This window comes from Oryza sativa, chromosome 1 (genome assembly GCF_034140825.1).
Source record: "Oryza sativa Japonica Group chromosome 1, ASM3414082v1".
Lineage (NCBI taxonomy): Eukaryota > Viridiplantae > Streptophyta > Magnoliopsida > Poales > Poaceae > Oryza > Oryza sativa.
This window is the reverse complement of record NC_089035.1, coordinates 19,466,940-19,594,582: the sequence shown is the minus strand read 5'-3', so window position 1 is coordinate 19,594,582 and position 127,643 is coordinate 19,466,940. Positions and strand designations below refer to the sequence as shown.

Here is a 127,643-nt window from a genome sequence, read left to right as displayed (position 1 = left end):
TAATTCTCTCGACAAGAGGTAACCCGTCTCAATGGCTTGTGCTATCGGGGCTATTATGTCGTTTTAGATGTTTTAATCCTTTTATCATGACCATCTGTTATCATATGTCTTAATTAATCTAGCCTTAGTATCTCAATTTAGCCCTATCGGCTGGTTCTCGCTTTAGGGTTCATACCGGTATATTGACTAAATTTGTCTTACTAGATTAAATTAGATAAGGCATCTACCATCTTGAAAAGTGGTTAATTCGTTGATTGTTTAGACTTTAGGTCTCTCTATTTACTTTGAGATGCATCACCCTTAGTCTTCTCTAGAACTTTAAAAACTGACCTGGAATTAATTATAATTAGATATAGTATCGGAGTTTCAGCCGATCTTACCTAATATACGTGCTTCTTTACTAGTTTTATGTATATTTGCCACTTATATAGACAGATCATCCTATATAATCATATCAAGCTAGATCAGTATCGGTTGAGCTATCTAAATTACTAACTGATTATGATTTGATATATTTATACAGATTGATTTGTTTATATAAGTTTGTACTAGAGTATTAGCTAGTACTTTATCATTATAGCCGATGAGGCATGTTTAGGGTTATTTATTCCTTGATCTATCCAGTCCATAGCCGATATGGTCTAACTACATTAGCTGAGACTACCAACGATACGCTATCGGCCTATCGGTCGATCAGCTATCAGCTGACTGACTCTACTTTTGTTTTTCTTGCTAAATGCAGGATCAAATCAGTTGGCACGCTCTTGACACACTCAAGGCTAGCCTTGGACTTGCACTGGAGTTAAGCAGATCTCCCAGGCCGCTGTGTTTCACATCAACAGATATATGGGATTAGAGCTAGCATGTAAAGTACGTCCGGTTTCGAACATGTGATGGTAATGTGCAAGATGATTCACCAAAGGGTGTGTTTGTAGCAGGGTTCACAGTCCCGATACCAGATAAAAACCACTCATGTTCGAATTTTACGGAAACTTTTGATAAATTGATAAAAACCAATAAAATCTAGACAAATCATGTCAAAAATTGAAATTCATCTTGATTTTTTTTAACTTAACCGGAAATTGTGTTTTTGAGACGATCTGGGAAATCCAGATCAGGTTTCATCGGGATTGTAAACCTGGGTTTGGAGCAACTTACGGAGATGGATGGGATAGGATCAGGGTTCACAATCCCATTACAAGATCAAAAAATGCTGGATTTCGTGGAAGCCATTGATGAACCGATAAAATCCGGATAAATTTTATCAAAAATGGAGGGAGCAGCCAAACAGTTCAGATAAAACGATGTCACGCATAGGTTCCATACCCAGCATTGATTTGTGAGTGGTTTGCGGAGACCATTGGCACCTGCATGCTTACGTCACGTGCGCGCAAGAGTGGACCGGACCTCACCGAACCTGTGGATTGATCCAACGTACGAGTGCTCAGCGGCCGCGCGGCGCAGTGAAGAGCTGCATGTACGATTACCTGCTGAAGATAAGAGAGAGAGAGAGAGAGAGAGAGAGAGAGAGATCTCGCGTGTGGTCATTATCCCTGAAGACCACGTCCGTCTTAACTTCCAGAGTTCCAGTTTCGGCGCGCGCGGCGCGGCTGGGTGTTTTCCCTATCAAACCCGCGTGAGTACGTCGCCGTCCGGTGCACGCACCTGCATCTCACAATCTCACTCACATCACATAGCGTCACACCGACGTACACGTTGTTTGCATGGGATGGGCTGCGTCGGCTGATCGAGCAGGCACGCGGCTTGGGCCGACGGTTGTGGATGACTCGGCTGCCCTGCCGGCTGACTACCGTTCATCGATCTCCTCTTGTTTCAGAAACAATACCAGAGCAGCACATGTTCCCATTCCATTCCACCTCGCTCTCCTTCCTTTTTCTCTTCGGGTGTGTTTAGTTCCAAAATAATTCTTTAAATTTCTAACTTTTCCATCATATCAAAACTTTTCTACACACATAAACTTTTAATTTTTTCGTCATATTATTCTAATTTCAACCAATCTTCTAATTTTAATGTGAACTTAAACACAGCACTAGCAGAGTTTTTACTTTCCTCAGCTGGCGGCGCTGCCCTGTCAGGCCGTGGCCATCATCGCACGCACCTTGTTTTGCGCTCTCGCTCCGCTTCATTTAATTGCCGGCTTGGCTGATGATGAGCACGCGAGAAGGCAGGCAGGCATGCACATGCACCGATCGATCGACGCACAGCGGCGCTGGAGACGTGCCGCTCTCTGCGCTGGGTCGGGCCGTCGGGGTTCCATTCTCTGCGCTGGGTCGGGGCGGACGCAAGCCGCGGACACCTGTGCAGTGCCAGTGGGCCGGCCGGACAATGGGAATATGCATATACATACTGATGTGCCGACGTATACAGCGTCATTGGAATAAGTCCACTTTTAAGTCTAATCTAGGGTCCCCGTCCCCTACGGGGTCAGGGCAGGACCAAATCTTTCACCCGTGGGGCTTGCGGAGCCTGTGCTAGGTTGAAAACTCCCGCAAGCCTCGAAATGATGAGGAAGAGGTAGTCCACAAACTATCGAATGTGCCCATCAAAGACAACCAATTAAGACCAATCAAGGAAGTGGTGTATACAGCCCAACTGCTTGTTAGAGTTTGTTATTTCCATGTAATTTCAAGTGGCTAAGATAGAGTTCGGTTGATTAGAGATAGAGTTTGTTCTCTGTTAGAGATTTTATAGGAGATTCAACAGGACACATCTAAGCTGCTATATATGTAATCTCTACGCCGTTTCGTGCGCTGCCAATCAACACGCAGTCGTCGCACCGTCGACGTTCTCCCACGCGCCTCTGATTTCCACGCTGCTAGCCATGAAAAGCCCATTAATAAGCAACTGTCTAGTTTGGAGGAGATAAAAACAAAATATATATGCCAAAACCTAAATCTCTAGTCCATCCCCACGGTGTCGGAGAGTTTTTGGCGGTGGCAAAATGGCGTGCGAAGCTACAGCAAGTCATGAGCGTCGGCTTCCGCTCACGCGAGCAGTGCCGACCGACGTCTCATCGCACCGTCGTGCGAGACCAATCGCGACTCCGCGTCCCCACCACTCGACATCGTGTCGCCTCTAACTGACGTCGCGCCACACCGACCCCTCCCTTTCCGCCGACGGTTGGCACTACCCAAATCGATGTGGTGGTGCGGACATTCCTCCCTTGCAGGCTGCAGCAGCTCGACAAGGCAGGGACGGCGTTCCTTTCCACAGCTCGGAACTCCACCTCCAACTTCATCTTCCGAAGCATTAGCTACTGGTCATCGGTGCACCTCTTGTCCATTGCGCCATCTCTAGTGCATTGTCTAACCATTTCATTCATCTTCTTCCACAACCCACGGGGGCCTGGCAGGTGTGGGGACGGGGGATGTTTTTCACCCAGTTGCTGGTTCGAGGGGCAGGTGCATGGGAGAAAGTCGGGGTGCTGGGGTGGGGCGTTCTAGCCCAACCTGCCCTGTTGCCATCCTTGGTCTGATCTCATCGTGATGTCCAGTTTAAATCACGTCCTTGATCATAATATTCCCTCTTATTCTTTTTTATTTGACACTGGTTAGTGCAAATTTATACTAACCAACATCAAACTTTGAGGGATGTAGGTAGTTCTGGATATAACGCATCCATCAACTTTGTCGACGGGGAAACCCGTAGACCGGATATAGAGGGTATTGGGGTACGCTGGTACGAGGATCTACGTAGTACGACATCAAGCAAACAGGAAACAGGGATTATACTGGTTCAGGCCCCTTGATAGGTAATAGCCCTAATCCAGTTGATATGGGATTATATGATGGAAACCACAGATTACAAAGGGAATAGCAGAACTCGGTGATACCGACGAGACCGTAGTCGAGTTGGTTCGACTAGATCACCCGGCGACTTGGCTCCTGTAGACTCCGACTTCATAGGTTGTGGTGGATGTGTTGGCGGTGAGATTCGATGTGTTGGAGGTGTTGACGGCCTCCCACTAAACGTCCCATATGGTACATTTGCTATCGATGGACGAGGTACCAATGCAGCGGGAGTCAGCGTCATTCCAATCGAAGGAGGTGAGAGGGCCGTAGCAATCGCTTTTGTGGTTGTCATTGAGCTCTCATTGAACAACTTGACGTTAGCCGGGGTGGTATTGTTGCATCAGAGCGTGAGTTGGAGTTGATGGCTATGACAGCTACGGCGGTGTTGTTTAGGGACGGGATGCGCCAAATGCGAAGGTGGTTGGCGAAGATGGCGAACAGGTCGAGGTGAACGGAGTGCTGGTCCCGAACGAACATGGTTTTGGTGGGCAGGAAGGGGTTGTTGAAAGTGAGCACATGGAAGATGTCGTTGGAGAACTCATGGTGGACTACCTAGCTTGATGTGGTTAGTGAATCGCATGAGCAGAATGGTGATGGCGAGGCTGTAGTTCTTGTCATGCTACACGCTCCAGACCTCCCGTTCATGCAATAGATGTGCCACCCGGCCTCGTAGATGTTGATCTCCAATAACTGTCATTGCCCTTCTCCTGATCCACCCACGCCTTGCGGTCCCCGCCCCTGCCGCCAACACCACATCCTCCTCCCATGTCTCCGCCACTGCAACCGACTTGCTAGGGGAGCAAGGGAAGACAATTGGGCGAGGTGTGCGGATTAGAGGTTTCTAGTCTTCCAGACATGGGAATGGGAGAATGGTGTAGTGTGGATTTGGGGGTTTCGCTTCGATGTCAACCTTATTGACCGGCATGAATGAGATGATGTCGTCGTTGTCATTGTCGCCTTCTTGATCGATGCCTTTACCTTTGCCTCTCTTTCCATCGGTTGCCATCCTAGAGTCTAGGAATGAGGAGTAAGAGAGGGGAGAAATGGAGAGAGATGGGGAAAAATGAGAGAGGGAGGTTGGTGGAAGAAGGCATGAGCCCCTGCCATATCAATTTTATGTGGGTCCAACGCTGACTTAGTCGGATTCACCGTAGTCAACTCACCATGTGAGCCGAAACAAGGCTAATACTATTTTGGGACCTCGGATACACCGATATTATAAGTTAAGAAACATATGGGAGAAAATTTGTTGATAAATATATAGTAAAATTGTTTGATATAATATTACGTTTTAAGAACACGATTAAAACTCGACATCATGTCTAGAGACGTCAAAGTGAACTTATTGCTAGCAACATTTGGTGGTTGGTGCATGGGCTGACTCACACGACAAATGGACCAGTTGGATCTGAACAACGCGCAGGAGATGTTGTTTCCTCCCTCGGCCTTTCGCGGAGATTGCGCCCTCACACACTGAAGCTGATGTGGCAGAGCCTTTGTGTAGGAAACCAAACCAAATCGAATCAAATCGAACTACTGAAAGGGGCGGCCAATTAATGCTTGATTCACTAACCAACCACCTCACGTCTGGTTAATAATGCATATTAGCAGAGTTCAGCGCTCATTTCATAAACAGCTGCTTCCACACATCGATTTGGTCGGTTTATTTTTCAACCTCAACCTTCCTGTCTGTCTCATTGTACAATGATTTCCTCTTCAATTGTCTGAATCCCTGCACGTTTTGCAGCTTCCAGTTCCTGATCAACGCTAGTGTCAACGTATAACTTCTGAAGGCCTTGTTTGTTTAATCCCCAAGAGAGAATGAAGGGAGAAGATTGAGGAGAAATAATTTCACGTCACAATAGACGTGAAATAAATCCCTCACTCCATTCTCTTATGGGAGAGATTAAACAAATAAGGTCTAAGGGGAATGAGAGGAATTTGGAAGAGATTTATTCCAAATATATTGTGATGTGGAATTATTTTCTTTCAATCCCTCCGTTTCTCCTCACTTCGGGATTAGATGATAAAGGTCTTATGGGAGGGATTAAATGAAGACCTGTGTTCGCAGTTTGGGACGTGTGCTCATCACTCGATTTCTCGGTGCATCAATAACAAGGCAATAACAAAGCAAATCTGTGAAACCTAAAACGTGATCGATTATGCCTTTGATCAATTTTACTAGTAGACGATCGAGATAAGCTAGGCTGTGGGTTGTTCATGTTAGATGTATTGTATAGCTAGCTGTGTATTTACAACCTTCTTGAGGGTGCTTTCTGCATATTTGTATTGAGCTTTGTGTATACCTGTTTGGCCCAGTTGGCCCATTCAATCTAAGGTCCAATATTTGCAACATGGTATCAGAGCATATGGTTTAGGGTTCCACATCCGCCGCCGCTGCCGTCGTGAAGCCCTCCCTCTCCTCTCGCGCGACTGGATCCCTCTTCTCTCTCGCGCGAGCGTCGCCACCTCTGCCCTGCGACCTCGCCTGTGGTCGCCGTCGCGCCACCAATGTCTCCGCCGCGCCTCTGCCTCTTGGGGTCGCCGCCGCGTCGCCTGGGGTCGCCGCCGCGCCGACTGGAGTCGCCGCCCCTCTCACAGGCGCCGCCTTCCTCTGCTCGCGGGCGTTGCCTGCCCCAGCTCGCGGGCGCCGGCGTGGGTGCCGTGGGCGGGCGCTGCCTCTGCTGCCACCGCCTGCTTCTCCCTCATCTTCCACCGTCTAAAGCTACTGCCTCTACTATGATGGCGCCGCCCTCGGGAAAACCGGGTGCCATTTCTCTTCCGAAGCCTCCGGTCATCTTCAACGGACTCAACTTCCGGGAGTATGCATTGCATATGCAGATACACATGTGCAGCCAGCGGTTGTGGGGCTACCTCATCGGCGATCGGCCTTGCCAGCCTTGTCCAACCTTGCCGGCTGAGCTTGCCATCCCGGCAGATGCTGATGAGAACACTAAGCGTGGTCTCCTTGATGATCTTGCTGCTGCTATGGAGGCGTATCAGACAGATCTCTCTCTATATGAGACTTGGTTAGAGGAGGAGGCCTATGCCAAGGCTATTTTGGTTGGGAGCATGGAGGTTGATATATCACTCGACATTGCGGGCCTTGCTAGCTCTGAGTTGATGTGGACCCGTCTTCGCCAGCAGTACGAGCCTCGCAACGATGCCATGTTTCTTGCCGTTGTGAATGAGGCACAATCTCTTCGTCAGCTTGATGCCACTGTGGATGAGTTCTTTCGCAAGATGTCTACGGTGTGGCGTCAAATGGACCTACAGGGCGCTGATGTTTGTCGCACTTGTACCTGTTGTCAGCGCCAAAGGGTCCAGACTGAGACCACTCGCCTCTATGAGTTCTTGTCTCATTTGAGGCCTGAGTTTGAGCCTGTTCGAGCTCAGCTGTTGGCACGACGCCCTCGACCTTCATTGTTGGAGACCTTGCCTGAGCTACGGGCTGAAGAGACTCGTTGTCGTGAGGCTGGTATAGGCTTTGCACAGCAGTCCACCTCTGTCTTGGTTGCACAGGGATTGCCTTCTCAGGTCCATGTCTCTGCCCAGCCTGTTGTGGTGCCATCACCTTTACCTGTTGCGGCTGGTGCTCCTAGTACTCCTTCAGGCATTGTCTGCGGATACTGTAGCAAGACAGGGCACACCGCCTCTGTGTGCTACAAGAAGAAGAGAGATCAGAGTCGTCGCACCTCTCAGGGCTCTCGACAGGGCTCTTCTTAGTCAAGCTCTCAGCAGATCACATCGATCGAGCAAGAGCTTGTAAGGCTCCTTCGTCGTCTTATGACTACAGCCTCTACCTCCACCCATGGATCTGCTGCTCAGGCTTCTAGTCTTCCACCACCACCTCCATCCTCTTCAGGTATATTGTCCTCGTGGTTTCTTGATTCTGGTGCTTCCTTCCATATGACACCCGATTCCACACATCTTTCTTCTATAAGTCCTCCTGATACCCATCTCACAGTTTAGACAGCTAATGGCACCTCACTTCCTGTTGTTGGTCGTGGCACACTTTCTACTTCTTCCTTTTGAATTCCTACTGTCTCTCATGTTCCTAAGTTAACCATGCAGCTTATGTCCGCTGGTCAGATCACTGATCATGGTTGTCGGATTATACTTGAGGCTGACTCTTGTTGTGTCCAGGATCGTCACACAGGGCTCCTGGTGGGGACTGGTCCTAGGCGCCATGACTCTCAGCGTCTTTGGGAGCTTGATTGGCTACATCTCCCTTCTGATGCTTCTACCAGCCAGTCAGTCGGTTCCACTGCTTCAGCGTTAGCTACTTCATCCACTACTACTTTTGCTCAGTGGCATCGTCGTTTAGGTCATCTATCCGGTGCTAGATTATCCACACTTATTGGTAATGGGGTCTTAGGTCCTGTTTCTGGAGACACCGCTCTACATTGTACGGGTTGCAAGCTTGGCAAGCAACTGCAACTCCCCTATTCTTCCAGTGACTCAGAGTCTCAGCGTCCTTTTGATCTTATACACTCTGATGTATGGGGACAAACTCCTTTTGTTTCGAAAGGTGGCCATTCCTATTATGTGATCTTTATTGATGACTATTCGAGATTTACTTGGATTTACCTCATGTCTTCTCGTAGTCAATTTCTTTCTATTTATCAGCAGTTTGCTACTATGGTTCGCACTCAGTACGATTCTTCCATACGGGTTTTTCGTGCTGACTCTGCTGGTGAGTACATTTCGGCAGCCCATCGCCTTTTTCTAGCTGAGCAGGGAACACTTCCCCAGTTTTCTTGCCCTGGTGCTCATGCTCAAAATGGCACTGCTGAGCGCAAACATCGTCACATTCTTGAGACTGCTCGTGCCCTCATGATCTCCTCGCATCTTTCGCCTCATTTCTGGGCTGAGGCTGTCTCCACGGCTGTTTTTCTTATCAATCGATAACCTTCTTCTGTTCTTCATGGTTGTACTCCCTATGAGCGCCTATTTGGTACACCTCCTAGGTACAGTCATCTTCGATGCTTTGGTTGTGTTTGTTATGTTCTTCTTTCTCCTCGTGAGCGTACCAAGCTGACTGCCCAGTCTGTTGAGTGTGTTTTCCTTGGGTATAGCACTAAGCATAAGGGTTATCGTTGCTATGATCCTGTTGCTCGTCGCATGAGGATATCTCGTGATGTCACATTTGATGAGTCTCGTCCTTACTATCCTCGCTCTTCCACTTGTGATCAGTCCTCCACTGTCAAGTCTATCTCCTTTTTGACTCTTCCGGATTGGTCCTTTCCTTCTCCACCACCAGTTCCGTCTCCATCACCTCACCTCCCTTTGGTTTCTACGCCATCTCCATCACTGTCACCACCTCCTTTGCCGATGCCATCATCACCCATACTACCATCACCACCTCCTAGTACTCTTTTAGATGCTCCACATGAGCTATCACCTTTTCCACTGCACTACTCTCGTCGTTCACGACCCCTTGTTGAGTTGTCCTCTCCCTCTATCCTTGGACCAGCTCCTGCTCCTGCTTCTCGGTATGATCTTCGTGATCGCCATGCTATTAGGCCTGCGCCTAAGTATGGCTTTACTGCTGCGGCTATTGTTGAGCCCACGACTTACCGAGAGGCTGTTGCCCACCAGGAGTGGCAACAGGCGATGGCAGAGGAGATTGCTGCCTTAGAGCGTACCAAGACTTGGGATGTTGTTCCTGCACCTACTCACGTCACTCCTATCACTTGTAAGTGGGTCTACAGGATAAAGACTCGCTCTGATGGCTCTCTTGAGCGGTATAAAGCTCGTCTTGTAGCTCGTGGTTTTCAACAAGAGCATGGTCGTGACTATGATGAGACTTTTGCTCCAGTTGCTCACATGACCACCATTTGGGCCCTGTTAGCTGTTGCCTCTATTCGTCAGTGGTCCATTTCTCAGCTCGATGTCAAGAATGCCTTTCTCAATGGTGAGCTGCATGAGGAGGTCTATATGCAGCCCCCTCCTGGGTATTCTGTCCCTAATGGCATGGTTCTTCGTTTGTGTCGTTCTCTTTATGGTCTCAAACAGGCCCCTCATGCTTGGTTTGAGCGCTTCACCTCAGTTGTCACTGATATTGGCTTCAAAGCCAGCGACCATGACCCTGCTCTCTTTGTTCACACTTCTTCTCGTGGTCGGACCCTTCTTCTTCTATATGTTGATGACATGATCATCACTGGTGATGACTCTCGGTTCATTAATCTTGTGAAGAAGCGTCTTAGTGACCAATTCTTGATGTCTGATTTGGGTCCTCTCAGGTACTTTCTTGGGATTGAGTTCTCTTCCACATCTTCTGGTTTCTACCTCTCCCAAGAGAAGTATATTCAGGATCTCCTTGCTCGTTCGGGCCTCACTGATAAGCGTGTGGTTGACACTCCTATGGAGCTTGGGATACATCTACGGCCCAATGATGGTGAGCCTCTTCAAGATCCCACCCGCTATCGCCACCATGTTGGGAGTCTTGTCTATCTTGGCGTCACTCGCCCTGACATCTCTCACTCAGTTTACATTCTGAGTCAGTTTGTTTCTGCCCCAACTCAGCTCCACTACACTCACCTTCTTCGTGTCCTACGATATCTTCGTGGCACTATCTCCCGTCGCCTTTTCTTCCCTTGCTCCAGTTCATTGCAGCTTCAGGCGTACTCTGATGCGACTTGGGCTAGTGACCACTCTAATCATCGCTCTCTCTCTCTGCTTATTGTGTCTTTCTTGGTTCCTCTCTGATTGCATGGAAGACCAAAAAGCAGACTGCAATTTCTCGTTCAAGTGCAGAAGCTGAGTTACGAGCTATGGCAGCCTTGACCGCTGAGATCACTTGGCTGCGTTGGCTCCTGGAGGATTTTGGAGTTTTTGTCTCTCCCCCAACTCCACTCTTGTCGGACAGTACTGGTGCAATCAGCATTGCTCGAGACCCAGTGAAGCATGAGCTAACCAAACACATCGGCATTGATGCCTCATACATGAGATCGCAGGTGCAAAATGAGGTTGTGGCTCTTCACTATGTTCCTTCAGAGCTTCAGTTAGCAGATTTCTTCACGAAGGCGCAAACTCGAGCTCAGCATAGTTATTTTTTGTCCAAACTCAGTATGGTTGATCCACCATGAGTTTGAGGGGGGGTGTTAGATGTATTGTATAGCTAGCTGTGTATTTACTCCCTTCTTGAGGGTGCTTTCTGCATATTTGTATTGAGCTTTGTGTATACCTGTTTGGCCCAGTTGGCCCATTCAATCTAAGGTCCAATATTTGCAACAGTTCAATCAACTAATATCTCCTGGTGATAGGAATTGAGAGTTACTACTACTAAACCTAGTCATTTAGACACCGACAGAGTAATTTCCAGAGTGGCATCTGATAATCTGAATTGACATTGTTACATTGAGATATTACCTGCTTTCTGCCAACAAATTAAACTGACAACTGATGCCTTGAGCATGACCTTCAGCCTTCAGAGTCACTCCATGAACCACTTTGAGAACACAACAATGAACGCTCAGAATTATTCATCTGACAGATGATGTTTGCTCTCTATGAACATTACTAAAAAGGAGTAGCCATGTGCCCATGTAAGTATGTTCAGGCTGTAATTAAAAAACAGCTTGAATCATGCAAATCACGAAACACAAGCAGTCTGACTAGGTACATACAGGGTTTACAAACCATGTGATTATTACGATTATCATGTGTGGTAACATTTTTAGTTTTTATAACCACGATATATTTCGTGGTAATCGTGATAATCTCACCTCCAAACGGTTTGGTAAATGCTGGTTAAGTACACGGGCAAATGGCAATTTGGAGTACGCTTGAATACCTGCACATGCATTCACTTAATCTTGCTTATGGACTGGAGTTCAGAAGCTAAGGTGCAATGACACACATTATCTAAGAATATACTATATCACTAAGAATAAACCGGTCATTTGTTACAGTATTCAATAACTGGACCTTGCTGTTGAATTCATTCAAGAAAACACTAGCTTTGCCTCTTTGTGTTGTGATGATTTTCCTTGCCAATCCGTGTCCTCCACCTGTGCAGAAGAACAAGAGAAAAGAACATAGATAGTTCTTTGTATAAAAATATGAAATGAGATGCTTTTCGGGGAACTGCGAATGCCACTTTGAAGTTTCTCTAAATTTGGTTGGAATTTGTTTGAAAATTCGTATTTGCTTTTCAAATTCGGTGTACAATTATAATAATTTACTCCATAGGTGTTGGTGACTGAGATAATTCAGCCCTCTTAATTTTTCTATTACCGCAATTTTTCGCTGTGTGGATTTTGATTTTGGCGAGCACACAAGCTTATCATTTGTTAAAATTTCTACTTTTGTCATCGAAGATGAAAGTGAAAACTAGAAGACATGGGATGACGCAAAACTTAGAAATATGGAGAGTAGTGGGTAAATTTTAGTGACATACAAGGAGCTTTCTTTGTCAAACCACGGACTCGACCTCACAATTCATAATTTTTTTAAAAAAAAAATTGAACTTTTAAATTTCGATTTTAAAAATAAACTCTTTCAAAACTTATTTCTAATATATGAATCTTTTCGCCACGCCAACCAAATTGATGTAGCAAAATAACACTGCCACGCTGATACCAGTCTAACTGGTGTTACAATGTTATTTGGTGATGCCAGTCTGACTAGTGTGATGGTATTATTTGACTGTGCCATCCTAACTAGCATGGTAAGATAAAACTATCACACCCGCTATGTGGCGTGTCAGTGTTGTTTTGCCACGCCAGCCAAAAGGTTTATATTCTATGAATAAGTTTTGGAAGAGTTTATTTTTAAAATCAATAATAAAATAAGTTCAAGAAATTAAAAAAAATCACAATTCACACATGTACGGTCGGTAAAGCAATTCACTTGTTAAAAGAGGTGAGATGTTCTGATGATACGCCACAGTATGATTCAAGTCCAAGAAACATGGCAGAATAATCAACACTGCAATTTGCCTCCACTTTATTTCAGATCGTAGTACAGAATACAGACCACATCTGTAGTAGTTCATGCAAAGTTACCGCTAGAGTACTAGCTATGACAAGCAAGTTCATGTGTATGGAGCTCTGTTGTTTTACAGGTTGCTTGAATCAAAAGTAACAAATCCTTTCTCTTTCAAGCTCTCGATGGTCTCCTTGATGCTCGTGTGCAGGGGAGTCAGTTCCAGGCCCAAGCTTTTTATCTTTTCCTTTGATACCTGGTAGATTGGCACTGATGGCTTGTCATCTGCACACCTGTAGAAAAACGATTATCACTCACTGGTCACTGCGATGAGCAGGTTAAGCACTAGTAGTAGTAGTTTATTCATAAACTGGCTGACAAGATGGACAATGAGCGCTTAACGAAGAGGAAGCTAAGCAATGAAGGGTATCTAACGTTAAATAGTCTTTTGATTTGGTAAAATATCATGGCACATGCATTAAGCATTACTTGATAGAATGAACACTTGCAACGCGCAGTGACTTACTTGTCTGGCAGAGGAATATTGGGATACATCTCACGAATGATTTGGACGAGCTCTGAGTAGTGCGCAACTCTTTCAACCATGCAATATCTTCCATTTGCTGAAGGAACTTCATATGCAAGGATATGTGCCAGGGCAACATCCTTAACGTTTATCCAGCCAAAGCTGAAATTAGGATATGTCGAGGATGATCCTGCATGGACATGATAAGAGCCCGGATCTTCAATTCTAATATTCTATTTCTTGTTAAGGGTCCAAACATGCAAACATAAAAACTATATTGTTACAGTGCACAGTCTGCTCTAGTAACCAAATCTCTGTAATTTGGACATTTGTTGTCTAATTGCAAAGCATTTTTGGGTTCATATTTTATCATAAATCACCCCAATAACCTTTCTCCAGAGGCATATTTGTTTCTACAATTTTTCCATGTTCAGGATCTTTTTTAAAAAACAAAACCTTGTTCAGGATCTTGCGCTTAAAAATCCTAACCCCACCATCCATCCAGTTCTAGTTATGAGTATCAGGAACCACATGGGTGGCAGGATTTGGAGCCTTAACCATTGATTGTCCCAATTATGTGGCAAAACACTAGTGAAAATGACTTAACACAGCCAAAATATTCGTATTATTTAGAGAACTTCCATATGTAGCTTGTGGCTTCAGGATTCATAAGTCAATTAGTTAGATGAGCAATTGACAGGAGAATTCCTTTTCAATATGAAATATATCACAGTGCTTGTGTGAGTTGCCAAACAATAAGAGTAGCTTGAAATACCATGAGCATGTCTATCTTCTATCCGAGTCCTAGATAATTGTCCTAATATGTGTTTCTCCTAAAGGGCAAATGCAAAATTGTTGTAGGCATCACAAGAAAAATCTACTGTAGATGAAGGCACGTACGCTGTAGCTCAATTCAAGGAAATGTGTTAGTTAAGGTGTTGACCCCATACCATTGATTAGCTTCAGAATTGCTTCAGCACTAGTATTCAGTGAAGGCTGCAGCAGGGGACCAATGACCATTGCTGGGTTCACCGTAACTATTTCAAATCCATTATCTTTTGAAAACTTCCAAGCAGCCTCCTCTGCTAGGGTCTTGGACAGAACATACCATTGCTGAAGCAGAATGAGCATTCAAATAAAAATATTTTAGAATACCTTAACAGAAACTTTGTATGGTGAAAGTACAGAAATTCAAAAAGGATATTTAAAAGGAACTGCTGTGAAACAACAAACAAATCCTCTCATTTTACTTAAGAGTCAGATCAATAAATGGAATTCTTTTGGAAGGTAGCAACTGTAACTAAGCTTAATATTCCCATCAAACTAATAATGGACAAGTGCAGGAGTTAACTATATTGCTTCAATATTCACCAGAAACTATGCTGTATTCATATTAACAAGGCAATGGGCTGTATTGCTATTGTGTAGCAAAAGACAATGAATGGCCATTGCAAAATGGCCTAACAGTAAACTATGTTGTATTCATATTAACTAGGCAATGGACTGTATTGCTATTTTGTAGCAAAAGACAATGAATGGCCATTGCAGAATGGCGTAACTGTAGATTTTTATAGAGCATGTAAATACACAGCGTGCAAGAGTAAATGACAGTGAGTTTGCTATACTAAGGGTGTGTTTGAGGAGAAGGGGATTGAGGAGATTGGGAAGATACGCAAAACGAGGTGAGCCATTAGCTCATGATTAATTAAGTATTAACTATTTTAAATTTCAAAAATGGATTAATATGATTTTTTAAAGCAACTTTCCTATAGAAATTTTTTGCAAAAAACGCACCGTTTAGTAGTTTGAAAAGCGTGCGCGCGGAAAACGAGATCACCCTAGAACGAACAGAGCCAAATTTCTAAATATGGAGGCATCTACCAACAATCTGGGCTGGAACTATGGGAAACAACCAAAGCATCTTCCAAACCCACAAACAGGTGCATGACAAAATAGAGCGGATCAGCAAGCGAATAGACAAAAGCAAGGGCATTTGGACACAGGTAAGGTCCTAGACACAAAGAGCAGCCAGAGTGTCTGGCATTTATTCACGTCATTAGTAACTCCACCATGTATACCATACATCCAACATACAACTGGCACAATAAAGGCATATTACCTGATGCTTTTCACAAATCTCTGGAACTGAAAACCATGTCTCATCAACAACTACATCAGGAGTTCTTGGTTTCCCATTGTAGGCAACAGCAGCCATGGATGATGTCACGATAACTCTTCTAATGGAAGCTTTCTTGCAGGAGCCTAGAACATTAAGGGTTCCTTTGACTGCAGGGTCAAGTAACTCAGCCTGTTTTTTTTAAAAAACAAGGAGTAAATCAGCGTGAAAAATGTAAATATATAGAAGAAAACAAGATAATACTGTTTACTTATGAAACTTCAGTCAACATGTGAGATCACTTGTTAAAAAAATAGTTAGCCAAATGAATGTAAATCATGTTCTAACATTCAAATATTCAATGTTGTTAAAACTAGGGAATATCTGGATTATATTTTTCATAAATTAAAGGAATTAGATACAGGGTGAAAGATTATAAAATGGAACATAAGTGATATATGCATGAGTCCTACACAAATACTCCCAAGAGAAACCTTGGAATTAAAAAAAGGCAATCCAAATGCACGATCAATAAAGGATACCAACAACAGTGCACAGTACAGTACAGTACAGTACAGTACAGTACTGCACCAAATGCATAATTAATAAAAGGATACCAAGGGCAATGCACAGTGAAGTATATTACTGCACCTATAACAACGGATAGTTGTTGCCTATTAACACTGCATATATTTAAGCTCAGTATACATGAATAATCATTATCCTGAGAACTCCTTTAGAAAATTGCCTATAAGCACTAAAATTCTGCATAAAGCTGCTTCCATACTGCAATACATCTTGAAGGAAAAAAATAAGTGACATCAGGATCGTTTTTATATGTCCAGATCAATCTATTACAGTAACATACAGCAATTATGATTTTGCATCAAACAGCTATAGTGCTCACCTTAGGATCTTTAACATTGTGGTAAAAGGGAGAAGCCGTATGGAAAACACAATCACAACCATTGACCGCAGCATCGAAAGAGCCCTCTTCCAGCAGATTTGCTTCGAACAAATGGAGTCTTTCGTTGGCTCCATCCAGGGCACGCAGGTGTAGTGTTTTCTTTGGGTCAGCTGAAATAAAACAGTACATAAGCATCGCATATTTTATCAACCGGGAACCACAAGTTAAGTTCAAACAAATCTCTCTATTTCTGTAAAGAACAAATTAAATACCCTCTTGGTTTCAGACTAACAGGGGCAAAACCCCAACAACTCCCAAAATCTCAATCGATCATGTTCAACAATAGAAAATTCAAAATAGATTAGTGTACCTAACAGATGCACAGAATTGGTTGCGATGTACCAACGCTAAAAACCAAACTGATTTAACTCAACCAAACAAAAAGATCATCACGACGATAGTTACGGGGAAGGGGATGGGAACAATCCATCCATCCAGTCCAAGAAACGGCGAGAGAGGGGGGAGGGACGAGATGGACGGGAAGAGGTGGGGGGGTGGCTCACAGGTGTCCCGGATGGTGGCGCGGACCGTGTAGCCGCGGGCGAGGAGCAGCCTGACGAGCCACGACGCGATGTACCCCGACGCGCCGGTGACGCACACCAGCTTCCCGGTCCCGGGCGCCGCCTCAGACTCGGAGCTCATCTTCCTCCCTTCCTTTTCGTGTGAAGCGAAGGACGGGGGTGGGGTGCCGGACTCGACGATCTCGTCTCGCACCGCCGCCGCCGCCGCCGCCGCCGCCTCCTCGCCTTGGCTCCGGAGAGAGCGCGAGAGAGATGGCGTGGAGTGGGTGAAGAGGAGTAGTAATAATGGTGTGTGGTGGTGGGAGCGTTTATGTAGTGGTGATAATAACTACAGAAAAACGCGTCAGAGCAAACGTCACCAGGAGGCGGATGCGCTCATCCGCGGCGTGAGCCACCTGACGGGCCTGTTTGGTTATCTGCTGATGAGGAAATATAGAGTAATGATAAAACTTACTTCATAGCTCTGGGCTAATTCACGAGACGAATCTATTGAGCCTAATTGATTCATGATTAGTCTATGTGATGCTACAGTAAACATGTGCTAAATATGGATTAATTAGGCTTAAAAAATTTATCTCGTGAATTAGCTCTCATTTATGTAATTGGTTTTGTAAGTAGTCTATGTTTAATTCTCCAAATTAGTGTCCAAACATCCGATATAACAGGGACTAAAGTTTAGCCCGTGAATCCAAACACCACCTTAATGGTTGCGTCATCGCCGGCTACCGCTGCCTACTGTCACATCTCACACGGAAGAAATGTGTTCAATTAATAACTCGTGAAACTGATGACTACCAGGGGCTGTTCAGATTATCCAAAATAAACCTTATCAAATTTTGACAATATCAAAATTTTAGCAAGTTGTCAATATTACCAAAATTTGAATAGGATTTCCTATGTATTTACCAAAGTTTGGCAACAAACTAAATGCGGTCACTTTTTGCAACATTGTAAAAAAAATAATATGGTTGAAAATAACATCAATTTGAATAGTCCCCTAATAATTTCAGCATTCCAAATATTTTAGATTCTATATTTTTAAAAATCAGTAATTATATAATCTGGAGTAGGAAAAAAAAGGATTTGCTATTCGTTTGTTGCTGTTTTATTTGGGTTTATCAGCCGAATTTGTGTCCATTGGATTTTTATCAACATGCGTGCGCCACCGCGCCTGCTGGGGAGACAACGGTGGCCTTTATCGATTCGCGCGCCCTAAAGCCCGGCCCAGATTAAACGAGAGAGGCATCAATTTTTTTAAGCCATTTGTCCTATAGACAGTAAAAAAAAATAGAGCCATTGTAATCCTGAAGGGGCATATAAACTACGCAGTGCAAATTGCGTGAAACTTACATTATCGTTTTGTTTCTTTTCAAACCATTATTCATGATCACCGTGAAACTTATTCCAACACAAGTGGCAAGTGGTTTAATAACCTGTCTTCCAAAATTATGCTTCTTTTCTAGGGCTGAAGCAGGTGATTCATGGATATAGTCCACAAGGCATACGACTACCGGAGCCTTAGGCCGAGTCTGAGAAGAAGGGGACAGAGAACATAAAACGAGGTGAGTTATTAGTGCATGATTAATTAAGTATTAATTGTTTTAAATTTTAAAAGTGGATTAATATGATTTTTTAAAGCAACTTTTCTATAGAAAATTTTTTGCAAAAAAAACACATCGTTTAGTAATTCGGGAAGCATGTGTGTAAAACGAAACAAACTTTCTCCTTAATGTGCTGCTGCCGAACGCAGCCTTAAGAGCAAGTACAATAATAGGGTGTCGCATAGGGTGTTTGGACACTAATAAAAAAACTAATTACAGAATCCGTCGGTAAACCATGAGACGAATTTATTAAGCCTAATTAATCCATCATTAGCAAATGTTTACTGTAGCACCACATTGTCAAATCATGTAGCAATTAGGTTTAAAAGATTCGTCTCGCAAATTAATCACAATCTGTGCAATTAGTTATTTTTTAAGTCTATATTTAATACTTCATGCAAGTGTTGAAACGTTCGATGTGACATGATGTAAAATTTTGGGATGGAATCTAAACACCTTCTAAGTCAACTACAAGCTTATGTGGAGAAGATAAAAGAGGAGAGATAAGAGAAGCGGGCTACATATTCAGCTACAGCACGGACTCCAAAACGCTATGTATATATGACATGTAGTATATATTTATAGTTAATTATTATATGAATTGACTATTAGATTGATTATGGATGATTTAGAGCTAGTAGTAATTGGTTCTACTGTTAAACTTGCTCTAATGATGTTCTGGTGTCTTTGTAATTCCATAACTACTATGCATTACCCACCATTCTATTTATGTGCCCTGGCTTGCATGGGATGATTTTCATAACATCTTTTTCCTTCATCTTGAACGTTATGCCGTGAAATCCATTGCAAATATTTGAATGTGGATACTGAAACAGTGAGTAATTCGTGAGAGAAATTCATGCTGGTTTCTCAATTTCTGATGAATTACTGCTGTAGTTTTTTCTGTTGAGGCTAAGCACAAAACTTCCTCTACTGGGAAACATGATTGTACAGAGATTGTGGTAGGGGTGATTTGATATTTCCCTCTAGCTACCGCCCAACACCATATATATCGTTCGCGTTACTAAATCCGTCACAAATGGACCAAAAACAAAAGAGGATAAGCTTTGAAGCAACAAGTACTTCCTCCGTTTCACAGTGTATATCATTTTAGCATTTTTCACATTCATATAGATGTTAATGAATCTAGATGAATATATATGTCTAGATTCATTAACATCAATATGAATGTGAGAAATACTAGAATGACTTACATTGTGAAACGGAGGGAGTACAAATATTAGGGGCTGATTTGGTTTGAAGCCAAAACCTGCCATACCAAAATATTGACATTTTAAACAGTAATTTTAGCGATGTTTGGTTTGCTAAAAAAAAAAAAAACAGTTCATGTTGCATGATCAAGCTGGGTATTTTCTCTTGTGAATCCCCTCGTCGACCATTGTGATGACTAATGAGATCGTTGTTGAGGAGAGTTGTCCGGTCCAGTACTGTTGGCGGCGGTGTCCAGCAATGGCTGCATCTTGGCGCGCAGGACGCAGCGGAGGCCACGCAGCTGCGCGCGCTCCGCCATGGTCAGGTGGTCCCCGTCGCGCAGCGCCGCGGCGAGCCCGGCGTCCACCTCCCTCCACGCGGCGGCCAGGACGCGGCCGCGGTGCGGGTCGCGGGCCGTCCGGTCGCCGCCGAGGCCGAGCGCGGCGGCGACCACCTGCTCGTCGAGGAGAGCCTGCAGCTGCAGGCCACCGCCACGTCCCGCCGTCGCGCCGCGGCCGCGGTCGCAGTGCCTCTCCTCGCCGCGCAGCCACGCGTCCCGCTCCTCCGCGGCGTGGCCGGCGATGGAGCAGAGCGCGGCGGCGAGCTCGTACGCCCGGCGGTCCGACGGGTCTCTCGCCACGGCCGCCCTGTACCGCTGCATGGCCTCGTCGAAGCGCCCGTCTCGGATCGCGAGGAACGCCAGGAGGAGGTTGACGTCGACCACCGCCGCGGAGGCGTCGGCCTCCGCCTCGGCGTCCGCGACGGCGCGCACCTCGCGGAGGCGCTCGCCGCAGAGTGGCCGCGCTCCGAGCACCGGCGCTAGCATCGCCTGGGAGCACAGCACGAGCGCCTTGTTCAGCTGGGACTCGGTGGCGTTGATGGGGGGAGGCGGTGGCCGTGTCCACGTCCAGGATTTGAACTCCGGGTAGGCGGCGGCGGCGAAGCGCTTGGACACGAAGCGGCGGAGCAATCTTCCGAGCACCGCGAGCTCGAGCCTCTCCAGCGTGGACCACTCGCCTTCCTCCAGCTTCATGGAGAGCGTGTCCTCGGCGATCGCGGCCGCGACGTCCACGACCATCCCGTCGACGCCCTCTTCGACGCGCTGCGGCGAGGATCCGGGCATGGCGTACACGACGATGGTCACGAACCGATCACTGGTTTTGAAGCGGCGGGCGCTCTCCGGGACGCTCTTGAGCCACTCGAACGCGGTCCCGGACCGGCCGTGGAGGCAGCACAGCGCGGCGGCGGCGAGCCGCGGGCGGATGTCGCCGGGATTGTCCCTGGCCAGCTGGACGGCGGCCGCGAGCGCCTCGTCGAGACGGCCTTCCCGAGCGTGCAGGGTGGCCAGCTCGAGCCTGAGATGGACGGCGGCTTTCGAGTCGCCCTTGGACTCCGCGGCCGCGAGCTTCTTGGGGATCCTGTCGGAGACCATCAAGCGGATCGCCCCGCCGGTGATGGTCGGCACGCGGAGCGCGCTGGCGGCGAGCGCGTGCGCCGCGTCGAGGAAGAAGGAGGCGTCCGCGCTGCCGCCGCTGGTGGTGGTGGTGGTGAGGGCCGCGTTGAGATCCCGCAGTCCGGGGTGCGCGCGGACTAACCCCAGGTGGCCGCAGCGGGTGGCGTCGTCGGCGCCGCGGTGGGGCGACGGACGGGAGAGGCGGACGGAAACCCCGCACTGCTCCGCCTTGGAGAGAGCCAAGGTCGCGGCGGCCCCAGCCATGGCGGTGGTCAGCGCGGCGCGGCGGAGGAATCTGGAGACGGACATTGCATTTGTGCTTCGCGTACTCGTCTCCTCTCTCCGATGGGGGCGGCGGCGGAAGAGGAGGACGAGGAGGGGAAGATACGGTGCCGGGCTCGTTTGTTGCTTGGAGATGCGTGCAATCCGATTGTGATTTGGGAGAATTCGTCTGTTGGGCAGCACAAAATATCGTAGCCGTTCACAGGTGGAACAAGTTCATCTGAGGTACGTTAATTTTACACCAAATCCGATTTATATCCTTAAACCCAAAAACTAGATACAACCAGTCCCTAAATTATTAAAACCGATGCAAACGATGCGGTTTGACTGATGTGGCGTCTACGTGGTTGGTTTGACTAAATCTTAATCACACATGTGACGTTTACGTGGCAATTCGATCCCAGAAAAAAATAAAAACTACAGGTCTACATGTCCGCTATACACACAACATAATTAAAAATAGTGGAGCTCATATATACCCCACGTGTCATCCTCACTCTTCCTTTCTTCCCTCTCCCCTCTCTCTTTTCTTCTTCATCCTCACTCCTCCTTTCTTCCCTCTCCCATTTCTTCATCGTCTTTTCCCAGGTAGCGGACAGGTAGGTGGTCACGAGGAGAACGGTGGAGCAAGCGGAGCGAACCGACGGCGGGCAGTGACCTTGGCGACGTGGCGCCCTCCCTCTCCGACGGGTCGTCATTGTCCGCGACCTCCATGGTGGTGACCGTGGCTGCTCATGCGCCTGGCCCAGAAGCCACAGGAGGAGTCGGAGCGCCCGGCCGAGGGCTCCGATGACGAGGAAGACGACTCTGGCGCCATCGCCACCGTGCTCGAGACGGAGATGGAGTTCGACGGAGGAGGTAGCGGTATTGAGGGTGGTGATGCGTCCGCCGCAGCATGACCGCCTCTTGCGCTTCCCGTTGTCGGCTAGCAGGGGCCACACTGACCCGAGCATGAAATGTGGCGGCGCCACCGCCGCGAGCTCGATGGGCTCCTCCTTCGCTGCCGCCATCGGTGACAGTGGCGGAAACGGCTTCTTCTTTGGAGGCAACAGCGGTGGCGGGACCGCGTGAGCGGGGGTGTTCTCCTTCAGCAGTGGCGGCGGTGGTAGCGGCTTCTTCTTCAGCAGCAGGCAACGGCGGCGGAAACAGCATCGCCTTCTTCCTGGAGGCAGCGGGGCTGGAACAGTAGCGGCTTCTCCTCAGTCGATGGCGGTGGAGGCAGGACAGGAGCGACGTAGCGGTGGGAGGGGAGATTGAGGGTGGCACCGGGGCCGTGGAGGCGAACGCAGGCGTCATTATATTAGAGGCGGCGGCGGTGGCCTCGGCCCACGGCGGTGTCGAGCCATGCGCGTCACTCGTTCTCCTTGGGGTCGCGGACTCCGCCGCCCACCTCCCCCACGGCCGTTGCCGCACACCGGTGAACCGCCTCGCCACCTCTTGGAACCGTAGTTGCGTCCGCTTCACCAACACCCGCCTCGCCGCCGCCACCTCCCCCTTCCTCCTCATTGATAGCCACACCACCGCCATGCGCACCATCCGCCTCGCCGTCCATCCGAGCAATCCAACCTCGGTAGCTCAAGTAGTCAGAGGGGGTGGATAAGGTGGCGTGGGCGTCGCCGATGGTGGTTCCGGCTCAGGCGGAGGTCCGGCCTCAGCCCCTCTATGTCGCCCGTCGCCACTCTGCCCTTTTCCTTACAGTGCAGGGGAGAGAGAGAGAGAGGAGAGAGGGAAGGAGGGAGGAGTGAGGATGACATGCGGGGCCCATGTGGGCCCACCATTTTTAAAATTGTTTTGTGTGTAGCTAACATGTGAGCCCAGAGTTTATCAGGATTATGGATACCACATACCTAATAGTAGTTAAGTAAACTCGGCAGGGCCCACCACATACCATGTCTTATATGAAAACAAACCTCGTATATAGAAGGAGTTCCGAATAAAGAAGGACAAATAGAGTTCTATATGGAAACGACAAGGACTATTTAGATTGTATCCATATTTATCTCCCTAGTCTTACTTAGACAAGGGGGCACCTATGGGTATAAATACAAGCCCCCTAGGAGGAGAGGGGACACGCCACAAATACACAAGCCAACACACGCCATAAGATCTCGACACCAGAGATTAGCCTAGCCATACCCCCATCCGGTGCCTACGGAAAGCCGGCAAGAGGGATCTAGCGCAATGAGTTCATGCTCGAGGAGGAAGACTACCATGTTGTCGACTACGAGTTGGTTATCTAGCCGCTAAGTCGACGACAGTTAGATAGGTTATCCCAAATATTGTATTTGTGTGATTCAGATGAATAAAGGAGCAACACCGGCTTCAGCCAATAGGATGTAGGGCTATTACCTGTCAGTTAAGGGGCTCGAACCTGTATAAAAATCCCTGTCTCCATCTCTTTTACCTCAATCTCGCATATACCCTGGTACCAACGATCCCCATAACATCCAAGTACCGTAGTCACGATCTCAAACGTCGACACAGTTATTATTATTTTTTCCGAGATCGAATTGCTACGTAAGCACCACGTCAATGCCACGTGGAATGAAGACCTAGTCAAACCAACCACGTAGGCACCCCCGTCAGCCAAAACCGCCTTCCAAACCGCCGAGGGATCTCGTTTGCATCTGTTTTGATAGTTCAGGGACCGGTTGTAGGCTTTTGCGTTCAAGGATGAAAATCGGATCCGATATAAAGTTAAGGGGTCTCAAATGAACTTGTTCCTTCACAGGTCACAGCCCAATAGCCCATCGATCTGCTACCTGGAAACAAAGGACCAGCCCCAATTTAGTACTATCCACCATTCTATGTGTCCTGGCTTGATTGGATGATTTTTCATCTTGTTCTTTTTACCTTTTCTTTTTCTCTTCCATGTTACCCATGTCTAGTGGACATCCAATGCAACTTCTGGTACATCATTATAACCGATACATAAGAATATTTGATTGTTTGTTTATCTCTATCTCTACTATTATAAAAATTTAAGATGTTTTTGCTAGGATTTCTTACGTCGTCCCCGTATTGCATGAGTTTGTCTGTTCGATTCCCTCCCATATCGTGTCTTTGGTACGCATTTCTCCCTCATGCTCCGAAACAATTTTTCATCCGTCCGTTGTTGGTCACGTTCAGGCACGATGTGGGGATTGTCATAAGTTTTTGAAACCCCGGGATTGTCATAAGTCAGGACTTCTATCTCCGATTGGGTCTTATAGAAGCGTATAAATCAAATTAAACAAAATTCTTTCTACGTATTTTCTTCCGTTCAATAGCATTCGATCCTCATCGTCTAGATAGGGGAAAAATGGAAAAGAAAACAAAAAGAAGAGAAAACGGGATGGAATGAAAAGCTCAAACAGAGCAAGGCATGGAAGGATGCGTCGAGCGGCGTCCTCGGTGAGCACTAGATCCTTACAACTACAAAAATCCTCCTCTCCTCCTATGGCTCGCCCATGCGTGCCTGCCTCCGAGGGAATCTCCGAGCATGCTCACAGCATCAGCTAGCCACGTGTGGAAGCTTCAGTGTTGTCTATTCGCCGAACCGTTGTCACTGCTCTCGCTTAGGCTGTGTTTAATTCCACACCAAAATTAGAAGTTTGAAGAAATTGAAACGATGTGACGGAAAAGTTGAAAGTTTAAGTAGGTAGGAAAGTTCGATGTGACGGAAAAATTGAAAGTTTGAAGAAAAAAAAATTAAAATCTAAACAGGACCTTAGGCCGGAGAAGTAGGGTTAAGAATTCCGGATCGAATTTCTGACATTTCGGGTTTTCTCAAAATTGGTCAAAACAGTAAAAAATCCCCAAATGGCAATTCCCAATCCCCTTTTCCTCTCCACTTCTCTCTCAAATCTCAATCCCTCCCTCACTCAATTTAGCCATACCTCAAGAATATGATGTCGTAGGGGAAGATGATGCTCCGACGACGTCCACTGCAGGCTCTCCAGGAACCTGAACGGCAGATCAACAACGATTGTTGCCTCTGCGACTCGAGCAAACTGTTGTTGCGCCCTCGATCGTATGGCTCATTGCTCGCGTGAAGGCCGCGACGGCGCTACGAGCCTGCAGCTCGTTCCATGACCGCCAACGGCACTCCATGCTCTACGGTGGTGGCTCATTTGGCTTGGCTCGACAACGGCGCGACGTATACCAATTGAACAACAGCTCTGCATTGAATACGGCGACTTCACTTAGCAACAAAAAGGAGTGTAAAATCGAGTAGAGATTGCAAAGTTGATGGGCTGTGGGACTCATCGTTGGAATGAGTAAATGATGGCTCGAGCTCCTGGGAAATGAGATTAAATTCATTCAGCCTGCTGTTTAAATTCAAATTTTGTTTGAATATTTTGTTCAAAATTGTTAAAATAATTCCGGAATTTGTGAAATATTTCCGTACCCCTTGAAAATTTCCCCTTTTTAAATACTAAACCATGCTAGAAGAAAAGGGGAAGGAATTTAGAGGAGAGATTTTGTTTTGTCCGTGTCATCAGATATCCTGACTCCAAGAGACTTGGCCCGTCACGGATTGAGATCCTCTAACTTGTGTCACTGATATGTGGGCCCTCTATCCAGTGAGCCCACATGTCAGTGAGTCAAAGTCAGAAAGAAATAAGTCAGAGGATCCTTTTCCTAACCCACCATATGGGGCTTTCATGCGTGAGAAATATAACTGCACGTGCACCCGCCGGCTCACATATACCAAAAAATTTTCAATTACGGGTCTATAAATGTTTTATGTAGTCGATTAAATTGTTTTTCATTTGTAGAATTAGTTTTAGCTCCATGGCTGAGTCCGGCACTTCATGTTACCAACTCACTTCTTTCGTTTTTCGCGCGCACGCTTTTCAAACTGTGTTGCAAACCTTTTCTATATGAAAGTTGCTTTGAAAAAATCATATTGATCCAATTTTTTTAAAAAGCTAATACTTAATTAATCACGTGCTTTTTTTTTACTGTTGATATCAGCTTTTTTTTTCATAGCTGGAAGAAAGATGTAAAGAGAGAGAGAGAGAGAGACAGAAGCGGTCTAATTAGTCGATGGCTCCACACGGGCGCCTTGGCAGCACGACGCGTGTGCGAGAGATGCACATGATTGGTGAAAGGATTAGGTGAGAGAAAATTAAAGCTGGCCCACTCGAAAAGAGCTTCTGCGATTTGTTAAAAATTAGGAGAGATAACGGAGATTTGGCCCACATAAAAATAAAAAATAATGACTCACTTAATTTTTATATAATTTTAATGACATACATCACCATCAATTAGGGCATCACCAATGTTTACTACCTACTTTGAGAATAAGGGTGGGCCCTGCGTCAGTGGGTATTAGTTGTTGTTGTAGCCACAATGGTGAAATAACAAAAGTGGGTAGTAAGCTGGGCCCCACAACCATTAGCTATGAGAGAGGAATGAGAGAAATCATTTGTTTATTGCTTATGGCTAAGTAGTAAGCATATTACCTAGTATTTGGTACTTACTACTTCCACAATGTATACAACCTGATAGTAGTAGTATTTTATTCCTTACTACCCACTTTATATGCACATTGTGGATGCCCTTAGATGGCTGCTTACTGTTCTATTAGACTTGCCCTAATAGACCGTTCTGTTTTGCGTGTAGAAGAGATTAATTCCCATCCTGTACCTGTACCGCTGAACGCAGCCACATCTAAGCTTTCTAAAAATTGCTAAAAAATTGAGAAAAAACTTTTCCTTCTTCATATTAAATTATTTTTAGTTAATGGAATCAATGAAAAGTTTAATCATATATTTTTAGCTTTTTGACCAAAGGTGATTGTAATTTCATTTCATCATCATCATCATCATCATCATCATCATCATCATCATCATCATCATCATCATTATTATTATTATTATTATTCATCTTTGCCAAACAGTATCCCATCTAATGCTCATGAAACTCATCAAGTGTCTTTGGGTTTACTCTTTGTTTAAAGAAATGCCAAAGACGGCAGAGGAAAAGACGGCCCTTGCCGGTGGAGAGAAGCGAGAGTGCCAGTGGAGAGAGAAGACGGTGGTAGAGAGGGTGAGGTTGAGGAAGTGGGACCCACTGACGTATGGGTTACACTATTTTTTTATCTTCTTATTTGACTGACATATGGGATCCACATATTTTGTTTTAATTTTTTACTTTTCAATTTTGCTTTTTTTTATCAAACTGCCACGTAAGCACCACGTCAATATCACGTGGGATGAAAACCTAGTCAAAGGAGCTACGTAGGCATCACGTCAGTCAAAACTGAATACAATACTATCGAGGGACCTTATTTATACTGGTTTTATAAGTTGGAGAACCTATTGTATCTGGTTTTTAGGTTAAAAAAAATGAAAATCGGATTCGATGTCCAAGTTAAAGATCTCAAATGAACTTAAGAACTGCATACTTTAGGGGAGGCTTCATGGCTTTGTATTTAACAAGGGGATTACAAGCAGAGTTTTCCCCATATTGTAATGCACAAATCAATTACTGATTCTGAAATATATTTTCGTTTATAAATACACAAGTGTGGCAGTGTCGTGGGGCGATGGAGGGGAGAGGCGTTCGGAAATCCCCCATCACCTGAGGTCCCGTTCTTTTCTCCAACAAGAATTAGATTAAGATTAAGATTTTCGTGTCACACTTTTCAAACTGCTAAACAGTGTGTTTCGTGTGAAAATTTTCTATGAAAGTTGCTCTAAAATATCATATTAATATATTTTTCAAGTTTGTAATAATTAAAAACTCAATCAATTATACGTTAATACTACCTCGTTTTGTGTAAAAGAAATTTAATCTTTATCTTTAGGAGAAAAGAACACCACCTCATCAGTCACAGCCGCAGTCTTGACCATAGTTGTGGCGTGGCGGTATGGTGGAGGAACCGACATGGCGGATGAAATAACACGTGTAATGCAGATGGTGTGTAATTCTTGCATTTATTTGGTCTGCGGTAGGAAATAAAATGTCACAAAATACGATGTCCTTATAGCTATCTTATTAAAGAACACTTTAAGATGTCATGCAAATCTAATAAGTACTCCCTCCGTCCTAAAAAAAACTCAATCTAGAAGGGGATGTAACCTCTCCTAGAACAACGAATCTGGATCTAGGAGGGGTCACACTCATATCCCCTCCTAGGTTGAGATTTTTTTGGGACGGAGGGAGTAGACGATTAGCCAGCAGATGTTGTCTTGATCTGACGTGGAAGAGAAAAAGTAGATGTGAGAGGAGGAAGCCAGTGCTTCTGCAGCCGCCCGCTCGGCACGAACGGCTAGACGTGATGACAGCTTAGACCCATATCAAGAGAAAGGAGGTATAGTACATGTCGGTCCTACCAAAAATATAAAAATACTATTATATGCACTGGCTATAGCATCTTGCTTAGAGCCCATAGCAGGCTCCTCTATTATCCTTGGTCTAATCCGGTCTAATCCTACTGCGGCTGCCAGAAAGACCGCATGTACTCCCATTGCATAAAAGTTCACCCAAATGGTTATTTTCTGTGAGGAAAAGATATGACATGAAATGTGCAACACGATGGTATCTACGACTACAATCATGTAAAATTTCGTCTCTAGATATATACCATTCCTTGATTATATAAGACCAAAAAGAAGAAATGACACAAGCATTCTCTATAGATAGAAAAAGACAAGAAAATTAAGATGTGGAAAACAAGATAGGAATTGTGTACAATGACATTGTACAATAATTTTGAAAAGGGATGTAGCGAAGCTTGGTAGCGTGTTTGTTTTGGGTACAAAATGTCACAGGTTCAAATCCTGTCATCCCTACCTATTACTTCTTTCTTCTTTATAGGCAGTAGTGAGGAGGTCGATTAAAGCGGGTATAACTTTAATTTGTGGATACTATACGTAAGTGAGACACATTAGGAGTAGAAAAGGATTTGATTTTTGAAAGCGCTCTTAGTTCAGTTCGGTAGAACACGGGTCTCCAAAACCCGATGTCGTAGGTTCAAATCCTACAGAGCGTGATTCCATCTATCTTATGTCGAAGCAAGGCAAAATAACTTAACAAAACAAATTGCAATTCCAATTTGACCTCCTCCAGACCAGAGAGGAGGGCAATCAAAAAAGAAATATTACTCAATCAAAGATCCAACTGATCCCCACGTCTGTATTGCAAATACGCTGTCACGAATAATCCCGCTAAAGTAATAGGAATTAGGCCTAAGACGATTCCAAATAGAAAAACTTCAATCATTTCGATTTGTTCGAGGGGATAAAAAAAAAGGTACGATCTATCCCTAAATAGTAGTCTAAATTATCCACGAATCTCAATGACCAAGAAAAAAAGAATTGGTAATTAGTGTGTAGAATACTAGGAATCCAAAAGAGAGATTTTTTTTTCTTTTCTGTCTTATTCATTCAATTCATTTCAAATAAAACGTATCTTGTTCAAGCCAATAAAAAGAGCTAGGGTTAGAGTTAAAGCAGCCAATAGAAAACCGAAATAGTTATAGTAAGCATGAAAGGGTTAAATTCCATTTTTTTACTACTTACTACATATGTTGGTAAAGCACTTACCTAAGTTATGGAAAATTCATAATTCATCGGTTATTTTAGATAGGCAAATTTTGCTACAGGACAATGCTTATGTGTGGTTTTAGCACTAGGACACTGCCCAAACTCACTTTTGGGGAAAAACACTCCATAAACGTGGTAATTTGCGAGTGGACACCGTGTCGATTAAAATAATACTTTCCGGTTGAAGAGGAGAGAGAAATCGTGTGAAATGTCAAAAATGCCCTTGTGCCCACATGTCAGCTCTATCTCGTATCTCTCTTCTCATCTCTCTCTATATTCTCTCTCGACGGCGGTTGCTGCCACGCCTGGGAGCGGCAACGAGATCTCCCACTCGAGAATGGAGTGTTCTTGCGGCGGCGGTGCAAGGCTCCGCCTCTCGTAGGAGGTGTACGACGCAGCGGTGGACGCTTCGTGCTCCGGCATGCCGCCGCCGCCGTACACTACCGCCGCGGCGTTGAACTCCTCCTTGGGCTTGACAATAAGCGACGGCGCATACTCCGCCGCAGCGGGGAGGACCGCCGCCACTGGAACAACCGGATGCGGGTGCGGCCATGGATCCTTGAGCTGCTGCTGCACCTGGAAGTGCTTGTGGTCGGAGAGCTTCCAAATGACGAGGATGACGAGGTGCACTGTGACGAACAGGTACGGCAGCACGAGCTACACCGCTCCACTCTGCCTGCCGCGCGCTCGCTCGCCGTCGTTGCCACTCCGCTCGGCCGACGCTGCCGCTCCGCCGGCTGTGCGCTCGTCCACCGCCGCCGCCGGCCTGCTACTCCGCCGGCCACCGCGCACTCGCCCGCCTGCTTCAGCTGCCAGCTCCGCTCCGCAGCAGCCGATGCCCTGCTCCACTCTGCCGGCCGCCGTCCTCACCATCTTCGCCGCGCCCGACGCCGCCCCGTGCACCGTCGAGAGAGAATACAGAGAGAGATAGGAGATAGAGCTGACATGTGGGCCCAAGGGCATTTTTGACATTTCACGTGATTTCTCTCTTCTTTTCAACCGGAAAGTATTATTTTAATCGGCATGGTGTCCACTGGCAAATTACCATGTTTATGGAGTGTTTTCCCCCAAAAGTGAGTTTTGACAGTGTCCTAGGGCTAAAACCACACATAAGCAGTGTCCTGTAGCAAAATTTGCCTTTTAGATAATACTAAAAACAAGATAGAGTGAGATACAAAAGTGTAAAAGAAAATGGATTCATCAGATGGGGCATGAGTCCCTAATTCCGAATCAAGAGGCGGCGCCGCCGTCGCTTTGAGAGAGGGGATCGGGGGCGTCGCTCGCCGGTCGTTGCTCCGCGCCGTCACAACCGCTCAGGGGTGGGGGGGTGCCGCCGCCGTCGTCGCTCGGGGGAGATTGGGGACGTGGGGGAGGGGGGAAATGAATCCTAGGGTTAGGGTTAGGGTTTGGGTATATTTATTTAGGTTAGGATTAATCTGGACCGTCCATTCGATCGGACGGCTCCAGATGCTCCCGTGTCGGGCCGCCGGCCTATTGGGCCACCAGATGGAGGATGCAAAATGGACTTCAACAGAGAAAGGAAACATGCCAGACACATAGAATAGACAAAGGGAGGGAATATAAACTTTTCTATATTCGGCCCAAACCTAGGAGGGAGGATTTTGATTCCTTTTTCCAATTAAATAATTGTTAAATGATGTTTGTATTATTAAAAATTAGCAATTAAGCTCGGATAATTTCAATAAAATTCTAAAGAGCGTAACTAATCATGGAGAAATTAATAAAATTAAATTTAACCATGTCATTTTATTTCTCACACTTGATTTACTTATAAATTGATTTAATTATACACCTACCTACTTAAAAATACTAAATATTTCAGAAAATTTGTATTTTAATTAATTACATAATATAAATTTTTCTTAACTTTTCCTCAATTTTCTGGTCCGTACACTTCCCGGTAGAACGCACAGGCACTGTTGAAGTACCGACCCATGTTATGATCTTTTCGTCATACAAAGAGTTTCAGATGCCTCTCTAGATTGAAGGCAACGCATCCCACGCATCCCAGTCATAGAGAGTTTCAGACGCCTCCGAAGACTGAAGTTGAAGGCACCGCATCGCAGCCATAGAAAGTTTGAGACGCCTCCGAAGACTGAAGGCACCGCATCCCAGCAAGAGAAACGGAGTGTCAGCACAAGTTTTAATTGACCACATATGCTCACTGCAGAAACTAAAAGCGATTCTCATTGTGGGTGGAATGCCTTCTGCACCATTGATCCTTTGGATCCAGGGTCCCAAAAAAATAGCTAATATCCTCGTCATCCCAGATGCAATTCTGATGTTGGCCTGCAGCTTTTCCCCGGCTCCTGCGACATCTAATAGCTTGTCATTTACAGATACGTGCATGTCATTAAAAACAGTCATGTTTGCCCTGCATATTTCAAGGGAACTCCTGTAAGCTGACAGGGCACCATATGCAGCTCTCTCATTAGAGACGGCTAAGAAGATAATAACCGCACTATGTACACAAGCCTTATTAGCAGAAACCTCGTCCACTTGTTTAGATTCAAGGCGATCTCTATTTGCAGCGTCGGTTGCGGCAGCAGCAACAGCAGCAAGCGATGCGACCTTGTCCACTTGTTTGGATTCAAGACGATGGAAGGTGCGTTCCATTAGAGAGAGCGATTGCCATGCAATGTCAAGGCTATTTTGTAGCTTGAGGAGATGGTTCCTGGTCCAGAATGATTTGGTAGGAGGGGCAGCACCCAATCTCTCCAGAGATTTTGAGACGCTGCGAAACACGAATGCCAAGCGCTGGACAAAGGGAATTTGCCCCTGGATAGCCATTGTAGTAGGTACTGTGCGTAATTTCCAAGATGTAATTGCAAAAGAAGAGGACGGGCAGAGCTGCCTGAAAACAACAACTCTATCTCTTATCTCTGCTGCAGATCGATTTGTTGCGACGAGCTGAGACGATTGACGGTTGGGACTTGGGAGTTATATGGAGGCAGGCAGCCGGCGGAAGTAGAATTGAATCCGACTACGAGTCCGAGTATGGTACGCTAATAGTGGAGTAAGCCGGAGTCGGCCTGGCCTCTTGCCGCTCTTCCCTCTCGCTGCACTTGCCCAACGAACTACTGTACTATATATTCAACCGGACTGTTTCTAAACCAAATTTGAAAAATCAAGTTTCCTTCTTATGTCTGGCTGGAACGTCAAACAACAGCAAATCATCAGTTATCCTAATTCATTCCTTTTTTCTAATGTACGTTTTTTTTTTGCGGGGATTTTTCTAATGTACGTTCATAGCACAAAATTTCATTTCTGGTAATGGAGATGGGATTGCTGGCTCTCCTCTCCTCCATGGCATATTGGTATCTCTACTACTCCTCAGTCCTCACCGAGCATATATAACTTGGACTAATTACTCAGAGCATCATCCGCAACCGCAAGTAAACATGAGGAGGAGGAGGAGGAGAGTCTTCATCCCCTTTCTCTAAATTTGGTCACAAAAAATTGCCAGGAAAAAAAGCAGCAGAAATTAACTTACAAAATTTGAGCATCAGTCTTGTTGATCGATCATCATCCATGGCGTCATGTCCATGGGGTAGCTGCCGAGCACGCGGAGGAAGGAGGTGAACTCCTGTATCTCCGACAGCGCGGACCTCCGCCATGGACGCCTGGAAGTCGATGTAGAACATGTACTCGAAGTGCTTGGCCGTGCCCACGTTGGCGCCGTCGACGAACTGGATGGGATGGCGGTGGCGGTGTGGCCGGCTCTCGATCTTGGTGAGGCTGATGTCCCGGAACGCGAAGGCCGACAGCACCTTGAACAGCACCGACGTGCCCTCCCTGTCGTGCGCGAACACGATGCTCGTCTTGAATGGCCGGGTCCGTTCGCGGGACGAACCGCGTGACGTTCCCGGCGTCGTCCTGGATGTCGTCGGCGAGCACCTGGAGCCCGTACATTGCCAACAACAATCTGACAGGAAGGATACCATCAGGTACACAACTTGATAGCATCTATAATGAACATCCTGACATCTACAATGGAAACAGTGGTCTCTATGGCTTTCCTCTTCAGAAGAATTGCTCGACTAATGATGTTCCAAAGCAAGGCAGTCCAGAAAAAACTAGAGATAGTTTCCACATCGAACCATTTTTCTTTGGAGTTGTATCGGGACTCATAGTTGGTTTCTGGTTGGTCTTCGTTACCCTATTGCGGAAACTCTTTTCAGCACCTAGGTGCCGCGGCACCTAGGGTGCAAGCCGCAGGATGGCTTTGAGATTCGGACGTACCCCCCCAGTATGCGGCAGTATTTCCCGACGTGGTCGATGTATTTTGGATTTTCTTTTGACTACAGCAATACACCGGTGGGACCCACATAAAGCTGTAACGAGGCGATATACCAGACGCTGGATATGGCACGCCGTCCCCTTAGAGCAAGTCTAACAGTACAACCCACTACTAGCTCCAATTCATCTATAACCAATCTAAAAGCCAATTTATACAATAGTTGCTTACTGTACTATTAATATATGGTCCCACCTATCATACACACAGTGTGTTTTGGAGTCCGTGCTGCAGCTGGCTACAGATCTGTAGCCCGCTGCTCTTCTCTCTCATCGTTTATCTTATTAAAATATGTTTATAGCCGGCTAATAGCCTGCTATTGTACATGCTCTTATCTCGCATTCATTGTAGCTCATAGGCGGCGAATTGCTTAGAGCAAGGACAATAGTGCAGCCAACTGCTTACTCCAATTTTGATCCATCTCAGCTATAGGTAACATTGTAGCCAGTAAATACAATAATCAAGCTATACTACTATGGCCCACACTGTACAATAAATTTTATTCAAGAAATTTTATTTTAATCTCCCTTCTATTCCCACTCTCTCTCTCTCCTAATCCCCTGTTCTCGCCGGCGATTGCTTCTCAGGAACTAGGCATCCAAGCTCACCCATGGCCAAAAAGATGAACAAATTTATGGCTATATAGACATCCGTTTTGTACTATACATTTGCTCATCTACATGAAAGGAATCGGTACAGAACAATATATACACATACCTATGCTACTACTTCGCTTAAGCTATCTGATTTTTCTACAGAAAGATGTTATTCTATTTTCTCCATCAGAAAATAGAAACAACTCATCGTGCAGGCTCACGCTGCCCGTGTAACTAGGGATAGAGCGAACGGGTCACCGGAGCCGAGCTCGTCGTCCGGCGACCGGCGTTGAGCTGGCCTTCTGCACATGGAACGGTGGAAGATAGAAGTGAAGCAACCGGGCAAACCATCAAGCTGATTCATAAGCACAAGGCCTCAAAACTCAATCCAAGCTTTGTGCTCTCTTGGTCTCTCTCTTCTACTTGCTCTCCATGGCCACGGTAGACGAGAGCCGCAACATCGACCGACGAGGGCGAGGGCAACGACATGACGGTGGCAGCCGTGGCCGAGGCGGACGAAGTTGGCGGCGACAGCTGCGGTGGACAAGGTCGGCGGCAGCGGCATACAGAGGTGACGAGCACGGTTGACAAGGACGAGGGTAGCGGTGGTCGCAGTGGACAAAGGCGGCAGCGGCGGCGGACGCGGACGTGCGCGACGATGGCGGCGCGGCCCTGGACTTGGACGCTCCGACGCAGGCAACGGCGAGTAGCACGGGTGCATCGCTTGCTATGGGCGGGCCCACGTCCTCGGGCCATGCATACAGCCGGGCGACTTTAGTCGCCCGCTTGCGCCCTCTCCCCTCCCCTCTCTCCTCCAGCTCAGCATAAAATCCTACACGGATCTCCTATCGCCCATTATTGTATCTGCTCTTAGCAGGTTGCGCGCCGCACAGGCCTCCGGGGGCGCTCGTCGTGCGTACTGGAAGTGACGGCAGCGGCGGCGGCGACTCCCCCCCCAAAAAAAAAATCCCATCCCCACCCACCCCTGGGACATTAGATCTGTTTACTTGCTGATGTTCTTCATTGTGCAGCTAGGCGCCTGTGGTGACTTCGTCAATCTCAAGATATGCCGGCCCAGTCTTCCGGAGGTGCTCATAGGGGTAGGGTGTGCGTGTATGCGTTCATAGGGGTGAGTGTGCGCATGTTGTAAGCGTCTGCGTTTGTACTGTGTTTCTCAAAAAAAAAAAGATGAGCAGATTTATTTGCAGAATAATTTTTAGGGTGCAGCCCGCTGTCATACCAGATCAAGGTTGATTTTGGGGCCTTCCTAAGGAACAAGTACCCGGAGTTTGGTATGCTCTCTTTTCTGAACCATTGCTATTCATACGCAAACCTTAACTCCTGCAAAATTCCTTTCCCTAACACCGGAACTATCAACATCTCTCGCAGATGGATGAGGCAATAGTCGACGACCTTAGTTCACCCAAATGGTTATTTTCTGTGAGGAAAAGATATGATATATGAAATGTGCAACAGGATGGTATCTATGACTACAATCATGTAAAATTTTGTCTCTAGTACTAAAAGAAAGACAAATTTAAGCATTGAAAAAATTCAGAGAAATTTTACCTGAATGTAAATACAATCATGTTACACATCTTAGATTTTTTTTTTCCACAACTAAAATGACCACTTGAGCACGACATAACCATTGGCCAATTAAGTGGGGGATTCCTAACGCGCGCGTACGCGCCGCAAGCGGAAGTCACGCACCCGCTCCGAAGGCCGACACGTACACTGCCCCGTCACTAACGTAGCACTAATGATGATGTGATTAGTGATTACTGCTAATCATAATTAGTACCTACAAGAATTTTTTCTTTTTTTCTAATAGATTGAAAACTTTTGACTTAGGATTTAAACTTTGAAGTTAAATTTTAAAATCTTTCAACTCAAACTTTAAAAATTTTCAACTCAAAATTTAAATTTGCAAGATAAATTTTGAAAACTTTCGACTCAAGATTTTAAATTTGAATTATAAAACATATTTTTTTATTAAAATTATCTTATAATAGAAATTTTGATAACTTTCACTGCATCCTAAATTAATTAAGATAAAGACATAAAAAAAGAAAGACCGTATAGATGCATGCAGGCATGTGTGGGACCAAGATGTATACATGTGTGTAATGCATCTGCACGGGTGGAGACCGAGGTGCATGCATGCATGTGCATCTGGCTTGCCACGTGCGTGCGAGATATGCATCTGGCACTTCTACGCGAGATAGGAATTGCGAATTAAGTGTCCATAGCTCGACTTATAATCAGTTTAATCAGACACAGATACTAATCATTTTGGAGGACGACAAAGGTCTCCTAAACGGAAGATTAACCGCGCACTTCTATTCTGATTTATGTATAATACAATAAATTGTCACATCACTTATCAGACTGCCGTAGTATCCATGATATCCAAATTAATCAACGGAAAGCAGGAATTTTCCTAGAGGGTTGCCGTTGGAGAAAAATTACTAACGAATATTCTTGTCAAGCCAAAAATACAGCTGGTAATATCAAATATAAGGTGCTTGTATATTAAAAGATTAGTTATGATGGGCCTAAAATAAGCTCTAAATATACAAGAAAATCAAACCTAATGATAAATAAGTTAATCAATGAGTTCTGTACAAGCGTCTGGCTAATCAATGGGCTGCAAATCCCAAAAAGGCCCTTCAACCATCGGATGACTCTTCATCATCACTAGGCTGTTCATAAATTTCAAACTCTCCATCACTTGCTTCAGTGTTGTTAGGGGCATCGCCTGGTTTATTTTGGCCATCTTCATGCAGTGGAAAATTGCGCAACATCTCTTCAAGGTATCCATTGGAGAAGCCTTCTCCAGATGTATCTGATATTACACGTCATAGGAAAACTGTCGGGGACCTCATCCACAAGAAGATTGTATTGGGGCAAATATAACTATGTTTAGTAAAAATGAGAGATAATGCAAGAGAAAACAACATTTTTCATAACTAAAATGCAGAGTAGATGTTGCCTTTGTACCATAACCAAAGCAACCCACAAACATTATGGAGTAAAGACACATGGAGTATTGTCTTTGTATGAGAGCACCCACAATGGTAAAGTAAGGTGCTATCTATAAAACATGTACATCTCAGCAATAGACTAGATTAATAGTAAACCACTTCAATGGTATGTCTACATGGGTATCTATAGCTCTCTAATCCATTGCCTCGTTTTTCTCTATAGACTATCTATAGACTATCTCCATGTTAGTAGATAGCTTTGCTCTCTCTTTTCATTTAATCTCTTCCAAGTAGGAAAATATGCTGACATAGATCTCTTGTAGAGAGCTTATAGATAATCATTGTGGGTGCCCTCAGAAATCTACTACTTCTCCACAAGTTCATAATGAACTATTCAAATTACCAACACCATAAATGCAACCTTAAGCTGTTATTCACATCCAATTGTTTCAATGCATATGAACCAATTGTTGCAGAATAAGCGAAAACCTCAGAAGGTTGTTTTTGTTTACTTCACTGACCAACTAAAAACTAATAAAAAGCGAGGATCAGTTTGAAAATAGTAAATCCCTACGATTAAGCATAATCTATCAAGATTCATGTCAAGGATACAGGGATCATCCAAGGTGAAATCAGGGACATCATCTGCCTTCAAGCAATGCAAAAAAGGATTAGTTTCTGCAGCAAATTATGGGAAGTTAGTACGACCATGAAAAATAATGGCATACCATAGGTGGAGATTCATAGCCATCTGACTCTTTATCTTCCTCTTCATCATCCTCCGCATCCTCACTATCAGAGTTGTTGCCACCAGCTTGATCCTCAGTTCCATTATGTCTGTCAGATGCTTCTGGAGAAAAGGATTTAACAACCAGGTCACATGTGGTTAAGCATCTCTGAAAAAAAAAAAACCAACAAGTATCTACACTCATCCATACAAACAGGGAGCCATCTGCCCTGAGCTTTTGGCATGCCTGTCAGAATAAAAGTACAAAACAGTAGAATACATAATCGATAGTTGTGCAACTTGAACCATGATACCCGGCTTTTTCTGAATTTTACTGAACAGCAAATATGTTAAGCCATCCAGAGCAGCGATATGTTCATACTGCTCATATCTCAGAGCATGTCCCCAAAATATGAAATGTAAACCATTATGTTCTGAGTGCCCTATGACCATACATATCGAACAAAATGCATTTTGGTAGTATTGAGAAGACAAAAGGGAATAAACTTAACAATACCCTTATTTTCCTTTAGTTGCTGAGATCTGCAAAGTGCTTCCTGCTTCTTAGACCTTTCAATAAGTTCATAGGCATTCCTCAAAAAGTTTTTGGCATCTTCATTAGGGCATAATGAGAATAACCGTATGCTCAATTGCAATCTCAAGGTTTTAATCATCGGCTTACAAAACCAACCTGTCAAATGCTACACAAGAATCAGTTATTTTTTATTATATAATACATCACTAAAAAAATCTAGTACTCCCTCCGTCCCAAATTATACGGTGCCCCCCTTTTTAAGAAAAATCGAACTTTGTAGCTTTTGACTAATAATCATACTAACTATATCTATACTAAGTATTATGCATGTTATATACTAGATTCATATTTTAAAGTACTTTCATGTGATGCTAATTTCATATTTGTTGGGATCATAGAATGGAATAAAATACTAGTCAAAGTATGTTATTGAAGACCATGTAAAAAAAAATATAGGCCTTATAGTTTGGGACAGAGGGAGTACTAGCTATGAATCAAGATCGTTGGACATGAAATGACCACTGCAAAATTAAGCATGCATGATCTAGACTAAAAGTTGCTGAAGTACAAAAAGCCCTGCTTGCAGCAGCACAAACTAGCCAGGTACTTTCTTTAACAACATACTTGTAATAATTCATAATGAGATCACGATATACATCCTCAAGATCAGCAATAGATCCCAGAACTCGAGTACTCAACAATAAGACTCAACATAGTTAATTCCAATTAAACAGAAAAGATGTATTAAGTATATTTCGCATCCAAAATTTAGTGTCCATAGAAAAATTAATAAGTACATATCTTTCCCCCTTTTATTTAACATTATTTTGAGTCAGTCTCTCAGAAATCAGATATGTTACACCTTTAGAAAACCCTATTGATATATCCTAATAAAATATAATTCATGAGTCATTTAACAAATATCTACTAATATAGTTTCAGATACTGAGTTTGATGACACACATTTGAAAACACCAAAATGAATGGAGGAATTGACAGTTAAGATATGTTCGGTGTGCAGTTTTAGGTACTGTGAAAACCTCAGACACAGTGTCCAGGTAGAACAAACGAGAAAAAGCCTGAACATAGTTGTTTTTGTTACTCACTGAGCAAGTTGGTTGATGAGAAGGTTTTCGAATTTCCGCTTGAATAAAGTCATCCTTCAGTTCAAATAATTGCAGGAAGATGAAACTCTTCGATGGCATCACTTCAAGCTTGCACATCTCTGTCCACTTTTCAGGTCTAAAAGCGCCCAAAAAAACAAAACTAAAGATCTCTGCAATGGAAATGGCCTTCGTATGCAAAGAAAAAGGATTTGAAGTTTTGAACAAAATCATCCAGACACTAAATTTACAACGGACAATGCAATTATCGACACAAATCAAATGAGTCACTGGAGATATTTTTTTCATGGAAATGTGTATGTATTTACCACGATAAAAAAAAGATACAAAACTGTCTTCTTAAAATTACAAATAATGTTATCACAGATATAAAACTAAGCAGAGTACTCTCATTTGTCAAAGATATGATCAATTGTCCACATATTAGTATGGAAAACTAAAAATGATGGTGTGCCAGTTGCTATAGTGATTAATAAGAATATCATTTATAGCATAATGCTGTATCGTAAACCAAAATATAAACAGAAAGGAAAATGAGGATTGGGGCACTAAATTGAGGGAAGATGGAGCAATCGACAGATAATGAACTAGATGTTTATAAAACAATATACTGATATGACATTTCTCAAGCTAAAAGAAGATATCACTCACAGGAAGAAATATTACTAACCTACGCTCCTTCCTTGGAAGATTCCTCAGCTCAGGGGGCATGCGAAAATCAATTCTCTGAAACCTACACCCAAAAACAAAACATTCCAAACAGCTTTTAAAAATGGCAGAAATAAAACTTTCCTCAGTTTAAAGAAAAGTATAGAAAAGAAAATGCCAAATGTTAATCATTTTAAAGCCTCAAATTTCAGATGAAATGGATTTATCCTCCAAACTTCCACATAAAACGAAAGCATACCTAAAGAACCTAAATTATTTTTGGAACCAAAAATCAACATCGGAATTTGGGAAGCAAATCGCAACTTTTGTTTAATAAATTGTCTGCATCAATAATAATTGCTGCATGAACTACAGAAACCTTCCTAAATACTAGACCAATTATTTCTGCATGATTGGTGGACAAGGAGCAGAATAATAATGATCACATAAATCATCCTCTTATTTTGAGTTGGTTCTGAAATTTACAGATAGAAAGGTCAGAGTTAACCAGAACATCTACTGACAATAACATATACAATGAATATATCATTCTATTCCCTCTTGCTCTAATGACAAGGACTTGACTATTTACTGCTATAAACATTACAATGTTTTCAAATTATAATTATGTTTGTACACTCTGCTGGTCCAGAACAGACCATGGTGATGAATCATGGATGAAAGAGAACTACAGCAATGAAATGCCAGAGATATCTCCTTTTTTCCCTTTTGTTTCCTTTTTTTTTTTTTGGGGGGGGGGGGTGGTTTGTGATGGTTCAACCCTAAAACCTTGAGAACTACAGAAACCATATCCCACTAGTAATCATGTCTACCCAATCAATCCTTTACGTTATCATGAGAAAACAGATGGAATGTTGACATCACAATAATGGCTACTCCCTCCGTCCCAGAATATAAGAAGTTTTAGAGTTAGACATGGTTATTAAGAAAGTAGGTAGAAGTGAATGGTGGAGGGTTGTGATTGGATGAGTAGTGGAGGTAGGTGGAAAAAGTGAATGGTGGAGGGTTGTGATTGGTTGGGAAGAGAATGTTGGGGGAGAAGTTGTTATATTTTGGGACAACTCCTAAGGGCTAAAAGTAGTTATATTTTGGGACGGAGGGAGTACCAACTAAGGATGCAGAGCTGCAGGCTTAGTGCTATTACCTGCCTGGTGTGCACTTATGCTATTATTTCAAAATACCAAATCATCATTACAATATTGTTAGTGGCAATGCGGCACATTATAAATTAGTAAACTAGGATCAGAGCAGTTGTTTGACAAGTTAGCTGGAATATAGCTTATGCTGATCCAAATCATCTGATGTTAGCCATGATATAGTCCAATAAACTGGCATCCAGATCCAATTAACTGGCCTGCCAGTTTCCCCGTAACCTGATTAACCCAATCCATCTAAAAAAAATCATCAAACTATACAATTGCAGATTGCAAAGGCAGAAGCACTATTGCTACCGATCCAGAAATCTGTGCTTCACTTGGAGAATGATCTGGTAAGACACATTATTTTTCTTGTCACTTGTGCATTGTACTTAATTATTCTATTATTATCTTAATCAATGGTCACTTTTATGCTTCCATCTAAAAAGGGGAACATGAGAAGCATTACGTACAAAACACACTTTTTCTGTCTATAATAATGCAATGGAAAAAGGTGCCAAATAAATAACAATTACAAAAGGAGGCCCATGCTTACATTCGTGAGTCTGGGTCTTTTCGAGGATCATATCCTCTTCTGATCCAGAATTTGCCGAAAGGACCAGTAGAAAAGTAATATCCAGCTCTAAAGAGAAGCCTGAGCAGATAAACAAAACATACCCAAGAGAAAGAATGAATGAAGAACATATCAGATGGAAAGGCATATCCAAAATAATGATGGAATTGTACAAACAGAAAGGAATAATGAGACCTTTTGAATTGGCTTTGTGAGATCTGCAAACCATCATCAATCAAACATTCATAAAGTGACTGCCTTGGCCAAACAGGACGCTCATCAAACATTTTGCACACAGCCATCTGCCAACCCCACTCTGCTGAATTTTTCGAAATGTGGTCTTCCCAATTAATCTTTTCTGGAACAGGTAAGGGCCAATTATGGTAACAAAGAACACAGAACAATATTGCCAATTATATCATAATGAAGGTACTAAAGGCCTTGAGATCTAGGCTTATTTCCCATCCCCTATCTCTCAAGGCCTCAAGCACAAGCCAGGCACGAACACACTCCCATCGCATAAACCGCCCCAGGCAGCTAACCCCCAACTCATCCACCTGATGGCTTAGCGTCATGTACTGTGATGTGCCGATACTTCCAAAAAAGTGTGTATCCGTGTAATGACATGTCCAATTCTGACATGTCTCCAACACGCCTCCGATACATGTCAACCAAGTATCAGCCAATTAAACAGCAAAATAACTAATTTAGTTATCCGAAACACCATCGACACTTCTCTGCATGTGACATGGCCTGGCCCATTAAGCCACATACTAATCATATCCCTGTAATGCAACTATGCTGGCTTTCTTAGCTACTCTAGAGTGAAAGCACACTTGCTGAAAAAGAAAGGTGAATCCAAATATGTCATAAGGTAACAGTACCTATTCGTAAGGTAAATGGAATTCTAGGATATATATATGGCCATGTATTGACTGAATTCTAGGCACTAAGGATCATCATTGAGGCACATTTTCCTTGCTTGCAGTGCATTGTTTTTTTATATTGGTGACAAACAATTGAGAATTTGAAAAAAATATATATATTATTTTTAATGAAAATATGAAGCGGTGTCGCTGTATCGGCATTTTTTTGGAAATTGGCAACTTCCTGTATCAGTGTCGTACTGTGCCTCATCGATGTATCTGTCATGTCCATGCATCATAGATTCATGGGTCACGTGACTCAAAAACCAAGCCATCTCAACCCCAGCTCAATATAAGGCCTGCTCATGTTCTACCCCATGGCTCCAAGGGAAGTAAGCAAATTGCTTTCTTATTTTCTAGGTTGCTTTTTTTTTGCTCAATTTTCTCCATTCACCTATATGTTTCCAGTTAGTGCCCTGTGCCCTTGGAAATACTAGTGTCAGTCTTGTTAGTTTTCTCTGTGGGTCTTGCTTTCTTGCTTGCATGATGTACAAGTACAAATTGAAGTGATGAAACATAATTTGATAAAAACCAAATACTGCACCAAATTACTTCAGCAATTTGGTGTGGTATATATTTCCTAGAACCCAAAAAAGAATTTCCAGCCCTATTTAGAGTTACACCTTTGCTTAGGAAATCTATACTCGATGACTTAAGCCCATCATTACAATATAGCTGTTGATTATGTTGAACCTACCCCGAGATTATATGTCAGTTTGTGGTAACTAAGCTGTGCTTATTCCAGATCATCTTTGAAAATCAACTGCAAACAATTTAGTAAGAATTGGATTGATAAATCATATTGATCGGGTTGGTTTAGCCAATTCTGCTATGCTTTGCTTGAACCTCTGATATTTCCACTCACTGATTTTATTTTCTTAAACAAATATTGTGCCCTATATGAGTAGAAACAGAACAATATCTTTAGCTGCAATTTGGTTTAGAAAAAAGTAGTGCCTTAATGTAGATTTAACCATCAAGCTCAAACTCAGTGCTAAATAAAGCACTACTTGTTAATATCACTTTATGAATAATCCAAAACAAACAGAGAACTACGATGCATGAATTCATTCTTCTGATTGGAAAATATCCCTCAGGAGCACCTTAATTTATCTTTAGAACTTTGCCACTCGGCCAAAAATGGGAAGCTATTAGAATGTTTAGTTACGAGGACAACCTCTGATTCAGTGATGGACCAACGCATCTTGTCCTCCAGAACAAGAGGGTCTTAGAACCAACATATTCCTAGTATCAAAGAGACAAAGAAGATCCCATATCTCAACTAAGGCTATATAAAATAATATCCTTCCCAAGCAAGAAATTCTCCATATATCATTTTTGTTCTATTTCGAATTTTCATTCCAGACAACCCCCCCCCCCCCCAAATAAAAAAAATAAAAAAAAAAGTGTGCACGGTACTCTTTTGGCTTATCTTTATTTTTATTTTTTTTCTTGCCAACAACTATTGAGGCCAGGAACATATATTTTCAAGGGAAAAAGGCAAACTTGACAGGACAACAGTAGAAAAGGATATCTTGAACATTGAAAGGAAGTGCAAGGGTTGGTCCAATATCCATCTGTTAATAAAGAAACATACACACAATTAAAATTCAGTCAACAAGCCAATTCGAATTGTCAAGAACTCAAGATCTCAAATGAAACAAGCCACAGAGAATAAATAAGCATAAGAACAATTATTTTGTATCATTTCATAGTATAGTTTCTATGCTAATATGTTGTGGATACTCCATCAGCTGTCAGTAAGCAGCTGAGAACAAGCAATATACCAAGTTTTATCCCTTAAACCAGTGTATACTGTTTAAAACATTTCAGAATACTGGAGGTGGTTTGTGCCCAATTCCCCTTATCTTAGCATGAACAAAAAATGTCCATGAACCCAATTGCACAGATCACATGGGACCATACCATCACAACTCCTGCATCTCTGTCATGAGCCTGAGTATTTTATATTTGAAGAAGAGAATAGACGGATAAAAACATAGTTATATTTTGGACCAGAGGCTTCTGCATAGAGAGAATCAATTTCCATGGCAAAGCAAGGGTTCACAATCCTAGTTGGCCATAAACTGGAACTCAAACAGAAGCAGTTTGTTTCAATCAATTGTATCCACTGTGTTTTAAATGGAGACAACACTGTGATCCTAGCTCACACCATAATTCTAGCATGTATTACAAAGGATATTAGAAAACTAGACGCTCTTACAATATAGTGAGATAACAAAAGAATGAAGTTCTGCCTCCATTTCGTTTACAAGGCATATTGAGGAGATCATCAAACTAAGAAAGTGGTAGAAGCAAATGGCCCTGCTATTCATAGCATTAATGCTTCAGTAATAGTAAACAGACTAGTTAGTGTGGTTGTTTCAATAATAAGGGTTGGAAAGGGAGGGATGATAAAGGAGGTAAAAGCAGAAAAAAAAAAGTACATTAAATGCACACGCACACTATATATTTTGGAAGGAGCTCATAAAGTTAGTAGGGTAGGTTTTATTTTGAAATGGGCGTAGTGGAAATCAAGATGGCTAAGTAATGCAGAGCCATGTAAACTACTGGGTCTACCCTGGTAGTAATTTCCATTAAAAAAAATGCAGAGCCAAGTAAAGTTTACCCGCAAGATAAAAAACATAGGAGAAATTTACAGTTATATGCACCAGTAGATACTCATGTGCCCCCTAGAATCATGTAACTAAACTAGTGTGTGCAACGATGACAAACCTCCCATCGATGCTGTACAACTCCCCTTTGCATGCTTTTGGACAATGCATTAGACGATGGGAGAAGCCTAAAACAATTCCATCAAACAATATTAGGCAATAATATTGATAAATCATTTTTTAGTTACAATATGCTACAGATACAGAAAAGTAGAGTTCTACGCAGCTTTCACTTCTGTTACTATTTAACTCTGATTTCAGTTATGCAAAATGGTTCTCTATATACTAGAAGAGGCACAATGGTAACTCTAGAAGATTTGTAGACTACTAAACTTCACTACATGGAACGAATGCCCTTTTCAAGCAAGTGCACACGCATAATTTATTTTAGCATTACAGAAAGGTTAGGGAGCATGTAGAAAATCAGAGTACTTCTGAAAATAGTCAGTTACTGTTGATATTTTGTTGAGGATTAGTGATGCAACAAAAATTGCTGTAGAACTGTAGGAGGCCTATGATGAGTTCTACTAAGGACATTTGGGCTTAGGCAAACAAAAGGTAGTTTGTAACAAGAAAAGCCAGTCACTATCCAGGAGTTAATTTTTGTTATCATGCACATACTGCAATTCTTACTTCTCTGTCAATACAGACTACCCATTTCATTACTCATCCAAAAACAAGATCGAAAAAACTGTGCACACTAAATCTATAAAGGTCGCGGTGATTAGCCTTGCCTCCAAGTTGAACACTTCTTTCCTCAAAACTTTTCAACCATAAAAGCCATGATTAATATGCTCAAAGATCATAGATATGCAAATCCAACAGAATTTTCAGGCATATTGCAACATGGTGCATCAGATAATGTGCAAATCCCATTTGCTGTTCCATGATGTGTAAATCAAGAGGGAATTACATTCACACTCATATTGAAGGACTATTCTTACCTTTTGAACACTAATATAAGAAGAGTTAATAAAAATTATAAAACAATATTCAATTCCATTTTCTAACTATGTAGTTAGTGTTACTTACGCTATCTTTGTTGGTTTATCCTTTATTGAGAAGAGTGGTGGCACTAACATCATGACATCTTCATTATCTGTCATCCAGGAGAGGAAATAAACAATTAAGATATATTACTATCAGGCATTGCATGTGAAAGTACAGGATCAGAAGGTAAGCTACCGTTACACAAATGTTCTTTATTATTTGGACACTCCGGATGTTTTCTTTTTCTCGTTTCTGCAGCATGCACTGGAACAACATGCTGAAAATCTGCCATACCTGCATAAACATGTATATGAGCACATTTTCATCACAAATAGCCATTGATTGAGAGTGACTTTACAAGAGGAATAAGTTTGTGTGTGTTTAGTATCATAGAATTTATAACTTTAATTTTACAATTACAACCACAAGGGTTGACAAGTGAGACAGTCAAACAAGACAAGTTTTATACAGTGTCACATACATAGAGTATTTTAACTCAATTCTGATTTCAGAAGATAGGAGAAGTTCTTGAGGCAATAAGAAACCTCTCAGGACACATTAAGTAGAACAGACTCATTTGGGTGCCTTTCATTGGGACACTTTTTAGAATTAGTGCTTCATATAGGGTCCTTTGTGCAAAATTCCTTATCCTATATATGTGCAAACTTACAGATTTTGCCTCCTGTATATCAAATAAATCATTTTTTTTCTCTTACCACTAAGGAATGTCCTATTCTCATTCTCACCACTAATTTTATGTGAGTTCACACTTATGCAAACCCTAGTGGCCTTCTCAAAGATGCCGTTCAATGGGGTTTGATCCTTAGAAAATTGAACATGAAAGTTAGAAAACAGGAAAAAAAATAACTCATATAGGATTCTCAAGAAGATTACAAAAAAAAATAGTTGAACAAGCAAATTCAAACAAACAATTTAGTTGTGAAGAATACAGAAGGAAGTTTCCAAGAAAAAGTACACTGTAAACAACTTTTTGATTTTCTTTTGCTTTTATAGAATATTGTTAAAATTTAACTAGCATAAAGATATTAGTGTTTTTTTTAACTCTTTTCACAAGTTATACCTGTTTTTTCCCCCATACATTTGAAAGCCACGATGACTTAAATGGATATTCCTTGGTTATTTTTCATATTTCAAGAAATAAATTCAATTTCCCTACAGAACAAAACCATCTAGCGGAGAATGGTTTTCTTTGATGTTTTAAGGAAATTTTGGTTTGACGTATTGAGAAGACCCCTAACGAGTACCTGGACACACCCCCAAATCATTCTAACATAAACAACTATTTTGGTGTGGTCCTTAAATAATGAAGATTTTTTTTTCTGAGCATCCACCGAGCAAGCTTGTTTAGATCTTCCATGAAGTAAACTCGGGCCAACTGTTCTAACAGGACAAGCACACAACACAACAGCCACTCTACAAGTGAATGAAAAGACGAGGCATTTCATCAAACAGGTGGCGCTCAGCGCGCTGACCTTCGAAGTGGTAGGCGTTCCGGACACGCGCAACCACCTCGGCGCGCGGCGGCGCGGTACCGCCCTTGGGCCTGGAGAGGCGGAGCACCAGGCCGGCGGACATGCGGGGCTCACCGAAGGCCGGGTGGCAGTAGGGATCCTCGGGGCGGAAGCGGAGCTCGAGGCGGGCGCCAGGGTCGGAGCCCCTGACCTACGAGGGAGCAAAAAAAAAAAAGGGCAAAGCCGCAGTCAGCCACGCCCCGCCGCGCGCAAGCCCGCAAGAGAGGCGTTCCGAGTCGACGCACCTTGGCGATGGCGGGGAGGCCGCCGAGGGTCTGGGCGGCGCGGGCCGGGGAGGACGGGTAGCCCGGGTAGTGGACGGCGAATGCCTCGGCGGCCGGGATGGTGCCCGAGACGGCGCCGCCGGTTACAGTGGACGGCGAAGTCGGCGGAGGCGGCGCCTCGGCGTCGGGGAGGGAGGGGGAGGAAGGCGGTGACGCCATCCGCGGCTAGGTGGGGAGCGGGGGAAGAGAGAGAGAGAGAGAGAGAGAGAGAGAGAGAGAGAGAGAGAGGAGAGCGTGCGCCGCGGGTTACAGTGATCACACTTCTGATATGAAATGTTGGCGGCGGCGAGGGCGGTGCGGGAGGCGAGGCGGCGGCGCTGCTTCGGCCGTGCTCGCCGAACGGCGACGGGGAAGCGGCGGCGGAAGGGGTGGGTGGTTACATGCCGAGGGGTATTTTGGGGTAGCGGACAAGGACGCGAGGAGAGATCCCTGGACCCTGGTTCCTGGATCCAAGATCCTACGGCCAGAAATTTAGTGACTTTTTATTTAAATAATATATATAGTGAGCCATAAAACACCCAGGGCCTGTTTGGCTAAGGGCAAGCACAATAAGGACTAATCAACCTACTATTAGCCCGTCCAGGTCATCACAATCCGAGCTGGAGGACAGAGAAAGGAAGAGAGAGAAGAAAGCGGGCGCTTGTTTAATCGACAGCTCGGCACGAGCAACAAGATGGATGGAGTAGGCGTGGAGACGATGCAGGAGCCGATGCCGTCGACAAATAACGCGCTTTCTTGGCCTTTTGCATCCCATGCTCCATGGCTCATTCCTTCTCTGTATATTTGGCGGTAAATCCCCATCCGCCGGAAAAAAAATCGCACTTCACGCGCCAAATTAGTTAGTCGAAGCGTCAAATTCCTACTGAAATACCCCATCCAGTTAGTAATCCCTCAACTCAATCTGCTGAAACAATGGGTCGCTCGAAACGGGAGGTTGCGCTGCCGCCGCCGCCATCTCCGTCGCAAGCCTCGCCGGGATCCTTCGCATCTGGCATGATGTTACCGGGATCCTTAGGCAGTGGTGCCTGGCAAGGTCCGGCGCCACTGCAGCCGCCGCACCCTTTGCTCTACGCGTATGGCGCCGCTGCTTCTGCTTTTCCCATGGCCCAAATGAAGCAAGGATTGGATCGTAGTGCCATTGATTTGTCAGATCTGCAAGAACGGTATGTACTTTTGATATTGAATAGTTTTGGATTGATTTGCTCCGGAAGTTCCGTGTACCTCCATGTTGATTAGAAAATTAATGGTGTTGACTAGCTAAGTTTGATTCTTGCCGTATTCTAGTTTTCCCCTCAAGATCTGATCCGCTGCTAGCAGATTAGCATATCCCCTGCTAATATGTCAAAAGAATCAATGTGTACATCTGTTTCTCATACTAAAGTTAAGTCTTGCTATATTCGGAAAGGGAAAAAATTTTGTGGCAAGAGAATAACTTGATAGTAAGCAAGGGCTACAGATACATATAGATTTATTTTATAGCAAAAACTAGTGTACATAGGTCAGTGCATGGCCAAATTTTTTTGTACTAATCTACACATACACTTTGAATAATCAAGAACTCTTACTACATAGGTAGTGAACAGACAAATCAACTTATCTACAAACACAAAAATAGTAACTTTATATGGCATGAGAATTATTAGTATCATAGGCTGTGCTTTGTCAAATTTTAATGTACTCATTTACAGATGAAGAGAAAAAAAGTGATAAGGATGTTATATGGCAATAATTTTGGATCTCTGTCTTTTTCTTGCAGTGGTATGGACTTTCATCCGCCTGGTGGTTTCTTAAGTTACTTTCAGGATCCATCAATTTTACAGAATCATCGACCTTTTGTGCCTCCAAATTATTATCCTGCTGAACAAGTAGCACCATGTTCAAAATTACATCCAGGAGCACAACAACCTGTCAACATTGATAGTGGTGATGAAGAAGCCCCCAATGTTAGGACTGAGAAGCGGTTGACATGGTCAACAGAGGAGGACATAAGACTAGTAAGTAAATAAGGATGTAGGCAATGAATCGTGTTTTCTCATTGACTGTTACTTTATTTCTAGTATAGGACTAATCATGTTTTGTTTTGATTATAGGTGAGTGCTTGGCTAAACAACTCGAATGATTCGATCAGTGGTAATTTTAAGAAAAATGATTGTTATTGGGGAGATGTTACTGCTGAGTATAATAGCACCACTCCCAAAAACAGGACAAGGCAAGAAAAACAAATCAAAGACCGTTTTCATAAAATTAAGAAAAATGTTGGCCGTTTCTGTTGTGTTTATAAAGAGGTTAAATCCATATATGTTAATGGACAAAATGATATGCAACTCAGGGAAAAGGCTGAAGCAGCATATCAAGCAGATTACAAGGAAGGCCCATTTTCATTTCTGCATTGTTGGAACATTCTTCGTGACCAACCAAAGTGGCATGCTTACTTGGAGGAACTTGAGAAGCCAAACAAACCAAAGATGGATGATGAAGTGGAAGTGATGGAGCAAATGTCCACTCCTAACAGTCCTGAAGATATTAAACGTCCAGTAGGAACAAAAACTGCTAAGGCGCAACGTAATGGTAAAGGCAAACGCAAAAGGAAGGCAAAGGTTTATCTATCAGATACTGATGATGAAATTGACAAGCTTAAAGAAGTTCAGGAGATGGCAAATAAAGGTCGTGATGAACTACTAGAGACTCAGAGGCATGTTGCTAGTGATAACCTTGAATCAAAAAAGTTAGCGCACCTTGCAGCCATGGAGCACAAGGAGGCTGTTATGTTGGAAACATATCGGTCTCTCATGTTACAAGATACAAAAGATATGCCTGATGATGTTAGATCCGAGCATTTGATGGCATTGAAGTGTATGAGGGAGAAGTTGTTTCCGTAATACTAAGGTATCTTCACGTTCCAGTCTCTAATTAAAGCTTGTTGTATTTTTTTTTACTTGCTGTAATTGAACTTCCTGCAAACATATATATGTTTCTTGCACAATTCAAAGAGTTGCAAATATTGATGTAATCTAACTTGTAATATAGTCAGCATGTAGCTATTATTTCCAGAAAAACATGTAGTCAAGTCAGCAGTTGCAAAATTAACATGCAGTCAAGTCAACAATGTGCAGATAAACATGCAGTCTTGAATTCCCAATAGTCTAGTTAATAGTAATTCAAATAAACATGCTCTGTGTATGCATTCCCAATAGTCTAATTAATAGTAATCCAAATAAACATGCTCTGTGTATGCATTCCCAATAATCTAATTAAGGGTAATTCAAATAAACATGCTACTAGCTAGTATGCATTCCCAACAGTGTACTGTTGGCCCATATATATATATATTGGTCTAATGGTGCTAACTATCCATCCCTCTGCCATTCCTTTCAACACTTCTTTCCCATTCCTTTCAACACTTCTTTCCCATTCCTTGCACCCCTTGTCTCCACCATGTCTCCAGATGATTCTGGTGAATTAGATCCTTCCAAAATTATAGACCAATACATTGTTGAGCAGAACCTCATAGATTCTTTTGCAAGAAGGGTCATGGAAAAGATCAAGACCAAGCTTAGAATTGGAAAAATCAGAAGGAAGAGTGTGACAAGGAAGACAATCAAGACGGATCACACAGTAGCACATCATTGTCTCATAGCTGACTACTTCAGTGAAGACCCTCTTTACCCTGAGAGCATGTTCCGTACAAGATTTCGTATGGGAAGACCCCTTTTTCTTCGCATAGTGAGTGCCCTTGGAAGGTGGTCTCCTTACTTTACACTAAAGGTAGATTGCAGTGGTCGCCAAGGGCTCTCACCTTTACAGAAGTGCACAACTACAATGCGCATGCTAGCGTATGGCAGCCCTGCTGATAGCCTAGATGAGTACCTTAAGATTGGCAAGAGCACGTCCTTGCAGTGCTTGGATATGTTTGCACGAGGGGTGATTGAAGTATTTGGTTCAGAGTATTTGCGACGTCCCACATATGAGGATGTGGAGCGTATACTTCAAGTTAATGAGTCTAGGGGCTTCCCTGGGATGCTAGGCAGTATTGATTGCATGCATTGGAGGTGGGAAAAATGCCCAACAGCATGGAGAGGGCAGTTTACCCGCGGTGACTATGGAGTGCCAACAATTATCCTCGAAGCGGTTGCTACTCGTGACCTCCGCATATGGCATGCTTTCTTCGGTGTCGCGGGGTCAAATAATGACATCAATGTGCTGAACCAATCCCCACTATTTCTTGATGTGCTGAAAGGGGAAGCTCCTAGAGTAAAGTTTTCTGTCAATGGTAATGAGTATAACACAGGATACTACCTTGCTGATGGAATATATCCAGAATGGGCTACCTTTGTGAAGTCAATAGCTGCTCCACAAACAGGGAAGCACAAGCTATATGCACAGTATCAAGAAGGGGCAAGGAAAGACGTGGAGTGTGCATTTGGGGTCCTGCAGTCCCATTTCAATATTGTGCGCCACCCAGCACGGTCATGGAAACGGAAGAGTGTTGGGAGAATCATGAAAGCTTGTATTATTCTCCATAATATGATAGTTGAAAATGAAAGAGGGGGGGGTTAAAATTCCTATTGATCTGAATGTGGACCCTGGAGCATCGGTTGCTCTTCCTCCTGAAGTAACTACTGGGCACAATCCATGCTTTGATCAGGTGCTACGTAGGAAAGCTGCAATACGTGCTCGTGCACCACATTCCCAACTAAAAAAAGATCTGGTTGAACATATTTGGCAAAAGTTTAGCAATACCAGTCGTACTTAGTTGTGGTAGGACATTAAGCATCTTGTTTTCACAGTTTCAATTACAATTGCAAGCATCTTAATTCACTTATCATTTTATTTATTTATTTCAGGGACAATGGAAAACTTTGGTGCTAGCTTTTTGGTGCTTTCTGCTATGGTTTTGGGAGGTATGTACATGTCTACTTGCACTGTACAGTCCAAAGAACAACATAATCAAATAAGTCCTTTAATAGTCCTTTTGTTTCTACTTAAAATAGCAGTACTACTTCCTTCCAGTTGTTTTGCCATCCAGATTATATGCTACAATTGTTCTATAATCGTTAGCCTCCTATTTTCCATGGAAATAATGTTGCTTTAATGACAGGTAGTGAAGGTGCTCAATTTGGCAGGTTGGCAGCTTGTTTTGGTTCTGCTTGAGAAAGATAATCTAGTTATAAAGTAATTTTTAGTAATTCGCTGGTGTCATGTAAGAACACTTGTGTTGTTACCATCTATTGGCAGTATGGATCATTGTAATGGCCTAATTTCTTTTGTCGAATGTTGATGTATGGATCATTGCAACAGACTAAGTTATTTTGTCGGTCTATGAATTAGTTATTTGTCAATCTGTGAACATTCTTTCGATCAAGTAACAATCTGAATCACTATTGTACTGTTTAGTTCGAATGAATTAGGAATATTACACCATTGTTGTTGATAAATCCGTCTGCTTTGTGATAAATCACATGATTTATTTCTTTATTGATTGAACATAGTCTTCCGTCTATGGTTGACATATAAGTGGCTACTCAAGTGATGTTTACAGTTGATCCTACATAACTTGAAAGATACAATTAGAGAATTAAATGCAGCTTGCTTTGCTAGAGACGGCTTAGAGACAACATGTATTATATTATTGTAAATGTCGTCTGTTAAACCATCTATAGATGATATAGAGGATACTAATAGTAAGATGTTTACTCTATTATTGCCCTTGCCCTAGTGGGACTGGAAAATCATTTTCCATCCACTAAAAGACATCTTTAAATCCTAACCCTTCATTCTTCCTCTTTCATTTAATCTTAGCCCTTTATTCATTTCTCAATCCCAATCTTAATCCCAACCCACATTTCTCATTATCCAAACAAACCCCTAATGTTTTTAGTAATGTTCAAATAGCTGAAATAGGATTTATTTTTCATTTAAATTCCTTCTATTAATTTTTAAGATAAATCATCTGATTATTTTTTACGAAGTTATAGCTCGCCTATTAGAACATGACAATTGGGGACCACTCCAAGGTATTTTTTTCAGGAGGTAGCTACCAATCTACTCTCACTTGGATAATTATTAGTAATCACTTTTTTTTATGAAGGTAGTATACAACTTGTATTAAACTGGTAAAAAACATGTGCATGGCGTGGTGGCTACTGGCGTGCACTGTGCTTGCACTACTCAAGTCATGAGTTTGATCCCTCCTCATGCATCCACAGAATTTTTCCTCCTCCCCGCACGACAAATTTGGAGGAAAAAAAGTAAAATAAAAAACCTCCTCGATGCAATCTAGTACACAAATCAAAATATTTGAAAAAAAAATGTGTGCATGAAATGTAGCAAAACTGACCCGAGTTCTTTAGAGCAAGTACAACAGAGAGCGGTTCGTTGGTGACAAGATGGATATTTAGTCTTCAAAGCCAAGCTGAAGGAGAGAGCGCGAGGTGAGAGATGTTGAGCTGATGATTAAATTATTGCCTGCTTCGCATGCGCTCCAAGAGCGCCGCAGCTTGCCTTTCACCAGGTCGGAGCCGATGTCAGCAACACCCCCATGCAGTTTATGGGGCCGTTCAACCATCTATGCAGAACGGTCCTAGAGAAGTGGCGGTGCGGCCATCTCAAACAGAGACGTTGAGTAGGAGTCAGGAGGGAAGAAGCAATAGAGAGAAGAATGAACCAGGAGGTGCCCATCAACCCATGCCCTTGAAGCTCCGCAAATCCATTGCCGGCACTCATCTACTTTATACCATCGTGCAAAGTTGCCTCTCTCCTCTGCACTTCGCTGCTAGAACTATGGCCCCGCCTAGGCTTCACCACAAAGGGTGAAAGGTGCTCGTAACTCCTGTAGACGTCACTGCGAGCAAATCGATGATCGATAGGAGTACTAGTGTATTCACTGTGTGTTTATCAACTCCTGTAGCCGTCACTGCGAGCAAATCGGTGATCGATAGGAGTACTAGTGTATTCACTGTATGTTTAGCAAATCTAAAAGGAGGAATAGATAAAGCTGAGAGAAAGGGACCGCTTCATCATTAAAAAAAAAGAAAACTGCATAGGCATCTGTGTAAGGTAAATAGTTGTAGATAGTCACTGTATTAATCGGCTATTTTGTGCTTGGTACAAAAGCGGATGTGTGTAATTTTAGCATCGGTAGTTAGCTATATTATTGATCTTGCTCTTATAGTGCATTGTCTCAAGCCCTTGTCCCTCGTGATTGGAGTAGGTTGTATTAGACATATCATAATGTAACAAAATAATTATATGTTTCTTAACCTTATGTGCTTAGAGACAATATGCGAATGTGCCCGCAACGGGGGCTAGGCCTGCTAATGGTTTGGACTAAAATGGTTTTATTGGATTAGTTTTAAGTTTAGCTAACTTTAGATAAGTGTAAGCTGACTAAGGTGCAAATAGTCTAAAGCAGTTTGGGTGGGAGGTGGAAATGGTCTAGATTGGAGTGGTTTTGCCTGCAAGAACCATGGGCCTAAAATGGTTTCATTGTATAGATCCACACTAGGATGACAAAGTAGGCTCACCATCTCTTTCTAGTTTTCTAGTGTGGCTCATAGTCTTCCACTTCGGTCACCCTTTACTTTGCCCAACGGCCCTTCGTGTCCTTCCCTTCCTCAAATCCCCAACATATTTGCCCCAAAATCCCTATTAATTCGACAACAATACAGGCAATGCGAGTTGTGGGACAGTAGCCAGCAACTCGGTAAATAAAGCGGAGAAGAACGTAGTAGCCACCATTTAGGAAAAATAGGTGAGATTCTCACCATTGAAATATGAAATACTAGTATTAGTAATTGAATGGATCATTTCTCAATATTTTCTTTGCAGCATTTAGAACCACATTTATGGATTTCTTTTGGTTTGGGATTGGTTTGAGAATAGGTTCAACCCATTTTCTTGCTTTAGGGCTGCTTCGGAGGGCCAGCTGCAACTGTACTGTACCTCCGTTCGGCTACAATGTTGAGTTTGTGCCGTAACAAAAAAAAACCTATTTGTAGGAGACAACGTGTTTTATATTGACTTGTTGTAGCCACTGTTGTTATACATTATACCTATGAGCGTGTTTGGTTACCTGCACCAACCTTGGCTCGCACTGTGGATGAAGTGAGTGAGCTGTTTGGTAAGATGTACGCACGAGAGAACCCGTACAAAGCGGATGCAAAAGTAGCCCCCGACTCCCTAAGTCGGCTGAGGTGGAATGCCCAAAACGAAGACAACTCATGTACAGCCATCGAAACATCACCCCTTTATCATCCCATTGAGTTCATAACATCACCCCATTATCATCCCATTGAGTTCAGGATCAATCAGTTTGACCAACCAAACAACTTCAATTGCACCCACTCATTTAGGCCACAATCAATTTAGATGGCTCATGAGATGCACTTAATATGGTAGTGGCAAGGGGTATGTGGTTTCAATCCTAAGATCCCACGTTCAATCCTCAACATGCTCACAATTTCTTCTTAAAAAATATTTGGAGAGATGCTTCTCCCTCTATATATATATTTTTATCAAGGTCATACAGGTAAGCTACATTAGTGATACTCTGCTAGCATTTTTTTACACTATGCTGCTTCGGAACTGCCCCTTTGGTTTGGGCTGGTTTCGATTAGCATTTTTTTTACACGCGGTTTGGATGAGCTTTTCTACTTGGAGCGGCTTTAGTTTGGATTTTGCAAGTGATTGTCGGTTTGGAGCGGTTTGGTGGTGATAAGTTAGGACCTTCCTCATCGATTAAGGGGGCCTCACTTTAGTCCCTCCAACCAAACACCACCTAAACATTTCCAAGTGGAATTAGGCCTACAACAAGATTGGTCAACGGGCCCGGCCCATGCCATCTCCAAAAGTCCACTCCTCGCCTTCGTTTCTCCTCCCCCATTTCGTCCCTACCTGCTCCTCACCAGATCCTTCCGCCGCCGCCGCCGCCATGTGGAGGGGCGGCGCGACCGCCGCCTCCGCCGCGAGGGCTCTCCGCTCGCGCCTGATCCCCGACACGTCCCACCACCCGGCCACGGCTCTAGCTCCCATCGCATCGCCGCGCTCCTCCTCCTCCTCCTCCTCCTCGTCTGCCCCCACCATCGCCGCCGCTGTGCCCGCCGTCGCGGAGGCTACGGCGGCCGCGGCCGCTGTTTCGAGGCAAGCTGGATCCGTCTCCGACGCGCTGAGGCACTACGGGAGGTGCTACTTCGAGCTCTCCAAAGCCCGCCTAAGGTGTGCGCAGTTTGCTCCCTCTCCCATGTTTGTCGTAGTAAATTTAGTTCAAGTGGAAAAAAAAACACACGCACCTTTCCAGTTGATGTTTGTGCGTTTCTTGCAAATAGCTCTGTCTTGTCTTCATTTTGTTGTCTAGGTAAAATGGAATTACCTCCTTTCTTTCATCTTTCATCAATAAGGTTACTTTCAACTCTTATAATTGAATTGGAGTATTGGGATAAATGCTATGTATATTTAGTTCTTATGGTTGTGTTCTAACTTCTAGGATGCTAAAAACTTTTTTGCGGTCTTTCATTAGAGTAGTCAAACCTTAGTATATGACTATATGCACTGAAGTTCCGTTTATCACAAAGGAGTAGGAGCTCATTACTACTTATTGATATGTATACCATGTAAGAATTAAGGCCATTTCATTTAAATTGGTATATTAAAATGTGAATCCTGACCCCTTGAGGGCTGTGCCAAATCGACCCCTTCTTTTATTGTCCTCTGCCAACATATGGTGCTCCATTAAGCAAATTAGCTTATTGTAATTCTTCTCAGGGGCGAAGCCAGGAAAAATGGTCACCGGGGTCTACTAACTAATGATACTAACAGTAGATCTATAGCTTGCAATGACCTAAGACTATGCATAAGATAGAACTAAATTAACAGTGGCATATTATGATAAAATAAAGTCTGTTGCTGTAGTGGTTACCTCTTACATGTTACAAATCTTGTCTACGGCTCCTATCCTCCATCTTGTGAAAGCCAACAACCACATCATTATTTAGAATTGAAGCTAGCATTTCCGGCTCGACGAAACATATGATACGATCATTCATAAATTGATCACCAATACGATTCCGTAGAATTTACTCCACCACAATTCTCATTATCACCATGGGGGGTATTTTTGTTTTCAAGAATCAATCCATCATAGTTTTCATGCCTATGAAATAGTTATAGAACAAGATTGATCAGGAACACAATTACACAATATAGACAACAAATGCATAAGCAGCCACTCTTAGCAAAACCACTAATTTCTTACCATCCGTTATGCTGGGAAGAAAAAGAATTATGAATATATGATTCAATCCTCCTCGTTCACGACCATCAGGCATCAGGCCATGTAACAGAAGTCTGAATAAATTGAAAAGTGCATATTTCAGAACCCTAAATTCCTAAGATTAGGTTTCAGAGATGAGAAAACAAGAATTTGGGATAGTCCCCGCAGAAAAAAAAATTGGGATAGGGTTACCTACTTACCTGATCAAACGGTAGCTCGGCTGCTCGCACTGGCCGTCGCGGCGTCACTGATCACCTAATCCTAGTTCTTGACGTCTTTGGTCTTCACCGATTCGCCCGTTCGCCGCCCGTCCGGCCATACCGGCGTCTCGCCCGCCCTTGCCTAGATGTGTGACTCGAGAAGACCTGAAGACGAGAAGTCGAGACTCCGTAATTACCAGGAAGGAATACTAGAATACGTTATCAAAATAGGGAATTTCTGGAGACTAGTGGAGTAGTGGGCTTCTAGCCTCGTGGGCTCAAATCCAAGCGTTTTCTCATTATGTGGGCTGGGCTAACCTAGCTTAGATATTAATTTGTTTGTTGTGTCATTACTGCTAATCACAAGTGGGCTTCAACTAATTAATTCTACTGGGGTCTAATACTTTTTTTGACCGGGGTCAGTGCCGGTAAAATAGAGGGGGTATAACATGCTTGTTAAAAATCGTCGGGGTCAGTAGACCCCGATGCTTTGCTGTGGCGTCGCCCCTGTTTCTTCTGATTATACGATAGAACTGGATTGAAAAGGTATTGTAGAAAAAAGAAGGCAAAAGTCATGTCCGTATGTCAAGGATGCAAAACTAAATTTCATGATAAATAAGTGTGTCATTTCAATGCTAGTATTGTAAAGATGCACAACAAAATTTCATGATTACAAACGTGGCACTAGCACCTAAGCATTTCAGTTTTCTTGTCATTGTAAGAATGGTATGTTTGGCATTTATATGAGTCAGCACTTAATAGAAGAAATTTGCATGTTGGCGCCTTCATATGTTGACGTATGCGCTTGTGGTTTGTCTCTTCGAGAAAAAGAGTCACGTGTATGATAAATCGTGTTTTTTATCTTCACCATTTTTTTTTGAACTTTAGGACCTCTATCTCTATGTGCTCAAGTATGCATGAATTTGCCAGAACATCACTTGTGCTGGAGATCTGTTTTATGTCTAATCCCTAATGAGCTTTCATCAATGTTTTAAAACGCATCCATTATCAACTTAGAGGTTGGTTCACCTTGATGATTTATCAGTGTAAATCATTGGTAAAGTTTTGCTGCTTACTGCCCTCGCAGTGCTTAAATGTTCTCTATAGTAGTATAAGAAAATACCCTTGGTTCTTGTTTCTGTTTTTGGCTTCATCGCATTTTGTCTTTCAGATTTCTTTCATGTCCTCAATAGAATTTAGTCAAGTTACTCATGTCACAATTGACAAATAGCTGTAAAATATATATAGGACCCATAACCCAATTATAATGGTATGATAGTATTTCTTTCGAAACAAACCTACATGTATGATCTTTATGTATGCAACTTAAGTACTCTAGAAGATGCTGATACTCAAAATTTTAGAAGTTTTGATCATATGCTTGTTCAAAACAACAAGTATTTGTGACCAGGGGGAGAAAAATCCAAAGTAAAGAGACGTACAACAGATTAAGCAACTAGCGTGAAAGCCTTTTTTCTGGATTGAGTGCTAAGCAACCAGACACTTGTCCATCCATTTTCTTGCTTGGAAAAAAAAAGAGAGTCAATCTGACTTTTATTGTCATTCTGGATTGAGTAAAAGAAGGGGTGTATGATATAAAGGACTAGTCAAAACCATCATGATCTCTAACTCTCTATTATGTACTAAACTAATAGAGAATAAGAAACTCCTAACAGTTAGATGCTTTTTTTTTTAAGATAAAGGAATATATTATTCCAGCCTCTGCATAGGCCATGCACTCAACCATTCATCATTACAAGGATTTCCAGTTCAAAATAAATAATGCTGTCAAAATTGCATGTTCATAAAATTTAAGCTTGAATGACAATGCATTAGCACAAAGCCTATTAGTAAACATCCACCCATGCTTGGAAATGTTTCCATCACCATAGTCTCCAAAATACGGCACACTCACTTCATCTGCTCCCTTGGTAACTTCTTTTGTAGTAAGGCCCAGAAGCGAGTCCAATGTGTCCCCCTGAAGATCACCTGCATATAGGATTTCATTTATGTCTTGTCCAAAACAATGCCATTCCTCGATGACCACAACGCCCAAAGCATAATTGATGCTTAATTTTCTTGTAATCTATACTGCAATATAAACATTCATACTTGTAATTGCCAAACAGTTTTCAAGGTTGCATAAGCAATAATTCTGTAAATTGCAGGCGGTAGGTGGCTAATCTCTTAGCATGCAAGAGCTTGCTGTATCAGGCTCCTATCTAAACTTCATTATGCCACTTTTTAGTTGTGCACACGACTTCTTAATCTCCCTAGATGCTGTCGAATTTGTTGTTAGAAACTCAGAACATGTAAATGGGATCAATACTGAATTCAAATATTTGAGCAATACACATTGGTTGTCAAAAGTCTTTTGAATTAGGCTTAGCCATCTGCCATTATCTCTTACCGAGAAAAACTGTGATATACTCCGTCTCTTTCTTTTGCTAGCATTAGAACTGCTTGTAAGTGGTCAGTTGTTTCTTTGTTTTGATCATATATTCTATTATTATGGTATTCAGTGCCCTTGTTGTGGCAACATCTGGGGCTGGTTATGTGCTCGGAAGTGGCAACATGGTAGACATAGCTGGACTTTGTTGCACCTGCGCTGGTACCATGATGGTTGCAGCATCTGCAAATACTCTCAACCAGGTATGTGCTTGTTTTTCGAAAGCTTTATCCATCAGTATGTTGTACTAAACCAATATTTAGAGTGAATTGCATAGTAGGCCACCTATTTTTACCTTACTTTCACTTTAGACCACCCCTAAAGCAATATTTTCACTTTGAAGGATCCTTTGTTTTTCCTCTTCCTCATCTTGACAATGCGTCAATCTCAGCCGCTGTCTTGCCACCGTTGCCACCGCCTTTTGGCGGGTCTCTCTTATTCGCTACTTCCCTTCACTCTCGAGTACTTCGCCATGCAAATCTGTTTGGCAAAGCTATCAAGAATCCAAGATGCTCATGTGCAGCTGTGGGTTGATGCACGAGCTCCAGCATGGTGGCAAGCACCTGCTCTCCATGAACTCCGCATAATCTGCAGGAACAGCCAAACAGAGCCAACGATTCCTTTAAGGTTACATCAACCTTCTCGTTGTGCTGGTTCAGTTTTTCACAGGCTCACCACTGCCGATCAATTAGCAAGAGCTGGCACACATCATCTCCTCAATTCTTCGGTGTCTGATTTTCTCTGCATGAACCTGTTTATCCTTTGCTTCTCACTGACTGGTGGGTCACCAGTCCAAGCTGCAACTGTTTGGTAACAAAACTGGTGTAAAGTGATAAGTTTTGTAAAACCTAGTGTAAACTACAATACAGGTAATAAAACTAGCCCAAACTGAAATTTACTCCAATATTAATTATATTTATGCTTGCACATCTTTTATTCTTCATTTACTCACATTGTCATAAAAAGCGTCAGACGTTCATTTCGTTGTTTCCAAAATATTTGCATCCTATCAGGATCTGTAGCTATTAAGAGTTTAGGATGGACCTCGTTAATTATAGTTGTTTTCGTTCAGAGAAAATGAATGTTCTGTACTTGCTTTAAGCATCTGTATCTGAATACAGTTTGAAATAACTTTGTTTTTAGGTGTTTGAGATAAAGAATGACGCTAAAATGAAAAGAACCATGCGACGGCCCCTACCATCAGGGCGCATTAGTCCTGCACATGCTGCCATGTGGGCTACTAGTGTTGGAGTTGCTGGAACAGCTTTGTTGGCTTGGAAGGTTCGTACAAGATCTTCTCTATTTATCTGCACATGTTATGTGTTGTTTTAAATGTGTTTCGTTTCAGTAGTTGGTATAGTACTGTTATTACATCTGAACACCGTAAAATTTTGGCAAGGTTTCTGCAGGCTAATGGCTTGGCGGCTGGGCTCGCAGCTTCTAATCTTATTCTGTATGCATTTGTATACACACCATTGAAGCAAATACACCCTGTAAATACATGGGTTGGAGCAGTTGTTGGTGCCATACCACCACTTCTAGGGTATTCAACTTGCTGAACCATTTTGCGTTTGCTTAAATGCAGTTTGAAGTAGTAAATTTTCTATGGAGGGTTATGGTGTCATATGTTCTACTTTGCTTCCTAGTTTTACTGCTGTGTAATGTCAGAAAATAGTTCAACAAAAGCTCTCTCCATTTCTTGAACGAGTGGCGAAATTTTGAACATAAGCAACAATGGAATATATATACCAAATAGCCTATTTGCAGTTCCACACAATGAAAATGCAAATAACAAGCCATTGTTGTTTTTTGATCCTTTGTATATTGAGATTGATTTGGGATTTCGTAACCTGGTGGAACACCACCCCTGCTATCTGAACTATATCTAATACTACTTTAAATGGAGTTCTGTAAACTACCCCTTGAACTTCTTAGTATGTATAAAATTAATCGTATCTAAATGGATAGCCATATCTGAAGTCATATTAAGGTGAATATTCCCTATAGCAAAATGATAGGTAACACATTTCATGGAAAAAATATTTTTTATTTATCGTAGGTCATATTGAAATATATTTTTTATCTGTAGGAAAGCACGAGCATTCAGCTAGTTTTTATGATGTTTGGACTAATGGAGGCCTCCAGGGGCTAATGCACTGGGTATACAGTGAATGCCAGAGATGCTCTAGATGTGTTAATTCATGTATTCTGGCTGAAATGTCATGATTGCATCAGATGTATAACTGGAACAGTCATAACTGTTCAATGTGTATGGACTAATGCTTTTAAAAAAAACAGAGGCATATTCGGTTCTTCTCTGCATCTATCCTTAATCAGTGATTTCTTCACACTTCATTTAGATTTTGTTAGTTTTCTAAAAACCTTTTAGTATTTGTAACAAACTAGAACGCCTGCACAAGGTGTAAAATGTCAAGCTTAGTTCCTGATGGACTTATCAGTATGTGTCAATGTCCTATCTGTTGAATGCCAATGAGGGACCTTTTTTTCCATTGCCACATGATCTCAGTCCTTAATTTCATCTTCTTCTGTACAGGTGGGCAGCAGCTTCGTCTGAACTGTCACTGAATGCTATGATTCTCCCTGCTGCATTGTACTATTGGCAAATACCACATTTTATGGCCCTTGCATACTTATGTCGGAATGATTACCTTGCTGGAGGGTAACTCTCCTATCTGAATTGATTATTAGCATACTGACTGTAGAATTTACATCAGAATGATTCAAGTGCAAAACCTGTATGTGACTTGTAGAATTGTATGTTCTTTGTGATTCAGGTACCGAATGTTTTCTTTTGCTGATCCTACTGGTAAAAGAACTGCATGGGTATCACTCAGAAATTGTCTATACATGCTGCCCTTGGGATTTTTTGCATACAACTGTAAGTACTCTTATATACTTTTGCCTCCCTTATTTTTCTGAAAAAAAATACTTATGAGACTTGCATTTTAGGGGGTCTCACATCTGAGTGGTTCAGTCTTGAAGCATCACTTCTAACTTTGGGCCTTACAATTGGAGCTCTATCATTTGTGCTGGAGCCAACCCCCAAAACTGCAAGGAGAATGTTCTATGGTAGCCTTTTGTATCTTCCTGCTTTTATGGCTGGACTTCTGTTGCATCGGCTGCCTAATGAGCAAAAGGAGCATAATGTCACTCAGACGAGTGAAATCACCGGAATTCTTTATGGTGCTGAACAGCAGGATGAAGAACGAGCTAGACAGAAGCGTGAGGACCGAAAACCTTCTCGTATTCACTCGCGCCCTCCGGTTGCCTATGCTTCTGTGGCCCCTTTTCCTTTCTTACCAGTACCTATATATGTCTCTACCCAAGGTCATGAGCTATGAAAGATATTACATGGACTAGGCTTGTGGACGCAATGTTGGTCCATATTTTTTTGGCTTCCAAAGGAAATTTTCCTGATCAAGTACTTTGTCCTTGATGTTGATATGATTCGAAAATAATGAACAAGAAATTTAGCTCTTGGGCTCACCTGACTGTAAAAATTGATGTCCATTTACATTTGATGTCTTGAGTAACATGAATGCACATACTTTCAGAAATAATCTGCATATTTTCAAACTTTGTTTGCTAATGCTGCCAAATGAACCTAGCTGTGGTATATGGTCTTATTCTCTCTGTTTAGGTGGTCATATGTTCATCATTGCAAACATTTTTTTGTTGTATGTCCCTAATTACTGCATTTGCCAACCCGGCTATACATTTGAGTAGCTAGTCGGACTGTTCTCATGTGAGATTTAGAAATAGTCTATTAAAGGCCGAAGTATTTTTCATATCCATAATGAAGTTAAGTGAAGTGGAAATCAGCATAACAATTAACTCCTTCCAGCCTGAAAGAATCTAGGGCAGCTTTTATATTTGTGTTAGTTGAATTTTCGTAATTTTTTTCGAAAACACAAGAGAGCTAAGTTAAATTTTCGTACTTTTTTTTGAAAACACGAGAGAACTACGCTTATATTTCATTAAGAAAATAGAAATATTTAAGGAAAAAATGGTCAAGGAACCCCTCCAATTTTCACACTTTTGAGCATCGGTAAATATCTACTCCCTCCGTCCCATAATATAAAGGATTTTGAGTTTTTGTTTGTAATGTTTGACCACTCGTCTTATTCAAATATTTTTTTTGCAAATATAAAAAACGAAAAATTATACTTAAAATATTGTAGATAATAAAGTAAGTCGCAAATAAAATAAATAATAATTTCAAAAAATTTTGAATAAGACGAGTGATTAAACATTGCAAGTAAAATCTCAAAATCCCTTATTTTATGGAACGGAGGGAGTAAATCAGAAGAGCTTGATGTCTTTGAGAGTACAATCACAGCATGTAGTGCACACAAAATAGTTAGTTATGGAATCTTGCACGAAGTTTACTAACTTCAACTGGCACTGTTTTCTCTTCTCATAACAGGTGGAGTAGGTTTGAGCATATGAAACATGAACTGAAGTGATAATTTTGGTACAGCAATATTCAACATAGCATGTTTTACAAACTTTTCTCAAATAAGGGCTATCAACATCAACATTGGCAAGATACAATAAAAAGGAAAAACGATAGAAAATGTTCACTGAAAACAAATTTGAGAGGGAGCTAATCTAGATATTTAGGATAGGATATGTGTGATAACAAAAAAAAAAAAGCAACTCTTGAAGCAGAACGGTAGAGTACCGTCCCTGTTTGACATAGTTTATATTTCAGATTCACAATAGATTGGAAGTCTGTATGTTAAATAATAGTGATCTAAAATTTTAAATTTCATCTAAAATAGGAATAAAATGATTTATTCAAATGTTATCAACGTAATTGTAAATCTTGATCATGAATTTTTGGAGTTAGGAATATCTGCTTAGAAAATCTTGAATCTATAGCCGTGTCAAAAAGGTAATATGTTTCAGATTGATTTTAATTTAGGCCGGAGGGAGGGAGACCAACACAAGCAAGAGCCACAAAGAAGTATAATGAACTACTATATTCTTTCGTAGTTCAAAAGATGTTTATCTGTAAGCATGTCACACTCGTCCATTGTTAGGCCGCCTGGCTCCAAGCTTTCAACCCAACGTGACACAAAAGCTGCCGAAAAAGGTATTTCCTTTTGCTTGTCACAAAAGGAGCGAGACCCACATACTCACACGATAATTCAGCTTTAGCAAACATCGCCACAAGGCTATGACTATCTCTATCCCCTCTAACCTACTCCCTCCGTTCTACAATATAACAATATAAGAGATTTTGAGTTTTTCTTGCAACGTTTGACTACTTGTCTTATTTAATTTTTTTTTGCAAATATAAAAAACGAAAAGTTGTGCTTAAAGTACTGCAGATAATAAAGTAAGTCACAAATAAAATAAATAATAATTTTAAAAAATTTTGAATAAGACAAGTGGTCAAGCGTTGCAAACAAAAACTCAAAATCCCTTATATTATGGGACTGAGGGAGTAGTAAATTTATGACGCATCGCAGCATGCAAAAAATAGGAAGTTCTAAAGGTAAATTAATTTGTAAATTTAACAATTTTAAACCGATCTCAAGGAATATGGATTTACATTATTCCTACAAATGATAAATTCTGATATTTGAAGTAAAAAAACAAAGGTGTAAACTTTTTCTGAAGTTTAAATAGGACAAAATGTGTACCGTTTTATGGAAAATGTTCTTGAGATCAAGTAATACTCAATTGTATTGATTTAAATACACTATATTGTTAAATAGAAATATTGAGTGTTTATTTGCATTTTGAAATTCAAATATAAATATGAACATCAATTTCAAACGTTTTGCTCAATTTCTTTGGGTCAAGTACTAATATTAATGTTACTAAGCCTACTATTACTCCCATCTAGTAGCATGCATGTTTAATGAGTCGATCATAAAAAACATTGATGGGGACAATCACATTCCCTCGCTTTAATTTGCTGTCTACTTTTCTAGATGAAAGACAAGTGAGATTCTCACATTAAGGTCTACTTTAAAACACATGATTGAGAAAACTGAGAATAGGAAATACATAGGATTTCGACAAAAATACAAGTACAAAACAAAAAATTATAAAAAAGAATGTATGAATGATCATTTGATTGGACTGTAGAAAAAACATAGGAATCGGATGAGAGATAACTCAAAGAGAACTTTCCATGATGTTGAACCTCATGTTAAAAATCCTCCAAAACATTACGACTTAAGGCATTTATTAGGAATTTTATAGGATTCAATAGGGTTTCAATACTTTATCTCAAGGGAAAATTGCAACAACCACCTGATAAGTTACTTGATTTGACATTCCACCACACGAGTTATTTTGTTGCAAATGCCCATCCCCTACTCGTTTTTATTGCAAAAATCACCCCGGTGCATACGTGCTTTAACTGAATTAGCTTGTTATCGCTGATGTAGAGCCCCATAGACTAAGTTAGCTGAGTCAATCTTTTCCAAATTCTTGCATTAGACTTATTCTTTGTGTTTCATTGATTTCTTTATGCATTTATTGAAAGTCAGTGCAGCAACGTTTAAGTTCTCAACTACAATTCTATTTGTGAAATCTCTAAAAAAAAGTGTCAAGACTATATTTATAGAAGTATTTAATTTTGGTACATACGATATTGGCGCCTCACAATTTATAAACACATAATGATTCGGTTAAGGATGTGTGCATTGGTTAGTTTTTACAACAAACCGAGTAGAAGGATAGTATTTGTAACAAAATAATTTATGAGATGAAATGTTAAATGACTCTGGATTGGTTTTTATAATTTTTCCTTGTCCCAAAGAAGGGCCCTAAAAAAATCCTATAGGATAAGAAGCGGGCTTTAAAGATGCGGCCTAACCTCCTAACTATCAGTTAAGTCCTTTCACGAGAACATGCATGCAGTTAGGCACAAGAGACATGCATTTTAGCATGTCCCGTAGTGTAGATACATCCTAGAGAATCTGATCTTACGCAAGGACACACGAGCGATAGCGCGATTGGTAAAAATAATAGTCGACTGTAGCACATATTACTTGCAGTTGCAGTAGAGATGTGGATAATATAAACACTACTTATGGTGCCTTAACTTATATGGAAAAAAAAGAAAGGATTATGACTAGTTTGGATAATTGTCATTATAGCCTTAGCAAAAATTTGTCAATACACTGGTGGAGAAATCATCTTTCGTCGGTCGGCCGAATTCCAGAATAGTCCCGGATACAATAAAAACCGGGGCTAAAGATGATCTTTAGTCCCGGTTAAAAAGGGTAACGGCCATATTTGATCTTTAGTCCCGGTTGGTAACACCAACTGGGACTAACTGTCAGGGCCTGTCAGCCCCCCCGGGATCTTTAGTCCCGGTTGGTATTTACGATCTTTAGTCCCGGTTGGTACCGGGACTAAAGATCGTAAATACCAACCGGGACTAAAGATCTCGGGGATCTTCAGCCCCGTTGGTAACACCAACCGGGACTAAAGTCCCACCCCTATATATATGTTTTCTTCCTCCTCCAGCTGCCCGAGCAAGCTTCAAAATTTCTTCAAAAAAGAGGGGAGGTCATGCCAAAATTTCTAGTGAATTTATTTTGGTGATTACATACAAATAGGAGGTGCCTAAAAGGTTTGCAACTTCATCCTCCAATGTTTTTTTCTGTCATATTACATTTGGAGCTATGTTTTGCACACTTTTTTGTCTCCAAAATTTAGATGTAAGTTGATGAGAGAGAAAATTTGTGTGGGGAAGAAAGAACATATAGAAATTTAGTTGATTTGCTAAAGAAGGTTTTATAAAATAGTTGAGAAGGAAAATATAGTGAAAGTTAATATTAAATAATAGAAAACAAACTAAAATGAAAATTAAAAGAAGTAAAACACATTAAAATTATTAAGTTTAAAACTTTAGAAATAGTAAATAAGAATTGTTTGGTGTAATATTTTATGATTTTTGTATGAATAAAGATATGTCATTATTGTATGACTGTTGAAAGAGTTTGTAATTATCTTATAATTATTGTATGACTGTCATTATTGTAAGAATAATTATTTGTGTACGATTTTTTTTCGACTCATATAGATGGATCGGCAATGGATGTACGTTGACCGGCGGTCCAAAGAGTTTATTGACGACGTGCACTATTTTTTGAGAGTGGCTGAAGCTAACAGGCAAAGGGTTTTATTTGTTGTCCATACAATAAGTGTAAGAATCAGAAGGAGTATTCTGCATCAAGGACTATTCATTTCCACTTGTTTGAGTCGGGGTTCATGCCAAGCTATAATTGTTGGACATCCCACGCAGAGCAAGGTGTTGAAATGGAAGAAGATGAAGTGGAAGATGACAATATTCCGGACTTTGCTCAGTACGTTGGATTTGAAGGAAATCAAACGGGCGAGGAGGAAAGGGATGCTGATGGTAACGACGTTGCGGATGATCTTGGTCAGATGTTGCAGGACGCCAAGGAGGACTGCGAAAGTGAAAAGGGGGCCCATAAATTGGACAAGATGTTAGAGGACCACAGAACGTCGTTGTACCCAGGTTGCGAGCAGGGGCACAAAAAGTTGGATACCACTCTGGAGTTCTTGCAATGGAAGGCAAAAAATGGGGTTAGTGACAAGGCATTTGGCGATTTACTGAAACTCATCAAGAACATTCTCCCGGAGGGAAACAAATTGCCCAAGACAACGTACGAGGCTAAGAAGATAGTCTGCCCGCTAGGACTGGAAGTTCAGAAGATTCACGCATGTCCGAATGATTGTATCCTATATCGCGGTGAGGAGTATGAGAACCTAGAAGCATGCCCTGTTTGCAAAGCACTACGATACAAGATTAGACGAGACGATCCAGGAGAAGTTGACGGGCAGCTAACAAAGAAGAAAATTCCTGCTAAGGTGATGTGGTATTTCCCTATAATACCACGGCTAAGGCGTTTGTTCAGGAACAAGGGGAATGCTAGTATGATGCGATGGCACGCTGAAGAGCGTCAACAGGACGGGATGCTGAGACACCCCGCCGATGGTTCGCAGTGGCGAAACATCGACAGAAAATTTAAAGACTTTGGAAAGGACGCACGAAACATATAGTTTGGTTTGAGTACGGATGGCATGAATCCTTTTGGAGAGATGAGCAGCGGCCATAGCACTTGGCTCGTTACGATGTGTATCTACAACCTCCCCCTGGCTATGCATGAAGAGGAAGTACATAATGATGCCGATTTTTATTCAAGGCCCCAAGCAACCTGGTAACGACATCGATGTGTACCTAAGACCACTGGTCGAAGATCTTAAACTGTTGTGGAAGAAGGAAGGTGTCCCCGTGTGGGACGAGGACAAACAGGAGGAATTTAACCTACGAGCGCTGCTGTTTGTAACCATCAACGATTGGCCTGCACTTAGCAACCTATCCGGACAGTCCAACAAGGGGTACAAGGCTTGCACTCACTGTATGGATGAAACAGAAAGTACGTATCTTAAGCACTGTAGGAAGGTTCTATACATGGGTCATCGTCGGTTCCTTGCAGCAAACCACCCGGTTCGGAAGAAAGGCAAGCACTTCGAACATAAGGCTGACCACCGTACGAAGCCTAAACATCGCAGCGGGAAAACAGTGTTTGCTATGGTTAAAGATCTTAAAGTAGTGTTCGGAAAGGGGCCTGGAAGCCAGCCTATAGAGAGCGAAGATGGTCACGCGGCGATGTGGAAAAAGAACTCTATATTTTGGGAGTTACCCTATTGGGAATTCTTGGACGTCCGCCACGCAATCGACGTGATGTACCTTACTAAGAACCTTTGCATAAACCTTCTTGACTTCCTAGGTGTATACGGAAAGTCGAAAGATACACTGGAAGCACGTAATGATCTGAAGCATATGGAACAACGCGACGACCTTCACCCAGAACCAAAGGAGAAAGGAAGCCATTACTTGAGTCCAGCCAGCTACACTCTTAGCAAGGCAGAGAAGGAAAGTATGTTTGAATGCTTAGAGAGCATAAAGGTACCGTCTAGATACTCCACGAATATCAAGCGAATAATAAGCACGAAGGAGAAGAAGTTCACAAACCTAAAGTCTCATGACTGTCACGTGTTGATGACACAACTGCTACCAGTTGTAATAAGGGGTATCCTTCCAGACAATGTCCGGGCAACAATAACAAAGCTATGTGTATTCATGAACGCAATTTCGCAGAAGGTCATCGATCCGGATAGATTAGAAGCTCTTCAGAATGATGTGGTGCAATGTCTCGTCAGTTTTGAGTTGATATTTCCACCTTCATTTTTCAATATAATGATGCATCTGCTTTGTCACCTTGTCAAAGAGATCAGTATTCTCGGGCCTGTGTACCTACACAACATGTTTCCTTTCGAGAGGTACATGGGCGTTCTGAAGAAGTATGTTCGTAACCGTGCTCGTCCAGAGGCAAGCATCGCCAAGGGTTATGGAACAGAGGAGGTCATCGAATTTTGCGTAGAATTTATTGAAGACCTTCGCCCAATCGGGATACCTGAATCACGCCATGAAGGGAGACTACGGGGAAAGGGAACTCTCGGAAGGAAAGCAATAATGACGGTAGACAACAATTTATTCCGTAAAGCCCATTTCACGGTTCTGCAACAATCTTCATTGGTAGCTCCTTACATCGAGGAGCACTTGGCTCTAGTTCGCGCTAGGAACATCGGTAAGTCCGATGCATGGATTACACGGTATCACATTGATACTTTCCCCGCGTGGCTACAACAACATCTCATGGGTAACGAGTCGATCAACCAACAACTTGCCTTCCTGGTGAGGGGACCGTCTGGGTCAATCGCGACATTCCAGGGATATGAGATCAATGGATACACATTCTACACGAGAGCCCATGACATGAAGAGCACGAACCAAAACAACGCTGTTCGTGTCGATGCCATGGGACACGATGGAACAACTGGCACGTATTACGGTGGCATCGAGGACATATGGGAACTTGACTATGGTCCTCTCAAGGTCCCTCTGTTCCGGTGCCAATGGGTTAGGTTGACTGGTGGAGGCGTAATGATTGATGACAGTGGGATGACAACTGTTGACCTTAACAAGGTTGGATACTCGGACGAACCTTTTGTCCTTGCCAATGATGTAACGCAAGTCTTTTACGTGAAGGACATGTCTAGCAAAGGAAAGAAGGGCAGAGGGCCTGATGAGCCTAAGCGTCACGTGGTTCTCCCAGGCAAAAGAAAAATCGTCGGAGTTGAGGACAAGACTGACGAGGATTACGATCAGTTGGATGGGCAACCCCCTTTCACGGTGACGATTGACCCTAGCATCCTCCTATCAAATGAAGACACCCCTTACTCATGTAGCGATCACAAGGATGGAACAATAATGAGGAGAAAGTACGTACGGTCAACCGTCACCGCTGATGTATTGCCGTAATTATTGTGTACACGATGTAAACTATTTTGGATGTATTGATTATCCATATAAATCAATTGATGTATGACATATGTTAATTACGCACGATTATTAGAGGTTTTAACAAGTTTAAATCATGTATATGCTAGTTATATGCGATAATTACAATTTTTAAAATTTTTAAATCATGCATGTGGCATTTACATATGTTAATTAGAGTTGTTAACAATTAATTTAATATCATTCATATGCTAATTATATATGAATATTCGAATTTTTAAAAGTTTTAAATCATGCACGTGGCATTTACATATGTTAATTAGAGTTTTTAACAATTAATTTAATATCATTCATATGCTAATTATATATGACTATTCGAATTTTTAAAATTTTTAAATCATGCATGTGGCATTTACATATGTTAATTAGAGTTTTTAACAATTAATTTAATATCATTCATATGCTAATTATATATGATTATTACAATTTTTATTAATTTTAAATCATGCCGTATGTATATACATATGTTAATTAGAGTTTTTAACAATTTAATATCATTCATATGCTAAGTATATATGATTATTAGAATTTTTTATTAATTTTTAAATCATATATTTGCTTATTACGTTTTATCCACTTAATTTATTACAGACAACAATAATTTTTCAAAGTAATTGTCATTAATTTTTGTACTTTAAATAATTTTAATGCATTATTTTCTATTTTAGAAACACATATGTAATGGAAAATAATATTCAGTGCGCTTATCAGTAGTCCCGGTTCTTAACCCTAACCGGGTTTAAAAAGAATTTGAAAATAGCGGGAAAATATCTTTAGTCCCGGTTGATGAGAACAACCGGGAGTAAAGATATCTAAAGATCTAGGGGTATATATATTCCCGATGCGCGCCCTCGTTTTCTCCACCAACACTTAGAAGTTTTTGCCCGATCGATCTCTCTCGGCTTCTCCTTCGCCGCCACTGCCTAGGGCATCCCCGCGCCGACGCCGCCGCCGTATCTCGCCGTCGTCTCGCGCTCGTCATCGTCGCCGCCGCCTCCGCCTCCTCCGCCACCGCCGCATCTCTAGGGTGAGAGCCGCCGCCGCCTCCCTCTCATCAGCTCTCTCTCTCCGATCTCGATCTCTCTCTCTTCCTCTCGGTTGCCGCTGGCCGCCTCGTTGCCGACGCCAACGCCGACGTCGTCACGACACGACGCCGCGCCACGACATCGCGGCGGCACGACACGACGAGACGCCACAACACCGCCGCAGCACGGCACCGGCGCCGCGCCGCCACGCCGCCGCCGCGCCTCGAACGTGAACGTGAATAAGAACGTGAACGAGCGAACGAACGTGAACGAGAACGAGCGAACGAACGTGAACAAGAACGTGAACGAGCGAACGAACGTGAACGAGCGAACGAACGTGTACGAGAATTGAACGTGAAAGAACGAACGAACGTGAACGAACGTGAACGAACGAGCGTGAACGAACGTTAACGAACGAGCGTGAACGAACGTTAACGAACGTGAACGTGAAATGCAATATAGGCAGGTGAATGAACGTGAACGAACGAACGTAGGTGAATGAAATGTGACCTTAACGAGAACGCGAACGTGAACGATCGTGAACGAAACGTGAACGTCAAATGCAATATATGTTACTTCGCGTTTATCCTAATACATCTTTTTGTATCTTGCAGAAAAGACGTTGTCAGAGTTGTCCCTCAAGCCGGAGTGGTAGCTAGCCCTCGAAGGAATTCGCGCAGGCAAGTGACGTAATTATATAAATGATTGTTATATTTGTAATGCAATTAAGACTATTAGATTTAATATACGACAATTAGACTTAGTTTTAATATAAGATTATTATAGTTTTAATACAAGATTATTAGATTTGTAACTAGACTTAGCATATAAGATTGTGTAGGGTTCTAATATACGACAGTTACACTTAGCATATATGACTATTTGAGTTTTAGTATAAGATTATTTGAGTTTTAATATAAGATTATTAGATTTGTAATTAGACTTAGTATATAATTTATTGACTAGCTAGGGTCCTATAATATACGTCACCTAGACTTAGCATATATCATTATTTGAGTTTTAGTATAAGATTATTAGATTTGTAATTAGACTTAGCATATAAGATTGTGTAGGGTTCTAATATACGACAGTTACACTTAGCATACATGACTATTTGAGTTTTAGTATAAGATTATTTGAGTTTTAATATAAGATTATTAGATTTGTAATTAGACTTAGCATATAATTTATTGACTAGCTATGGTCCTATAATATACGTCACCTAGACTTAGCATATATCACTATTTGAGTTTTAGTATAAGATTATCACTTAGCATATACGTCACCTAGACTTAGCATATGATTGTTAGCACATATAAGATTGTTAAAACATAAATGTCTCATGACTTAGCAGCTGTTTCCTGTATGAACAGATGGCTGATCGCGATGAGGAACAGATATTGTATGATACAATCGCGGAGGGAAGCAGCCAGTACTGGAATGAAGAAGAGGGGAACGAGGATCCAAACCAGTATTTGAACGAGGAAGGGAACGTGGAGAGGGATGCGGAGGGGAACTAGGAGGGGCACGTGGAAAGGGATGTGGAGGGGAACTAGGAGGAGGAGGCTAGTGGAAGTCAACCCTCCGCTGGACAGAAGGGGGCACGCGGACAACGAGGTGCCGCGAAGAAGCTTGAGGGTCGGCACATCATAACGGAAGTGGACGAAGATGGCCGACCTAGTGCCCCGGCAGAAGCCGCCAAGAACTATGTACGTCACAACGGTTGGGTTGTGCGGGATAACGTGCCTGTCAGTACGGTGTACTGGCGCAGAACAAGGGCACGCGGAGATCATGAGAGCTTTGTCCCAGATTCGGAGAAAGAGATGCTGTGGACCACAATGCTCGAGATATTCACCCTTCCTGCGGGTACAGAGGACAAAGTGAAAAGGTGGACTCTGAAGAAAATGGCAGAACAGTTTCAGAGCTTCAAGGGAGATCTGTACCAGAAATATATCCTGAAGGGGCAGACACCGAACTTCGACACATTCCCAAAGCTAAGGGATCACTGGGACGAGTTCGTTGCATATAAGACAGGTGAACAAGGGCAGGCGATGATGGAAAGGAACAAAGAAAATGCCGCCAAGAAGAAGTACCATCACCACTTGGGGTCAGGCGGCTATAGCGTCGCGATGCCGAAGTGGGAGGAGATGAAGGCTAGCTTGCTTGAGAGGGGTATCGAACCGGCCACCGCTAATTGGCCGGAACGATTGAAGTTCTGGTACTATGCTCACGGTGGAACACTCAACCCAGCTGATGGCTCCCTGGTCTTCGGCGATCAGATACGCGAGGCTGCGCGTCGACTAACAGATGAGTGGAAGCCTCTTCTCAGGGCACGTTCCGACCGGACAGAGAGAAGGACGAGCTGTCACTCGCCCTGCAGACTCCAGAGCATCCAGGACGAACACGAGGGAAAGGGGTGATTCCTTGGAAGATTGGGTTCAAGGAGGACATCCACACGTACAGGAGTCGGATGAGGAGCAAGAGAGATACTGAGGAGAAGATTGCAGATCTAGAGTTCAGGGTATCGAGCTACGAGCTCAGCATGCAACAGGAGGTGGCAAGGAAGGTTGATGAACGCATGGCCGCACATCGGTCCCATGATCCCCAGCCGACCATTCTTCCTGCAATGGTGAGCCCATCAGGAAACCGTAGCAGTTGCGCCTCAACGGGGCAAGTAGGATCGCAGAGCATGGACGCCATGCAAACCCAGGACGAAACCACCTGCCCCGTTGATGACATCACTCAACGGACACTATGTGAGCTGCATATTCCCTTCAAGAACCTATCAATAAAGGTAAGCTCGTAGTTTATAGATTTTAGATTTGGCCATTCCGCTAGTTGCTGCTTATATATGTTGATTACTAATAAATAACCTCTCACCACACGAAGGTGGCGTCGGGCATGGCCATCCCAACGGACCCTTCAGATACTTACCACTACAGGCTGATTCCAGCAGGATACTTCAAGGTCGAAGTTGAGTTGGTCGAAGGCGCGTACAAGGACCTCGAGCTGGATTACCCTGGAGGAGACGGTGAGACGCATCTACGAGACACAAGCCACGCCATTATTCTATGGCGCAAGCGGTACATCATCCTCCCTGGGCAACAAGCGGTGTCTCGTGCACCATCTCCTCCGGCTCTGCCATCTCCTCCTCAGGCTCCTACACCGTCTCCTCTTCATGCTCCAGCACCGTCTCCACCTCAGGCTCCTGCACCGACTCCTCCTCAGGCTCCTGCACCGAATCCTCCTCAGGCTCCTGCACCAACTCCTCCTCAGGCTCCTACACCGACTCCTCCGCAAGCTCCTCTTCCAGCACCTTCCAAGTCAAGGGCCCCCCAAGCTCCACCGCCTGCCCCCACAAGGGCAACGAAGAAGGCGAAAGTTGACACCGCCAAGAATAAGGACCTGGGGTACGATTGCACGCAAGAGGAGCTTGACGCTTACGTGGCATCAGAAGTCAAGAGACAATTCAAGCCTCGAAGTCCAGAAAAGAAGATTCCTATAGACCCGAGTGTCAGGAACTTCTTCAGGGGTATGTCTGCACCTGCCAAGGAGGCCATAAAGCTATCGGACTATGAGCGAACACTCAAGAAAGCATCTTCTGGAAAGTCCAAACCAGTCCCTCAGCTTGGAGAGTAACCAAACCAGGAGATCGAGCCGTTGGTGACCGGTGAAGATTTTGGAATACAAGAATTTATTAATGACACCGGGCTAACTACGGATCAATTGCTAAGAGACGCACCAATCGAAAAGGCGGAAGTGAAATACATGTACGAACTCGGTAAACCGCTTGTCAAGCCTGAGCTGCTGCAGTCCCTACCCACACAAATGTACAAGTTCCATCAGCTGTATATGGAGATGAGCGCCACCGGTAGAGGGATGATCGGAGCGAGGATCAGGGACACGGACTTCTTGCAAGGAGATGACATTCTCTGGATCAATTTCAAGGGAATCTACGAACTATATCAGCTGGACGCCCTCGACGTCTCTATTATGAGTTGCTGGATTTTGTAAGTATATCGTTCAGTTAGATTTCTTACTACGTCTCCTTTAACTAATTAGGTCCTTGTATATAAGTAGACTATATATAATATATACTCCCTTTTATCGTTGTAGAATGGAGATTCAAAGGGCCCGACGGCGGGGGGTTTTCGATACTGGATTCATCGACCCTCGGAAAGTAAACGTCGCAATGCTCGACCAATATCCGCAAGCCACAGAGGACAATCTCGTCCATCTCCTGAAGGCGCAGCATTACAAGACGTTCATACTGTTGCCGTACAACATAGAGTTAGTTTAATTTTACTGTCTTCCTATACCAAATTTTATTCCCGTACGAACATGCTAAGTGTTTCATATGTAATGCATCCCACGCACATTGCAGATTCCACTGGGTGCTTTTACTCTTCGACCTGGAGGCCTGCACCGTCAACGTATATGACTCAATGGATAAAAAAGAGTCTACGTTTGACAAGGTTTTCAAACTTATAGACAGGTACTGTCATAAGTTCCTGTGTGTTAATTAAGAATCTTGTTATAGTTAATTGCTACTACGAATCATAGCTTTAAACTCCATGTAGGGCTTGGTATCGGTTCCGTCTTTTGGTCCGCGGCAAATGGAGAGAAAGACTTAGGCGGAAGTTCAAATTTCCTGTGAGTACACATGCTCTACATTTATATTTCTCCGATTCAAATACATACAAGTGTATATTAATTAGATTTCTCATCATTTGTCATTTATTTATAGTACGCAAAGCAAAAGCAGGGAACTAACTTGTGCGGCTACTACGTGTGCGAGTATTGCCACTGCCTTGCAGACCAAATCATCACCACAAGAGAGCTCGATGTATGTACAAATAAATTCAAAATTTCATTACGTATCGATTTGTTGTTTAATTACTAATCAATTTCATACATTCATATAGTTTATTCGCATGAGGGATAACCTGATCACACACAAGGAATTTATCGCGGCGGTTCAAGAACAACTCATGGGATTCATCAACGAACAAATCCTTGATCCCAAGGGTGAATTCTACTACGACGGAAACACAATTCATGGGTCCTTAGCTTCTGAGGTAGCGACTACTACTACGTCGAAATCGTAGCTAGCTAGGACATATAATGGATTGTAATTAATACATGACTACATATGTTTCTATATGCATGTGTACACATTTTCTATAATGTAAATATATATTTTGGTCATATATATATATATATATATATATATATATATATATATATATATATATATATATATATATATAAAAACACACACATATGCATTTGCATAACATATATATGTATAAATACATATATATTATGCATGTACATATGTATTGAAACATATATAAATATAATACAATATATATATATATATATATATATATATATATATATATATATATATATAAATATATATATGTATTGAAACATATATATGCATGGTTTAAATATATATATATAAACCATGCAGCAACAGGGCCATGCAAAAAAAAAAAGGTCAGCTCGATCTTTAGTCCCGGTTGGTAACACCAACCGGGAGTAAAGATGGCTTAGCCGGCCACGTGGCTAGTCCCGGTTATTTCACCCCGGACTAAAGATAGCGATCTTTAGTCTCGGATTGGTAGTCCCGGTTTGGAAATCGGGACTAAAGGGAGGTTACGAACCGGGACTACAAACGCTTTCTCCACCAGTGATATAAATAGATGTTATAGCATTGCCAAAATTTTGATAAAGTAATATTCTAAAATTTAGAAGTTGTTTGGTTGTACTCATATTTTAGACTTCATTTAGAAGTCCCTTATCTCAAGTTTATTTTCCATGCGCACACTTTCTGAACCGCTAACGGCATATTTTTTTTTAAAAAAAAGTTATAAAATGATTGTTTTAAAAAACCATATTACTCTTTTTTTATTATTTTAGATAATACTTAATTAATCTTGTATTAATCCGCTGTTTCGTTTTATGTGCAATGGTTCCTAACACCTGAGAGCGGGTATAATAGCAGACTATAAGCCAGCTGCAAACATATTTTAAGTAGATAAATGAGGAGAGAGAATGGCAGCGGGCTACAGATTTGTAGCCAGCTGCAGCATGGACTCCAAGACGCAGTGTGTCTATGACAGGTGGGACCAGGTATTAATAGTGTAGTATGTAACTATTCTAAGCTATTAGATTAGCTATAGATGAATTGGAGTTAGTAGTTGGCTATCCTATTGAACTTGCTCTGATGGCAAACACGTACGGCTTGCCAAAATTTCCACAATCTCAGAACCAAACAGAAGAAGAGTGGAGTATCTATCAGCATTTACGTTGATATTTCTTTTGGCTTGGTAAAAGATAGGAGTACTGTAGTACAAAACAAGCGGCCCCTTCAGCTTCCAACCTTGCAATTAAACATCAGATGTCTTCAGTGATTCCTCCTGAAAAAGAGATCTCTTCAGTGCTTCTCACCATCTTTCTTGCTCCATGCATTAACTCCCTTCTCATCCTCCTGATGCTAAACAATTAAACTAATCACTCATCACTCTTCTTAATAAATAAGAACTTTTTTTTAAAAAAAATTGCAAACAAAAAACTTCCTCTCTTTTCAAATAATGATATACCAATCTTAATTTGACAAAAATACAACATCCTTTAAAAGCTTTTTACTCCCGGTGATAAACATAACCGTACAATTATAACTAAAATAATAATAATTTAAACACGCAATTAAATCGTCTCTACTCTCCAGTACTGCACTAAACACTGACATGTGGGGCCAGACACACAGTTCGCACCCGTCCTCTTCGTTGGTGTCCCCTCGCTTAAACCCCTCCGAAATTTATTTACTCATCAAAAATTTAATAACCGAATCCGATTGATCTTCCCCTCTCTCTCTCTCTCTCACTCCTCCCAGCTCCCACCCAACCACCCAAGCCATGCGATCGCCGCGCGGCGGGGCGGCCGCGCAGCCGTCGGGGCGGCGCGGCGACACGACGGCGGCGGCGGCGGGCGATCTGGTGACGACGCAGGTCAGCCTTGGCGGCTTCGACGCCGGCGTCGCCGCGGGGGACCTCGCCGACTTCCTGGAGCACGAGGTCGGCCTGGTCTGGCGCTGCCGCGTCAAGACCTCCTGGACGCCGCCGGACTCCTACCCGGACTTCGCCCTCCCCACCGCCCCCGCCTCCGCCTCGGCCGCGGCCGCGCCGCCGCGGTACGACCGGGTGCCCCCGCACGCGTTTGTCCACTTCGCGCGCCCGGAGGGGGCGCGCCGCGCCGCGGACCTCGCGGGGGAGACCAGGCTCATCCTGAGGGGGAAGCCCCTGCGCGTCGCGTCCGCGCCGGACAGCTCGCTCCGCGTGTCCCGCCGCAGCAGCATCGCGCCGTTCCGGTTCCCCGACGTGCGCCTCGAGGTCGGGGCGCTCCCGTCGCCCGGCGCGTTCCTCGCCGCCTGGCGCGGGCCGGACGCCGGGCTCGACCTCTCCGTCGACCCCTTCGACGGGTGCTGCCGCCTCGTGTTCACCCGCGACACCGCCTTCACGTTCCCGGGCTTCCGCGAGGTCGCCGCCATACGCTGCGACGTCAAGCTGGAGTTCCCCGTGCGCGACGTCCTGGAGGTCCGCCTGTACCGCCTCGACTGCTCGCTGCTCCTCCGCCTCGCCGCCGCGCCGCTGGTGCACTACCGCACCGCCGACGACGACTTCCACGAGCCGGTCCCCTTCGACCTGCTCGACGACGACGACCCGTGGATACGGACCACGGACATCACCCCGAGCGGCGCCATCGGGCGGTGCGGGGTGTACAGGATCTCCTTCTCGGCGCGATTCTGGCCCAAGATGGACCGCGCGCTGGACTACATGAGGGAGAGGAGGGTGGCGATCGTCGATTGCGGCGGCGGATGGGGGCCGCGGCGGGGGCTCACAGTGCGCGACGAGCTGGAGTTCGGGGAGCCAATGCAGGACGTCTTCTTCTGCCTGCAGCACGCCGAGGGGCTCAAGTTCCCGCTCCTCTTCATGGTGAACGCGTTGGTGCACAAGGGAATCATCAACCAGCACCAGCTCACGCCTGAATTCTTCAGCCTGCTGGGGAGAAGCGAGGAGAACGTCAATGTGGCTGCATTGAGGGATTTCTGGGGGGACAAGTTCCCAGTGTTTGATGCGTGCGGGAGGCTGAAGAAGGCACTGAATCGGGTGGCCAGGAACCCCAAACTTCTCTGCAGCAAGGTCGGGGATGACCACGCGGAGGTGCGGAGGCTGGTGATCACGCCCACCAGGGCTTATTGTCTGCCTCCAGAAGTGGAGCGCTCAAACCGTGTTCTTCGGCATTACCATGAGGTGGCTGACAGGTTTTTGAGGGTCACTTTTATGGACGAGGGTATGCAGGTGCTGAACAACAATGTGCTCAACTCCTTCACTGCACCAATTGTCAAAGACTTGATGTCGAATTTTTTCCAGCAGAAGACAACGGTGTACAAGCGTGTCAGGATGTTGTTGACGGAGGGTTTCCACATGTGTGGAAGGAAGTACTCATTTCTCGCATTCTCATCGAACCAGTTAAGGGACAAGTCAGCTTGGTTCTTTGCCGAGGACAGAAAGACAACGGTGGAAGCAATTAGGAAGTGGATGGGACGGTTCACAAGTAAGAATGTTGCGAAGCATGCTGCTCGAATGGGGCAGTGCTTCTCATCCACATATGCAACTGTGACAATGCGGCCGGATGAGGTTGATGAGAGTTTTGATGATGTTGTGCATAATGAGTACATTTTCTCCGATGGAATTGGCAAAATTACCCCAGATCTTGCATTGGAAGTTGCCGAGAGGCTGCAGCTGACAGATAACCCGCCATCTGCTTATCAGATCAGGTTTGCTGGCTTCAAGGGTGTCATAGCTGTCTGGCAAGGACATGGTGATGGGACACGGCTTTTCCTGAGGCCAAGCATGAGGAAGTTTGAGTCTAACCATTTGGTGTTAGAGGTGGTCTCCTGGACAAAGTTCCAGCCAGGATTCTTAAATCGACAGATTATAATATTGCTATCCTCACTGAATGTCCCAGATTCTATCTTTTGGCAAATGCAAGAGACCATGCTTTCTAACCTCAACAATATTCTATCAGACAGAGATGTTGCTTTTGAGGTTTTAACAACTTCATGTGCTGATGATGGAAACACTGCAGCATTGATGCTCAGTGCTGGCTTTGAACCTAGAACTGAACCACACTTGAAAGCAATGCTCTTGGCTATAAGGTCTGCACAATTGCAGGATCTTTTGGAAAAAGCAAGGATATTTGTGCCAAAGGGAAGGTGGTTGATGGGCTGTCTTGATGAGCTTGGGGTTCTTGAGCAAGGGCAGTGCTTTATTCGGGCAACAGTTCCATCATTGAATAGTTATTTTGTTAAGCATGGGTCAAGATTTTCATCAACAGATAAAAACACAGAGGTCATTTTGGGTACTGTGGTAATAGCAAAGAATCCCTGTCTTCATCCAGGGGATGTCCGCATCCTTGAAGCAGTTGATGTGCCCGAACTGCATCATCTGGTTGATTGTTTGGTGTTCCCCCAGAAAGGTGAGAGGCCACATGCTAACGAGGCATCTGGGAGCGATCTTGATGGGGATCTCTACTTTGTGACATGGGATGAGAAACTTATACCTCCAGGCAAGAAGAGCTGGAACCCTATGGACTACTCCCCACCTGAAGCAAAACAACTTCCGCGCCAAGTATCTCAACATGTAAGTTCAATAACTCTTGAGATGTCAGCAATGTCCCATAATTTTTTGTTTCCTACATACATGTCCTTTTTATACGATGGATAACCCTCCTTTCATTGGAAGCATATATGGGTTTTCTTTACAGAACTGAGATAAAGAAATTAAACGCAAGCTATGGTCGGGCACACTGGCACACCAGCAAAAACAGGGAATAGCTTTAGAATCTCAGATATATTACAGCAATCAAAATTAAGTCCAAACCAGAGAGGTCCTCCTAGCATTTGTAAACCTTATAGGCATCATCTCCCTGCTGAACTACCGAGGCCATTTCTTCACATTTGTGACTTCCCTATCTTCTTTACGTAGCATTACCTTCCGTTTCTGCAATTACAACTTTATATAAAGTTTAAATCAACCAGCTGTTGAAGGAGTACATGATTAATTGCCATCTGTGTTTCTACCTGTCCAAATCACCCCTGAAAAAACATCAAACATAACATTTTCAACCATTTAGGGCCTCACACCTGGATCCAAGGAAATCCTTGATTGGAGTTGGGTGCTCTGTCCTATCTAAGAGCTTTTGATGCATATCCATATGAACCCTGATAATTTGCATGTAACTAGCAGGTTATCGCTTGCTCAAACGCTGGGCAACTAGTCTCTAGTCTTGGTCGAGTGTGTGGTTGACTTGGTCGTGGACATGCTTGGTTCTTAGATCGTGTTTTGTATTCAGGGTTTCTTATACCCTTTCTTTCTTGCACTGTCCATATTCTAATGCAAATTTAGAAGTAATGATTTTCATCTTCCTTGTTATTTTATTATTTGGTTATACTATTTGTGGTTTCTAGCTGTCAACAAGTAATGGTTGTGGTTTCCTTCATAGTTTTAGTATGGTTTTGTGATATTTACGAAGTTAAGCTTTAGCAAACTATTAGCATAGCATGGTTGGTTAGCGCTCATTTTATTCACCATCTGAATTTACCTCATGTTATCATATATTCCTACTTGGCAAGCTGCCAACTTCAAATTGGAATATGGTGATGTATTTACAAAGTTGTTACCATGTAGATTGTTATTTGGATTTGAAATCTGGCATTGGTGATACATTTTCTCCAATCGCATATGCATATAGCTGCTTAAAAAACTGACTCATATTAATTCCCCTAGTTTCTGCAAATTGTAGATTTCTTGATTTGTGGGCAAGTATCTATTGCTATAATGCATATCATTGACTAGATCTTGTTTTTGTAACAGGATATCATTGATTTCTTCTTAAAGAACATGATAAGTGAGAATCTTGGTAGGATCTGTAATGCTCATGTTGTTCATGCTGATCTTAGCGAGTATGGTGCAATGGATGAGAAGTGTATTCACTTAGCTGAGCTAGCAGCAACTGCCGTGGACTTCCCCAAGACTGGCAAACTTGCGATAATGCCACCACACCTTAAACCAAAAGTCTACCCTGACTTCATGGGAAAGGAAGATGGACAATCTTATAAATCAGAAAAGATTCTTGGAAGGCTTTATCGTTCAATCCAAGAGGCCTCCAATGGTGATGTGGTGTCACAAGAGGTTTGCACTCCAAATGATCTGCCTTATGACATAGATCTGGAAGTTCCTGGTGCATCAGATTTCCTCGCGAGTGCTTGGCAATGCAAGTGTTCATACGACGCGCAGCTGAGTGCGCTGCTCAGTCAGTACAGGGTCCGCACTGAAGCTGAACTTGTGACAGGGCACATAACGTTCCTTGTTAAGAACAGCAGCAAGAAGCAAGGCGACATAAAGGACAGGCTGAAGACTGCTTACTCTGCACTACGCAAGGAGTTCAAAAGTACCTTTGAGAGCATAGCATCGGATCAATGCGAGATTGGTGATGACGAGAAGAATCTGCTGTACGAGATGAAGGCCTCTGCCTGGTACCAGGTGACCTATCACCCCAAATGGGTGGAGAAGTCGAGGGGCATTCTGGGCCCAGATGGTGAGGAAATACCGGCAAGCCTTAGCTTTGCATGGATCCCGGTGGATTACTTGGCGCGGATAAAGCTAAGGTGCCATGGTAAAGTGAGAGTTGAAGGCCAAAAGCCTGTTGAAAGGCTTGCAGCATACATCTCCGAGAGGATATGATGAAACAATGCAAAGGTCGCAGTAAGACCACTCTGCCATTCGTAATGCCGGTTCAAAGGGCATGCGTACAAAATATCTGAGTTTTTTTTTCTTTTCATTTTTGTTCACTTCACTGAACTTGATCTCCCGAATGTTTCAGTGTGCTTTTGTTCCTTCTTACATGCCCCTCAAGCCTGAAAAACTGTACGTTTCAGTTGAGGGCTGTCTATATTATGAAATGCACAAATATACGCTGCCTGCAGCTTTTGGCAATATTTCAAGTTCAGGTTGTGCGTCTCCTTATTTGTGCCCCAGATGAGGGCAACAAAAACTGTCGAAAAAGGTAGCATCTCTATGAGAACTGTTCTATTAGTCCGTTGTACATTAATCCTATGTACCATATTAAGTACTTAAAGCGGCGATTGTAATATGGCGCTAAAACAAATTAGAAAAAACAAAAAAGAAAGCCAGAATTGAAAACGTACCACTTATATAGAAACGACCCAAGTCGGCCCGTAATTTTCTTCGTCACCGTTTTCATCTCTAGAAGATGGGGCTGCGGTTGTTGATGGGATGTCCCTGGGTAAAAACGGGTACTGCAGCGACACCAAATTGTGCAGAGTAATGTTGCTAAAAGCGCTGTTTAGTTCCAAAGTTTTTTTCCAAACTTCCAACTTTCTATCACATCAAATCTTTCATACACACACAACTTTTCAGTCACATCGTCTCCAATTTCAACTAAATTCTAAACTTTAGGCCGAACTAAACACAGTCAAAGTGAAGTGACTGGAATGCTTCTCATTGCCCACTCGTTGTTAATGATGATCTCGTATCTCTGATCAAGTCTTGTATATACTCCCTCCGTATTCATAAAGAAAGTCGTTTTGGACAGCGACACGGTCTTCAAAACACAACTTTGACTTCTTATTTCTATAAAAAATATTTATTAAAAAGTGATATGTATACTTTTATGAAAATGTTTTTCAAGACAAATCTATTCATATAATTTTTACATTTTCAAACTCAATAACTTGAGAGTTATTCATGATTTATATTCCCAAGGTTTGACTTAAACATTGTCCTGAACGACTTTCTTTACGAATACGGAGGGAGTACAAGACAGTTTTTGCCCTCTTTTTTTTTTTAGAAAAAAGGGGCACAACAGCATACCACATAACCACAAGAGTGATGATGGTTTAAGGCCGAGTTCACTTTCTTCTTTTCTATGGGCACCCTTCCCAAATTATTAAACGGTGCTTAAAAAATTTTTATAGAAAAATTGTTTTAAAAATTTCTATAGGGCTGTAAATAAGGTTATTTTGGGACAGAGAGTATCATTTTGTTGTCCCATTTGGCATGCAAAATTCTAGACATAAGCTGCTTGGGCAGGGAATTTTTTTTATTGGTCATAGTTGGGTTGCATACTCCTGATGCCCGTATCATTTGGGTACAAACAGATACAGCTCGAGCAGAATTGATGGGAAGTACACACACAAAACATGAGCAGTAGCCAAAAACGATCCATTGACACCCTCACGATGTACAGGAGTACCGGCTGCGTCCACAGCACTGAAATGCATTGACAGTGATGCAAGTTAAAACACACGATTAGAGGCGACAGGAGGATGCCAACCTAGAGTTTGTCTGATCTGCTCAGCCTCCCTCAGATGGTAGTACACGACATACAAAACACAATTACATCTGTACACGTAATCTCTGAAACTCCCTAATGACGATGCGAACCGTGGGTGCGCGTGCTCTTCTAATCGTGTCTAGCTAGCTACTAGTTCTGACGAGAGGTGTAGTGCGTGTGGACCGTCTGATCTACTCGTGGCCAGCTGCTGGCGCCGACGAGGGCTCGTCTGGCTTGTGCTTGCCGAACGATTTCTGCTTCTCCAGCGTGGGCATGTACGGTGCCGCGCTCTTGTGGAGAGCATCGGCCAACGGCTTGTCCGGCTGATGATCCCGTGGGCTCGTGAGCTGCTTCTCCATGACATCGAACTTGGCTGTTGCCCATGGTGCCGTGCCCACGCTCCCACCAGCACTTGTTGGAGTATCCACTGTCAGGGTTGTGATGGCATCTCTGGACGAGAACCACGAGTGTCCACAGGCGTTACATTCGAGCTGAAATCAAAGAGAAATCTTGTGAGAAAGCTGGGCCAAACAAGAAGGTAGTTTCAGCATTACTGTACGACAGAAAATAAGGGTCAGTTTACTAGATGTTCACACTTCAGAAATCAGATATCTGCCGAAGCACGGTAACACCAAAATTTAAAGATTCAAGTACCAAAGGCCCACAAATTTCCATCTAGCAAGTGTTCAGACTAATCCTCTGCAATAGGAGGCGAGTCCAAGTTCAATCATTACTTCATATAAAGAGTATATACATTGAACACCATCAGCACATTAATTATAGCCAGTGTCTCTTTAACACATTAAATATTCACTTAGAATCTGCAGCAGATCCATAGGCTTTGGTAATGGATAGCACATATTCAGAAACAAATAAATGAGGCAGTTCGAGTGTGGATTTAAAGAAAAACTAAAAGGGAAGGCATTGCAGAGGCAAAACAATATAAAAGCAACATTTTGGTCAATATATAATAAAAACATTTGGATGTAAAATCAATCCAACTACTGAAGTACTAACTCTTTTCTTTTTCTACTTGTCTTTAGGGCATCTTCAGTCTCCAATGCACACGTTTGATCGATGTTTTTCAAACAAAATATTCATGCGACGGTGGCCTAAGGCGGGGCTGATGCGGGCTCCGATCCAGACGCTAGTCCTCTTTGTTAGTATAATCCTTGCGGGCTGCAGTCAACTGGTTCCTTAGGAAGTATGCCAGTTACTGTAGCAAATTTAGATTTTACTTTATCTGCAAACAGCCGTCTGAACATCATGCTGGAGCAAATTTAGATTTTACTTTATATGCAAACAGCCGTCTGAACATCATGCTGGTTACTGTAGCACAACTTAAAAGTCCTATAAAAGGACATGTACCCTTCTTGCGTTAGTAAGCTTTTCAGCTCATATTTCAGATTCAGTTCAGCTAGACTAAAGTGTAGTTCAGAAGTGATCCTACCAACAATTGGTATCAGAGCTTGATGAAAGGAGTGTGAAAGAGATGAAGTACCAGATGTGGGAGCCAATGCTTCTAGGTCGCCACAACACTGAGGCCGCTGTCACTCGCTATCGCCAAAAGCACAGCAAGGACGAGGTCGAGGCGCTACTGTTCTAGAGATTGTTGTGCAGCGGACTGTCAGGGAGGTTGGCGGCGCTGCTGCTTTCCCCACCCTCACGCGAACTAACTACATCGAGTGGTCGCTGTTGATGAAGGTGATGCTGCAAGCCCGCGACCTTTGGGACGCGGTGGAGTATGGTGACTGCAACGAGCCACCAATGAATCCGTGAAGGACGTCTGGGATGCCATCAAAGTGATTCACATCGGCGCGCTGGGAACATGAATCCATCTCATTCTATGATGGAGAATCGATCGACTACTTCGCCCTGTGGCTCACAAGCCTAGTGTCTCAGCTTTGGACATTAGAACAGATCGAGGAGCAGAAACATCATCGGGAAGTTCCTGCACGTCGTCCCAGAGTGATTCTCCCAAATCACAGTGTCGATTGAGACCTTGTTGGATCTTTCGACACTCACCATCGATGACGTCATTGGGCGTCCCAAGGTGGAGGAACGACAGCCAAATTCATCGCCGACAACTACTCCAGCTGGAGGCCAGCTCTTCCTCATGGAGGAGCAGTGGCTCGCGTGGCAGAAGGAGCGACAGAAGGGGGAGGGATCCTCAAAGCAATCACAAGGCAGAGCTCGCTGGCGACCTCGCTCCCACCGCAAGAAAGGAGGCACTGGCAACGACGGAGGCGGCTAGAAGGAGGATGGCGATCAGGATACAATACCAAATAGATTGCAATTGTCCTTCTTGGCCATTGGGCCAAGGATTCCCATCGATCCAAGAAAGAAGCCGCTTACCTAGCCTAAGGTGACAACAATGACGACGTCTTGCTGTTCCGTCTTGCTGTTCTCGCGGGCATGTGAGCATGAAGACGACGGCACCACATTGTTGATGGCCCAAGCTTGCGAGCTCAACGACAACCCCGTTGTCGTGCCATCTCTTGTCTCCCTCGTTGAATCGCTCATGCAGATGAGCCTAGGAGCCGCAGACTCAAGGACAAGGAGGCATGGTACCTTGACATGGGGGTGACCAACCACATGACGAGCTGTCGTGATGTTTTTGCCGAGCTCAACCGAAGCGTCACTGGCACTGCCAAATTTGGTGATGGCTCCATTGTTGACATCAAGGTGCCGGTAACGTCATCTTTATCAGCAAGAATGGCGAGCACAAGGTTCTCAGCAACATCTACTACATTCCGCGCCTCAAGAGCTCAATCATCAGCGTCGGCTAGCTTGATGAAAGCGAGACGCATGTGCTAGTTGAGGGTGGCATCCTGTGCATCTGGGACCGACGCCGTCACCTCCTTTTCAAGATCAAGCGGGGACAAAACCACCAGTATGTCCTCCGCCTCGAGGTTGTTCAACCGATTTGTATGGCTGCATGACACGATGATGTTGCCTGGCGCTATCACGAGCGCTTTGAGCACATCCACTTCAGCTCACTAGAGAAGATGGGTTCACAAGAGCTCGTGCATGGCCTGCCTCGACTAGAGCATGTCAAACAACTGTGCGACACGTGCGTCATCACCAAGCACCGACACGCCGCTTTCCCAAGGCAACCAAGTACCGTGCTCAGGAGCCGCTCGATCCCGTCCATGGCGACATCTGTGGACCCATCACGTCGGATATGCTAAGCAACTAGCGTCATTTCTTGCTACTGGTCTACAATGCCACATAATACATGTGGGACACTCTAGTAGCCAAGAGCAATGCGCCTGCTTCTAAAAAGATTGTGGCGGTCAAGACTTGTTGCAGGCGCAAGTTGTGTGTGCTACGAGTCTCGACTGCCACCTGAATCTTTTTGATGGCGTCATGCGCGTTGCTCTTGTACACTAGGCGCAAGTTGCATGATCCACACAGACAACGGTCACGAGTTCAAGTGGCTTGAGTTCACTGCCTGCTACACTGATGAGGGGATCCAGCATCACTTGTCCACGCCCTACGTCGCGCAGCAAAATGACGTGGTCGAGCAGTGGAATCAGACGGTGGTGTCCATGGCGTGCGCAATACTCGAGCAGAGGGGAATGTCTATTGAGTTTTGGGGGAAGGCTGTCAGCACGACTGTCTTCCTCAATCACATGCCAACCAAGAGCCTTATCGGCAATATGCCATGTGAAGCAAAGCACGGTAAGAAGCCGACTGTCAACTTCCAGCGCACCTTCGAGTGCCTGGTGTTTGTGAAGGAGCTAAACGATGCACGCAAGCTCGACGAGCGCAGCATACCCGACTTCTTCATCGGCTACGAAGAAGGGATGAAGGCGTATCGTGTCCTTGATCCAAGGATACGCGTGTATGTCTCACTTGAAATGTCATCTTTGACGAGAGCCACGGGTGGGATCAAACGACAAGAAGCGGCACAAGTGTGCCACCAAGCAGTGATTTCGCCATCGAGTACCATGTTGAGAACACCACCAAGCATCCTATGCCTGGTTTGGGGGAGGCACAGGGACCCCATCAACGTCCCCAGTGCAATTGCAGGAGACTTCACCTGCAAACCATGCCACGCTGGCACCAAGTCCAAGCGCTACCCTGACAAAGTTCGTGTCACCTCACACGACGAGAGGATTGACGCAGCGCACTTTGACACCCTTGTCCGCTACCGTACCGTTGACAACTTGGTCGAGGAGAACGTTCCGGCACCAGGGCTTGCACAATAGGTGCTCGAGAAGGTGTCCTTGCTTCTTGCTGGACCTGGCGAACCGCGCTCGTTCGCTGAAAGCAGAATGTGACAAGGCACGGCGCAATGTGATACAAAAAGAGATGGACGTGGTAAATCACAATGGGACTTGGGAGCTTCTTGATCTCCTACATGGCCATCGCCCATATGGACTCAAATGGGTCTATAAATTGGAGGCCGCGAAGGTGATCAAACATAAAGTTCGTCCCGTCATCAGACGATACGTTCAACAACCCATGATTGATTTCAACGAGTTGTTTGTGCCCGTCACGCGAATGGAGCCGATTCGTCTCCTGTTCGCGCTCGTTGCCTAGGAAGAGTGGCATGTCCATCACATGGACGTGTAGTATGCCTTTCTTAATGGAGATTTGGCAAAGGTGTATGTGAAGCAACCCCCTAGTTTTGTCATTGCCAAAGAACAAGGCAAGGTCCTCCGCCTACGCAAGGCTCTTTATGGCCTGCGACAAGCGCCAAGAGTCTGGAACGCGAAGCTTGATCGCACTCTGAAGCAACACGACTTCGACTAGAGCAAGCATTGGCACACCTTGTACCGACACAACAATGGCAGCTCTGCTCTGCTCGTTGGGGTCTATGTAGATGACCTTGTGATCACCGGGCCATTGACAAGAACAATTGAATAATTCAAGGAAGAAATGAAGGCGAAGTTTCAGAAGTGATCCTACCAACACTCTATTAGCAACACCTTGCCGCCAGAAAATGGCCATGTTAGTAGGCTAGGGTGGGGGAGAAGGGATCCATTCTCTCTCTCTCTTCCTCTCTAACCCAACTATGAGGATGGATTTGGAGCGTGTCGGATGTCGAGCTCCTACATGATGGATGACCGACGACAAGGTGCTGTCGTGAAGGCCGCGCACTGAAGGTGTTCAATTATGGGTGGCTACTAATTCCAGCAAGCAACCTCGACACAGGTGGGCAAAAAGATCACAGGCACAAGCCCAACCTCTTTGGGCCAACAATGACGACGCTTACAGGCGTTGCTTTTCTTCTGCAGCATTGTTGCATGATCTTTCCTCTTCCTAATGGAATTCCATCCTGGCTTCCCAGCGCAGATGATGAAGACACTATGAATGGCCGAGAAGATCCATTCCTTAGGGATGTCGTGTTCATGCTTTGCTCTTAATAACGGGATCTAGTTGTAGACTCGTGGTGTGGCTGTCTTTTTTCTTTTTCCTAGCTATAGCCTCCCAGGTTTGTAGACTTCTAATGTTTTTACTACTCTATCAATAGAGACATTGCACTATCTTTTTTGGATTGTTTTGAAAAAAGAACTGGATGTGTCACCAAGTGAGTGGATTTATGTACAAGCCATTCATTTAAGCAGAACCATGCCTTAGACGTCATCTACTTAATAATCAATTGCTTGCTATTCTCATGGATTGCTCATTTGTTTACCCAATTTTAAATATTTGCCTTGTTTTAGCCGTTCCTTCATTTGATACTTCTAGTACAATCTTTATGGGGGAGAACCCTTTATCTACCTCCCAAGCTACACATGTAATTGCTAAAACTAGTTGAGAGTCGTCTCGCAGGAGCAAAACAAGCCAAACGAGGACAAGCCCCCTAGATCTCGCTTTGATTGAGTACTCTTGGCATGTTCAATTCTTTTCCTCTACTTCGGTAACTAGGTGCTTTTAAGCTACTCTTGTTGCCTCCCGCGAAGCTTGTGAACTGGCATGGGGCCGCAGGCCGCGTGTGGCACCACAACACGGGGGTAGTCAGGAGCCCAACACAATATAAGCTCGAGAGGTGAGGGTGCCTAGGCGCCCAACGGCTTGGGTGTTCCACGACATAGTTACTGTGCGTGGGACACGACACAGGGGTGGACAGGAGCAGCTGTGGAGCTCGGCTGATATAAGATGTCTTTGAGAAACAAGTCTAGAATTTGTCTAAGATGACATAAAACTTCAGAAATATCTCTGATAAGTGGTTAAATTGCTCATTTGTTAAGAGTAGATACATTGAGAAGCATGAAAAGCAATAATGGGAATAACATAAGTTCTCAAGCAAGAGGAAGGGGTCATAATGGAAGATGAACAGTTGAAAAACACATCATTAATTAGAATGAAGCATGGTTTGGTTTCTTCAAGCATATAAACTACTTTTCATGATGGAAACATAGCTGTATTACATATCCCAAAACATCCTAGGTTGAGAATGATATGAGTAGAGAAGTTAGGGAAGGAATCTTCCAAATGGAACAAAACAGGGCACCTAACATGGGTGTGTTTCAAGAACTCATATGGGACTTGATGATGACCCTATTTGAGGAATTCCATAAATGTGTTTTTTTATTAACTCCTAACTTTGGTACCATAACAGTACTAACAAAGGGACTTGATGATGGCCCTATTTGAGGATTTCATAAATGTGTTTCCTTTATTAAGTTTTAATTTGGCACCATAACAGTACTAATAAAAAGATAAGATGAAAAAAAAACATATCAACAACAACACTTGTGATGAATGGACAATTTTGGAAAGTTATGTGTCAAATGGCATGTTTGACTCCGATATGCATCAACCAAGTGTCAAATGGAATAATATCAAAATTTGATTTTTAAAGAGACTTGACAAGGTCAAATGGTCATATCTCTTAACACTTAATGAGGATAAAAGGGTTCTGACTAATATGGCACACTCGGATTGAGGACTTTCGTTGAGGGTAATGTCTGCATTTAAAGTAGTTGGATATTAACCCGTAACTAAAAAGGGGTCCCACATGGAGAAGTATGTCGCACATCCTTCTCAATAGAGTTGTTGAAATGCTCACAATTTTGATATCAAGAGCTATGAAGGTACGACATATAGAAAGATTGTGCCACCTCTTGTGGTGGGTGACGGTCTATCCACATCCTATAATATGCTAACAATATGATACATGTGGACATAAAACTTCTGTTATGCCCACTCGAGCAACTCTCCAGGTTGGAAATAAATTTTCACCAAAGTTGGTTATTTTGCTTTAGCAAAGATGAACTCATTAAAGATCAATACAATCAACCATTCACCAAAGGAATTGGTTCATTTGCATTAAGATGTTTGGGCATACCAATGCACAATAGGAAATTAAACAATACCGATTCGACAGGGTAGAATAGCACTTTGAGGAAAAACTTAGCAATTGAAAGTGCAGACAAGTCCTAATAAACTCCACACTCGGTAGTCTTCCAATGTTCATGATCTTCTCCCTCAAAATACCTAGAGAGGTTTGCAAGCTGCAATATTTCAAGTCCAGGTTTTCTGAGCAAAGTGATGTTCTTCTCCTTTGAAATATAGGTGCGCTAAATGGAGCATTGTTTGCCAACAGAGTGGTTAAGGGGGTTCGGGTATCCAGGACCTTGACATCAATAAGAAAACATTATTAAGGAAACTTTTTACAATCTATTCATGCCTCCTTTGGGCTTATTAGCTATATGAAATAAAAACTCTAGCCCAAACAAACAAGCAATTTTTCCATTAGGCTAACTGAAGTTATAAGCTGTTGTTGCACTAATAAGCTAAAAGACAAGTGGGAGTATTGCTTTTTTGCTTATGTGGACTCTACCCTTGGACCTGCAGCTTGAAAGTCCTCAACCTGATAAACTACAAAAGAAAAAAAAAAGCTCAAAAAGCTTATGGTCTACTCCCTCCGTCCCAAAAAAAATGAATCTAGGACTGGATGTGACATATTCTAGTACAACGAATCTGGATGTGAATCTAAGACTGCATGTCCAGATTCGTTGTACTATGTGTCATATCCAGCACTAGGTTGGTTTTTTATGGGACGGAGGGAGTAATTATTTGAAATAGAGTTGGGGATAATGGCAGGTTCTACAAATATGCAAGGATATGTTGTTTGTAGGACTCCTATATAAAAGTACTGCATCTTTGCATATGACTATACATATCCAATTGGCCCCATATAAATCATTTGTAAGTATTGATTTGAGTATAATTAATTATTAACTACATTTTATATTTTGAACTTTCAATACAATTTGTTGGGATTCATCTCAACACACAAACTAGATGCTAATCCCTACTATCACGAGAACATGTCATTTGAACATGGCTTAAGTCAAAACTTCAAAATTTTGAAAATCGATGTTTTTAAAAATATTTGGATTGTGTAAGAAAATCATGTGTAGACTTGCCTAAAAAATTTACTTCCATAATATTCTAGTTTTCTCGGTTTTACAAATGTTTTGCACTGGAAATTAGATTTTAGTTCCATTTTGAAGACCATGTATATCCATAACATGTTTCTTTTAAGGACCATGTAAAAGTCTAAAACAAGTTTTTGTGACCGGAAAGCTAATAAAGCTAAGCCAAAACAAAGGTCCAAAAAGAAAATGGGATGTGGCAAGATTTCTTAAGAACAAAATATCTACTACCTCCATCCCATAAAAAATGAATTTCTACCCTTGAACCTTTGTCCTATAAAAAATGTATTTCTACCAATGTGGGACCCAACAAATTAATTACATCAAAGTATGTTGCCTTGTAGTCTTCCTTCCTTCCTTTTAATCAAAGTTTATCTATAGAATGTATGCATGTAGTGTGTTTATTAAACAAGGTTATTATGGTCATTTGTGTATCCTCCTAATCTATCCTTAATTCTGTAGAAATTCTATTTTTATGGGACAGAGGTAGTAGGAGATAGAGGTCTTACATTGTAATAGGTGAGTTTGGAAAGATATTTGCTTGGGTGCTACTTACTCTTATTAAGCCACAATACTCCGCATCTAATATATCTAATATAGTGCGAAGAAAACAAGACACTATCACCCAGATGGTCCTTTCTAGGACTCCAGTGGATAAGATATGTAGCTTGGGACCATCTATTTACTAGATTGGTAACTGTGCAAGTAATGGAAGAGGGACAAATTTACATTCTAGTTGCATCAAAATGGATTGTATTCAATAAAGTCTATGCATGATCCACTTGCTAATTACAACATCATCACCACTAATAAAATAGTGTGCAAGTTAAAATACCATTAAATATAAGGTATTTTTATGCTACTAGAACTTACTTTACAAAGTACTCTTTAACAAAAGAAAACAAGAGATGTTACGATTGTCAAGTTGTGCATGCAACGTTTTTAAATCCCCACTAGCTTTTCTCAAATGCTTGGGAATGGCTTGTTAGTTTTTATCAAGATGTAACAACACAAAATTTTGTTTAGCAAAAAACAAAAAATCTCAAATTCACGCAAGTTATCTTCATGTGCACTAAGCAGGGTGTGAGGCGCGGTTTTAGGCTGCCTCAACAAGAAGAGCGGTGTGACGAGTTATTATGGCAAGCCACAATTTGGAAAGACTACCATGGGGCTCGTCAACAATCGTGGATAGAAATTTAGCAATAGGCTTTGTGTGAGATGTTTTTGTACTTCATAAACTACAAGACCATATTGTTATTTCATACACTTCAACTATGTTTGGTATGGACAATTTGTAATGCTCCGTTTTGTTCAAGGAATTAGGGCCAAATCTGATGAATGAAATTAGGCCCAATTCATTTCGGGCATTTGGAAGACAAGTTAGGTAAGAATTGAATTGTTGGCCCATTTCCATAGAAACATACCATAACTTGAAGAGCATAGGTCCAATTCATTGAACTCCAGGCCTAAATTGGCTTATACATGGGAATGCATGTCTTCTTTTTTCCCCTCGTTAATCACCCACCACCACCTGTTCACTACCATGCCCTCACAAGCTCCACTCGGACATCTAAGCCACTAGCAACGACCTCCCACTCCATCCTGTGTTGTCCTACAAGATCTATCAATGACATCCTAGGCCATCTCCACCGTTGAAAACTTTCCTTCAGCACGTCACACACCCTTAAGATCTTGCCGCTGGCCACTAGCCTCGCTAGCCTCAAGGTCCTATCGCCACCTACGTTAACGACCTCGTTCTCTCTTCTAGATGCCACCACCTTCTGTCAGAGACCGACCTAGCGGCTGTAGGAGACCTTTCCTTGGCCTTCCTCAAGATCCAAACATTGGTTAGCTCGAAGGGCATGATCATAGGCTAGAAGAGCTCGATTGGCACTGCTTTTTCCAACGTGCATTTGCTCTTGATGTACTCAAGTTGGTAGTGGATGGTGGATTTTACTTAAAAAGTGTATGGATCCCATTAAAAATAACAAGAACGAGACCAATACCAAATGTAAATTAGCCACTAACTAACCCAAAAAAGCATCTGGTTTTCTTTTTATTGATAGCTATTGACCCTAAAGAATCTCCAAAAAGCATATTCAAGAATCACGGTTGACTACAAACAAAATCTGAAATCTGAAAGCCTACCAATCAAGTTGATTTCATCGTGGGTTTAAAGTTCCAAAGGGTTGCTTAAAAAAACATTTAGTAGGTGTAAAGTGTTTATGTTACTGTTAGGTTCTTAACAAACACGCAATATTGAAAAGACCAATATGTATGACCAGAAAATTAAAAAAAAAACAAATATCTCCTGAGTAAAAAAAAAGGACCAAGGATTGAAAGTAAAGGAAAGGAACATTTACATACCTGATAGCGATCTCCATGACCAGCATGAATAATATCAGATACACCTACTTCCTTTTCTGCACATCTTACACATCGTGCATCAGTCATCTAGATAAAACAAACACCAAACTCAGAGAACCGTAAAGTAATAACTCTATGTGAAAACTCAGTTATCATGATGAACATTCTTCACTCTTCCCTTGCGTAACTACAATTACTGAATATAATACGAATGATGTACAGTACCTGCAACTTCCTTGATTCTTCAGGTTCAGATGTTCTCTCTGCTGCTGTCAAGCCAACCTAAAATGTTCAGCAACAACAATTAGAATTTAGATAAGAATGGAACAGAAAGATATTTAAGTTAAATGAGGAACACATCATAATTATAGCAAAGAGAATATATTAAAGAAGTTCATTGAAATAACAGGTGGCTGTTACAGAAGGAGGCATATCAGGTTGAAGTGAGCAACCCACTAAAAGAGAATCTTCCGGAAAACCAAACTTTAGTCAATTACATTTTCGTCCTCCATTCTAATATACATTATGTTCAAAAATACATTTTATACTCTCTTAAAAAAGCAATGCTCAACATTTATTGGTGCTTGAACCAAATTGGTTTTGCACCAGACATGCCTCCTATTTGAATTTAGTGTAGAAAACTAGAAATGCATTGTATTAACTACAGTTATAACCAATATGTTCTATACTCCTACCAACTAGGCTAAGGCACTAGAACCATGGATACAATCATAGCCACGGGGAGTGCGTAAAAATAATCCGAAGACCAAACCAAATTACCCCCTTTTTTTGGTTTTAGGTTACTAGTTTGGTTTTTGTTTTGATGCAGCTTCATACAAGAAACGAACTGTAAAGTACATTTTGAATTGAAAGAATGCAAAATTCTTGAAAGATGGTTACACCTTTAGTTCGTCAGGAGACATTGTTAACAGGACTGGAGGATCAAGCTCCTTGTTCATCAGCCGGTTCCGTAGTACAGGGCTATTCTGCAAATGAAAAACAACAGCAATATGTTAGGTTATCAATCAAATTATAATTCACAGAGATGTAAAGGTTGGGTGAGTTAAAAACCTTTATGTCGTTAAGAGTACAATGACACAAAATTTTAGTGGTTGCTATTATGATAAGTAGAAAACAACATTTCAGACTAAATAAAGATTTGAGCTTAAGAGTCTGGAGGAGAAAGTTTAATGGTGATGTGAGTTACAACAATAAGAAAATTACCTAGTATTATTCTTGTGAAACTGGTGATTTCTAGGACTAGATATAAACTAATAAGTGAACTGTGCAGTTGTCAGCAGGACATACCTTGATGTTGAACAGTAACTGTCTCAATTTCTGGTTATACTTCTGGAAGTCAGAACCAAGAGCTTCATAAGTAGATCTTTCTAAGGAGGCCATTATTGAAACAATCACATCAGGTGAATAAGATTTTTCATTGTCCTGAAAACAGATAATCAGAAACCATCTAAGGAGGGAAGGCAAATAAAGAAAACAAAACAACAAAACACAGGGAACCAATGAAACAAATAGAAGGCTTTAGTGAACATATACTTCTTATAAATCCCAACAATAAAAGAACATGCAAAGTTGCCAAGAGATTACATAAAAAGAAGGAAAAAAAACATGTGCCCATCCCAAAAATAAGAGGTCTAACAAATAATTTTCAATGAATGGCACTACTTTCTCGATAAATATAAATTTACAGAACAAGGTGACAAATTTAGCATCGCAAAATTGTCCAAAGCAACAAACATGGTTATCACAGTCCACACTAACAAAAATTACTGTCTTCTGCGCTCAGTACATGAAGTGTGTGATTCATTTAGTAATAAAACCCTTCTTCCGATTTTTAACCCGTATGCGGTTCAGAGACCATGTAACTGTGAGCATGCTTCTTTCAGGTCCTTGTGATTCTGTTATCATGTTACTTCTATCAAATTAAACATTCTCAACCAGAGGCTTACACGACTACTAATAAATGACCGATTGACCGTTGCAAACGTAATAGCCCTATGCTGTATTTTTCAGTGCTGAGAGGCAATCACTAGTATGCCTTAGCAAACAAAGTACACTGACCAGTGATAGATATAACATGGTATGACTTAACGCTTGCTCATTTAAGCATCCATGAGATGTTGTGAGTTTTACTTTTAATCTTTATGTTTGCACATTAACACAGAAAGAAAAATGCTTGACACAAACAAAAAAATATTCGGTATTGGCAGTGCAGTGAAGCAATCACTAGTCCAATAATGCCTTGTCAAGTGAACCCTGTAGTTTGTAGTCATCCCAGGCCACTTGTCTAGAGAACATAGGAACAAGGAAAGGCGGTTTACTACCGATACTCGGAACCAAAAAAGTGTTAATGTTAAATATAACAGTAAATTTGTAGCGCATATACAAATTTCATATCACCACCAAATAGATGAATAAGCTTGTTGGAAAGTGAGATGATAACTTAACCTAATGTTACCAAGATAATTAACTGTAGCGTTCCTATGTGGCATATTCCAGACAAGGTTAAGAGTGTGGAAGATCAATTCAACATGGAGGAGTTTAGAGTTTCAACCATTCCCATCACAGGGAAAGAAACAACTTACACCAGAACTTACTTCCTTTGCAGATGAACCATTAGTTGAACTTTTGGTAGCACCACCAGGATCAGCATGAGAAGCCCCAGCACTTTCCTTTGATGTTAGTGGAATAGTATCCACTAATTTATCAAGCCACCTATCACGATATTGATCACCAGTAACAGCTTTATACTTGACAAGGGTGGCATAATTCTTTAGCTTATCACTTCCAGGTGTCTCTGCTTTTCCAAATTGCTCTGATTTGCCTGCTAAAGCATCATCTCTTGAAACATCTATAGGAAGCACAGGTCTCTTCCGCAGTCCTCGCTTGTTTGAGAGCTGATCATTGTTGTCACCAGGAGCATCTGCAGGTTCAATATCAGAAAGCTGTCCAATACGGTCTATTGTTTTCTTAACGAGAAGATCAATCTCATGTTGCTTGTTATCCTCATAATCTTTGTCTGTTAGGTTCCAAAGTTTCTTCGCAACTGTGTCATAGACCTTTTGGACAATGAATCCAGGGTGTTCCTTCCGGCTGGGAATTTTCTTATGTTGAGGAATGAAATGGACTACACACTTGTGCATAACTGACTCTGCTGGCACATCATCAATATGGAAACTATAAAATAACTCCCTCGTGTCACTTGCTTTCCAGCTTCCCCCACCCTTTTTGTCAGCCTCTTCTGGTCTATAAAACCACTGACCAGTTACTGATAAGCTTCCCTCAGTTTCTGTTATATCCTGTTCCAAGATTATAGTGAAGTGTTATTTCTCATAACTCACTCTGGAAAGAGAGAACAGATTACAGAAACAACTAAGATTGTGTAACTTTGCCTCCTCAACAACAAAAGGTAGGCAATGAGTCAATGATTTCAATCATAGAATATAGAACAATTGCTTGATACAGGTCATAGCTAATACTAGCATCAGTAAATCTAAGCAAAGTTCCATCATTGAAACAACATTGAGAGGTAAAAACAAGTGCATCCAAAACCAAATCTATATCTAAGTTCCTATTTAAAATTCATATCAACACTGGTTTATGCTCATAGAGTTTTGGAACGATGTTCATTTTCAAGATTGACATCAATATTTCAAACTGATAGGGGAGTAACAGTTGTTCGCAAACTATTGCACCAAAGAAAACTAGCTATAAGTTCAAGCATAGAAAAAACTGAAAATCTGACACACGATTTTTTGCATCATATTTTTCCAACGTTCTAATATCGTCCAAATACGTTACAGGGGTGATTAATCACAGATCTTGGTGATGGCGACAAAATGACATAATTTGAATGCCTAAAACAATTCCTTGATACATTGTCCAGATCGGCAACAGGAGTGATTCATCACAGACCTTGAGGATGGCGACATAAGGTTTCTCCTTGCTATCCTCAGGCGTGAGCAGCACCGGGTCCTCCTGCAAATCGACAACAATCATCAATCCGCAAAAGAAAAAAGAAAAATCAGAATTTGGGAAAATCATCAAAAACCCTAAAAACCCTAGCCAAAATGGGGGGGAGGAGGCGGCATACGAGCTCGAAGGTGTTGCCCTCGTACTCGAAGGAGGTGTAATGCTTGCGCTGCTTCTTCCCCCTGCCGGTGATCTTGACGGGCTCCCCGATGGGGACCGCCTCGGTGTTCTCCTCCTCGCGGGCCTCCTCCGCCTTGGCCTCCTCCTCCTCCTCCTCCTCGTCCTCCTCGCTCTCCTCGGCGGGGCGCTTGGGCTTGCGGCCCCGGCGGCGGCGGCGGCGGCGGGTCTGCGTCTCCTCCCGCCGCTCCTCCTCCTCGTTCCTCCGCATCTCCTCCAGATCCTTCTCGTCCTCCTCCTCCTCCTCGAGCTCCAGGTCGTCCTCCTCGACGTCGTCGTCGTCGTCGGCCGCCGCGGAGGAAAGGCGGCGCTGCTTCGGCTTCTTGGGGCCTGAGGAGGAGGAGGGCGGCGGCGGGGGCTTCGCCTTGGGCGGCGCGTCGGCGGCGGGGGCGTCGTCGTCGTCGTCGTCGCTGGTGGTGGCGAGCTGCGCGAATCGCCGCCGCCGCCCCATTTCGCCCGTGCCGCGGAGGGTTTCCAGAAGAAATTGGGGAGAGCAGTAGAGACTGGAGAGGGAGGGGAGGTAATTTGTACTAGCCGACCACAGGTCGTGTCGGGCGGGCCAGTCGGGTCGGAAGGTTGAGCCATCATTCGACTATGGGAGTTTGGGCTATATTACCCATCTCCTAAAATAAATAAATACTAAAAGTACTTTTTTTCATCTTAAAATATAATAATTTTTAGGGGATAAAATATAGAGACTGTTTAGTGGAGCTTAACATTTTGAGAAACAACTAGTTGGTAGCCAACTTTTGAGAATTTAGAAAAGCTGGGTTTCCCGGCTTCTGGCTTGCAGTTCATTTTCTGGATTCTTTTATAGACTCTACAACTACAGCTTCTCAGAATCTAGACCAAAAGCTGAATTGTTTGGGGGAGTTTCTGATTCTGGGAGAAGCTGTAGCAAGCTAGAAGCTCCCTTAAACAGGCCCATAGTCTATCTGGACAATCTATCCAGATTATCTGAATAATCTGTCCAGATTCGTAGTAGTACTAGATTATATCCCTCCACTTAAAAGTTATATTTTGGGACAAGTTTGTAGCATATTTAAAATTTGTTTCTAAAATAGTGCTCTCCGTTTCAAAATCTAGCTACCTTTGAAAATTTTTGTGGGATTAACGATTGAGTAAAAGGCCTAAAATGTTCTTGTTGAAGTTAATAAAGTGTTCGTTTTGATTGACGTGGTTGAGGTTGCCGATGCCTCTCACATTAGCAAAAAGACCTCCCGGGTGCTAAAAAATCAGGCTAGGCTTGCGAGCCCGCCTTCTCTAATGAGAAAGAAACTATCACTATTTATTATAGCCTTGACTATCCCACTTAGGTGAACCAAATTGTCTCTTCTCTAGTGGCAAGAGAGAAACGTGGGTAGTTTTCTTTGAGCTGGCATCAAACCAAACAAATGCTCTTGCCACACTGAGCTATAGCCAGGTATGGCTACTTTGGCAAAGTTTGGCTTGGCAAAGGCCGCAAAGCATTACAGCTTCCTTCAGCCTCAATCTTAAAAAAAGCCTCAAATACTTGTATTTTGAATTTTGAGATAGAGGGAGTACCTAATGAGAACCATGGAAGACAAATTGGGGATTGAAATCACTCCCTTTTAGACCAAATCACTACAATTGCCACCTTTTCTCCATGTTGTTTAAGTTTTACAGTTCCTTTGCAACAAAGGAAAATTAGAGGAATTTCAAAGGGTTTCAATCTTAACTTCATATAAGTCCCTCTAAAACAAAGGATTTGACTTTTAGAATTCATTTGAAATTCATGTGAAATGGCATGTTTCATGACAATTCTCTTTTTTCTAAATACTATGCTCTATCTAAATGGTTTTCCGTGTAGTTTTCATGTGTTTTCATTCTTTAGGATTAAAGGTATGATGACATTTCTTTTGTGATTTTTTTCTATTATTGTGTTTTAAGAATCCTACGTCCCAAAGGATATGGCTCGTACAAGCTAGGTCACCTATGCTTTATTCTCTTTTACGCATACACCCTCCGTCAAAAAAAAAAAGACAACTTCTATAGATAAATCTGAACAAATACTTGTCCCAGTTCATCCCTAGAAGTTAGTTTTTTTTATGGGACGGAGAGATTACATAACTATATCTATACTAATATAGACAGGAGGATTTTACCATGTAATCCAAATGGTGAAATTGTCACACTAATCTCAAGCATTTACCACAAACCTATCATGCCAAAAAAAATACTAATATAGAAAGGAGGAATTTACCTATAATCCTACTTATGAGATCGTTGCACTAATCTCGAGCATTTACCATGAACCAATCGCACCAAAAACGTAAAAAAAAATCACAAAACATCCTAACCATTTGATTTGCTCATCCGATGGTTTAGATTGGAAACCTTACATTTATCCAATCAATTTACCCGCTAATATAGCGATCTCCTGCGTCCTCCCCTAATTCTCGCTGCCATCCCATATAAAAAAAATATAACGCCCCATCATTAAGCCTCACCACGAGCGAACGCCATGCGCTATCCCTCTACGCGACTACAACTCGGGCGTTGTTTCACCACCTTATACAAAAAGGTTTCAGTGCCTAGCAAAAGGATGCTTTAACTATTGAAATGATGAAACACAATTAAATCAGTCTTGAAACATTTTGCTACAACATCTGAAACATCAGTTTTAAAGGTGTTGAACATCAACAATCTGAATTCATCGAAGAAAAGAATGAAACACCACAAAAAACTTACTGCAACATTTTGATTCAACTAATAAAACATTTGGATACACGGGCTGAAACATCAAAAATCCAAAAAAATAATGAAATATCACCGAAAACTCATTGCAACATTTTGATTCAACTAATGAAACATACATGGGCTGAAACATAAAAAAAGTCCAAGAAAAATCGAGTTAGACCTACCTCTTCCTCCACTTCGGTGATCTCCTCTGGTCTTCATGGGGGGCGTCGGCGTCGCAGCGATGGTGTGCCTTCACGGGGACAAAGTCGCCGTCGACGTCGAGGAAGCCGAAAAGCGGCGGCGGATGGTTGATGGTGCGGCCCGACGGAGGAGGCGGCACAGACAACGTCGGCGGGGGAGAGGAGGCGGCGTGGGCGAGGGAAGTGGGGGAGAGGAGGCGGTGCGAAATGAGGCGATGCAGAAGGGCGCCCGATATTTTCCCCTCTCGTCTAGTGCCCGAGTCAAAGGATTTTCGACTCTCCCTCTCCCATGCCCCGGGAAGGCCATGACCACAAGGGTCTTCCCGGCCAGTCACCGTCCCCATGATGCCCGATGACACAGCGCCCTGTCGCGCCATGGAGAGGTTGCGAGGGGCTTCCTGATTGTTATTGCCGCCGCGGTGCCCTCCCTCGGCGCTGGTCCACTTCCACCCATGCTGTGCCTGACAATGCCACAACCTCCCTCTATCGCATCGAAGGGTAAGCTGCGATGGGCTTCACAGTCGCTGCCATTTTGTCACGAGGAACCTCCACTTTTCTGGCACTGTGAGGCAATAGAGGGCATCGTCTCTGGTGGCGTCACGGTTCCACAACCAATGACTTGAACCATATATCATTGAGTGGGTTCAATCTCTTCTCCCTTTTCAGTTCATTTCTTTTTTTACTTTATTCCAGTTCATTTCTTTTGTTGGTGCGATTTGGTTGTGACTGGCTATCAACCGAGGATCTTTATGTAAATATTCCGTTGACATTGTACATTTTTTTCCTTCTACTCTGTTCAATGAAATTGGCAATATCTTGTGCCGGTTCATTAAAAAAACACTATCAACCAATGAAGCAAGTTCTTTTATTGTCTGGACATAATCTATTTTGCCCAATAGGTGTCTGATTAAATGCCACTAAAACAATCTGGAGCCGGTTTCTGCGTGCACCCGTGTGATCACATCCTATAGTTTGATTGTCTAATAAAACTATAGGATGTGATATACCATTGCCGTTATGTATATACCATTGCCGTTAGAATTTTTCTCTACAGCTTATTCAAGCATTCAACAATGGGCTGATTTTCAAAAGGAGCTATACAAGTTTAACATTGAACCACATTGTACCAAGTTTCGGTTTTTAGGAGGGATGGAGGAGATCTGGAAGTTAGAAGGTATGCTGCTTCATTAGAATAGATAATGTGTATTTCTCAAATATATCTTTTTCGCTTGATTATGTCCCGTCTGCACTCCTCTGCAATATTTTTCTAATGGATGCATGCTGATGCTGGGTATTTTCTATTGTTGGCGCAAATGGGTGAGCAAACATGGATGGTGATGGTATCCTGACGTCCAAATGTGAACCAGCCAATGAGGTCACCGTTATATCCCATTATTTCTTCTTCTTCTTCTTATTGTGTATTCAACATATTGTCATGGTTGGCAATTTTCTGATACATTGGATTGCCGACTTTAAGTACAGAGTCAATTGCCAATCCATGTGCAGGATGTCCAGAAGCACTGCTAGAGTGCTAGGCTTAGTGCGAGGCATGACGTAGCAGATGCGGCAATGTTCTTGAGTTCATAGCCTTAAGGTGAAGTTTTTCTAAAACTAATTCATTGCTACACATTACTATTACCCTAAATTTTTTTCTCGAACGCACTATTACCCTAAATTGTTGAACTACATCTCTGTGTTCATTATAGGATCTGAAATTCATGCCTCGCTATATACTACCTATGATTAGTCAGGATCAATTAAATTTTCTGCCATACATATTGCTGCACATTACTTATATCATTAATTTTATAGCCCTAAATTTCCTCTTACCACACAAATCAGTTAGAAAAATCCTCCTACAGTTTTTTTTTTACCTTGTGTTCAATTGGAAAAGATGTCCCTAGCACCTATATGTATTTCTGTGTAAACTCCTAATTCTGATTGTGTTACAGAAAGACACTGCCTGCACCTATAATGAATAAGAGTTAAGGGACCTTCGTATTTTTCATGATTGCCATTGCACGAATACCACAATCTGCACATGATATACAATTATACATCCAGTTCTCTGTTTTTCTATAAAACATATATAGTAGATGCAATGCAATTCTTTTAAGTTTTCTGTTGTCTGTGCTTGATCGAGTATAAAATGTTGGTATTGATCTAAATCATCTAATCCTCAGTTGGAGTTTCAACTTTAATTTGCTGATTTTTTGTATAAATAACATGACATATTAATGGATAAGAACTATCGGGTGCTCTCTAATAGCTTCAATTTATCAACCTTTCAAAGTGGCCAGCGACTTGTATGAATAATTAATCCCCCTGCATGGTAACCCTATATTCTCCTTGGCATGCTAGATCCTCTCACATCCACTACCAGTAAAGATGCTACCAGGTGGTTGTCTTGATTTCTTGTCTCCTTGCTTTATCTAGAAATTTTATGATTTAAAATGAAATAGTTGTTGGCAACTTTTTTGACAAGTTGACAAGCACGATCGCAGCACCTTAAGCCTTGCGGTGATCCTAGAGTCGCCAACCACCTCGATCTAGCAAAGAGCTAAACCTAGATGGGTTTTGATAACTAAACCGGCTAACGGAGCCGATTTCTAGATAACTACCCGTCTCGTGGGCAAAACGGAAGGTTTTCAGGACAAACCTACAAAGAGGTGTCGCACTCTCGCAGCGGCGGCGGACGGTTTACGGTGCAAGCCGACAAAGATGGACAAACTAAGAGAAAACTAAAAGCAATATGAAAAACGATTCGATTGATTGATTGTAGATTGGTTTTTTTACAATGAACTGGCCATGTCCCTTATATAGGGGTTGGTCTTGCCCTCTACAGGCCCTCCTCCATGTCCAACTCGGGGTAGAAACCAAAGGAAACCCGAAACATGCCTTCCCGAGTAAGGAAACCTCGAGACCCGACGAAACACAGTCGGACTCGGACCTGCCGATCAGACCGGCCACACACCGCCGGTCTGACCGGCTCTCAACCAGCGGTCTGACCGCCCAACACACGCTGGTCAGACCGGCCCACTCGGAGGAAACCAATAGACTTCCAAATTTTGGCAATATTTCCTATTGTAATCCTAGGTGCCAAATTTGGGTGTAAACACATGCCCCCCTGCCTTTTTGATGAACAACGTGAATCTAAAAGCATAGAACATGTTTTTGGTCTTAGGACGATAATCCAATTACCGGCCATAATACCTCCTAAGCGTCTTGCCAAACACTCGGGAAGTATTTCTTCAAGTATTTCCCGTTGATTGCTCGCTGAAAATGCTCCCCTTGAAGTGTCTCCAAAAAGTATGCGTTCCCTCGAACAATGCCGCACACTCGATAAGGACCCTCCCAACTAGGAGACCACTTACCGAACTCCTTGGATCGAGTACCCAAAGGCAAAATTGTCTTCCAAACCAAGTTTCCAACTTGAAACAATTTTGCCTTCACCCTCTTGTTGTATGCCTTGGCCACCCTCTTCTTCTCTTTCTCTATCTCTTCCAATGCCTTCAAGTGCTTGTCGATGACTTCATCAAGGTTGTCTCCCATCAACATCTTGTAATATTCACTTGACAAATCATCTTGCTTGATATAATGAAGAGAGCCAAGATTTACCTCCACCAGTAAAACGGCTTCTTGACCATAAACCAACTCAAAAGGAGTGACTTTAGTGGCACCATGTTTAGATATCCTATGCGCCCACAATGCTTCAGAAAGCACCTCATGCCACCTCTTTGGGTATTCCTCAATCTTCTTCTTCACCAATTTCAACAATGTTTTATTACTCGACTCGGCTTGTCCATTAGCCTGAGCGTAGTAAGGAGAAAAACTCAATAATTTAATACCATAAGATTCGGTAAAACTCTTCACTTCCTTAGACATAAAAGAAGCACCTTAATCCGTAGTTAATGTTTGTGGAATACCGAATCTATGAATAATATGCTTCAAAATAAAGTCAATTACCTCCGTATGAGTCATATTCTTCAAAGGCACAGCTTCGGCCCACTTGGTGAAGTAATCCGTAGCAACTAGCACGAACCTATGCCCTTTTGATGACGAAGGATAAATTTGACCAATGAAATCCAAAGCCCACCCTCGGAACGGCCATGATTTGATTATAGGGTTCAACACGGCGGCGGGCGCCAACTGAACATTGCCGAACCGTTGACAAGCCTCGCATCCTCTACAATATTTGAAGCAATCATCAATCATCTTCGGCCAATAGAACCCCGTCCTTCTAAGCAACCAATTCATCTTGTGGGCCGATTGATGAGTTCCACAAATTCCTTCATGTACCTCTCCCATAGCCACTTTAGATTGATCTTCATCTAAGCACTTCAACAAGACACCATCTATGTTTCGGCGATACAAATCTCCATCAAGCAATGTATATTTGAATGCTTGCCGCCGAATTTTCCGATCAATCTTAAGTGTGGGATCTTTCAAATATTGAATCAAAGGAATTCTCCAATCCTCTTCTGTATCCTGGGCACAAATGTCCGAATTCACAATTAATTCGGCCTCTAAATTGATTGAAACGTGTCCCCCAGCGTTCTGCCCAGAACTGGTCAGACCGACCACGCAGGGCCGGTCAGACTGCTCGGGGTTGCCGGTCAGACCGGCAGCATGCGGCCGGTCAGACCGCCCCTAGTCACCGGTCAGACCGGCCGTGCAATGCCGGTCAGACCGCCCCTGGTCTCCAATTTTGCCAATTTCGTACAAAGATTGAAAATCAAGCACCGGCTCTTCTAATATCAGAAATAATCCCCTCTTCACATTATAGCCAGATGCTTGTTGTGCCAAGTCATTTGCTCTAGAATTATCACGCCTAGCAATATGCCTAATAGCAAAATTATCAAAATTGGCAATAATATCCAAACATGAATCGAGGTACCTATTTAGTGATCCGTCCAAGCATTTGTATACTCCGGCGACTTGTTGCACCACCAATGCCGAATCACCAAAAGCCTCCACATACTTAGCTCCAACCATCTCCATATCTTGTAAGCCGAACAATAAAGCATTGTATTCGGCTTGATTATTTGTACAATAATACTCCAAACGAACCGATGCTTCATAACACATGCCATTAGGTGAAAACAAAACTACCCCTATGCCTTGACCTTCTTTGCAAGAAGAACCATCAAAATAAATCTTCCAAGGTATAACTTCAACTAAGCAAACCTCTCCCTCATAAGCAACATCTATATGATGGTCTACTATAAAATCACATACAATTTGGCCTTTCATAGATTTCAATGGTTCATAAGCCAAATCATATTCTATCAAAGCATATGCCCACTTGCCAATTCTCCCACTTAGAATTGGCCTTTGCAACATGTGTTTAATAACATCGGCTTGACAAGTAACTATGCATGTACTAGATAACAAATAATGCCTCAATTTGGTACAAGCATAATATAAGCATAAACAAAGTCTTTCTATAAAGACATACCTCGTCTCGGCATCCAAAAGACGGCGGCTCAAATATGTAATGATATATTCCTTGCCATCTTCCTCTTGCGTCAAAACGACACCAATGACTTTGTCCTCGGAGGCAATATATAACCGAAAAGTCTTTCCGGCTTTAGGCGCTCGCACAACGGGTGGAGTAGACAAATATGTCTTTAACTCTTCAAACGCCTCTTGTTGTTTTGCCCCCCAAGTAAAATCGGCTTCCTTTTTCAAGCGAAGTATAGGAACAAAAGCATCGATTTTACCCGCTAGGTTAGAAATAAACCTCCTCAAATAATTCACCTTACTTAGCAACTTTTGAACCTTCTTCTTGCATGTCGGCGCTTTGAAATCACGAATCTTTTCTATCTTCTTAGGATCAATCTCAACTCCTCTCTCATGCACCATGAATCCTAAGAACTTCCCCGCCGACACACCAAAAGCACATTTAAGTGGGTTCATCTTCAAACCATACCGGCGCATCCTCTCAAAAGCTAATCTCAAATTGGCTATGTGTCCTTCTATACCATCCGATTTGACAACAATATCATCAATATAGATCTCTAAGATAATACCTAGCAAATCATGGAAGATCAAATTCATTGCTCTTTGATATGTTGCACCGGCATTCTTCAACCCAAAAGTCATAACAACCCACTCAAATAAACCAACAAACCCCGGGCACCTAAAAGCCGTCTTGTACATATCCTCTTCCGCCATAAAGATTTGATTGTAGCCGGCATTACCATCTAAAAAGCTAATCACCTTATGACCCGAGGCATCATTAATCATCATGTCGGCTATAGGCATAGGATACTCATCTTTGGGAGTGGGTTTATTTAAATCTCTAAAATCTATGCAAACTATAATCTTACCACTCCCCTTCTTCTCCACCGGGACTATGCTAGAAACCCACTCTGCATAACGACATGGCCTAATAAACCCCGCCTTCAACAACCGATCAATCTCCTCTTTGACTCGGACATATAGCAAAGGATTAAAACGACGAGGCGGTTGCTTATAAGGCCTAAAACCCGGTTTAATTGGAAGCCGATGCTCAACGAGCTCACGGCTAAGACCAGGCATCTCATGGTATTCCCATGCAAAGCAATCAACATACTCTTTAAGTAGCTCGATTATCTTAACCTTATAATCGGCTCTCATGTTTTTGTTTACAAAAGTCGGCCTTGGTTTAGTTCCATCATCTATGTCCACTTCCTCCAATGGATCGGCCGATGTAAACCCTTGTCCAAGCTTCTCCACTTCATCAAAATCTTCAACGGTTTCACCAATATCGTTCTTTGTAGATCGATATTCTTGCACCCTTCTTTGTAACCACTCTAAATTAGCCTCTTTACTCATTATACAAATTTATATGGCTTAGCCGTGCTACACTAGCCGGCTTTATAGAGATAGGTACAAATTTGCCATTGAAGATACTAATAAAATCATAGCTAGAAAGATCCCTCCCCGATAAGCATTGGATATTCCCATGACGCCACTCAAAAGTAGCATCGGCCATTGCAACCTCGGCCAATGTATCCGCTTGAACAATTTTAACATCATCGCCGTCCCATTGAATTAAACATTGATGTAAGGTAGAAGGCACACAACAATTGGCATGAATCCAACGACCCAAAATAACATTGTAGTTACCTTGCACGTCGACGATGAAGAAAGCGGTTGGTAGCGTCTTGTTTCCCACGGTGAGCTCCGCCGAAAAGATACCCTTCGCCTCCGTTGGTTCACCATTGAAGCCATTGAGAATCATGTTGGTCTTCTTCAACTTATCATCCTCACGCCCCAACTTCTTGAATAACGAATACGGCATCAAGTTCACGACGGCACCTCCATCTACTAGCATCCTAGAGACCGGCCTCCCATCAACATGGCCTTTAAGATAGAGAGGCTTCATGTGACGGTTTGACTCATCGGGCTTCTCAAAAACCGCGTCTTTAGGACCTAATGAGAATTGAGCAACCTCGGCTTCATCCATAGCACAAAACTCCATAGGTAACATACATACCATGTTGATATCCATGTCTTCTTTTGGAGATGATTCACTTTTATCAACCAATTGTTCTTCCTTCTCCTCTACACCAATCGGTTTTGCCTTCTCTATGGATTTAGGCCTCCATATTGGTGGGGGTCGCAACTCATTGAACCTTTTATCCCTTTGCTCTTCGGCCTTTTTCTCTCTTAGCTCTTGGGCCCGAAGACGTTGCAACCTTCTTTTTTGAGTAGCCGTCAAATCTTTAGGCATCCACCTAGGATTCGGCTCTGTTCCAGGAGGTAAATAATGCCCTCTATTAACCTTGTTTGAAGACGACGAAGCCTCCACATCGCCCTTCGCAATCTTCCTGTCAAACCGGCGCTGGAGCCCGGTCAGACCGGCCAGACGCGTCGGTCAGACCGACATCCGGCGCACGGTCAGACCGGCCTGAGGTGTCGGTCGGATAGCTATCGGGTCGGCGGTCAGACCGGCCTGATGGCCCAGTCAGACCGGCAGCATGACCGCGGTCAGACCGGCCAGAAGGCCTGGTTAGACCAGCCGACTGCGAGGAGTTGGTACCGGCTTCGGATTTTCTATTTGGGGACACTCCAACTCCATCTCCAGTAGGTATTGGCACATCATGAGACCCTACTTTAATAGTAATCACTTCCGAAGTCCTCTCCTCCACCTTGACGAGCTTTCCTTCCCTCTTTTCTTCATTAGCCCGATTCTTTCCATAAAATCGGCTATTGTTTGGTGAAGACAAACGCTCATGAATTGGCCTCCATGGTCCTCCCCACCCTTGGTTGAATTGCATTTGAGGCATATGATTGAACATTGGCGGCGTCGCCCCCCATGGCATGAAGCAAGGATAAGGATAACCCGGCGGCGGCATTGGATAGGGACCCCATGACATGTCTTGTGGATAATGATATGAAGGTGAATGCGACCGTCTTGGTGAATGACCAAATCGCTCCCTAGGAGGTGATCTTGGTCTTTTCCCTTTGTTGCGAATTTTCTCAGCACCTTGCTTCTCATATTTCTCCAAAAGCATATCAAAAGTCACCTTGGTCTTCCTAGGGGCTTTAGAAGTTGAAGCTCCACTCCTATTCTCCTTCCAAACGCCAACCTCCGGCTTCTTTGGCACTATCATCTTGGACCTTGGTTCCCCAATGACCACTTCCTTTCCCTTAGTAGATTCGGCTTGCTCCGGCCGAATCAACACCTTCTTATCACTGAAATTAATTCTATTCACCGGAAAAGGATCATGATCAAGCTTCATCTTGGAGCCATCGGTGAACTTCAATCGTCCTTCATCTATGGCCGATTGAACCTGTCGTCGAAACACATTGCAATCATTAGTAGAGTGAGAATGAGAATCATGCCACTTACAATATGCTCGACGTTTCAACTCTTCTTGAGAAGGTATGACATGGCCTTTAGGTAATCTAATTTGTTTCTCTTGCAAAAGATAATCAAAAATCTTATCACACTTGGCCACATCAAAACTATATTTAACCTCACTTTGCTGATCTTTGCGAGGAGTCGACATTAGATTAGAGCAAACAAAAGGCTTATTTTTATTAGTCCATGACCATTTGGCAACATAAATATCATGATCACCCTCTTCCTCACTATCACTAGCCTCAGGGTAATCAACCACATTAACATTAGACTTTTTGTCAAATGGTCTAGCAAGTTTTCTATTATCTTTAACCCGGCTTTCCTGAGCCAGAGCCCTTTGCATGAGTTGACTAACATCAAGAAATTGTTGGCCATCTAGTCTTTCTCTAAGAGGAGCAACTAAACCATTAAAAGCAAGACCGGCCAAATCTCTATCAGTTATATTCAAAGCATAACATCGGTTTCTAACATCTCTAAATCTCTTAATATAATCAATGACGGATTCATTATACTTTTGCTTAACCGATGTCAAATCACATAACCTAAGCTCAGTTTCCCCAGTATAGAAATAATCATGAAATTGTTCTTCTATTTGAGCCCAAGTATGAATAGAATTTGCCGGTAAAGAAGTAAACTATGTGAAAGCATTACCGGATAAAGATAGAGAAAACAAGCGCAATTTAAAAGTATCACCATTAGCCTCACCACATTGCGCCAAAAATTGACCTACATGCTCCCATGTGGTCTTACCATCTTCACCACTAAACTTGGCAAATTCGGGAACTCTATAATTTCGAGGAAACGGCACATTATCATAATAATCAAGATATGGTTTTTTTGTAAGTTCTAGCACGATTCCTAGTTTCAATTTAGAATTTATTCCTAATAACATCACTAATCATATCCTCCATGTTATTAGGCCCTTGTTGATTTGGCGGTGGATTCGGTGGCCTAATAGGTTGTATTTGTGGCGCAATATGATTATATTGGCTTTGTCTAGTATCGGGAGGATATCCCCTAGAAACATCATTATAAGCATTAGGAATATGTGGGGGAACTTGGGGACTACTTGTAGCAGTAGATACAGGAGGATCAAATGTTTTAAAGTGATACAAATAACTAGCATTAGTCATCGGATCTATTCCCTGTATTGGAACAATTGCGCCGGTCTGACCGGCCCAGGGCCCGGTCTGACCGGCATCAAGATGTGCGGTCGGACCGTCTTGAGACCCTGTCTGACCACTGGGGTAATACCCGGTCTGACCGGCCGTCTAGCCGGTCGGACCGACGGCAGTGTCGTGGTCTGACCGGCCATCAGGCCCGATCGGACCGGCCGTGAACGCCGTTCCGTCGGTTTTACCACCCGTTTGATCTATAGGAGGTTAGTTAGCAGTGGTAGAGGCTTTATCCTTTAATGTGTAATCGTCCATAAGAGAACCTAACTTAATCCTTAAAAACCCATCAAATTTATCCTTAAACATTACATCTAACCGATCTTTAAAAGCAGCCATAGATGAATCTATTGTAGATGCAATTTGTTGTTGGATAGATTGTGATACCTCATCATTGCTTACCACGTCGGGAGCGAGCTTGGGACGTGGCCCGGGCTTGATGATCACGCCTTGACGAGTCCTAGTGCTTGCTCTCATCAATGCCTCCCATGTGAGCTCGTTGATGTATTTCTCCATAGCTTTACGATCTTCTCCTTCGAAGTCATCCAATGTGACCGGTATCACATTGGATGGCTCCACCTCCATCTTGGATGGCGGCTTCGTCATGGCGAAGTCGAAGTCGAGTTGACGATGAACGGATCTCGTCCCCAGCGGAGTCGCCAAAAATCGTGTTGGCAACTTTTTTGACAAGTTGACAAGCACGATCGCAGCACCTTAAGCCTTGCGGTGATCCTAGAGTCGCCAACCACCTCGATCTAGCAAAGAGCTAAACCTAGATGGGTTTTGATAACTAAACCAGCTAACGGAGCCGATTTCTAGATAACTACCCGTCTCGTGGGCAAAACGGAAGGTTTTCAGGACAAACCTACAAAGAGGTGTCACACTCTCGCAGCGGCGGCAGACGGTTTACGGCGCAAACCGACAAAGATGGACAAACTAAGAGAAAACTAAAAGCAATATGAAAAACGATTCGATTGATTGATTGTAGATTGGTTTTTTTTTATAATGAACCAGCCATGTCCCTTATATAGGGGTTGGTCTTACCCTCTACAGGCCCTCCTCCACGTCCAACTCGGGATAGAAACCAAAGGGAACCCGAAACATGCCTTCCCGAGTAAGGAAACCTCGAGACCCGACGAAACACAGTCGGACTCGGACCTGCCGGTCAGACCGGCCACACACCGCCGGTCTGACCGGCCCTCAACCGGCGGTCTGACCGCCCAACACACGGTGGTCAGACCGGCCCACTCGGAGGAAACCAGTAGACTTTTAAATTTTGGCAATATTTCCTATTGTAATCTTAGGTGCCAAATTTGGGTGTAAACAATAGTTCCCTTATGTGATTCCTCATTTATTTTCTTGTAGAAATACTAATTGTTCATGAGCCTATATCTTTAGTTGTTAGCCGTGAATGGTCTTCTTATTTTGCAGTCTTGAAAATAGCCAATTAATTGCGAAGTAGAAAATATTGTGGACTCTTTCTGCAGTTGAAGATCATAGCCTATGCATATCGTGCGAAGGATTGATTTGATTCTAATTTATCTATCAGCAAGTCTCTTGAACCTGAGTTAGTAAGTCCCATTATTTACCTGTTTGTGTGTTTACATCTATGCACCTGTTACTATGAAAACATTTAATTCAAGTCTGCAGAGGCCAACTCTTTTACTTTACATGGTGATTATGATCATACTAAAGCCCACATCTCCGATCTTTAAAAGTTGTTCAAGGGCCTCCACTGGCGTAATATTTTCTTTCATAATACAATTTGTCACGCTTCATTTATTTTTCTTATGGAGTACACATGTTGATTTTAGTCATTGGAATTTGTTTTACCCTTTTGGTATGACATTTCTCTTACTGCTTAAATGATCTTTGGAATACCTAATGAGAAGTCCACTGCTAAATCAGTCAGATATTTTTTGCAAAATGGAACATCTTGGCAAGTTCATTGCTAGAGTCCTACTTATTACTTCACAGTAACCGGTGAAATACTGTCAGCAAAATTTAAGTCTAAATGGACTATATGTAGAATACTGAAGAACATGTACAGCAAGCTAGGAACATAAATTTAATACTTATTCATTTGATACTTTCAGCTGTCAGATTATAATGAAAACTGTTTGAGCTGCTGGATTGAACTAATTAGGAAAAATCATTATATTTATAGTGAAATTTCGAGCCTGTTCAGATTGATGCCATTTTGAACTATACTATTTTTTTTGGTAAAATTGACAAACATATGGATGCATTTAGTTTATTACCTAACATTGATAATGCCTAAAGAATTTTGGTAATAACATATTTAATCGATTCTACCGAAATTTGATAATGTTGCTAACTTGCCAAAATTTTGGCATTTCAATTTGGAAATGTTTATTTTGGCAGCAATCTAAACAGACCCTTAAAGTTGTTTCATGTTTTCAAAAAGTTGGATCTGTACTATTGATGGAAGTGAGATGGGAGTGTTAGTCCAATTGTTAGTCCCCATTAACCATAATGGTGTATCAAATCTGTTCTGATTTATGGTATATGACACTACTGCCCCTTTATTTTATTGATCAATGGCGTATAGCTTGCCCTTCTGCTCGGTTAAATTGTAGGTTGCAAAACCAATAATTAGTTGAGCTATTTGATTAGTTACAGAAGTATAGAAAGCGAGCTACAATTCACACATATCTTTTCTTTTTCAGGAGAGCGGCACATCATTTTATAGAGAAGTAAGTATATATCCTTTTATGAAACAATACTGAACTATTTTATATTGTGTAAAACCCCCAAAAAGTGAGAAAACAATTTTTGCAAAATTATTTTGGTTCCAATATGTTGGGTTTAATTCATATATTGAACATAACGTGCATTGCACATGCACAATCACTTGTTAGAATACATACTGAACTCTCTCTTACATGGTTCTCAAGCCAAACTTGCTTACATGGCCCAACTTGGCCCAAAGTAATGTGTAATCACAAATAGGTGCTGCGTTCCATGTCATCAAAATAGTTTCAACTGTTGGACTGAAGTCTTTTTCAGTATTAGCTGTTAGATCAAAGTCCACACCACTCATTTAAAACCGGATGAAAACCCTCTAACTCAATCCGAAGTGGTTTTGGTTCTCGCTGCAGTCTAGTCAACAATTTTTTTTTAAGAAAAATCAGTGGGACCTCACATGTCATACTCTCCCCTTTTCCATCTTTTTCCCTCTCACCTCTCTCTCCCTATCCCTCTTCCTCAAATCTCTCTCTCTCTAGCTTGTGGACTACAAAGAAGCCTCCTACCCCTGGTCCCATCCTCCAGCCCTTGAGCTGGGCTCGGTAAGAAGCAAGCCGGAGAGGAAGCAGTTGCCGATGATGAAGCAGTGGCCAGGCTCGGCAAGCAATGAGACGGAGGAAGCAGCAACCGACGAAGTAGAGGTGGACTGAGCTCCGCAAGCAGCGAGCCGTAGGTGGAGGGCGACAAGGAATGGCACGGGGGTCCCGGGTGGTGGCGGATCTAGAGCAGTTGACGGCACAACCCACTAGATCGATGACGACGGATGCCTCCATCGCTCGCTGCCCTCAGCCACCTCCGCCGCTCGAGCTCCTTCGTCCCACCGCTATGCAGCACTGCCTCCGCATCTTACCGGGCCCACTAGATCGACGATGAGGGATGCCGCCCACCACTTGTCGGTATCCCCTCTCCATCCTTTCCGTTGTCTCCGCTGGAGGTCGAAGAGGAGGAGCGCGCCAACAGAGGCCGAGGAGGAGCTGCCTTTGCCGCTTGAGCACCTCCGCCCCGTCACTGTGTAGCACCGCCTCCGCGCTTACCATACCCAGTCGATTGACAGATTGGGAAGGAGAAGAAAGAGGGAGGTGAGAGGGAGAGAATTTGACATAAGGGTCCAACTGCTTTTTTTTAAAAAATATTAACCGGACTACCACGTAGGACCAAAACCACTTTGGATTGAGTTGGGGGGAAGATCATCCGGTATTAATAGTTGAGAGTGAAAATAACTGTTTTTAGGTTTAGGAGGTAATTTGTACTCACACAATAGTTCAGGGGGTAATTCAAACTTTTCCTAAAAAATATATATATCTATATAGGAAAGTAGATATGTTTTGTTTTCATGACAAAGGAACCACCACTAGAACGGATACCCTCATCTCAATCGGGCGGTAAGCCCCATCTCAATCGGGCACAACGTTCGTCACAGGCTAGAAGTCACTGATGTGAAGAGTTATCTCAATCGGGCAAACGGCCGTCACGAATGAATATATCTCAATCGGGCCTTAAGTAAAGCCCGTCACCGATAGCTTTGACCCAGACGACCAGTCAAACTATAGCCCGTCACAGATGACCTATCTCTATCGGGCCACAACTAGCGCCCGTCATAGATGACTACTAACCTTTATCGGGCCTAAACTAGAGCCCGTCACAGATGATACTCATCTCAATCGGGCCTAAACTATAGCCCGTCATAGATGACTGATGAGCTCAATCGGGCCTAAACTAGAGCCCGTCACAGATGACTGCTGACCTCAATCGGGCCTAAACTAAAGCCCGTCACAGATGACTAGTGACCTCAATCGGGCCTAAGCTAGAGCCCGTCACAGATGACCTCATCTCAATCGGGCATTTAGTTATGGCCCGTCACAGATGACTATAGTCCACAAAAAAAATAATTTTTTTTGGCTAGCCTCAGGCCTTTGCTAGCCATGCCCACTGCAAAAATGACAGAAACAAACACAGATATCCAATATCCCCAGCTCCCCAGCATCACCCATTCATACATATGCATTCACATACACAGACATCAACATATTTCACACAACCACACATTCACAGCCATCTCATATTTCACATCCATTCACATATTTCACATCCATTCAAATATTTATCATATTTCACCTGCAAAACCGAGTTAATTGGATCAAATATTTATTTAGCAAGTCTTAACATAAACATATGAAATATATACATAAATATAAGCATCACAGTTACATCATCACAGTTGCATAATAAGTGTTCATCATTGCCTAAACATAGAAGTTCAACATTGTTCATCATTTTAGTTTAAGCCTAAACATTCCTTTGGGGTTAATTATTTCGCGGAGGATGAAACTGGCTATCTCCTCGCGAACCTCCTCAAAGCTGGTAGTCAGAGACTTGATTATTGTGCCCTACATTGTCATAATTCCAGATTAGTTGATCGATCATATATAAGTACTAAAATGTAGTTAGTCTATCGCAATTGAGACCACCGACCTCAAACTCAGCCAAAGTCTTCACCTTTTCTCTATACAGAAGTCGCATATTGTGGCACACATGGAATCCGCACTGGTCACCTATTTGTTGCTTCACCGGGAAGTCTTTTTTGTGGATGAGGGTGTCATGTCCTGTCTTCCTGAGGCCTCCTCTTTGCACGTATTGGGCCCACGCTTCATCTATCGCTAGTTGAATTGGGGTCCAATCATATGCGTTCTTATCAATTCTGGAGTTCAGGTAATGACATGTACTCCATTTAGGTGTTATGACCAGAAGGATCCAATGGGCACTGCGGCATTAATATAGTGAAAGTTAATTAAGTACTCAAGGAATGTGTCATGCTGTTGTGTATATTTAGTTAACACACTTACTATTGATTATAGGCACACATAATGTACTCCTTGTCTCGGCGGGACCACAAGGTGTCGTAGATGTAGTTGACCATTCCTTGACGGTCATTCTGGAGATTTGTGACAGTGACCACTTGTGGATAAAGGAAGGCAACTTCCGGTGCATGCTTCTGACACCATTGCCAACTTAACCTACACACAGGATCAACGATCTTGTAAGCAAGTTAAACCGATTGTTATTACCAGAATGAGTTGGGCGACAATACTTACAAGGAGTAGCACTTAAGGAGGCTTGTGTCCACCGCTCGGAGCCTGTAGAGGTCGAAAAGATCCTTGAAGTCGACCACGATATAATTTGTTGGACCAAGGAATGGCTTTCCATCGTGCTGTCCAAGGATATCGGTAGCTTTACTTGGCTTCCTGACGTTAGATTTCTCCATGTAGTATAAGTGAAGGTCCTTGCAAGCGGTGCCCATTGCGGCAAGCACGTCATCTCCAACCAATGGCATGCCTAGTTGGAACTCCTGTGGAGCGACGTATTTCTTCTTGACCTCTTTGCCCTTAGTCTCTTCCTGGCCCTTGCCCAGATCTAGCTTTCTTGGAGCTAGAAGCGAGGCCTGCACCTTTCCTCCCCTTCCTCTCCCCTTTGCTTCGGGTTTATTGAGAGTAATTCTCTGAGGGGAAGAGTGTGCCTTTCTGCTCTTCTTCATCGGTGGGGGTTCATGAATCGCCTTGCTGTCGGCCTCCGTTCGGTCCTCCCCAAAATCCGTGTCGTACTGCAACTGCACATCGTAAGATTGTGCATGATGATCTTGAGCAGGAGGGGCTGAAGGAGCAGAGGCGGGTCTCTTTGGTGCGACCGCCTGGTGCAGTGGTTGGCCTCGCTGTAACCCTGATCTCAATGAGGTCCTTGGGCCATTGGATGAAGATACCACGGGCATTTCCTAGTGAGAGGACCTCGTCGTTCGGTGGATACTTCAGAGGGAACAGCTCGTATTCGGGCTTCACCGAGTCGACTTGAACTTTTGCACAGTCGGCCCTGAGTTGCGCTCCATGCACTCTTGTCTCTGGGGTCGGCTTGTACGCAAGTCCCTCGGCTGCTGGAACAGTGAAGGTCGGCATCACCCTAACTGTGAGGGTGCAGCTCGTTGGTTCCTGCGATAGATTAATCAATTTTTTTAGAATATTATATATCATATGGATTCGTTACGTCTTTCATGTATTGAGTAAGTTCACGGTTACCGTTATGTGGTCGACGGCGCTATCGACTGATGTTGGATTTTCCGCCAACTCAGTTGATGCGCAACTGCTGCGTTTTTCGGTGGGACTTCCTAACTCTTTGTGCGCAGCAGCAGCGGTGGCCTGGGGGATCTGTTGCTCTTCTCGGATCTCTTGCCTAATCTTGGCCCTCATCGACTCGAGCTTTTCGTCGAATTCAGATGTCAGCTCAGCTCGTATCGACTCCCGGATCTTGGCTTCAAGGCGTGCATCTTTCTCCGCCTTGTTGGAAGTCCGCTTCTTGTACTGCCACGCGTAGTCTGGAAATCCATACTTCCAGGGAACAGAAGACCCAACGCCCCGTGTCCGTCCACGGTGTTCCTTGTTGCCCAACGCTTTTATGAGGAGGTCGTCCTCGCGTCTTTGAGAGCAGGCCTCTTGCGAGGCTTGTTGCTCGGCAACCAACTCCTTCTGCATTACAATTTAGTGGGGTCAAATAAACTGCACGATGGGAAACAATGCGAACATCTAGTTTGACTAGACACTTACTATAGCTTCGTATACTCGTTGATCTTCTGCATTTGGCATGAAGATTGTGCCATCATCATGTTTCTGGTACCTAGCCCTGGCCCAGTTCCTAGCCCGAGGGTGTGGGATATCGCCAAACACGAGCGGTGTTCATGATTCCTCCGCTTCTTCATCCTCACGCTGCCATTCCTCTTCCTTACCGGCATATCCGGTGGCACCAAGCTGGTGCGGATGCTGGTTCCTGGTCTGGAGCAAGCGATATGCCTCGCTTCTAGCTCTAGACTCGGGGGTCGACTTCTTCGCATGGAATTCCTCCCAGACCTGTTCCGTGATCCAAGGAAATTTCTCTCTTGGATCTGGATTTGCCGGGCTGTAGACGAACTCGCCGACTAGCTTAGTCTTGAAGTTCTTCCAAGCAGTGCCCATAACCTTGAAAGCAACCCGCCTGAGACGGTCTTCATGCTCCGCAGGATAATCAAAGCTCTCCTTGAACGTTAGCCAAGCAATGCCCTTCTCTGCGGTCGGCACGAGCTATATATTTTGTACTCACAAATATAAAGACTTATCTAGGAAATGGAAAAATAGTCATCGGTGACGGGCCTTAGTTCAAGCCCGATAGAGATTAATCTATCTCTATCGGGCATTATCTTAGGGCCCGTCACAGATGAGTCATCCGTGACGGGCCTGAATGTCATCTCAATCGGGCATTAGTATGGAGCCCGTCACCGATGAGTCATCTGTGACGGGCTCTACGGCAAAGCCCGATTGAGATAGATTAATCTCTATCGGCCGTAAACTAAGGCCCGTCACCGATGACTCATTTTCCATCTTTCATTTGTTGTGAGTGCAAAATATATAGCAGCTGTGTAATAATTCATTTTATTAGTCATAATACATTTTCGGATAGTAAAAGATTTCAAATGGAAATATGGTCAACAACAAAGTTGTAGAGCCTTTCAAGATCTACTATTTTTATTTTGGTCATTATTCTATATAATTTTTTTCCCAACAGCTTGAAATTGATTTCGACAATATGACAAATCTAATTAATAGCATTTGTAAATACTAAATGATTTCAAATTGAAATATGGTCAACAACAAAGTTGATCCTCTCATCACGATCTACAACTTTTATTTTGGTCATTTGTAATAAAACAAAATTAGCCATATTAATGACTACACATATCAAGTCTTTGCAATAAAACAAAATATTTCATTCATTACAATAGATAAGTACAAATGCATCAGTCACAAGGTTATGCCTTCGGTATGATCTGAACGAGCATATGCCACAGGCTCTTGGGGATCATTGTCAAGGTCAATGTGAGGTCTTACATGAAGATTATGGTTGTATTCTTCTTCATCGACGACGTTGTCAACTCCTACAATTCGGCGCTTTCCATCCCTCACGATGTGCATCTTCTTGTTTGAAGGGTCTTTTATGTAGAATATCTGCTCGACCTATTTCGCAAGTACAAATGGTTCATCGGCGTATCCCACCTTCGATAGATATACTAAAGTGAAACCTTCCTTGTCGGCTTTGACACCAGTGCGTAGATTCACCCAACGGCAGCGGAACAAAGGAACCTTGAACTTGACGTAGTTTAGCTCCCAGATCTCCTCAATGCGGCCGTAGTATGTGTTTGACCCAACTTGATCCTGGAATGCATCTATACGGACACCGCTGTTTTGCACTGTGCTTTTGTCATCTTGTTTGACGGTGTAAAATGTGTATCCATTTATATCGTATCCTTGCCATGTGTCTATGGTCCAAGACAGTCCCGGTCCCATCCCCAACAACTGTACTGTCTCATTTGGGACATCCGTGGACATTGTCACATGATTCTTGAACCATTCGTTGAACCAAGAATTATGTTCTCTGTTAATCCATGCATCAGATCGCCCTAAGTTCTCATCTCGGATTTTTGCTAAGTGCTCCTCAAAGTATGGGCCAACTTCTGCCATATGTTGGAGCACAGCGTAATGAGCCTGCGCGTACGATGCTTGATCGGGCCTAATTCTTTTCCTTCCAATTGTGCCAACACCTGACAACCTTCCCTCATGACGAGACGCTGGAACTCCGATAGGATCGGCATCGGACATGTAATTGACACAGAACTCAATAGCCTCCTCGGTCATGTAACCTTCAATGATGCTCCCCTCGAGTTTAGCTCTGTTACGAACGTACGACTTCAGAACTCCCATGTACCTTTCAAACGGCCACATTTCCCTTAGAAAAGCTGTGCCACATAGTTTTGTTTGCTTCACCAGATGAACAGGGAGATGAACCATTATATCAAAGAAAGACAGTGGGAAAAACATCTCCATGTGATAGAGGGTATTCACAATATCGGTCTGCAGCCCATCTAGATCTTCTGGATCTATAACCTTCTGTCCGATTGCATTGAAGAAGGCGCACAGACGTTGGATCGTGTGACGCACTTTGGGTGGTAGAATGCCTCTGATAGCAACTGGCAAGATTTGTGTGATTAGCACGTGGCAATCGTGAGGCTTCATTCCAACAAGTTTTAGATCGTCCAATTTAACATACTTACTTATCCTCGCTGAATAGCCCGATGGAACTTTAATATCCTTCAAGCATGATAACATTGCGATCTTCTCATCCTTCGACAGTGTGTGGCAGGCTGGAGGGAGGTACACTTTACCTGTCTCTGCATCTCGTATGGGCTAGAGTTCGCTGCAAATATTCATGTCCTGTAGATCAAGGCGCGCGTTCAACCCGTCCTTTGTCTTCCCGGGAATATTCAACATCAGGCCAACCAAACTCTCACACACATTCTTTTCTACATGCATGAGATCAATGCAATGACGGACATCAAGATCTTTCCAGTAAGGTAGCCGCCAAAATATGGATTTTTTCTTCCACATACCCTTCTCCTTTGTCTTGCTACGTTTTCTTTTCTTCCCAAACTCATTGCTTATGTCCTTGACCATATTGTGGACCTCATCTCCGGACAATTCTTTGGGAGCAGGCTGAAGTTCTCTTACCATTAAAAATTTTCTTCTTTCTTCTAAATGTGTGACGTAGCGGGAGCCACCTCCGGTGACCCATGTATACCATCTTTCGTGATTTCTTCAGCCACCGGCTTCGTGTATGTTCCTTGCAATCGGAGCATGCCTTCTTTCCTTTTATAGTTTGTCCGGAAAGATTACCGAGTGCAGGGTAGTCATTAATGGTGCAGAACAATAGAACTCTTAGCTTGAAGTTCTCCTGACCATATGCATCCCAAGTTTCCACACCTTCTTTCCAAAGAATCTCCAGATCGTCGATAACAGGCTCCAGGAATACATCGATATCATTGCCGGGTTGCCTTGGACCTTGGATTAACAAGCACAACATAATATATTTCCGTTTAAAGCATAACCATGGCGGGAGGTTATAGTTCGCAATAAGAACTGGCCAAGTGCTGTGAGTACTACTCATGTCACTGAAAGGATTCATGCCATCCGTACAAAGACATATCCTCATGTTTCTAGGGTCGGCAGCAAAGTCTTTGTGTTTTCAATCTATATTCCTCCATTCAATCGAATCCGCTGGGTGTCTAAGCATACCATCATTCCTTCTTTCCGTGGCGTGCCAACGTACTAACTTCGCTTCGTTCAGGTTGGCAAAGATTCTCTTGAAACGATCAATGATAGGTATATACCACACAACCTTTGCCGGACCACCCCTCTTTGACTTATTTCCTTCGTCAGCACTTTTCTTTCGCTTCTATCGAGAAGCCTTGCAGACAGGACAAGCATCCAAGTCCGCATATTGCTTGTGGTACAATATGCAGTCGTTGGGACAAGCGTGAATTCTACGGACCTCTAACCCCAGTGGACACATAACCTGCTTTGCTTCGTATGTCGTCTCGGGCAATGTGTTCTCAACAGGAAGCATAGCCTTCAAAATTCCTAAAAGATCTGTGAAACTCTTGTCTGTCCATCCACTACTTGCCTTCAGCTTCATTAGGTCTAAGGTAACTGACAACTTAGTGTGTTTTGCTTTGCATCCAGCATACAAAGGCGTCTCGGAATCACTTACCAACCTGCTGAATTTCATTCCATCTCTCTCATTCTGGGCTGGGTCCTCAACGTCACGTAACATGTCTTACAGCAGATCGTGATCCACATCAACCATTTCACCGCCCAATGGAGAAGGTATAAACATGTCATGCTCATTTTCATCTTTCTGATTATGCGCACCACTTTTGTCTGCTGCTACTCCACTTCCTGATTCTTGCTCTCCATGCTTCACCCAACATGTATAGCCCTCCATGAATCCTCGTTGTATCAGATGACCGTGTATGTCCTCTCTGCTATCAAACATATTCTTGTTCTTGCAATCTGCACATGGACAACACATGTAATCACTGTTTCTTCTTATCCGATCCTCCTCCGCGGCGTTCATAAAATTTATTACGCCCTTTCGGTACTCCGTAGAATGACGTTTCAAATTTTTGGCATACATCCAACTTCGATCAATTGCTACAAAAAAAACAAATTAGAGGCACATATTATAAGATCAGTATTGCAAAAGTAAGACGTGATGAAATTGCTCAATTAATGATTTATATTACTCACTTGATTGATCCATTTTG

At 43.0% G+C, this 127,643-nt stretch overlaps 9 protein-coding genes and 1 non-coding gene across 18 annotated transcripts; 5 read left to right on the top strand and 5 right to left on the bottom strand.

Moving 5' to 3' along the window:
* Window positions 1–12,737: 12,737 nt before the first annotated feature.
* LOC4323945 (phenylacetaldehyde reductase) lies at window positions 12,738–17,157 on the bottom strand. Its single transcript, XM_015766132.3, has 6 exons — window positions 16,856–17,157; window positions 16,293–16,462; window positions 15,389–15,577; window positions 14,220–14,382; window positions 13,270–13,459; window positions 12,738–13,036 (listed from the first exon to the last, which is right to left on the bottom strand). Exons 1-6 carry the CDS (start codon window positions 16,992–16,994, stop codon window positions 12,877–12,879), a joined length of 1,011 nt encoding a protein of 336 aa, XP_015621618.1. The 5' UTR covers window positions 16,995–17,157; the 3' UTR covers window positions 12,738–12,876.
* A 2,568-nt stretch (window positions 17,158–19,725) lies between these two features.
* Window positions 19,726–22,978, bottom strand: LOC107276739 (uncharacterized). Its single transcript, XM_026026175.2, has one exon. It carries the CDS (start codon window positions 21,446–21,448, stop codon window positions 19,883–19,885), a length of 1,566 nt encoding a protein of 521 aa, XP_025881960.1. The 5' UTR covers window positions 21,449–22,978; the 3' UTR covers window positions 19,726–19,882.
* Window positions 22,979–29,331: 6,353 nt separating this feature from the next.
* Window positions 29,332–29,405, top strand: TRNAW-CCA (transfer RNA tryptophan (anticodon CCA)). Its single transcript has one exon. It is a non-coding gene; the product is annotated as a tRNA-Trp (tRNA).
* A 2,456-nt stretch (window positions 29,406–31,861) lies between these two features.
* On the bottom strand, window positions 31,862–34,090 carry LOC4323942 (uncharacterized). Its single transcript, XM_015777864.3, has 2 exons — window positions 33,473–34,090; window positions 31,862–32,297 (listed from the first exon to the last, which is right to left on the bottom strand). Exons 1-2 carry the CDS (start codon window positions 33,921–33,923, stop codon window positions 31,957–31,959), a joined length of 792 nt encoding a protein of 263 aa, XP_015633350.1. The 5' UTR covers window positions 33,924–34,090; the 3' UTR covers window positions 31,862–31,956.
* Window positions 34,091–37,323: 3,233 nt separating this feature from the next.
* Window positions 37,324–49,401, bottom strand: LOC4323940 (uncharacterized). Of its 2 annotated transcripts, none has more exons than XM_015766861.3 (14): window positions 48,993–49,401; window positions 48,709–48,898; window positions 47,411–47,509; window positions 47,258–47,324; window positions 46,287–46,353; window positions 45,085–45,127; window positions 42,820–42,991; window positions 42,607–42,705; window positions 40,916–40,978; window positions 40,228–40,363; window positions 39,104–39,287; window positions 38,588–38,709; window positions 38,472–38,508; window positions 37,324–37,720 (listed from the first exon to the last, which is right to left on the bottom strand). In XM_015766861.3, the coding sequence occupies exons 1-14, from the start codon at window positions 49,188–49,190 to the stop codon at window positions 37,545–37,547; spliced, it is 1,653 nt and encodes a 550-aa protein (XP_015622347.1). In that variant the 5' UTR covers window positions 49,191–49,401; the 3' UTR covers window positions 37,324–37,544. The 2 variants fall into 2 exon arrangements, with proteins under 2 accessions (XP_015622347.1, XP_015622346.1); XM_015766860.3 differs by having other exon boundaries at window positions 38,472–38,504.
* A 405-nt stretch (window positions 49,402–49,806) lies between these two features.
* Window positions 49,807–54,370, top strand: LOC107277194 (glutathione S-transferase T3). Its single transcript, XM_015766862.3, has 5 exons — window positions 49,807–50,194; window positions 50,788–51,025; window positions 51,122–51,917; window positions 53,876–53,932; window positions 54,130–54,370. The coding sequence occupies exons 1-3, from the start codon at window positions 49,944–49,946 to the stop codon at window positions 51,908–51,910; spliced, it is 1,278 nt and encodes a 425-aa protein (XP_015622348.1). The 5' UTR covers window positions 49,807–49,943; the 3' UTR covers window positions 51,911–51,917; window positions 53,876–53,932; window positions 54,130–54,370.
* Window positions 52,613–53,698, top strand: LOC107280867 (uncharacterized). The gene has a single exon (XM_015782589.3). It carries the CDS (start codon window positions 52,707–52,709, stop codon window positions 53,586–53,588), a length of 882 nt encoding a protein of 293 aa, XP_015638075.2. The 5' UTR covers window positions 52,613–52,706; the 3' UTR covers window positions 53,589–53,698.
* A 3,535-nt stretch (window positions 54,371–57,905) lies between the features above and the next one.
* On the top strand, window positions 57,906–65,454 carry LOC4323939 (protoheme IX farnesyltransferase, mitochondrial). Its single transcript, XM_015766928.3, has 7 exons — window positions 57,906–58,244; window positions 62,021–62,150; window positions 63,091–63,228; window positions 63,357–63,490; window positions 64,502–64,627; window positions 64,743–64,846; window positions 64,918–65,454. The coding sequence occupies exons 1-7, from the start codon at window positions 57,961–57,963 to the stop codon at window positions 65,307–65,309; spliced, it is 1,308 nt and encodes a 435-aa protein (XP_015622414.2). The 5' UTR covers window positions 57,906–57,960; the 3' UTR covers window positions 65,310–65,454.
* A 15,752-nt stretch (window positions 65,455–81,206) lies between these two features.
* Window positions 81,207–86,485, top strand: LOC4323938 (probable RNA-dependent RNA polymerase SHL2). Its single transcript, NM_001419421.1, has 2 exons — window positions 81,207–84,128; window positions 85,362–86,485. Exons 1-2 carry the CDS (start codon window positions 81,342–81,344, stop codon window positions 86,229–86,231), a joined length of 3,657 nt encoding a protein of 1,218 aa, NP_001406350.1. The 5' UTR covers window positions 81,207–81,341; the 3' UTR covers window positions 86,232–86,485.
* A 1,108-nt stretch (window positions 86,486–87,593) lies between these two features.
* LOC4323937 (uncharacterized) lies at window positions 87,594–103,284 on the bottom strand. Of its 8 annotated transcripts, none has more exons than NM_001419420.1 (8): window positions 102,718–103,284; window positions 102,540–102,602; window positions 101,222–101,923; window positions 99,915–100,049; window positions 99,509–99,592; window positions 98,832–98,888; window positions 98,607–98,693; window positions 87,594–88,334 (listed from the first exon to the last, which is right to left on the bottom strand). In NM_001419420.1, exons 1-8 carry the CDS (start codon window positions 103,222–103,224, stop codon window positions 88,035–88,037), a joined length of 1,935 nt encoding a protein of 644 aa, NP_001406349.1. In that variant the 5' UTR covers window positions 103,225–103,284; the 3' UTR covers window positions 87,594–88,034. The 8 variants fall into 8 exon arrangements, with proteins under 8 accessions (NP_001406349.1, XP_015621565.1, XP_015621567.1 ...); XM_015766079.3 differs by having other exon boundaries at window positions 87,711–88,334; window positions 101,210–101,923; window positions 102,718–103,271; XM_015766081.3 differs by having other exon boundaries at window positions 87,711–88,334; window positions 98,607–98,662; window positions 101,210–101,923; window positions 102,718–103,271.
* Window positions 103,285–127,643: the final 24,359 nt, after the last annotated feature.

Coding starts and splice junctions, on each gene's coding strand:
- LOC4323939 (XM_015766928.3), top strand. CDS start 57,961: ATGTGGAGGGGCGGCGCGACCGCCGCCTCCGCCGCGAGGGCTCTCCGC. Junction 63,229..63,356: donor CAGCTTTGTTGGCTTGGAAG/GTTCGTACAAGA, acceptor AGGTTTCTGCAG/GCTAATGGCTTGGCGGCTGG. Junction 64,847..64,917: donor GGGATTTTTTGCATACAACT/GTAAGTACTCTT, acceptor CTTGCATTTTAG/GGGGTCTCACATCTGAGTGG.
- LOC4323937 (XM_015766077.3), bottom strand. CDS start 103,224: ATGGGGCGGCGGCGGCGATTCGCGCAGCTCGCCACCACCAGCGACGAC. Junction 102,603..102,717: donor AGGGCAACACCTTCGAGCTC/GTATGCCGCCTC, acceptor GTCGATTTGCAG/GAGGACCCGGTGCTGCTCAC. Junction 100,050..101,209: donor CAAAGGAAGTAAGTTCTGGT/GTAAGTTGTTTC, acceptor ATCTGTTTTCAG/GACAATGAAAAATCTTATTC.
- LOC107280867 (XM_015782589.3), top strand. CDS start 52,707: ATGTTCCGTACAAGATTTCGTATGGGAAGACCCCTTTTTCTTCGCATA.
- LOC107277194 (XM_015766862.3), top strand. CDS start 49,944: ATGGGTCGCTCGAAACGGGAGGTTGCGCTGCCGCCGCCGCCATCTCCG. Junction 50,195..50,787: donor TTGTCAGATCTGCAAGAACG/GTATGTACTTTT, acceptor TTTTTCTTGCAG/TGGTATGGACTTTCATCCGC. Junction 51,026..51,121: donor CAGAGGAGGACATAAGACTA/GTAAGTAAATAA, acceptor TTTTGATTATAG/GTGAGTGCTTGGCTAAACAA.
- LOC4323940 (XM_015766860.3), bottom strand. CDS start 49,190: ATGGCGTCACCGCCTTCCTCCCCCTCCCTCCCCGACGCCGAGGCGCCG. Junction 45,128..46,286: donor TTGTACAGCATCGATGGGAG/GTTTGTCATCGT, acceptor CTTTATTAACAG/ATGGATATTGGACCAACCCT. Junction 42,992..45,084: donor ACTTCCTTTCAATGTTCAAG/ATATCCTTTTCT, acceptor ATTGGCCCTTAC/CTGTTCCAGAAAAGATTAAT.
- LOC4323945 (XM_015766132.3), bottom strand. CDS start 16,994: ATGAGCTCCGAGTCTGAGGCGGCGCCCGGGACCGGGAAGCTGGTGTGC. Junction 16,463..16,855: donor CGCCACCATCCGGGACACCT/GTGAGCCACCCC, acceptor GTTTTATTTCAG/CTGACCCAAAGAAAACACTA. Junction 15,578..16,292: donor ACAATGTTAAAGATCCTAAG/GTGAGCACTATA, acceptor TAAAAAAAACAG/GCTGAGTTACTTGACCCTGC.
- LOC4323942 (XM_015777864.3), bottom strand. CDS start 33,923: ATGGTATCCTTCCTGTCAGATTGTTGTTGGCAATGTACGGGCTCCAGG. Junction 32,298..33,472: donor AAGACTGATGCTCAAATTTT/GTAAGTTAATTT, acceptor ACAAGCTATTAG/ATGTCGCAGGAGCCGGGGAA.
- LOC4323938 (NM_001419421.1), top strand. CDS start 81,342: ATGCGATCGCCGCGCGGCGGGGCGGCCGCGCAGCCGTCGGGGCGGCGC. Junction 84,129..85,361: donor CGCGCCAAGTATCTCAACAT/GTAAGTTCAATA, acceptor TTTTTGTAACAG/GATATCATTGATTTCTTCTT.
- LOC107276739 (XM_026026175.2), bottom strand. CDS start 21,448: ATGTCCGTCTCCAGATTCCTCCGCCGCGCCGCGCTGACCACCGCCATG.